This window comes from Cyanistes caeruleus, chromosome 3, assembly GCF_971803275.1.
Source record: "Cyanistes caeruleus chromosome 3, bCyaCae1.hap1.1, whole genome shotgun sequence".
Classification (NCBI taxonomy): domain Eukaryota; kingdom Metazoa; phylum Chordata; class Aves; order Passeriformes; family Paridae; genus Cyanistes; species Cyanistes caeruleus.
In genome coordinates this window covers 61812930-61957108 of record NC_141703.1, presented here as the reverse complement: position 1 = coordinate 61957108, position 144179 = coordinate 61812930, and the positions used below count along the sequence as shown (strand labels likewise).

The following is a 144179-nucleotide window of genomic DNA, read 5'->3' as shown; positions in this document are numbered from 1 at the left end:
CTTCCCTTTATGCAACTGTTCAATGAAAGGAAAAAAGAAATCAAACTAGTCATGAAGAGTTGGTCTGTGTGTATGAACTAGCTCCTGGGTGACCATCAGGCCATGCTTGTGCTCACCAGCAACAAGAGAGACTGTAGCAAGAAAGCAGGGACTGCCTTTGATAGTGCACAATAGTAGCCTTCTTTAAAACATTCAGAATGATGAGCTATACAGTAAGAATTAGCCATTTGTGTGTGCCTGGGAAAAAGCTCTTCCTGGTGTCAGTGATGAAAATAAAAGAGAAGATATATCCAACATACTGCTGCCAGCCAGCTGTTAAAAAAAACAAGCTTTATCCTGAAGACCAGGTTTTGGAAGATCAAACCTATGGATGTACACACACATTCTTCACATCATTGCAAGAGCAAGTCAAATGTCAAGAAAGGCCACACAAAATCAGTCAAGATGCTCTCTTTGCCTGGCACCCTGATTGTAACAGGGACAAATCGAGGATGTCTGTGGAGCAGTTCAATAAAAAACATGTAGTGATGTTTTCCAAGAACACTCTTTCAGCTGTCTACAATTCTTGCTTAAAGATTTGCTGCAGGAGAGAAGTCTGGAGATTTAATAATCCTTGATGGGTTCTCATTCAATGAATGTCAGCCTTTGGCAACACAACATCTTGCACAGAAAAATTCCTTTGAACGAGTACATACCATGGGAAAAAATGCCACAGAATTAGATCATGTACATTAGAGCTACCTGCATGAAAATCATACTCTTTCATCTTTATTGAACCTGCTGACTGTCACCTTTCTTTGAGACTCTTTGCTTCTTCCACTGAGAAAAGAGAGGAGACAATTTTTCCTTCCTACATATGAAGAAAACCTTGTCTGGTTCAGAATAAGGATGTGTACCTAGAGCAGCGTCCAGCCTTCTGGGTGCATGACAAAGAAGTACAGGAACAAGGCAAACTTACATACTACTTCCCCTTAGTATTCTCCAACACTGCAATTATTTTCAGCATCAACAATTTTGTTTGTTTATTCTGAACTATTTTTGACCCTTTGAGCCAGTACAGAAAATCATGGTGCATTTGAAAGAAAGCATGCACCTTTCTGGCATTTACATAGGTGAAAGATTTTCTTTGATTTCCAAACTTGTTGTGAGTACAGTCAATTTGTAATCACCCCTTCCAGGCTGTAGACCTTTGATACAACTAGAGGTCATTTCTGGCAGGCTGGATGTCCCAGCCTACATATTCCACGTATGGAAGCCAGGTTGCTCACCTTTGTCATTCTTAACTGTAAACCTTATTGGAGTTAAAAAACACTAAGCAGGGGTCTTCAGTGTTGCACAGAAAGTTAAAAAGTCTGTATTTACCCAGTGGTGCAGTAACTTGAGGTTTTTGTCTTCTCCTGAGCTCCTATGTCTTAATACAATTAGCTTTTTTGTTTGAGAGGCAGTGTGAGCTCAGAGCACCCCATCTTTGGGATAATGGTTAAACTGACAAACACGGAGGCTCTGACGCTCTGATGCTCATTTTGCATCCATCTCTGCTAAATTTCATGTGTCATTTAATTGCTCCGTTATTCATACTCACATGGTGCTTTTGCAGTTCTTCAAAGTCAATCCTCATATTTGCTGTTTTGCAGAATAGCAAAGTATTCTGCATATCGTCTTCAAATTTTATCTCCTACTTTTTACTTTCTTTTCTGGATGGTTTTATTATGTGGAACAGCTAAGTCCCAGCAAAGGCTTCTGGAACACACTGGTTGCAACCTCTTTTTGCCCTAAAAAAAAATACTATTTTCTTCTACCCTTCCTCCTGATTATTAATACAAGAACCTTCCCTTCTATGCACCAGCTGCTCAATTGTTTGAAAGGTTTGCATTTAGATCCTTCAATATTATTTAGACATCATCAGATATGCTGAATCCAGACCTCCTTCATTTTCATAACTTTTCATTCAGAGGAACCCAATGTGATTTTTGAGACACAATTTACCACTGTAAAATTTCTTCCTCACTAGAAAAAAGTTCTTCCTCACACTGTTTTGTGCACCTATCCATTAATTCTCTATGGTTCTTTAACAGCATTACTAGTAATTTGCCCAGTACACATGCCAGGTTTTCGAATTCGTGTTTTAGTTTTTCACATTAACTCTCTTCCATTCCTTTGGTAGTAAGACAGCTCTAAGTGCAACGTTATACATTACAGTGAGAAATGCACCACTTTCTGCCTGGAGCTTCTTGGGTGCGCTTCGGACAAAAACCATCAAGTAATGGGGACTCATTAATGTTAATACTGCCTGCTTGTTCAAGACACTTTTAGTTAAAATTGAGATGTCCACTGATAGATTCTCTGTAAGAAGGGCTACCCAGACTCATTTTCAATGGATATGTCTAAAAAGTATGAATACCTTTTTTTTTTTCTGTCTTTGGCTTTTTCTTCCCTGCATGTTTCACACTCCAATCACTGAGTTACTGAAACAAACCTTTGACAGGCTTTCTGATGTGGTTTTAGGATTTATTAACTGATATTAGTAAAGAATTCCCTGGATTTTTTGAATTTGGAAGGGGAATTTAGGAGGATTTTTTTTGGCCTGCCTTGCTACAATTTTGCCCTTAATTACAGCAAACAGATCTTTATATTCATCCTATTTGGGCAGAACTTCAGCTGCTCAAAGGAAGTCTTCTTGTCTGTAAGAACATTCGTTTCAATGGTGTCCATGTATGCTGCCTTCCTTCTGTGTTTTCTCAAATCTTTTGATCATCAGAAAGCATTTGCTTTTTTTCTCCACTGTGGAACTCTTACCTGGTACTAAAGTCGTGTGCAGAGATTCAATGCCCTTGTAAACACCTAATAAGCAACGTCTCTTTCATATAGCTCCCCTTTGCAAAGTTTAAAAGCTGTAAGACAGCTGTTGCTTCTTTGAGGCACTTGCTTCTTTTGATCCTGAAAATGCTGTAAATTCACCTGCATCAGGATGAAGACTACCAAATGGCACTTCCACAGTAAGTCACTAAATGCTTATTCCTTCATGAAGTCCCAGGTAATCTACTCCAGCTGAAGCAGAGTGACTGGACTAGACAGGATCCAGAGATGCCTAAAACTGTTCTGTGATACTGTTAAGTAATGTTATTTTATAAAAATAATATACCCAAAAATAATGTAATATGGTTCTATGATTTAACCATGATGTTGTTGACTAAGAACAGTGCAATAATTGAAATAAAGTTAAATACAGTACTGGTATAATAACAATTGTAATGAAAAGGGAGATTGCAAAAAAGAGAAAGTAAAAAAAAATGCACAATGCATTTACTTGCTGCCCAGGCAGTCCCTGTGCAGCCATCGGCCCCTACTATCTCCCCCGAGCTGGAATTGCATCTCTGCCTCTTCTTGGCCTTGCACAATGTGCCAGGAGCTTTTTGGACAGCACAGCCAGAGAGATCCTGATACTCAGCTTCCTGCTGAACACAGGTCACAAGTACCAACACCTCTCTGATATTTCCTAGAAGCTGGTTCAGATGCACTTTGAGGTTCACTTGGCAAGCAAGCCACTGCTATGAGCTCAGCTATTTATATGGGTGATGATCAAACTGGCCACTGCTACAGCTTTTCCTCCCTTCCATGAGTATCTCTGCCTCCAGAGGATTAGCCTTATGGAAGCAGCTTAATTCTGATATATAAGACTTGGGGGAGGGAAGGGAGTGATGGCAGCTACTTGACTCTGATTAGTAAGGGAAATATAGCAATATCAGGGCACTCCTGGGAAAAATTAATCTTCTTGTGGTTTCCACTGTAAGGTAGAAATATTTCAGTATTAAGTTACTCCTGAAAGAGTTGTTTAAGGACTTAATAAAGGACTTAATTCCTCAAATTAAGGATCAGGGGGATTAATTTTAGCCTGAAGAGTCTATGTCTGATGCAGGAGAATCTGTTTTTATAGAAGGCAGTAGGCCAGCTAGTAGGCCACACTTGGGTCATACTGGAAATGAAATGCCTTCCTAGGTGACATTAAAACTCCATGGTAAAAAAAAAAAAAAAAGGAAAGGTTTTAAGATCGAAGATTTAACTGAAAGGCTGTAAGGGAAGCACAGGAAAAGCTAAAAGGAATCAAGGGGAAAGGGTGGGGTTTAGTTTTTGGGGTTTTTTTTTTGGTTGGTTTTGTTTTTTGTTTTTTTGGGAGTTTTTTTGGTTTAGATTTTTGTTTTTGTTTTGGGGTTTTTTGGGTTTTTTTTCATTTTAACAGCACAAGATTACTAACTCAGACATGTTTAGTACTTCTCAGACCATGACTGGAAGGGCTCGGAAGGTGGGCAGTGATATCTCCATCTCCCCCCAGCAGCATCACCAATCAATAGATAAAGACAGGCTGAAGAGCAAAGCACACAGATCAACACTGTGACCTGAACTGACAGGGACAAGGAAATGCACTGTGGGAATTAGTTTGTTCATAGCAAACTATGGTGCCTGCTTACGCTTGGAAAAGTATTAATAAAATGTGGACAGCAATAGAATGAGGTGGATTGTTGCTAACACAGCTATGAAGGAATACTGATATGGCAAATGCTTGCTTCTTTCCCAGGAAGTGGGCTGGTAAAGCTGAGTTTGATGGAATCTTGAATGCTATTATTCAAAATAGTGCTAGAAGAGAGTGAGGCCTTTGGTGTCCAGATTTATTCATTAGGAATGTGAGTCAGGTCCTCTGAAGGTTGTCTTGGGTTTGAGCATCCAGTTGCTGCATGGCTAAAATTCAGTCCCCCAGAAGGACAAGACCCAAGGTATGCATTTTGTTGAGAGTGACTTCTTAAATCAAGAAACAAAGGAAAGAATAGTTTTGTTAACAGATTTCATCCACTTGTAGGAAGGATATCAGAGAAAGTCTGCAACAGATAGACAGGACTGGGTGCACCAGAGCAATACAGTGAGAAAAGAAATATCCTCAGTTTCTGAGGAAGGGGAAGACTGCCAACAGTGTCACCAGGGTACTGCATCCATTGAAAGCTGTCCCTGGGATCTCCTCAAATAGAGGTGAGGAAGTTCTGGCAGAAATTACCAATGACTCTGTGTATCTAAGATTTGAGACTAACAGTAAACACTGGTTGCATTTGCAGTAGAAAAAATGCTGGTCTTTGATTTTATTTCTGGAAACCCCCCCCACTGGGAAATCTCATAAATAGATATTCCTAAGAAGACCATGAGTCTATGAAACAGCTATTTTAAGACGTGCAGGCTACAATTAGATCCATGAAATGATACATGCCCAGAGATATTCTCAGATGTCAGAAATGTTCCCAGATAGCCTACAGTGCTAAATGGTTAAAACAATCTGGTCCTGGGAATGCTGGCCTGGGGTCTTCCGATTTCCATGTATGTTTTGGAAGTCACCAGGGTCATCACTATGGGTCATTTGGAAAACAGAGATCATAAAAACTGAAGCAGTCACAGTTTTGCAATGTGCATGTAGGCCATTCAGTTCAGTGTTAGAGAATGGCTCAGCACACTTATTAGTATAGGCAGAGCCATGGGAATTGCAATAGGTCTGAGAAGTGAGCTGAAAAATAGGAATGACTAAAACCTATCCGAGCAGACTCGTCTGCTAATTCAGAGATTCAGGAAAAGAGCTGGGGCATAATCCAGTCGGGAAAGAGCAGATTTCTGAGTAAATAAAAACTGAGTTTGCACGAAAACAGACAGATCTGAATTGAGGGAGAGGACCCTTGGCTGCAAAAACAATTTAGAGTGGCTCCCAAAGCAGGGAAAAGACATTGAAAAATGCACTAGCAATTGCCTACCATGCAAAGGCACCAACACTAATTGCAATGAACTGAGCATTCCTACTTTTAATATAAATATCTTGTCCATGGAGTAGATTACAAGGAGATTTTACAAAACCACTGCCACTTGGCAGGCATGCATACTGATTCAGCAGTTACAGGACTTGAAACATTTCCCATTAAAGGCAAAAGAGAGAAAAACCTATGTAGAGATGTCCAGGAGAAGAGAGACTTTGCCAGAGGAGCTGGTTTTTTGGGAGACATTACTAAATTGTACCTCAAATCCATGATGATGAATGAATTAGCCAGTGAGCCCCTCTTCCCCTTTACCTCAATGCAACAAACCTGCAGGGAACACCAGGGCTATGAAATGTTTTGATTCCACTGCAGCAGAGAAAACAATATTAGAATAATGATAGACAATGTTCCAGTTAATTTAAAGGGTGCCTGCTTTTATTTTGTTTCTGGTGGTGCATAAACACTTGTCTATTGGCATAGGGTGCTGCTTGAAGTCTGGGTAAAGAATTATTTGCCTGAGCCATGGCAATCCATAGAGCTGGGGTGAGCAAAGCCTTGCAGAAGTACGAGCAAAAATATGCGCAAAGGAGAATGATGACTAGTCTTGCAACCCACCCATCTGTGTCTCTTCTGTCCAAAAGACCAGATTTTATTCTATTTTATTCTATTAAAGTAACCTTCTTCAACTCCAGAGCAAGTCTTGAACTAATGCTTTGATGTCTCGTCTTTGTGACTGTACCTCTGACAGCTGATGCAGTGATACCTCACTAAGCAGGGGATGTGCACAAAATTTACTAGGTGCAGATGGCTTTCTTATATAAACTATTGTAAAACTCCCAAAATAAGCTGAAGGAGCAGCCTGAGTTATTTTAGAGTGCAGCTGACTGTGGAGCTGGACTACCTATGCTGAAGTAAATCTTCGTCTACTGAAATTCACTTGGATATATTTTTGTTTTAAGACTGGTTGTTCTTGGCAACTTATTAGCAAAAGCAACAAAAAGCTTTCAGAAAATGGCTTAAGGACTTTGATGTAAGCAGTCAGCAAGCTAAAACTACACATGTCTAGTGCATGCATGGACAAACAGTAAAGGGTTTTTTTAACAGCAAAATTACTTACATATGCAGTAAGAAAGTTTCCTTGGAGAGAATCAATATGCATCAATTTCTGATACACATTAAAATCATGGCTTCATCAGTGAGAAAATCATGACAATGAATAAAAGGCAAGGTTATTAATTTTGAAATAAGTTTGGGCTGTTGTCTCGTTATGATTGTATGCCAGAAGAAAGTAATGTTTGGGGCACTTTGTAGATCTTGCCTCTCCAGCCTACCTGTGGAAGGAACTTCTACTAAGCCACTGTCTTCATAAAGGTATAGAAAATAAGTCTAGAAAATACCAAGGAACAGCTAAATTATATCTATTTAGGGAAATATCTAGAAGAGATTTCACTTAGAGCTCTTCCTTCCCACACTCTGGTATATTGGTAACTGCACTGCCTACCCAAACTGTCCAGGAAGAAGAAGATTGCAAATTACAGAAGTGTTACTTAAGGTACAGCAACACTGATTCTCAAATACAGTATTTTCTTTTCAATTGTATGTGTTGCTGGTTACTAACTATGGGTAAATTATATGGCACCTAAAATAGGCCCTCCAGTACTGTTCTATTGCAAGTAATGGTTGTACTGTGCCCAGCACATCAGCTCCCAAGCCAAGGCTTGAGGACAATGTCATAAAGTGCACCAAGTTCATTTTGGCCTTGATCTCTTTCCCTGCCAGGTACTAATGAAGAGTGATGGGCTTTGCTGGATTTATTATGAGTGAGACATGATATGCCAAGAATGATCTGAGAGGCGACAAATCCCTGACTGTCAGAAGAGACAGAGTCTTAAAGGATCCCAGGGGTGCTGCAGCCCCTGAAGTGAATACCCCAGCAGAGCTGCAGTGCTCCAAAGAAACTAGACAGTGGAAGTTACATTTTAAAGGGCCAAAATGTAGATGGCTGTCTCCTCAATACAGTGCTCCTTGCATTTCAGGTCTCCAGTTCAATTATATCTCCATGTAGACAGAGGAAAAAAAAAATCTGAAAAACAAGCCTGAGCAAAGAAGTGAAAGCAGAGTTGTGAATTCAGAAGACATATTTTAATGTATCTGCAGTTTTATGAACCACCAAAACAAGCATAGGCAGGCACTGCATTAAGAAGTACTTCAACACCCTCTGCAGGAACCAGAAATGAAAAAGAAAGTAATTTATACCTGTAGTTATTTCTGACAAAATTTAACAAAAATACTAAAATTATTTTAGATTACTCAGACAGAAACTCTCATTTTCCTGAACAGTTAATAAGTGTGTTATATCTTAGAAGGCATTACATATCTTGGTTATATCTCAGAAAATACGTTGTCTTGAAGGATACAAACCTTCCTCACCTTGTCACTTTCTTCTTTCTTCGTTTTAGGAATGGATTGTTACCACCATGCACTTTCTGAAGAACTTCATAATGTTAATGTTTGAAAGTAAATTTAGTCCAAGCAGCCCATGCAGTATCTAGAAGCCAAATGTGCCTCTTGGCCAGAATCTACTAACAACATTGTAGATAGTTTGTGTAAAATTCTAAGCCCTAACTTATTTTGGAAGTGCTGAGGAGGATTTACTTCATTCCTATTAGCTCCTATTGTACCTCAGCATATGAAAACATTGTTTTCACCAAGCTGGCTTCCTCCTGTCACAGAACAAGGGAGAACAAGATCAGGTGGCCATGAGATAACACAGACAAACAGACAAACGGCCAGCACACTGAGAGCTCCTTCTGGCACGGGCTAAAGGCCTGAATGCCTTCTTCCCCAGAAGCAGCTTACAAACCTCAGACAAAAGCAGCACGACTCGGGAGCACCCATGGACATGACAGACCACATTCCCAGGCCATGGCAGAGAGGGAGTAACTGTCCTCGGGGATTTATACTCGGGTGTGATGAAGGAACAGTGTGGGATTTGGGAGCTCTAGTGCAACAAGTCAGGATGCAAGGCACACACAGTCAAGTAATACACATTTCATTTCCAATTCCTCTGCCAGCTTAACACATTTGTTTTCCTTCCTCACTCACGGACATGCTGGGCTCTCATGGGCAGTCTCCTGAGAAAGTCCTGCAGAAGCCACACAAGCCTGGGTCTGCAGCCTGATATACTGAGTGCCCAAGGGAAGCCTGCCCAGGGCACTTAGGCAGGAGACAGGCAGCATCAAGGGAGCTTTTGATGGCCACATCTCCACAGATCCCTATTCCATGGCACGGTGAGGCTCCCCAAAGAAAGATGCACATTTCCCTGTGTGCTCAAGTGGAACTTGTGGGAGGAGTCAGACACATGCCCTCAACCCACATTCCAGGGGAAATCACCAAGGCAAAATCAGGGTTTCAGTTCTGTTGTTTGGGTTTTCTACCTCCATCTGTTATTTAAATCTGGCCATGTGTTGCAATGCTCTGTGCCCTAAGGGCCTGTCTATCTGTGCTGCCTCTGTCAAAATGTTGGGAGGGTGATGACACACGTTCAAGCCAGGACAGGCTGTGGCTACAAACAGCCCCTATTCAAGCATAAAATCTCTTCAGGCACATACCTGTTGTGAGGCAAATTTGAGTCCCTTAGCAGTGGAGCAGCACTGAGGCAGGAGATGCCATTGAGGGGTGGTGCAAGGTCTGAGCAAGGCCAGATGTGCTAGCTGTGTCCTACTGGGAAAGTCTGACTTTGACAGCAGAAGAGAGGATCTCATCTATTCTGGTGTGTGGCAGCACTTGGACAAGTGCTGGAATGATGCAGGATTTGGTCTGGGGTACTGCTGACAGAGTGGTACCAGAGTAAATATAGGCAGAACATGCAGCCACAGTGCCCACAAGCTTAAATACCTCACATAAAATTGAATAATTTGTTAGCCACAAGCCTCTTACCCCTTCTTGTAGCTGACTTTATTAGCTTCTCCTAACAGATTTGATGTGATTCAAGACATGGGATGGCAAAGCCTCTATTAGCCAGAGCTGTTCTCAGTGAAGCTTCAGTTCATTTTTGAAAAGGTCAGACTTCTCACTTGTGTGCTTGGATAAAGGAATAATTGTGTTATAGAAATACTAAAAATACCTAAAAACTGACTTGGAATTACTTCTCAAAGAGGTGTCAATCTGCTTGCTAAGTGAATTTGTCTGAATAGGGAGAATTGGTGTGAATAGGGTGAGCAGAATTTCAGGCATGCTGGTTCTTGCAGTCTCTTAATGGATGCCTATTTGTCATATAATTTTGCCATTTGCTATTTGATTAAGGGGTTTTTAACTTTTCCAGTAATCTGCTGAATTATGTGTGATCTGTGGGTGTGAGCATTCTTTGATCTCCATTTATATCTACAGAGTTAGCAAAAGTCCCTGCCAGTTCCTGTTAAAGGAAGAAAGCAAGTTCCTACGTGTAGAGTGGTTCATATGACACTTTGCAATCATCTGGATTAAAAACAGCACTTTTTTTTTACTGAAGTGGCTTTAGGATTAAAATTCCTCAATTAAGCCTTTTTCAGTCTGAACTCAGAACTTGCTTTTATATATGCTTGTATATTCTAGCTATTTCTTCCATGTATGTCAAAAGACAGACCAGGGGCTCTTCTTCTTCCATATGGTTGGAGCACGTGGGCCATTTTTAGGCCACAGTGTCACTGCAGGATGGCAGAGGACTTTGTTCTTTGTTCTTCAAAGATGGCCATCTTTGTTCTTACGATGCACAAAGAATGTTCGGAGAGGTGCACATGCAGTTCTGTTCATGGGTTCTGCAGCTGATAGCTGACATCCACTGTAATGCTGAAAGTTTGTTTTTGGAAGAAACAAAAAAACACCACAGGAGAGAGAAGGGAGAAAGGGAAAATTGTCTGAGTGAACAGTCAGACCAGGAAGAGCAGTGATAGGGACTCCGATGAGAATCCTCCTTTGGCTGCCCCTTAGGTGCAAGCATTGCACATAAATTACTGGACAATATTCGTTGAGTATTTAAATTATTTGTATCTACTACACTAAAAACTATGTTTTGGTTTTCTCTGATTCAAACTGCAAAATGAGAGATAAGGAAAAAGGGGAAATAAGGTGGCAGACTCATGCCAGTGGTAATTGTCTCCTGTGAAAATACATTATAACCATGTCTGGGTTTGCAGGTACAAAACCATGAAAAGAGCCCGAAAAACAACAAGAGGATGAGCCCAGCAAGGAAAAGGCAGGACTTCTGGAGCTCTGAAATCTGCTACCACAGCAGCTGTGGTGAGAGGCTGCAGAGCTGGGAGTAAAATGCAGGCTTCAGGGATGCAAATAGCAGGCCCTCAGCACTGCCAAGGCAGGGGTATTGAGGTATTGAAGGTGCAGAGCAACACCCATCCTGGAAGCCGGGCAGAAAAGCACCAGGTCCAGGCACAAACACCTGCTACAGCAAGGCTACCTCTTCCCTGTGCCACCCAGGCTGCTGCTGGCTGCTGAAACAAATCTCAGCATCAAAGCCGTGAGTCACAGACAGATGTTTTCAGTTCAAGATTTCCAATAGGGGATGAAATACTGAAGGAAATCAAAATTATAAAAACAGTTATTAACCTTCAGGTATGCTGCAAAATCCTCCTCCTTCTTTCAACATTCCTACTAGAAAACCCAGAAAATCCCAGTTCCACTGAGGGCATCTGGGGTTTTGGATGACACATACTGTAGAAAACCTTGTCACAGGTATGGATTTTGACTAGCAGAGCAATATAATGAAAAATCTGTTAGGCAGGGTGGATAGACAAAAAAAAAGTTGGTCCAGACTTTAGAAAGCAACATCACCCTTGTAACAAAATAATTCCTTTAAGGAATAGCTCTTTATACCTAACATCTCCTTTTCTTGGGTCTTTGTAGGATTCATCTGAAAGTAAAAGGCATCAGCTTTACTTGAAACAAGTGAGTGTGTAAAATCACATTTCTGTGTAACCAGAGACATGCATCCTGCAGGAAGAACCAATTTACATTAGGTGGCAAAGCATTTAAAACTACAGTGACATAGAGAATACAAACTGAAGTGCACTAGATGCATGTGAAAGGATACCACAAAGACCCTAATTTCTTCCTTACGCATGAACTGCGATGCCTCAGCACAAACAGGCTCCATTCTGCTCTTAGAGAATGTCTGTTCCTATGGGGCCACTCTCCTGAGAGCCCAGGAGCATGGAAAAATTGGGATCATACCATTAATCTTCCTTCATCCTTCACATTAGCTGGCATGTTCCATTTAACAACAATAAGGCATAAAACAGGTGTAAAAGAAATACTAAAAACTTGAACACCTGTAGAAAATATTCCGTACCATACAGTCAAGACTGTAAGAAACAATAAAAGCCACCAGCAAAAGTCAGCAGAACAGGATGCAAACCTGGATCTTGGCAAATACCTATTTCAGTCCTTTACATAAGCAGTCATTACAATAAAAACATAAAAGCAAGATACATGGAGAGCGCGGAGCCATCTCAGTAATGAGACACTGGCGCCATCTAGAAGAGGAATAAAATACACACCCAAAAAAAAGAGGAGCATAAAAGGCAGCTCAGCCTGGTTTACAGAGGACAAAAGGCATTTTGCATCCACAGTATTTTTATGAATTACAAGGACACATTCAATGAAAAGTGTTCTCTGCTTTTCCAACCCTCTGTGATTCTAAAAATACTTAAAAGTGTCTTAATCCTGTTTTTATACATATTTTCATATGATTTAAACCCTGGTTTCTGCCCCACAAAGCAGGGATTTTCAGGGAAGACTTAGGCAGCTCCTGCTCCCACTTTTCCTGTCACTGGAAGGCCACAGCAAGGCTGACAAAAGCCACTGAATTGCGGTGGTCTGTGTGACTGTGGCTTGCTGCTGGGGAAGCTTAGGGAGGAGTGAGGGAAGGAATGATGGCTTTTTTTCTTTCTTTGCCACAGAAGACAACTTTGGACAGATGAGGAACCATTTCCAGATGGGAGAGCAAAGGTGAGAAACAGAATTGGTTTTTCTGGCATATTGAAAATTAACTCTTCATGCTGTCCTTATTGCACTCTGGTATTCACAAACATTTTGGACATTATTGAACCTTGTGACACAGCAGTCACCATTCATATATAATAAGGATATGTGGAATCTCTCCTCTCCTTTTATGGGGGAGATGTTGCACAAAGGAGATATAGCACATGCAGCTTGTCCTCTCTGCTAATAGAGCGATACGGGAGAAAGACCAGATCAGATGAGACATAGCACAGTTCAAACTGGCCTGACCACCAGGAACCAGATCAGCTATCCAAGATATCCCATTAACTGGGAATTCCCATCTGCAGCTGCTGTGTCTTGAAAGCATCCACCTGATCTGTGTTTTTATGCACACATCTTTAATTGTGCAATCATGTCTTCTTCTTCTGTTCCATGTGTTGTTGTACTGAAGACAAGAACTGTCTGCTCTTCTTAACCCCACTTTCCATTGAGAAACTGTTCTGTCCTTTCACTAATAAAGGACAAATCAAGGGCTTTAGCAGATGCCCTCTTTCAGGTTTAAATTTCATCTGGCATCCTCCTGGGTTCAAAGGACTTTCAGATGGGTTCTGCTTCTTTTTGTGCTTGAGTCAACAAATTTCATAACTGTGGTAGAAAGTCTCCAGCATGTTTCCACAAGACTAGACTCATAATTTCTGAGTTCAAAACCTGCCTACACATCCATGTTGCTCAGAGAGGGGAGAAAGAAAACACAGAAGTATCATAATCTGTGGTTCCAGTACAGACCATTTAGACAAGATGGTACTAAACAAGGAGACCTTTAAATGCCTATTTACCAGAAGGTTTATGTGTGATTTATGTGCCTCATTCATTCACTCAGCAAAACCCAGGGCAGAAGCCTTTAACGAGGGTCATACTACTGGGTCATGTAAGTTCACAGAGTTCACTGCTAGTAACACAAGGAGTAGCTGAATGAAAGTATGTGAGTATGATGCATCTGCCTCTGTGGCTGCCAAACAACTGGCTTGACAGGGCTGTGGTTTTGAGCTGCACACTGCTGACCATGTCAGCTGGTCACTGCTGCAGGGCTGCTCTTGATTTGAAAAGACAGGTGTCTGCTAAGGAAGGCAGGAACCTCCCTTGAAATGGAAAAATGTAAACCACCCCACCCTCCGAATTATTATAATCTTGAAATCAAGGGGCTCTCAGGCAAGATATGGGAATAGGAATAGCAGTTCTAAAAAATGAAAACAAAACCAAACCACTGTCAGAGCACCCTGTTGGTCAGGGTGTTGGTAGCAGTCCAATTAAATGGTGGCTGCAGTCCTCCTGCAGTGACAGATGTGGTTCTGTTAAAGCAGTGATCCCACAGAAGGCTGTAGTTTTCCTCTGGAGGTCCACTGGAGGTGTAGATGGGTCTGGCCTTCCTCTGGGAATCCCCTGGAGAAAGGCTGCCTGTGGTGTTCCCAGTCTCAGATTCTATCCAGGTAGGAATGCTTGGCTCCTTCCCCTGGGTGGAGCATCTCACACTGGGATGATGTAATTTTATCAGTCCTGCAGTGAGACTCACTGGCCCATTAACAGAAGAGATCCCCCTGGAGTTCTGAGGGATGGGTCATGGAAGAGATAAAGAACACTGCCCCACCTGTTTTTAACAGATGGTAATAGAATACATACTCCTGGTTACATCTTGCATTGCAACCCAAGACAAGGGCACACAGAGAGGCTGAGGCAGCTGAGACCCTGCTTGAGGTGTTGTAAGGGAAGTACCAACCACCTGCCTTTGAAACAGCTGCTCTCAGGAGATGTGTATACGGTCACTGAGAGCTTTCCAGATTCTAATATAGCCATAATGACATAGACATAAATTAACAGATGCTTGACCTGTGAGGAACAGACACAAAATACCCAGAAAATTAGATGATTTGGGCAGTGGCTGAGGAATGCCTTTGGAAATGACCCCCAAGCTCATTGCCCCTACATCTGCTCTTTCTCTTCTTCTGGCCTGAAAAGCAGCTTGTGAGCATGAAAAACGTAATAAGCCAACATAAAATTATTCTTTGAGGTTTTATTTTCATATATTGTAGCATTTATAAACGTTAACTCTACCTCCTGATTTTTGTTTAACTAAGCTTCTAACTTCAGTGTTACACTCTTGGAATGAGTTATCCAAATAATTTCCAGCTAAAATAAGTGTTTTATTGGCACTATGTCCAAAGTCAATCTAATTAGATAGAATTCTGTGTGTTTAATTCCAAGAAACCTGAGATTAAATTAAAATCCAAAAGTGGACTCCAGACTTTCTGGTCTCTGAATTTTCAAAACACTCAGACTTGGTTCATGATGTCGATATGGAAAACCTAAAATGTAGGAAAGTTGTCAGTCGTGTTTGATTCTGCCTCTGAACTTTGAAGGCTGGCACACTCTTTTCCCCTGTGGTAAGCATAAAGTAATAGCAGTCATGACATGACACAAAGTCCAAAGGGCCAACATTTTAATGAGGTCAGGCTTTTCTTCGATGAGAAACCTACAAGCAAAGCCAAAATGTGACAAGAAAAACTACTGCAAGTGGAAGATAATTTATCTGAACCAGAGTCTCAACTCTGTGCTGGAGTTGACCTATGCACTGCTGAATATTCTGTATTTCAGATGTAGCTTCAAACCAGAGCCAAGATGGTTCCTTAATGCCAAGACAATTTTTTAAAGCAGATTCCTGTAAACAACTATTCCTGGGAGACCCTTCTACTGTGCTGAGGTAGCCGAGGAGGTTTCCTGATGTGGCTCAGGGGAATGAAAGCCCAGACTGAGGTAGCTGGGGAAGTAAAAGGGGCCAAGAGGAAGGCAGACCTGAAGCAGGAAGACCTGAACTAACAGAAATTGTAAGACAACTGATGGATGAAGCAAGGGAAGGAGAAGAAAGCCATGCAGTTCAGCCAACAGAAAAAAAGCTGTGGAGAGGAAAACTCTGCCCATTCTAGGAGACATATCCTGAATGAGGCTGAGCAGATTGTCTATTCAAGACCACCCACAGCAGCTCACAAAGGGCATTTTTCTAGGCTTGCCCTGAATCTTGCGATGTGATCTGGACTTCATGTATTGACACAGAGCCACAGCCAAAGGCAATGAAAACTCCCTCTTCATTTATATATAATGCAGAGTACATAGAAGCCGAAATTAACAGGGATTTTTCACTGTTATTCAGGATATCAGCTCTCAGCAGACAAATGGGAGTTATCTCATTTTAGAGGACCTTGAAAAAAATGTTGTAATTTGGAAAGCACTGAGATACTGAACCAATGCGTATCATGGCAAATCACATAGGGAAATTTACCATTGTTTGGAGAAAAGGAACAGAACATTTTCTGTAAACAAGGCTTATGGAACAGCTTTCATTCACCTAAACAAATGCTGATTTAAAGTGCATTATACAAGCACTTATTCACCTTATGCTCCCTGCTGCAGAAAGATGAGAAAGAAATGCCTCCAGAAAGTAACTCAAAAGCTACACTGTACTGAAAAACTGAGGAAGAACTAATGTCTCTCCACTGACTCCAGAGGGAGCTTTGGGCAACTGTCCTCTAATTCCATCACCAGTAAACCAGGCCAAAGGCTGAAGGCTAAAGCAGGATAAAACAAACTGAGGAGCAGCTCTTGAGCAATCAACACTCTTCCTCTTTGAGCAGATCAAGGCATAAATTTTTTAGAAGAAAAGTAACAGCTAAATGCCCACATTATAACATGTCTGTACAAAGGGGAAAAATTAAGGATGCCAGTGCATTGTTTTTTTCTGGCATTTCCTAACTTTTTAGAGAGTGGGTCCAAAGTATTCATGCTCTTTTAGCACAGCCTGGTGTGTCAGATGGGCAGATAGCTCTCGTATATTCAGGCTGTCTCTCTTGCCAGCTCTAAATACATCAGTCTCAACTTCCTGGCCAAAATAGTAACCAAAGACCAGTCATAATACTTGGCCTTTTTTCTTTTTGTTACCTTTCAATTTTCAGTTTTCAGCTGGACAGAGGATTTCTTTCAACTTCAGAACTGCTCTGTGAATGTGTGATCTGGGTTTTAGATCATACAATCTCTTGCTTTAAACACAATATGCCAAGGTATATTATTATATACAGTATATTTAGGAGTAGCATTAGGTAATAAAAACATGTCTGAGTGAAGAGGAATTCTAAGAGGAAATAACAATATCTCAATGATGACTGGATTCTGGTTTTCCTTAGTTTTTGTGAGAGGAAGAAATGTGGCTTTGACAGCCCTCTCTTCTCTACCTGTGTTAAAGGCAACTGAGATACTCCCTTTGTGAGGCTGAAAAAGAGGTTACAAACAAGTGCCCTGATTCAAGTACAGATGTTTCCAGAGAGGATGTAGAGTTGGTTTCTAAAAATCGGTGTTGAGCAGCTTCAAAGGGAGTTTTCCCAGGAGCCACAGAAAATTTCAGCCTGCAGCAGGACCTCCAGCAAAATGCCTTTGGCCAGAACTGCTGGTGAGGCATCACTTCTCATCTTCCCCTTTTCCTGCAGCTCTGAGAGGAAAAGCCACATGACTGCATATCTGGAACATATGCAATTGTATATAGAAACATTATTTATAGAGTATAATTATGTAAGTATCACTGTCTTTGGGCTGAATTTAATACAATATCATTCTTCCTGTAGTTGTCCTTACTAAGGGAATTAGCTGCTGCAATGATTTACACACTTCAGTAGGGATATTTGAGTTAAACCTTTGGTTACTTATGTTATGTTAGGAAAAACAGCCATGTTATAGCAAGCTATTTTGGTGAAGTTTCACTGGAATAAAAGACATTTTAGGAAAGAGGCCTTTGCTTCCCTTTCCAACATCTCCCATCAGATATAAGCAAACAGAGTGACAAGTTATAGCTATTGACTCATGGTAACACCCACAGACAGGTACAGCAAACAGTGCTGTGCTTCTCAGAGCAAACACAGCTGCACAGTGCCATGCAATCTACCTGTCCTGCTCTTTCCTGTGCTCTTCCAGGAACACAATGGGAATTACCAAATTACAGACAATCTAGAATAAAATCTAGAAACAATTTTAGACTCTGTAGAATTAAGGCTGACCTCTTTCTTTATTTATTTTTTGAATCTACATCCATTTGTCAGAATTTTACCTCCATGGTCTAATTACTGGCTGATTTGTGGCCAGGAATCAAACTTTGAAACCATTTTGCTTCAGCTCAGTAATTTCTCCTTCTGCAGTAGCTCGAAGTGTTGGCACTGCTCTCTTGTTTTCAGTTATTTCAGACTAAATATCTTATTACATCCATGATCTGATTCAATTCATACAGCACTGGCTAGGGTCACAGGAAATGTTCAACGTGTCTTTTAATTCTGAGTGGCAATTCCAATCTAAACACTGTCTTACTGTAAATTCCAAGCAAGCTGGAAGACACTATTATAGTAATATGAAAAATTAAAATTTGGTTTTAAGGGGGCACTGTTTCTGAAGTAGAATTCCTATTAGTGCCAAATCGTACACAAGTTACAATCTGTGTAGTTTTACTTATAGTCCATGCTTTCTTTACAGTAAAATGAAGTGAGCAGGCATGTCTGAGGCAGTGCATCTGACCTAGTTCAGACATTTAAAAAGTAATCAGGCCCCAATATCACTACCTCTCTCTAATGACTCACAGCCAGAGAGTGTTGACAAAATACTTCCCAATTCAAAAATCCAATTTGTAGGATTTTGTCAATCCTACACAAAAGCTTTAGTTTAAAAAGTCAGTATATCAAGAGCTTCTACCTACATGAAAATAAGAGCTTGATTGTGCTAATATAAGCTGCTGAGAGCAAAGGTAGAATGTGGGTGCAGAACCCAAGGAACAGGAACTGGTTGCTCTTGGCAGAACTGCTCCTGACTGCAAGGACATGACACTGTTTTGCTTAGATACCATGAGCTGTGCTTTTCCATCCCTCCCTGCCTGTTTGTTCAGAAGCACAGGTGCTGGGCCTAGCATCTTGGGCATAAATGCCATCAAACCCAATGTCTGTAATTATTTTTCACTGGCATGTGGCCTGTGAGACCAGAGATGATGAAATACCATGTGTCTGGTGTACTTTGCTATGAACAAATGCTTACATATCATGTGATTCTCCCTAAGAGAGAACTGGCTCACAACAAAATTGAAAGCAACAACTTCCTGATTCTTTGGTTCACTTCCAACGCATCTAAAATTAGTCTGCAGATTGTCTTAATTTGCAGTAATCAGCCAATGTCAGCTGTACATTGCAGGAGTGGGACATAATTCTGCCACTCCTTGAAATAAAACTGCCAGCACAAAGAGGAGTTGAATTAGGAAGTTTTCTCCATAATCTCCCCTCTATTTTAAACAGGCTAATCCACACTAGCTCTTGCTCCAAATTTTGCCTTAGACTTTCTTTTCCAATCCAGATGTAAATTTTGAGGTCAGAAACTCATTAATCGCACTGTCTCTCTTGGTTCACTGCAAGTCTGTGTGTCCATCAGTCCAAACACAATGCTCTGCCTTACAATTTGTGGATCAAAACATAAAATTCTGTGATGGGTGAAGTAAATACAATCTATGAAAATGTCAGAAAAAAAATAGCTTATTTACATTCTAGGGAAAAAATGGAAGTTTTTAAGTTTAAGAATACTGTAAGTACTCCTAGAAAAATAAAAAACCTAAAAACAATAGGGAAAAAGTTGTTTAGGTTTCAAAATCCAGCAGCACCTTACTGGGAGATTGTGTTGATCCCACCAACCCCAGTCACCATCCCTGGAGGTATTTAAAAGATGTGTAGGTGTGGCACACAGGGACATGGTTTAGTGATGGACTAGGCAGTGCTGGGTTAATGGCTGGACTCAATGTTCTCAGAGGTCTTTTCCAACCTAAACAATTCTATGGTTCTTTGATTCTGTGCTGCTCAACAAATTACCCAATCCACCCTCATACTAGATTATGAATTTTCAAGAGATAAGTTTCAGGGCCTATATGTGATATGGAGTAAAAAAACCCATATTCATTATTAATATTATTTTCCTCTTTCAATTGCCTCAAGATGTAGCAAAGTATTTCAAAGAATTTCAAAACATCTAATTTTCACAGCCAAGGTGGGGTAAAGTCTGTTCTGTGGTAGAGTGTTAAAAACTTTACAGAGTTAAGGGTTTTACCCAATCAGTACAAAAACAAATGTGTGACAGATGCATCATGACCTCCTCCTTACAAAGTGATAATTCCCTCTTACAGGGAGATCCCTTTTGAGTTAGAGCCCAAGCCCCAGAGTGGAGGTGTCAATTTTCCCATTTTAGGGCTGTGTGTAGCTCACCCCACGCTTTGCCAAGGAGAAGCTCCCATGACCAGGGCCATGGAGACATCTGGGCAGGGGGTTGTGATAAGTGTTCCAGGGCTGAGCTTCATCACCCAGCATGTGAACTTCTTTTTTCTCTTCAGACAGCAACAGGTTTCTGCATAGGGCTGACCAAGCCTGGGAATTCTTCCTATCATATGCAAATAAAAAAATTGAAACAAATGCGTTTGTACAAAAAGGAGTTTTCATTTCAGATAACTGGCATTTTGTGCTGATAGTCGCCTTGGTGAAAAGCTCTTGGCCATGTCTAATCTACATAGAAAACTTTATTGAATGTTCTCTGCTTCTGGTGTGTGTCTCATTCTGCCTCTTGCACACATGCACTTATAAAACATCAAGCTCAGAGGCCACAATCCCATTTGAGGCTTCTACAAGTAGTGAGTAAAAGTAACGTTAATTGCCATGTACCCACAGTGTGTGTCATTCTCTGGCACAGAAATAGCATCCCTCCTTCTGAGTTCAAGGAGTTCAGGTTAAAATTTTGAGATTACAGATGACTTTTCCTGGAATTTTACATTCTTTTCTTAAAAACACCCTGAAAAGCTTATTCTGAGGCAGTGAACCAAGGTCAAACAGACTCTGTTTTCAGTCTGTTTGCGTATTTGCACAAGTTTAGAAAGCTCTTATCAGTTCATTTAAACAGGGTAAAGTAAAGAAAAACAAACCAGGGGGCAAAAAAAGGCAGAGAAAGTATGACACAATGAAAGACACAATAGGTAAGTCAGACTTCTTGATTTGGGTCTTCTCCCCATATCTTTTATGTGCAGTTAAGTGCTCATCCTACAGTAGCCCAAATTCCCCCCAAGTCCTCTTGGAATCCTCCAAGTACCACAAAAATAATTGCATACTGGGGCCAAAGCAGTGTCATGACCTAGGTCTGCTTGTTTTTCCATCAGCAGAGCCCTTTGTCCAGCTCTTTCCTCTTCCTAGCTGTCAGTCTTCACAGACCTGGTAGGAATGTCATTATTCTGAAAACCTCTCTCCCTCTGTTTCATTTGCTTGAAACAGGACAAGAAATGTAAAAGTCATTTTCTGAGGGGATGGGATGGGGACAGGTCAGCAAATTAAGTGATCATATGGGTTTTATTTTTTTTAGAAAGGCTGGTTTAAAACTCCAGGAAAAATTTAGACAGTAAGGAACATCCACAAAATAGGAAGAGAGAGAAATAAAAGTACTAGGATTATTATTAGCATCACCAAAAAAGAGAGAGCTAGTCAGTGTAAAGAATAGATATCAGTAATTAAACCTTCAGGGGTTTAGGAATTTTCAGAAAGCAATTTGCATTTTAAGTAACTCAGTACATCGTGAAACCAATAATAGCCAATGTCTTTTTTATTTTTGATGTCAATGTTCTAAGGCAATATCAAGATTTTTTTTTTTTTATATTACATTGTTTAATATCTTAATTGCAATTTAAATGCCCAGAGGAGTTATCAATTTAAAATTAAACCTGTTTCATTTAAAGATTATGTTCAGCTTTTCCTGATGGAGTGAGAGAACAGATGTTTTTAATTCTTTGTGCAGATCACCTAGAGTTATTTATCCTGATGAAAATCAGCTGAAACCATCAGATATCATTTGTAGTTCTCTGCAGTCTTGCACACACCACCAAAGAGACAATCTCAAGTTCTAGTTATCAACAGATTTTCCAAAATCTCAGTGCATTTCAGCAGGCTGTCATGCTGTTGCCTTGTAAACAGCCATGTTCCCATGAAGACTAGTAGCCAGTGATGGATTTACCCCATCAAACAAGGACTTCTGTGCCATTCACCAACCCAAATTCCAGCTATATTAGCAGAGAGGAGGAGCCACTGTCAGGTTTTCATTCACCTCGTCCTTCAGGAGACGTCTAAAATAAAGTAAATCACCCCCATGATGATTTATCCTAATGAGGACTGTTCTTTGCTGATTAGAAAGGATTCATGGGTGATTGTATAGGTCTACCCTGTGGACATCTAAAGGCAGGGAAGATGCTGCTGCCCAAGTTGCCTGCTTGTGCAGGGACTGGATCTGGCCTCACTGGGGAATACAAACATTGCTCTCAGCTTGTGCCACCGTGAACTCCAGTTCCTGCTTAAGAGCTCATGGCATTTCACAGCATGAAGGAATACTTTAGATTCATTAATAAGGGAAGTCATCTACATTTCTGTGAGGCCTCTTATTTTTGGAGAATTGAGCCAGATTCCTCTTGATATCTTTATAAAAAGACTCACTTTTAGTCTGGCATTCTTCACATAGATTAACTTCTACCTATGTTTATTTGTGTATGTATTTTTTCCCTGTCTAGGAAACATTTTCTCATAGAGTAGATGGTAAAGCCTGCATGTGCTGGGAAGATTAAGGTGTGATTTGAATAGAACTTTTTGGTTCATATTTTAATTCCTAATTACCTTGCTTCATAAAACTCCATCCTATCCAGATTCTTGTTGCTCAAGCAGAGCAATGAACAAACTGAATCTTCAAATATAATTTAAAGTTTCCTTCATTTAGGCTGTGATGCTGAAGTAAAGCTTCATCCCTAATTTAGTACTTACAAAGGCAAACCAGTATTATTTTGGATTTTTTCTTCACTGTAACTGATTTTTCTCAGTTAAATTTCATGTTTGATTAACCATTTGGATTCAAAGGAACAGGTAGAAGAAATTAATGTTTTCCTTTAGAAGATTGGGTAGAGAATAGAAGAGAACTGGTTTAGATAGGATTGTGATCATAGGTCTTCCTTACAAAGAAATTCCACTAACAGAGAATAAAAGCCAAAGAAAGAGATACTGAAGAGCAATTCCTTATACATGAAGCCCCTAGGAGGCATGGCCCTCCCCCTCTTTGGGGAATAAAATTGCACTGAGGGAATACTTTTGGCAAACTAGAGCTGGGAGAAACTTCTCTTGAAATTTGGAATAGTTCCATCACAGGATTCTCTATATGAAGCTTGCACCCAGTGAAAAAATACCTATTTTGACCAAACCCCATTTATCCCCATTTTGCTTCTTTTTCTATCCACTGAACAGTTCTAATCTGTCCCCTTATCCTCACTGCATGTTCTGTCACTTGTCAGGCAATACGCTTAGAAGTCTCCAGCCGTGCTTCAGTCCCCTGGCAGCAAGTCAACCAGTCAGCTGGCAAAGCTGGATAATTACTGCTTAACCCTAAAGAGCTTAAAGTTTGTTTGCATGGACCTGTGTCCTGGCAACACCAAAGCATTGAACCAGAGGGCAAATTTTCGTTCCCCTGAACGATTTCTGTAAGGGAAGGAACACAGGGGACTTTTAAACAGACACTAAATGGTGGTTACCAGGGAGGACTACCAGGGGCTGAGATATGTGGACTATCTTCTGTGGCTGATTTGCTGTCATTATAGGGTAAAAGAGACCACTGGGCTTCATTCTTCCTTCCTTCCTTTACACTTTTATAGAAAACTGCACATGGCTTCGCTGGCCTAGAGGTTTTTTTTGGGAATTGCCTTTGTGGAAGTACTCAGAAGATCTGAAAAGTAGGCTGTGGTAGAGACAAGACAAACACAGACATCAGGTTACACATTCTAAGAAAAGCTGATGTTTTCTTTGTTTATTCAGTGCAATTTGCTCATGATAACTTCTGTCTTTTGAGTATCTCCTGATTGCTATTGTTGTTTTTCATGGCTGAAGCAGCTTGACTGGCTCCATCTGGAAGAAACACACAGGTCATAGGTCAGGATGATAAGGAATGTAATTAAGACTGATCCACATTCATCACTGTTCCTCTTGGCTGGCTGCTCCGTGACGTCCAAGCACAGTGTGTAGGAGGCTACACTGGAGCACCACCAGCAGCTGCAGAACCTCTATCCTTCATGTCACAGTCATGCCTGAAGTTAGGTGATCCTAAAACCACAGAATAGAAGCCCTAAAGTGCTTTCTTGCTCACTAAATCATCTTGGAAATGTTGGCAATCAGGTTATACAATCCTGTTCATGGTCTGAATGTAAAGCATTGAAATAATCTTCAGTATTTGACCTAAGCACCCTCATGTTTCAGTTGTGCTGCTTGTAGCCACATAACTCCAGTAGCACTCGTGCAATTGCATTTGTATTGCAAACTGATAAGCACTGGGGTGATTCAAAGCTGTGTTAAACATGATGGGTGCAGGCAGAGAAGCAGCAAGACACTCTGGATTCCAACGTGAGCATCACCAAAATAATGAGGGGAGTTGCATCCTACCTCATTATTCAGCACTGCTCTGCAAAAGCAAACTTGAACTACCTTGGGACCAGACTTGCTGCTTGTTCACAAAAAAACCTGTGGAAGTCTTCTGAGGCAGCCTAAACTGTATGTCCAGAGAAAAACATACCACTTTGTCAGGGGGTTCTCAGCCCTTTAGACCAGCCCTCCTGTGCCCTCCAAACCACTTCAGATCATACAACTGGGTGACAAACCACTCCATGGTCTTTCCTGGAGAAACACTGGCCCTGCTGTCAGCCAGGACAGATGGGAAGTATAAGCAGCTCTAAATTGGGATGAGAAAAGTGTAGATGTTCAAGGAGAGGTTTAAGAAATTTTTAAGCTTTGGGTTTGCAGCAGAAACATAAAAAGATCTTTGGAGGATTTTTTAAGACTGAAAAGCTGTGGTTTGGTGTGCATTCCTGAACCCTGAGCATTAGGTACCAGAAATATATTGTACCTAAGCCTCTTAATCCAAATTTATTCTTGAACTATATACTATGTCCTCTAAAATGTTGGACGGGCCACAAATCTGAGGAGATCAGAACTTATTATCTGGCAACAAATGGCACCCAGCATCTTAGGGATCTGATTAATGATTTAGAGATGCTTTCTACTTGAAATTTTTATGTGGTTGTAACAAGAGTTAATATGTGATATTCCAGTGCAAACTTCTCTTGCAGCAACAATACCAATCACAGCTTGCAATGTTACAGTGTTTGTCCACTAACAGCACATTCCTTTTTTCTAATTCAGGTGGGGGTATTTTTGAAAGATGTGTATAGGGCAGTTGTTGAATTTTTATGGATAAGCAGTTCCAAAACAAACAAAAAAAATATTTTGAAAATGTACTAAGGGCAAGTCTGTTCTCTAGTAACTGACTTGCTCCCTTAAATCTGTCTAGCAAAATAGATGGCATCTTAATATTTTTTTGTTTACTTAACAAATCCTGCAATGCTGATGTAATCTTGTTTTATCCTCTTGGCTGGTTAAACTGTCGTGGCAGAAAGAAAAAACTGTAGTGCTTCCATTAATGATGCATGGGAAGGAGGGATAAGCACTTCCCTTGGAGAACCTCAGAGGACCTGTGTACTGAAGCTGGGACATGGATGGAACGTCGGTTCCTGATTCCACATTGTTGTGAAACCTGCCAAAAATCCATTTCCCAGCCACAGACATGAGTGTCCTGGGGAAGTGAGTCCAGCTGGATACTGGCCCTGTTGAAAGGCCTGAGTTCTCATTTGTTTTTTCATCCTAACCAGCACTCACAGGGACAAGGAGAGACTGGTGTGCTGGGTACAGTTCCTGATGGTCATTTCAGCGATTTTTTGGGTTTGCTTGGTCTATCTTCCCCCAAAGGGAAGTAGCAATGGACATGAAAGATGAATGAAATCTGGCTCCATGACATCAGGAGAGAGGTCTCCAGCCTGTACTGCCCTACAGTGCTTGCACCCCCTTCTTTAAGTGCAATCACACAGGTCAGGTCTGGAATCTGCACTGGCCCAGATGTCAGTTGAGAGAAAGCCACTGATGCCCAGGCATACAGATCTGGAAATGGCATTTGGACTCCAGCTGGGAAATGCAGTTGAGTCCTTGAGAAATTAGGCCTTTGTGCACTTTCAGAAGTTATTGAAATTCAAATATTCGTTCTTCTCCTCACCTGGGGAAAGAGGAGGCTCCTCAGGGAGGAAACTGGTCTCATTAGAGAGTTTCTCTGCCTGAATACACGAAGTGCCAGCCTCTTCTGGCTGCTTGTCATTGTCCAAGGGAGCCTTTCTCCTCACATCCTTTCCATCTGCTACAAGGATGGTGCCCAGAAAAGTCTGGTGGCAGTGACTAGAGCAAGCAGCTAAAGTGGGGCACAGCTCTGCTGCTTATCCCCCTTCCTCCAAATGAAAACTTTACACTTCTTTTACACTTCATCTTGCTGCAGCTCATCCACCCATACCATGGGACTCGATAGGAAAGAGCAAATCAAGATGTGATCCAGCTGTATCCCAGTGTTCCTGGAGGGAGCTGCTCCTGTCTGATGGCGTTAAGTAACTTCAGGGCTAACATAAACCATTATGTTGTACCCAGTTACCTGGCAGCTGGAGTCCTACCATCCAGTCACACATTAGCTTTTGTACACCTACTTTGAAAATTTAATTTAGTTTTACTTCTTTGTTTGCTTTTTTCATCTGCCTCATTAAATTATTTCATGAGCTGTGGGCTAAAAGTTTGTTTTGTCATTCAAGTCCTCCTTCACATGAATAGAGTACCTTGAGTGATAGTAGACCTGATTTACAAATAGGAAAGGTGTGGGCATGGAGCAGTGGCACAAGTCTGACTTTTGGAAATGGAGTCAGTGGAATTCAGATCTATAAGGTGAATTTCTGAAAGTGATACACATAGGAGTTCTTCGGGATTTCAGTGCTAAGGTGGTTCAATCCATTATCCAAGTCCTAGCCTTTTTAGAAATTAATATGTAGAAGCAACATCTACATAACAAAGCAGTGCACCAAATGTTAATAACTCTTCTGAAGTTAGAAAACAAAGGAAAGACTGAACAGGCTGTACTTAAGGCATTGAACTTTTCCCCAGGAGGTATTATTACATTCCTGGCTGCACCTGAAACCCTCTGTGATTTTGATCAATGGATTTTCTAGTTTAGTCCTTGTATTAGATTTGAAAAGGAAGAGAGAGGAAATAGTTCACGGCAAGGATGTTTAACGTTGTGGGATCTTAATGTTTTGGGTAACAAGAAATACTAATCAACTGATGGAAGATAAGTTACTTAACTTAGGGTGAGTAAACTTCTTCCAGAGAATCCCAAATCAGACACATTTCTTGGATAGTCAGGACCAGTTGGGACCCTTCTGTCTTTCTCAAAACAACGAAAGAGAGAACACCACTAACCACAAGCAAAGTTGTGGTGAACACAAAACTCTGTGACCTCCAATACTGAAAGAAGTGGAATTGACCATCACTTGTACCCCTTGAACATTGGCCTAGGAGAGTTGTGTGCCCCAAACTTGACCCCAAGACTTGTTTGTACAGCAGCAGTGCTTATGCATGATGCCCAGACCAGAAGGAAGTGCAAAGAGAAGTGACATCTGAAATGGTAATTCTGTTTTGGTGCTTAATTACAGGTCTAGGCTAAGACCTCTACTGAAGAATGGGATTTACATATCAAAAGTCCTTCCTGAAGTTCTATTGTTTTAACAAGTGGGTTTTGAATTATAGTAATTAAGTAATTAGAATTAAGTCAGAGCCCTGATTTGGCCATTTAAATGACCAGGCCATAGGCAAGATTCAATTGAAGAAATTTCACCCCATTTGTCAAATTTTCAAGAAGACTACAGTACAGGAAAGGTAGGGGGTTGAAGAAAGAGAAGGGAAGGAATACTGTTGAACATGGTGTATAAATGTGCAGTAGTAATAAAAGAGAAAAAACATAGCCCTTAAAGAAAAACAAGTTAATTGGAACAAAAAAGATATGTAATTAACTTCCAATGCAAATCAAGAATTTGAGATTAATTTTCTGTTCCATTGCTAAACTGTAAAGCATGATTTGTATCTATGACTCTACGAAATTGATTTTACTTAGATTAAATGTTTTTGACATTAGAATTAGGACAAAATTATCATTTTGGCAAGGCTTCTTTATTCTTCCAGTTTCTCTCACAAAAGCAGAAGCTGCCCTGAATGGCAGTTTCCATCACATTTTTTAGAACCACCTTCATTTTTCCATTTGGAAGAGAAACTGACAGGGTGACTGATGAATTGTCACACGTCATGACTTGCACTTAGAGAAACATATGAAAAAGCTGTGAAGCACAGTGTGAGCGATTTCCTAAGTGACAAAAAAGAACATTGAAACCTTGTGGTGATCCAAAGACTCCTGTCACTGGGAAAGATTAAGGGTTTCAAGAATATTTCAAATGAAACTGAGAACTCAAATTGTCCATGTCCAGTTTATAGCTCCAGCTTTTTTCCTCTGAGGAACTCGTTTATTTTCCTTTCTCTATGTATTTCAAGAATTAATGGTTACACATCACTTTGGGGAAAACAAAACATGATCACTTCCTCAAGCAGACCCAGATTTGTTGCTTAATTGATTCATCTTCATTTCAAATTCTCAGTTTATTTTTTGATGTTGCTGTTTAATAAACATGACCATCTATTTCCCTTTTGTGTGGTGCTCTGTAAATCATCTTTAGAGCTGCTATATACAGATCAGTGGAGCATTTTAAGTGTATCAAGATCTATATATGGAATAGACTTCATAATGAGCATATGGTATAATACTACAATGCTGCTAATGGCAATAAAATACATTTATACAGAACATATAGTATGCTTTATTTTTAAAGCTATTAATTTCTGTATGGTTTAGTACAGTAGTATATAAGACACCTTCAATGTTAGATTCAGTGTGGGTTTGGGCATGCCTGTCTGCTCAGCTGATCTTACATGGAATTTCTTAGACTTGTCCAAAATCTTCAGCCCCTATGACCTTAACAGAGAATAATATTTACATCAACAAACAGCAACAATGCTCCCTTTAAAAACAAAATAAAAAAAAAAATACTCCATTCCCAGTAAGCACTGAGCATTTCCTCACAGGAAGTAAAAAGTGCATATCATTGTTATGCAGTGTCAAAAGCTAGTCACATAATTAAACATCCTCTACATAAGGACACAAAATGGGAAAAGTACCATTAAGGGTCAGGGAACAGAATCTGCTCTCTGGCAGTGAGTTAGAAAATAACAGGGTAAGTAAATACAAAACTTCCTTTAAATATTATCCTAGGCTTTGAACATTCATACTTCAGAGATTTCTCAGCAGGAGAAATCATGAGCAATCTCAGTCGTGTGCTCTCCCTTGACTTGTTCATGCAAAGTTTTAGCACTTCCAGAACTTAAAATAGAAAGTCCTGGAAGTTGAATTGCAGGAAGAAAACTACTTTTTTTTGAACTCTTAGGATTAATTGTGAACATTGAAAAGAGAAAAAAAAAGTCTTCTTCTGACAATTAATTTTGTAAATTCACATTTTGATAGCAATCATAAATAATATAACAGTGCTCTTGGCTTCTGATAAAATGGGATGCTTCTATAATCTGTAACATTCTTTCTAATACATATCCAAAAAGCAATTTCTTGATTTTATTTAACTTTTCAACAGCCCATAGAGTGACTTACAAATTATTTCCAATGTTTTTAAATTGTTTGCACCAAGTTATATAAATCCCACAAAACCTGACATAGAAGTCATTATCTCTTATAAGGTTACTGTATATGGTCCTTGCCAGAAAGATATCTGAGAGCAATGCTAAAGCATCTGCTTAAAATTAGCAATTACCTTGTCTTTCAATAACACAGTCACACAACTAAAGGCAATTTAGTGAAAAATGCTACACCTCATCAAATACATGCTAGCATAAATTTTACATTTTTAGTACAGGAAACTGATTTATTCATGAGGGTCAAAGGCAATGTCTGCTAAGATGTCTGCTCCACAGACAGCAGATGATGATAATGGATATGATACACTATCCTTAAATAGCATTCATTTTGCCTTACTTATTATTTATTGCTAGAGTCCAATAATAAAAAAATCAATCTACTTTAGCCTCACCATTACTGGATTCAGTGCAACCAATTTTGTTTCCTTTTGGAATTATAAATCAAGGTTGTGAGTTCATTTTCCTGTTCCACACACACTTCATATTTTTACACTCATCCTCAGTGAGTGACAAGTATGACTACATCAATGTCACCTTCTTTCAGATGCCTGAATAGATTGTGCAGTCAGCACTGGGTTGCATGACTGGGATCAACTCTTTGTAAGAATACTTTATTTACTCTTTTCTAGTCTAATTAAAAGTAAATAAGCAAATCCCCAAAAGATTCCTTTAAGATTCTGTTTTCTTGGATATTTTTCCAAAAATACATTCAGGATGTGCATGCAAAATACAGTTATCCACAACACACCAGTATATGTTGTTGTTGGTTTTTTTTCAAATTCAACCCTATGCATGTAGGCTTTTCCCAAATTCTTGAATTCTAGATTTTTCTTTCCTCAGGCATTTACAACAGAAATAGGCATTTCCAACAGCCTAAGGCAAAGTGTTATTTAGACTCCATAAACTCCTTGTGTCTGACCACTTGACCTCTAATCACCCAGGCTGCTGGTTAGCTGGCTTCCCAGCAGACTTGGCCTGTGCCAACTAGCACAGTTCAAGGGTAGTGCACGTTTAAACATCATTTCCAGTGGGCTCTATGGATAACCCTGCTCCAAGTCTGCTCTCTGTAGACTCCCTCAATGCTGTCACAGCAGGTGTTGCACCCTCAAATACTACATGCTTTCATTAAAGTGGCCTAATTTTGTTTGTTTTGTTTTTGTTTGTTTGTTCATTTTTAAACTGTGGAGGTGAAACTTTTGAACAAAAGGTAATAAACAGCCACTTTCAAATACAATGAGCTGGACCAAAAACCTACCAAACATAAGCAAGTTTGAAGGCCACAGGATGACAAACAGCACAGGGGAGATGTAGTGTTGATTGGCAAATCTGATCTTAAGGGGAATACAGCCCTAAATAATATGGACATGAGCTAGGCTATGCCTCCAGGCAGGGAGAGAGGCTGTGTCCTGGCCATCTAGTTTAGCAGAGCCATAGCTAAATATGCCTCTGGTCTTCGTGTGAATGAGAACCAGACTGAGCTGGATGCAAGCGATACTCTTACCACTTACAAAGTAAGTAGGTAGGTACAAAAATGGCAAAAGTGGTTCTGCTGACTGAAAAGATATTTGGATAGCTAAAAAATGTGATTAATTTCACAATTCTTGAATGAGGTCTCCTTTTAATATTAGCTTGCAAGGACAATGCTTCAAAGCTGCTTAGAAAGTGACAAATTTCTTCTGTTATTCTTCAGGTCAATTCAAGTTCAAGTCTGTATTAAACAACAAGATCTTATGTGAAGTCCCACCTTGTCATCTAAAGTTATTTTGGAAGCTTACTGAAACCACTGAGCTCACAGCAGACAATGCTCTGTTCGGAATATTGAGGAACCTCCACCCTTCTGGGAATTCCCCGGTCTCAGAATGCTGTGCCTGTATTGCTCCTTCATTTATTGCTCCAGGCGAAGTTGAAATGAAGGGAAATGGACAATATAAAATCTTGCATGACATTTTAATTAAATGTGTTACTTGTCAAAACCTTTGTTTAACAGGATGAGCACACTTAGCCAGATCCCACATGTGTGTTAATTATAGCAAGAAAGCAAACAAAATGTCAATAGTTAAAACAAATCCTACCAACAGGAAATGGTTATCAAGCTGTGATAAAATGTTTATCAGGAAATGTTTTTACACTATCCAAAACATTTCCTGTCTGTAACATTTTTTGTGGGAAAAAAGAATATCTCTGGTGCTAAAAATAGCATCTTTGCAAGGAATTAAATGACAATGCTTGTAGAAAATGGCTATAGTCATATACCTAGCTTCTCTCCTGTTTTCTTCTTTGCACATAGCATGATGTAACTCTGAAAGAAAACCATTTTCAGAAGTTAGATGGACATCACTAAAGTTTGTACTTCACAGATTAGAAAATAATTCAAAGCAAATTTTTCATAGATAATATCTAAGCAATGTTATCATGGAGGTAGTGGAACCTTGATTCTTTGCTCATTGATAGTGAAGCAATATTTCTATTAAAATATCTGGAAAAGATCAAAAGAGATTAACTAGGATGAAAAACAGTACTGTTGAAGGCATCAAAAGATGATACTCAAGGTGAAGAAGAGTCAGAGATTATCTCTTGAAATGCTTACTCAAAATAAAAATCATGAAAAATTATATTTCCACTCTTTCCAATATATTTCCAATCTTGACTTTTCAAAATTAGGAAAATTGATTTGTTGCAAACATTATGGGTAGTATCACAAAATCACAACAGAGCTGGCATCTGAATATAAGCAAATACTTGTCAGGATCAATCTATAAGACATTACTTAATATAGAAGCATAATAGATGAGTCTTCCTAGATTTGTTCTATCAGCCACATGACATCTAACTTCTAGTCTGTTATTCCATTCTTAAAATATTCCATCCTCCCAAAAAAGAACTTCAATGGCTTTTTAAGGGAATTCAGACACTAAAACTGCTTGAACATTTTAAAAAGTTAGGTTTTTGTGAAATATTTTTTTTATTAATCAACACATATAAAAGACTTTTTGCTTTGATTAAAAACTGTTATTTTTTCCTATTTTAACTGCAGGTTCTATATCTCTTGATGTTTATGTATTTTTTTCCCATACATGGAAACAACAGTGGAACTCATTTCTTGTACAATGGAACTAATGATAGAATCCTGAAAGTGGGAAGGACTTCAACAGGTCATCTGATCAATTTTCATTACCTGAATTAGGATCAACAAAAGTTACTTTAATTTTGATCTACAATCTCAAATCATGGAAACTACAACTTCACTGGGCAATTAGTTCCCAGCTTCCATATTACTACTGTGAGAGCAGTGTTTTCCCTGTTGCCAAAGATGAATCTCCTTTGCTTCAATATTTTTTTCCTGACCATGCAGTGATTAAAAATTCTCCTTGTTCTTTGCAGTAGCATTTTCTCACAACCTGGCAATGTTTCTCTTCTGTCTAAAGATACTATTTTTGGACATCCCAGTATGACGTTTACCTGTTTTGCAATGATGTGATGCTACTGTACAAGCTAAAATTAGACTGCCTTCCAGTGCACCATCAGTCCTTCCTGGCTTCATGTCAAACAGAAATGGAATGAGCATCATCCTAATCATTAAATGAAATATTTGAAGGAACTAGAAACTGCTTGTAAGATGAGACAGGCACATATCAGAGTTATACAATCATGAATAATTTTGGGTTGGAAGGGACCTTTAAAGGTCATCTAGACTAACCTCCCCGCAATGAGCATTCCTTTCCATTCCAATTCCCTTCCGTTTATTGCTGCTGTGTTCTAAATTTGGCATTACAGTTAGGAAAGAAGAAAAACAACCCAAGGACAGTTCAAATGAAAGGAAGAAAATGAGACAGGAGTTCAACAAATGGCATGTAAGGAAAGGCAGAAATAACTGTATCAGGTTTTTACTTGAAGGCATAAAAAATGGAGGCCACTTTCCACTTTCACTGTCAGAAAATTGCACACCATTTCTAGTTTGAACTCCTGAGGCTTTAATATATCTCCACTACTTCTTATTATGGTTTTTCTTTTCCATTAAATTAAAATACCACTCAGTACCTAATATTTTCTCATTGTAAGGAAGGTATAAACTGAAATTACCTTTAAACTCTTTCCAATAAGCTAAACAAATAATCCCTTTAGCTATGTCTTATTTTCAAACCATTGATCATTTTCATGCAGCCTATCCTATTTTCAACATCCCTATCAAATGTATAGTAGCAGTATATGCAGCATCCTAATAGCTGGTCTAAAATACTAATTAGAGGATGCAAATTACCTTAAAATTACTGTTGATTCCTGTCTTGGCACATTCATGAATGAGATTAGCCTTTTTCACTTCAACATCCTCTGGCACTGAGCTGTTGTTCATTGAACTCAATCCTTTAGCTAAATGTTTCAGAATGCAGTTTCTCTGCTTGTAGATTCACATCCATTGCTTCTAGATGTAGGGACTTCACTGTATCAAACTGGATTTTGTTTCAGAGGATCAAATACACCACCTGTTCTACTGCTTCTAAGTGCAACCTTCAGTCTAAGTCAACCTACATAGCACTTCCATGAGTCAAATTGAGCATAACTTCTAGAAAAATATACAATATTGTTTTAAAATATGAACTGGATAATCAATACACACAATTGTTTTAGGGGACAATTACTCTTTGCTTTACTGCCAGTTTGAATATTAATAGCATCCATTTCCACTGGGTTTTGCTACCACTGCCTGCTTGGCTGAGATCACCAGGTATTTTATTATACCTATACACCCACCTGAGATCCAGCAAGGCCAGGCTGGATGGAGCTCTGAGCCACTTGGTCTAGTGGAAGACAGGCCTGCCCATGGTAGGGGGGTGGGAATTAGATGATCTTCAAGGTTCCTTCCAACCCAAACCATTCTGTGATTCTTTGATTCTGTGCATGACAGGGAAGAGCACTGGCTGTCAGCAGAGTGCTGCAGGCACTTTGTGTGTGATATAGGTGAAGAATGGGATGAAAGGTATGTGTAGCCCATAGACCGAGACTGCCATGCAACACAGCAAGTATGGAGAGCATACACGTATGGAACCTCTCCTCCTTTGGTAACTCTAAGGACAGGGGTTTTGCAACTTTAGGTACTTACACAAAACTCCTTTTTGGACAGCCAAAGGCTTACATCTGAGCACATCAATCTTTAAAATGTCAAAACATCCTTGTGAAGCTGTCATTCCCACAAGAAAAGCTGAGACCTTCCCTAGGTCATAAAGGAATTTAATTTTTGATAGGAAGTCAATTCCTTAGCTCCAGAGCAAATTTACACCTTCCAAAGCAATAAGGTTTCCACAGCAATAATGTAACTATAGCATTGGGTATTACAGCAAGGGTCCCTGAGTATTTCCCACAGCAACATAGCAGGCAATTCTCACACTCAAGGTGAGACACAACCAGGTAAAATAGCCAGGTTGTTGCATTTAGGAAAACTTACCAAGATTATCTTCTTTGAGGTAGCTTAATTCTAAACATAAGCTATAGGAGAGGTAGAATACTTAATGTCCCCTCGTTTCCTTTTGGAAAAAAAAAATAAATGATTGCAGATTGGAACAGCATTGGAATATTCGACATTCCCCTTTGACCATGTGTCTCTCGGTGTGTGGCTGACACGTGTATTTTGGCCCAGGCAACAGCCTGGAACGGGCTGCCCAGAGATGTGGTGGAGACACAGTCCCTGGAGGTGTTTAAGGAAAGCCTGGATGTGGCACTCAGTGCCCGGGTCCAGCTGTCACGGTGCTGCTGGGTCACAGGCTGGGCTCAGGACCCCAGAGGTCTTCTCCCAGCTGATGGATTCTGTGATTCGGGAAGGGTGGTGTCTCCCCCGGCGCCGTGCTCGCTCTGGGCACGGCTCTTCCCAAAGAGCCATGTCACACCCGGGCCCAGGCCCCGTGAGGGCTCGGCCTCTCCCGCCGCTCTCCCCGGCACCGCGCGGGCCCTGCCCCGCCGGGCTCGCAGCACAGCGGCCCCTGCTCCGCATCCCGGCTCCCGCTGCAGTGGGTGGATCCCTGGGAGGTGCCAGCCGCTTCCCTCCCCTTCCCCTCGCCCTCCCGCCTCGGCGGCGAGGAGGCGCCCGAGCGCGGCAGCATCTTCCCTTGGCTCGCCGGAGCGGGGGAGGAGCCGCCGCCGCCTGCCGAGAAGGAAGGTGAGCTGCGGAGCACGGGGGTGGGAAGGGGAGGGAAGGGGGTTGGCTCCCCCCCTTCCCTGTGCTTCCCTGCCCGGGGCGGCCGGCGCTGGGGAGCGGGAATGGGGCTGGGCGCGGCCGTCCGTGCTGCGTGTGCTGGGCCGGGCTGGGGCTGCGCTCCCCGGGGCCTCGTTTCGCAGGCACGCGGGCTGTAAATGGCCGATAGCGGGGATGGCGGCGTGTCTGTCTGTGAGTCTGTCTGTCTGTGAGTCTGACTGTCTGTGAGTCTGTCTGTCTGTGAGTCTGTCTGTCTGTAAGTCTGTCTGTGTGTGTATGTGCTCCGCTTCCGTCAGGAGCCTGTGTGGTGCCGGTGCGCGCTGCCCGCAGGTGCGCAGAGGTGTGATGGTGGTGGCGGCACTACGGGCGAGCTGAGCTGGGCGGCCGCTTCTGGTTTTAAGGAAAAGAAGGGATACTTTGGAAACCAAGCACCTTTTACTTATTGTGTGGGAGATGGGAGGATTTCATGGCGTTTCCTTGGGCAAGTGAGATTTCTGATATCAGGCACGGTCAGCAAAGAGGTTTTACTCAGGTTAGAACGGGGTAGGGTCTGTAGGGAGTGATGCCTGTGCACAATCAGAAATCATTTGGGCTGATGAACCGATCAGTACATGAAGGGAACTTACAGGAAAGATGGGGCAAGACTATTTGCAAGGGAATATAGTGGCAGGACAAGGGGGAGCAGTGTCAAATTGAAAGGGAGTACATTTAGATTAGATGTTAGGAAAAAAATCTTCACTGTGGTCGGTGAGGTGCTGGAACAGGTTGCCCAGAGAACTGTGGATGCCCCATCCCATGAGGTGTTCAAGGCCGGGTTGGATGGTGCTCTGAGCAACCAGGTCTAGTGGAAGGTGCCTCTGCCCATGGCAAGGGTTGGAACAAAATTACTACAATTTGTGGTCCCTTCCAACCCAAAACATCCCATGATTCCCATTCCAACCCAAATCGTTCTATGATTCCATGTTGGAGGATATGAAAGCAAACACATAGTAAAGGAAACATTTAGAAACAATCATGCTGCTCAGTGTTGATAGAAGAGATAATACTGTCCAGATATATAGGAAATAAACGTGACAGAATTATGCAGGATGTGAATTGATGTGATGGACTGTAAAGTGGCAGGAAGAGACTGTGTGGGTAAAGAAAAAGAGTCAATCATTGCTTATCATTGCTTTGAGACAAGAAAATTATAAGAACTTTTGATGGTGTGTGCTGTAGACCACAGGAGTTGGATTTGTGTAAGAATATCCCTTACTGAGAGATACTGTCAGGGATTATGTCACAGATGGATTTCTTTCTTAGACTGTAGAATCCCAGGATGGTTTGGGTTGGAAGGGACCTTAAAGATCATCTAGTTCCAGCCCTCCTGTCATGGGCAGGAATGCCATTCGCTAGACCACATTGCCCATGGCCCCGTCCAGTGGTCTTGAGCACTGCCAGGGATGAGGCATCCAGAACTCTTCTCAGCAAACTGTTTATGCCCTCACCACCATCTGAGTAAAGAATTTCTTCCTGGGATCTGATCTGATTCTGTCCTCTTGTCATTTAAAGCCATTCCCTCTTGTTCAATCAATATCTGCCTGTGTAAAAAATTACTCTCCCTCTTTCTTATAAGTCCCCTTTAAGTACTGAAAGGCCACAGGGAGGTCTCCCTGGAGCCTCTTCTTCTCCAGGCTGAACAACCAAGAGGTACAGATGATGGCGTCATTTAGACATACAGTGATCCAGATAATCTTACATACAACTGCTGTCAGCTTGCCCAATAAACACAATTGCCTTCGACTTGCTCTCACGTAAAGGCGGTTCGTTAGTCAGCTCGTGATCTTGGATCATATTTTTAATTAGATTAAATAAATGGAGATAAAATGGGTGAGTAAACAGGTTTGAAATTCTTATTTTAGAAGGTCAAACTTGGAAAAATCAAGAGGATTAATTAGTGATGTTGTTTGTACAGCAGGCCCTAGAAAGTAAAGAAGGTAGAAAGCTGGTTTATGCCAAAGATAGAATCCATTTGGAATTTATTTTTAAACTGGGACAATATCCAAAAAAAATTATAAAAATCTCTATCAAAGACAACTTCTAACCACCAAAAAGGATTTTAGAAATATAGACCAGTAAAACGATAGTTAAGCAAAGTGAAAATGAAGAGGTAAATGCCAATTTAACAGTAAGAACTGGCAAAAGTAATTCTGAGTTAGTTATAGATAATTTTTTTAAGCTTCTTTAATCGTGTAAGTGAAAACAATAATAGAAATGAGACCACTGAGTGATAAAGTTCAGGTAAAATGGCCTTGGCATCATGATACACATCATCTGTTGCAGTTTGGAGAATGCAGTGGGTAGACTTAATGTTAGATGCTCAACTTTGACCTCAAAAGAATAACCTTTTGTCTCTTAATTATTTTTTGAGGCTTGAGAAACCTCTGTGTGTCATGTCTGAATCCAATGCTCTTGCCACTTAATGTCCAGTAGCTCCAGTATCAGAAGACTGAAACAGTACATTTGGGTATTTACCAATATCATTTATTGGTAGAGGTCCCGTGCACATTCTGTTTACAGTTTTATCTCTCTCCTATAACATGCAGTATCTTCATAGGCAGACAGTGTGGAGAGTATTAACAATCAAAATTCTTAGCTCCAGGTATATACTACCTGTTTGATGTATATGCCTAGGTAAAGTCTGGCTATGTCAGACTCCCACACTCAGGTACAATGCCACCATGTACATCTGAAGCTGGTACATGATTTATCCTGACCTGTTGGTGTTTAAGTTCTTAAAGCTCTAATATTTTATATATTACAATTCCTTAACCTTATTAAAAAAAAAAAAAAAAGCTGCTTCTTTTGTATATTCACTGCATTATTCTGAATGGTTTTGTTCTGTTCCATGGTCAATATTTTTTTTTTAAAGAAAGTTTTTTTTTCTTTTTCTTAAACTGTATCTTTGGATTAATTTTGTTTCCCTAAAGCTTCCTCTCTCGTTGGAAGATCAAAATGAAGATAAGTTATCAATTCTACCAAATCAGTTCTATGGTAAATTAAGTTTTATGTAGAATATAAAATAGGCAAGAGCCAACAATTGCATCATTTGTATTTTATTGTGTTTCTGTATGGATTACAGGAATTGAAGTGTATTTAGAGTTTGGGTAACAATTAAGCAAAGAGAAAGAACTTTTCAAGATAATTTTCTGAGAATCTTGGATTAGCCATATCAAAATTGTGAACAGATGTTTTTCTTTAGCACCTCAGGTTAGACTTAGGTTACATTAGATTACATTAGGTTCGATTTTGATGCAGGAATGACATCTTGTTCTCAAGAGACTGTCTGACAAAATGTTTGATTATTTTAACACATCTCAAGGTCTAGAGATAATGCTCGTTATGTTTTTATTCTTTTACTGGAGAAGTAAACCAGTAATTATGTGAAAGTGACTCCAGCATCTTCCTATAACACTTTTCAGCACTTAAAGTAGTTCTTGCATTGTTTCCATGATCTGAAATACTTGTTTGCCTTCAAAAGGTATTTTTGCATGCATAGAAGGAATTGTAAATACTTTAAAATGAAAATGTGTTTTGATTGACATTTTCTTATCAGGGCTTTTCAGCTGCTGACTTTAACATTTCAGTAAGTCTACTGGAGGCTTAATTTTTTAATAAACACTACTATTTTCTTGTCTTTGTGTTTCTGTCTTTCATTTGCTTGTTATATAGCTTCTCTTTCTTTGTAGTTGCCAGCCACTTTCTTCAAATCTTCTGCTTTTTGAAGTCAAGTAGATAGATAGTCAAAGGTGTGGTATTATTTTTTCAGATTGTCTCTAGGATTTGTAGAATGAGAAAATAATTTGGGATTTTTTTTTGTTGTTGTTTCTGCTTTAAATATTTTCCTTCTGGTGGGTGATGATGATTTTTTCCACCTGCTTCCTCTCTGGTTGCTGGCTGGTCAACAATCTACCATTCTACATCAATGATGGTGGTAGACATTTCTAAAGGGGAAGAAGTAACTGGAATAGGAATGAGAAAAATGAAGAAACTTAATATGAACACTTGCTTACCATCACTTAGGATATGCATTGTGCATGTGAACCTCTGGAATCTTCAGTGGGGTCGTGTTAGAGGTCCATCCCTGGAGCCAGCAGGTGGAACTGGATGTCATGGCAAAAGAGAGGTGGTGTCTGACAAGAAGCTTTTGGCTCAAGTTTTGTCTCTGGAGATGGAGCCAATAAAGAGTTTCTTGGATCTAGCCTCTAAAGTCTGTGTTGATTTGCTTGTGTAATGAATAGGCACACAGTGGAACTTGTGTCAGGAGCAAAGAATTCACTGTCTGGTGCCATGAAACAAGAAAGGAAGGAGAGAAGATTGTACTTTAGTTGGAGTTAGAAGTTTTTCAAAGAACTCACTATTTGTTAAGGTCTGCAGTTTCTTAGTAATGGAAAATGTCACATGAGTGGAAGAATGAATGACAAGCTGAGTTCTGACAATTTATTGTCAGCACTGGATGTAGTACTGGCATTTCACTGTACATGAAGAAGGAAGGTAATTTTGAAAATAGTCTTCCTAGAAAGGAATGTGACCTGTTCAATAGGAGTACATGTTGGCAGTATTGCAGATCTGATCATTCCTGCAAAATTCCTTGGACAAGTTAGCATCAATGTAATGACTACTCTGGTAGGAAACTGCTGAGAAATCAGGACTGTCAGAGAAGGTTAAGTTCCTTTTCTAAAAGTCTCATCAAGTCCCTTTTCTCTGTGACTTTTTCTTTCTAATCTTTCCTCATCCTGTGGCTAGAATCCTTGGGGAAGAAGCTGCAGACAGACCTTTGAATCAGCAGATGAGATTCATAAATGCTCAAGTTAAGTGGGAGGAAATACTAAGTGGAGTTCTGAAAATTTTTGTTTGCTTGCCAAGTTCCTAGAGAGAGAATCTACAAGAATGTTTACAATCAGATGAGTCAGTGAACCTGTTTAAGTATTTAGGGTTAAATGGTCTTGGACTGCTAATGAAGCTTGGCTACTAGAATTAGTATTTATGTTCCTTAACTCAATCTTATGTGTACTGCAGAAACATGTGTGTCTTACCCAAAGACCTATTGTGGCTGGACCAAAACGAGGGTCAAAACTTCCAGTTTCCAAGATCTAAATTGAGACTGCCAGAGTATGCTGTCCAGATTCTTAATTGAACTTGGATTCCAGATGAGAGCTTTGTGGAAGTTTAATATAAATATTTTTGGATCAAAAGGCGGTACATGTCCTCAAGAAATGGATGTTTACAATAATGATGTTTTTTCATTTAGATTTGTGCTTCAGAATTTTTGTTGGGAAATACAGCTAGTGAAAATTATAAAAGGTTTTAATTAATGAGAAATACTTTTTGTCTACCTTTTTACTTTCTAAAGTAAGTATTGCATTCTTTTTAAATGTAGTGGCTAGCTATTTTAAAGTAATATTTTAGCAGCTGTGCTCATATTACAAGATTTAGTAGACAAACAAACCCGGTGACTTGTCTGAAATTGCTTGGATATGTTTTTCTCCTGTGCCTCATTTACTCAAATATACAGTTTTTCATTTTTGATGAAAATTTTTTTTTTTCTTTTCGTGACTGCATTCACAATTGTTATTTTCCTGGAGGAAAAGTCGTGCAAGTAGGCAAATATGAATCATTGCTAATATTTTAAAGGTATATAGATAAGAATGGTTCTTAAGCAGGCTTAATTTTTTTTCTGTCTTTATTTTCTGGGATCCCCAGGTGAATATATACTCTTAAATCAATTACAGGTTTTAAGAAAGAACAGCTTTGCAGTTACAGATATGTGGCACTTAGTATGTACTTTTATTAAGAGACATGAATTTGAATAAAAGAATAAACTAGCATAGTTTGAGTCATCCCACGTACTCCTATGGGGTTGCTCAAAAATGATTTGTCTGTTTGCAGAGCAAGCTGAAAATGGAGTTGCAGGGTAATTTTCTCACGTATAAGATAGAACATGTTCTCGCCTTTGAGTTGGAGGGCATGTAACTGATCTTTGTTGTTGAAGAGTCAAGGCAGAATCGTTGGGAGTCTGAAAAGTAATGAAGTGGAGCACTTTTTATTTGTTAACTGAGTTGGTTATATCCTAATGTATCTTTATACTAACGAATCAACTGTTTTTAAGTGAAACTATGCTTTTGTCTGACCAGCTGCAGTTGAAGTGAAATGCTGGAACCTGAAGAATTATGGGCATCAGTTTTGTATCAAATGGCTTGAGGAAGGAAATACAGAATTCTACGTTTGTTTAAGCTAGAAAATTCAGTTAATAATTATTCCCTTGGGGTCTGAGTGTAGGCCAAGGATGCTCAAGAAGTGGGTAACATATGTCAGCGTTGCTAGGGAGTGCTGGAAATTGATGCTGCTAAATATTGGATAGCCTTGATAATCAGTTTCACAGTAGGACTACTGGCACACTTGAAATTAAATGTTTCAGAACAATTCAGTAGTACAGGCAAAGACCTTAATTTGGGGGTTTGTTTCTACTTTAAATAGAGATAATATAGACAAAATCAACTGGCTGCATTCTTGTTGTTTGAATGAGTATGTTGAGGAAAATAAAAATTGCTTAACCACAAGAGCTCAGCGAGTTCCCACATTTCCATTAGGATGTAAAGCCTAGTAAATAGCTGTGTGTGCTTATTCAGGGCTCTGCCCAGCTGCACAGGCAGAACTGTCTGGTGCCATTTAGTTCTTAGCTGCTGCTCCAGCTTGGCATGGATATGTGGGTCCTGTATCATATCTGCCAGCACCCTTTTGGTGTCAGGGATCCCCAAGGTCATCTCAAAAACCAGTATGTGCTGATGTGGAGGCAACTGAGTCAGTCCTTTAGTCTGTTCTAGTTGAAGAGGAATATAGCTTAGCTTCCAGTTTCAGTTTGGTTGTGTGTTTGAGCCCTTAAGCTCAATGTGGACTTTCACACATGAGCTGAATTCTTCATTTAGTGTCTCAAAATAGGTGTAAGAAATACACTGTGTGTGTAGATTTGTGGGTTTTGTTGAAGTTGTGCATATTCAGTACGGACAAGCTGCAGCAGTTGTTCAGATTTTTATTTATTTCAAGAAAATAATTTTATTTTGTTTATTCAGTAGATTACATGTTGAATCATTAACATTTATAATACTTAAGTCATACTAATTTCATGTATTTTATGTAATTGGATTAGATCTTACAGCATGAAGTCTTACATAAGAGACATTTTTAGTAGTTAGTTAGGTAGTTTTATGCCTAACTTTATGCCCAAGTTTAGGTAGTTAGTTACATTTGATACTTGTTTAATGCGGTATTATTCTAAAAATTAACTCAGTAAAATGGTAACTTGTTTTGTTGGATGTTATTCTGCCTGATGTCAGAATTTTACAGACATGTAATTTTATGTGTGAAGTAGACAGATTTTTAACTATGTCTGAACCAATGTACCTCAAAGAAAATTATGTGTACAACTTTCATCATTATTCAGCTTCAGAACTGCTTCTCACTTTTGTAGTTTTATTGAAAACAGAGTTGCATGGCTTTATGTTAGGAAATAATTTTGGGGTAGTAGAGTTGTGCATATTTGTGGAGAAACATCTGGTCTGAAAATCTGTTTCTGTTGATAATGTATGTCATAGAAATGATATAGGTAATTTACAGGGCTGACAATATTTTCTGAAGCAGAATGATTTTTTTAGCAGCTCTCAGTAAGCCTGAAAAGACACAAATGTTTTTTTTACTTTGGTTTCAGAATGGAATTGAAATAAGTACATTTGAAGGCTTAAGCCAGCTCTTAGCAGTGTGCTTTTTCTTTGCTGAAAGAAATGTCTTAAAGCGTTATGTCAGAAAGGTTCTCAATTTATTTTTACTGCAATGAAAAGACATTGGAGTATGGTGCTCATAAAACATCTGTCTTTCCAATCACAATCTGATTAATTTTCCTATTTGTTTTAAAAAACTGTTTTGTTCAAGAGCTAGTATTTTAGGTAAGAATACAGAAGAGCAGAGTCTGCCTAACTGATCATTGTACAGTTGTGTATAAAAGCAAAACTGAGAGACCTTTGTGTTTCTTGTTTTCTCACCCCACAGAAGATAGTCCTGGCTTAATATTAAGTGCTTAGGTTCAGAAAGTATTGTTGCAGCAGTATGATATGATGATTTTAACCACAGTTCTCTCTCCGCAGGGGGACACAAGCACAAATCCCTATGGAGGATGAACCTCCTCCTCAAGGAGTCAGTGCCAAGGTCAGAGTGTCAATTTGTATTGGAAATTCTGTACTGCTCTGCTCAAAAGGTTCCATTTAGTAGTAGCTTAGTACATGCAAGTACTTTTCAAGGTAGGCAGAAAACAAAAGCTATAGGTAGAAGAAAAGATACCAGCTGAAGAAATCTTGCTTAAGTCATCCACAAAATATTAGAAGAAAAATATATTCATATAACATCTGAGATTTATGTCTAAGTCTGCTTTTCATGACTTCATGATGTGCAATGTAATGAGGGAACTGATCACTTACAGGATATAAATATAGATATGCTAAGAGTTGAAGGTGGTTTTCATATTTTTGAAACAAAATATAATGGGGAACTGTATGAGGGGAGAAAGTCTTGAAAAGTGGAAGAATATATCTTACTGATTTGATTGTAACTAATAATTCCAGAGACAGGATTTAGATTATCAGTTTTGTCTGATAAAGTTTAGGTTCTTTCTTTTTTTTCTTCTTTTTTTTTTTTAAAGATCAGTATCATAGGTATTTCCTTGGGTGCTCTTTATAAGAGTAGTTGAGGATTTTTTTCTTTGCTTTAATTTTAGTGTTAAGAAATGCTACATTTGGGGTGTTTTTTAAAGCTGCTAATTATGAGGGTAGGACATGAGTGCTTTGTAGAATGAGGTTACAGAAAAAACAACTTTTCTCTATAAGATGAATTGGTTCTGACCCACTGAGCACTTGGAATTTAGAGCCCACATTATAAAGAAACTGATACATTATTCCAAATAAAGGAATCTGTAAAATTGAAGGACACTCTGACTGTCCTTTTGAATTTCAGACTTCTTCAGTCTTGAGCAAAAGTGGGATGAAGTTTTGTTGATGCAATTGGAAGAATAGTCTGTGATGCTTTCGGTATTTATTATCATATCTTAAGATGGCCTAAAATTCTCTGTAGAATAAATGATAACCTCTTGACATAAAAGAAATTTTTTCTGCAAACAGCAGATGAACCAGGACTGGTTCCATATGGATTCTGGTCCTCTGTCCCTGATAACCCTGCTACTTGTCACAGGCAGCAGTGTTTGCTAGGATTAGCTTGGACCTACTTGCTCACTGACTTATTTCATAACATAATGTCTGTTTGTCCAGCTGCCTGCTGCCAAGCTGATTGTGTCAGCAGAATCCTACTTCCCTTTCACTTGCAAATTTGGCTGAAGTTGGTCAGTTATTTGCTGCAAGGAGACAGGGAAAGAACTGGTGTGATCAAAACCGCAACTTTTTTTCCTGTGAAGATGGCCAATCCTCCTTTCCCCTCCTCCGAAGTGTATAGTAAAGAAGCGTGTGATTAGCTGGTATTTGTCTAAAGAATTTAATTTAGGATTAATTTAGGGTTTCAGTTTTGATTTTCTAATGTTATGTATGTTTCTGTTTATATTTTTTTCCTAATCAGTGATACTAATTGAAAAAGCAATAGTTTTGTGGCTGATATAACATGTTTCAGATTCATACAGTGAAAATATGACCTCGCCATTTAACCTCTTGCATGGTACTTTTCTCCATGAATATAGATCCTTTATTTCTAGATCATGACATATTTTTTATGTTTATTTAATGTCTACCTTTCAAATATTGCTGTAGAATTAAAATACTGGTTTGCAGCTGAAAAAGGAAATGGTGGTGTTTATCTAGTTTTTCACTATGCAAAGGCATATATTTCTCTCTGTGAAGGTATTTGATAGCATTTTTTAATAATACCAGGCCTTGGAGGCAACACTGTTGTCAGCCCTGAAGATGCTGGATGTTGGGAAATGGCCAATTTTTTCTCTCTGTTCCCCAGAAGAGATCAAGTTAATTCGTCAAGCCTGTGTATTTGGCAGTGCTGGTAATGAAGTGTTGTATGCAACGGAAAATGATGAGGTAATTGTCCAAGAATGTGTATGATGTGTTTAATCAGTTTTGTATCAAGTTATTCTGAAGGCCAGTATAATAATACACCTAGAGAAAGTTGCATGCAAAAATGTCTGATTGATTTGTTTGCTACTGAAACAATTTCAGTTTAAATTAAAGGCTTCCTCCCACAATCAGAGAACAAAGAGAAGATGGAGTTAGACATTTGTTGAAAGTGCATAGTGACAGGATGAGAAGCAGTGGGCACAAACTGCAAGATGGGAAGTTCTGATTCAGTACTAGGAAAAAATTGCCATAAGAGGGATTAAATCCTGAAGCAGTTGTGGGATTTGTTTTCCTTGGACATGTTTAAGAATCTTTTGGACATGGCCTTGAGTTGACTGATCTGTTTAGGTCTTTGTTGAGCATGAGGGTGGACTAGTTGACCTTTGGGGGAAGTTCTCCATTGCAACCTAGTTATGAGTTTGTGATTCTTTTATAACAGGTTTTTGTGCTTGGCATGAACTGCAGTGGCTGTCTGGGAACAGGAGACATGCAGAGCACTATAGAACCAAGGAGGTTAGATTCCCTGTGTGGCAAAAAGATAGCCTGCCTGAGTTATGGAAGTGGCCCTCATGTTGTTCTTGCTACAGAAGGTAAAGTATGGTCTGAATATTACTTTTGCAGAGAGTTAAATTCATCCAGCAGGTGTGAAAGGTCTGGGCTGGTAACATAAAAGAGAGGGCTGAGTATTCTGGGCTGTTAAGTCAAATGTATTTTAATTGGTAAATATGGCATGTCAGCTAGCTTGTTAATTTCAGAAGTTTTTCAAGTCCCACTTTGATCTTGTTACTGCTTTTGGAAGGGTTTTTTCTTTCACTTCTCAATTAAGTTTGAAACTTCTGATTGCTCTTGAAATGCATTTGTGGCTACATTATGCCCCTATGTTCTTGTGCCAACACTGTCCTTTAGCTAAAATGCATCTTTTCCCTCCAGTACCTACTTTTGGATGTGCTATAAAGACCCATTATGTTGTCTCCCAGCCTTTATGATTCCTGCACTGACACTCTATTATCCACATTGTGGTAGTGGCTTTTATATTCATAATTAAGTACTTTACTCTTGAGTAAAAATTACTAATATTGTGTTCCCAGTGAGGTTCTGTTAGAGCCTAATTGATGATATTCACACTTACCTGTCTCTGTTAATGAGAGGATATGTTTTTCAGTATTCCAGATTATGAGTAAAAGTAGGTGAGGACAGTTGTGTTGTAAATGTGTTCTTTTTCATTCAGTTGTGTTCCATCATTTTCTCTAGTCTTCATGCCAGACCATTCTGCATGCTTTTTTTTATGTATGCATCTGTATTCCTCTGAGCTTTGTTACTGGTATGTCCCACTGATGCACTTGTACTCCTTAACCTGATGATGGGGAGGTGCTGCCAAAGAGCAGGGTCCAGAACTGATCCTTGATGGCTTTTTACTCATAACTCCCTTTGCATTAATAGCTTTTCTTCAGCACAGCCTTTTTTAACTTACCTTTTAGAGGGCTGCTCTATGTTACACAATTCCTGTGTTGATTATTGTCATTTCCACTTTGCTGTATGTTTCTGTGCTGTGTGTTTCACATGCTTACTGAAATTTTTATTCACATGTTGGTGAACTGAGGAAGAGGTTGTTCATATTTGATAGGATAAAGTAACTAAGTTTGACCAATTATTGTAGAGAAGTATTGGTTTAGTGCAGTAGGTATTGCCTTTTAATTCTGAGAGAACCCTTCTTAGGGAATATGCATATTGTAAGGGAATGAAAGCTTATTATTGGAATTTTCCAAAGTGGGAAACAATGCAAGGGCATAGACAAGGGATTCTGATTGATTGTCAGTAACAAAAAAATTGAAATGGGGACTCTGACTGTCATTTAATTATTTTCTTTTCTGTATTACACCATCCCCTTTCTTGCAGCGGTTTGTTTTCCTTTACTATGATTATGGTGATACTATCCTTTTGGCTTCGTGGTCAACACTACATGAGCCAAATAGCATTGGTACATCCACAGACTGAACAGCCCCATAGGTCATATGTATTTATGTTTTTATAAATACATATGTATTTATGCACTTTATGCATATCTGTTACTGAATTTGACTTTATAGTTTGTAATTTTATGATATGTACTCATTGGAAAAGTAGAGGTTTTTTCAACCAGCTTTTTACATTTTTCTTGTAGAAGGAGAAGTGTATACATGGGGTCATAACGCTTATAGTCAGCTGGGCAATGGTACAACAAATCATGGTTTTGTTCCCTGTCAAGTCTCTACTAACTTGGTGAACAAGAAAGTCATTGAGGTTGCCTGTGGCTCTCACCATTCTATGGTGTTAACATCTGATGGAGAGGTGAGTGCAGTGAGAACCATTATCTGTTTCCTTTTAGTGAAACTCACATATGTGAGAAACAGGAAAACACTCTGCACCTATAGCATTAGACCTTGCTTCTTGCAATCCTCACAGGGCTGATTAACAAAAATGTTTTAAAGAAATTGAAACTTGTGAGGGTGTAGCTGTTTTGAAGTGTGTGCAGAACACTGATTTTGTGCCACATCTGCTTGTAATAACAAATTTTGCAGCCAGCTCCTTCCTATGCTATACTCTACCTTAAATGCTTAATGGCATTAAAGCTGATATTAATGTAAATCACATTCACTGTAAGGAATTTTACCTGCCAAAGTAAGAAGTTTCCTGGAAAGTAGCAATAGATTCTTCCAGCACTAACTGCAGTCATCATGTTTCCTCCTACCTTCGAGTGGAGGAACATAAAAGAATGGAATATATAAATATAAAGATAGGCATATTTTTGTTAGAAACAGTTCAGTTGTAAACCTATGTGTCTTCCTAGGTCTGTAAAGCAATACATCCACTTTCATATAAAACATGAAATTTTTTATTTATATGGCTTTTTCATCTCTTGAATATGTACTTTGAATATAATATATATATATAATATATATATATTATATATAGTATGTAATAAAGCCGCCTTTGGTGACAATTCTTTTGGAACAGGTATACACATGGGGTTATAATAACTCGGGCCAGGTTGGATCTGGTTCAACAGCAAATCAGCCAATTCCTCGAAGAGTTACCAGCTGCCTACAAAATAAAATAGTTGTTAATATAGCTTGTGGACAGATGTGCTCTATGGCTGTGGTGGAAAATGGAGAGGTAAGAAATTTCAAGTGAATATTTGGACTGAATTTTACTTCATGTAATAACTTGGCATGTAGGTAATTTCAAAGCTGGTAGTAATGAGTTGTTATTCAGAAAGGAAGTTTACCTTTCCAGACTCCCTCAAGTCTATCTGCTTATAATGCTCATAAAAACCTTTGCTATTAAACAACTGCTGTCTTTAGCATTCATAGACAAGTAAATTATTGTCTGTACTAGAATCTGAAGTATTGTGTGTGAGGATGATCAGTGAATGTGAGAATAATCACTGAATGATATTTTAATTTTTAGTGCTCATATTCACACCTCTTAAGAAAAAATAAAAGTACATGCCATATATTTGTTGTACTGGAGTACCTCTTGAATCTGTCTTATACTTTTTTATCCTTTTTGCAAGGATACAAGGAGGTTGTAGAGTTATTGATTTTGTTCATATGAGCTGACGATATTGGGCAGTATACATCTTGCTAGCTCTATTTCTCCAAACACTTGAGTTTAGAACTGAGTAGCTATTGACTGCAGTAAAACATACATCACTGAAATTATCAGAGTTCAGTATTTTCTCTTTTTCTTATGTTTGGCATAAAGCTGCCTACTCAAACTGTTGTGCACAGCTTCCATTATATACTTGTTCTAGTGTGTTTCCTGTCGGAAGATTTTGGAACGAGAAATCAGCTCTTTGAAAAAGGGAAGTATGCTGGATTTACACTGTGCTGGCAAGCAGCCATATGAATCACTGATTTTCTGTTCTTCATATTAAAAATATTGTAGTCCTACATAATCTAACTCCTAAAGAGAATGAATATGGAAGTTAAGAATGCTACATGAGCACATAACTGGCATTTTAAAGAAAAACTTGCATGTGTATGTATGTGTTTATATAGGTAGGTATATGTGTGAATATGTTTGTGTTTACCTAAAACAAAAAATAAAAGAAGTGAGAAGAAGCAGCAAAGAGCTAAAAGTCCCTGTCTCTGTTTCAAGGTCTATGTCTGGGGGTACAATGGGAATGGCCAGCTGGGGCTGGGCAGCAGCGGCAACCAGCCCACGCCGTGCCGGATCGCAGCCCTGCAGGGCATTCGTGTGCAGCGGGTACGTCTGTGCTGCTCCACCCCAATCCCTCCAGGAACCTCTGCAAGAGTCCTATAGGCAGCAACTGAAGGAGACAGTCCTTTGTTTAAAGGGACATCAGAATAAAAAAGCATGTGTCCTAAAATGGACCTCTGTCAACAGGGGAGAAACTGTGGAGTTCAGTGGGAATTTTGCCATTGAATTCAGTGAGGTCAGGATTTTACTTAAAGAGGACTAGACTTGTAGAAATGTTTGTTTTGTTTTGTTATTTTTTTCCTGTGAAAGTTCATTTTAAAAATACTGCTGTTATTTTAGTAAAAAACAGTCTTTTCTAGGATATTCCATTCTTCATTAACTTCTGCCTTTTTTTCTGGAAAAATGCTGCAGTTTAGCATTTTGTCTGTCTTGCAGACTGAATTTCGTTTTAGAACTGCACTCCAGCCACAGTGGCTTACTGGTGTTTGGAGTCTGAACAAATTGCCTCCCACTGCATTTGACTAACATGTGGTATGTTTCCACAGTTAGTCTTGACCTTTGGAGATTATTGGACTTCACCAAATAGTGGGGCTGCCACTGGTGTAACTAGCAAAATGATAACTTCTTTTGGCTAATAAAAAATACTTAAAGTGACTGCAGGACTGATACCAAAAGTTTTTTATCGATTCATGCAAAATAGAGGATACTGTCAGGAAAATGAACAAGCTGTTAGAAAACATTGATTTTGTAACCTAGTGAAAATTAGCAAGAGCATTTTGAACTTTGGATCTTATTTACTGCATTTACTCAGGAAAGCTATGGATTTTTGAAGTCTTTTAAAAGAAACTCACTTAATGACATAATTTTACATTCAGTACCTAGTATGTAGAGACAGTAGCTTTGCTGGTAGCAACTACTCCTGGATAGTAACATAATAAGTATTGTGTTCCCTGTATTTATTCTTCTATTTAGAGAGTAAATGCTCCAGCAAGTTTGGCTTAGATTCTATTTCCATCCACTTCATTTACTTGATATTGATTAATACAATGTTGTAGGTCTCCATTCAGTAAGTAACTTGATAGTTTATTTCATTTAAAGTACATCACATACTTCATGGATGTCAGTGGAGTATATGTGCTTATGGTGTATCTTTGCAGATCATATTAAGATAGGTGAGCTAGTTATGAGCAATGTAGATTGGGTTTTGGTAGCCTTCTGTACTAAGTTATGGTAACTCCTGCAGAGCAAGACTGTTGCTGGTAGTGTTGCCACTGTGTATCTGTCTATGTGGGGCATGTGCTGCATATCTGAAGTGGGTTTTTTGAACAATCTGATGTGAGGAGGCAGCTCAGCAGGACCGAGGGGTTTCCACAAGGGGTTATGAGTTGACAAAGTTGTGTATCAAGTGCCATCAAAGTGGAGAGCTTTGTCTCTTCCCTCTCTTTCCTGGCTGATTGCTCTTGTTGCTTATCTTGTGTGGTTCTTCGACTGTACTGCGAGAATTTTCTTCCAGAGTTGCAAGTTTAGAGAATCACAGAATAGAGTGGGTTGAAAGGGACCCTAGAAACCATCCAGTTCCACCTCCTGCTGTGGACAGAGATGCCTTTCACTAGGCTGGGTTGTTCAGGGCCCCAGCGAACCTGGCCTTGAACACTTGCAGGGATGGGGAGTTATCTCAGCAGAGGGTCCTCTGGGCACTAGAGCTGGCACTGGGAGGGAGCAGTTTTGTGTCAGTCAGGGCTGAGAGGATCAGACAGGGAGACCTTAGCTGTTTTTCCAGTGGTAAAGCTGTTTATATTGGAGCAGTTGTCCATGGACCAAGGTCAATGCAAGACAGACAAACTTCATGTTTCTGCGTATTGTTCAAATTTGTCATATAGCTTTCCTTCTTTCTTAGTTTCCAGCTGTTCTTTTTGCTCTGCTCTTGAGATTATCTGTCAAGGTTTCTCATTGGTAAATTTTTTTCCTCAAAGTCACCTCATCTACTTTCCTTCCATTTTTAATAAACTTACTCGTATTTGTAATTTTTACAATAGTCTAGAATTAATGGCTTTAACCTATAGCCTAAGATGCATCTATCTGAATTAACTTGCAATTACATAAAAATGAGATTTTTCTTCTTTTTATTATTCCTTATAGGTTGCCTGTGGCTATGCACATACATTAGTGCTAACAGATGAAGGTCAGATATTTGCCTGGGGAGCCAATTCATACGGCCAGTTAGGTACTGGGAATAAAAGTAACCAGTCTTACCCTACAACAGTTATTGTGGATAAGGACAGGTAATACTTACAGTCTTGCAATCAGACATTGGTTGACATACTCACAGAAGAACTACATAAAATGATGGTATTTTTAATCTATTTTTTGGGGGGAAGGAGCCTATAATTTTTTTGCAATGGTTCATCTGATAAATGTGAAGAGGATTTTCACTGAAAGTGCTTGAATCTGCCTCATAACCATCCCTGTGAAAGAGAAACTGAATATTCTGAGCCTGAATATGCTATTTTCTGCTTTGGCTCACGCTGTACTTCACAGGCCTTAATTGCAGTTTCCCTTCAGTGGTGTAGTTTCATTGCTTGAAATCAGCAATAAAAGCTTTATTATCTGTGAATATAAATTGTATTTTAATATGCTACTTTTGGCAAGAAGTGCACTCAGAAAAAGTGAAGGGTGGACATCTGCAATTTGTGTCATTTCTGCTATTAAATCTGGCTTATAACCCAGGAGACAGAGAAAGGGAGGAGTTCTTTCTTGGTATTGCTGCCTAAAAATTAAGCTTTGATTTTTGCAAGTTAAATATTTTCCTCTAGCTCCTTGAGGGATATTTCTGTTGCTGTTGTAAAGCCATGTATGTGTATGGTAAGAAATCTGGATTTTGGGCTCCTGTTGTGAATAGGAAGGAATATGTCCCTCTTAATTCTGTGTCTGAGTACATCAGTGTGAGAAACTGGCATCGCTGCTCTGGTGATGAGACATGGCCTGATCTTAAACATTGCTATTTCTTTGTGTGTATTTTTTGCTTCAGATGTTACTGATTTTCTTTTTTCCAAACACTTTAGCCACGGTTAAAATGTTACAATAATAATTGAATACAAGTTTTATTGTTGCATGCTGCCTTTGCCTTTTGTTGGTCAGAATATGAATTCTTGGTGTCAGTGAAAATATTACTTCACTAAAGCCCGCAAGATTTGTGCATACAGCTTTAAACAAGTTGTTTCCCTGCCATTATCCCCAGGCAGCTGAGAACACAAGTAAACAAGCAGACTGCAAAACAGTGGATTGTGTAATGCTGTACACAGTGGGAGTTTTGAAGTCCTAAATCAACCTTAGGATTAGAGACATAGCCTAGCTAAAAGACAGTTAGAAACAGCTTTAAGTGCTGTTTGGTTCTAAATTTTAATTTTCAAAATGCAAATCCTTTAAACATAAGTAATAATAATTCTATGAGTAGGAAGAAGTATGTTTAGGTTTATAATTGTTACCAATAAGCAAACAGAAAAAAGACTTTCATTATCTTCTAGTTATAAGCCAAAATGCAATTTTAATTTTTTTTTAGTGCCTCCTCATTTCCTTCTTCATCTTCTCCAAGTATTTGTTCTCTATGGCTTAATACAGCCACTCACCTCACTGCCCAGCACCACTAAGGACACTCAGAGATTTGAAACTCATCACAGCTTTGCTTGGGAGAGCTGAGGGGCCAGCAGAGCATGTACTGCAGCAGATACAGGGCTCTGCTGCATCCCTGGCTGCTCGCTCCCAAGATGCTTTTCCAAGGAGAAACTTGGAGTGCATGCTGTTTGCAGAAACACTGCCAGCCCCTTTGGTTTTGCTGTGTGTGACCAGAAAGCATTCTTGCTTACATGCATGCTTAAAACTACGTCTTGCACTAGAGAAAGACAGGAGGCAGTGGGCTTACTCACTGCATTTTGTTCTTAATGGGTGTGCCTTGCTTTTTTTCCCTTTTTGTTTGCTTGTAAATTCAGAGTTATCGAGATCGCCGCGTGCCACTCTGCGCACACGTCGGCGGCCAAGACCCAGAGCGGCCAGGTGTACATGTGGGGCCAGTGCCGGGGGCAGTCCGTGACCTTCCCCCACCTCACCCACTTTGCCTGCACTGACGATGTGTTCGCCTGCTTCGCCACCCCTGCTGTCATGTGGCGCCTGCTCTCCGTAGGTGAGCTGAAATATTTTTTTTATTCTGACACCTTCCAGGTAAAATCATCAGGTCATAAAACTGTTTGTTGCATCTCTTTGAAGCCTACACGTTGTTTGTCACAAAAATTTACACTGGGAAGTGTAGTCGTAATGGTGTGTTACATATGTGAGTGGTAATATGGAATAAAGAATTGCTAAAGCCTGATGGCAGTGCTAAATAATTGTCTGTTTTATTGATGTGACTTATCTCTATCAGGAAATGCCTGAATTTTGGGGAGGATTTTTTCTGTAACCTCTGTATGTGACTGTCCAGTGGCTCTGGATAGAAAAACTGAGTTTGAATTTGGAGATTTGAGGAAGCCATGCAGAACATTTAGGAGTTCTGAAGCTTTCTTTGATGCCTTTAAGTAGAGTACTAAGAATTGCCATGTTCTGAATTTGCGACAAGCACTCAGTCTCATCACAAGTGAATCACGACCTGGTCTTCTGAAGAGATGAGTTGCTGGATCTCAGATGTTTGATTAGCATTAAGATCTGTCTTGATGGCTTTGATGAGAAAGAGTTAAGTATACAGCACTGGTACCAGAGAGCTCGTGCTTCAGCTACAATTTAATCTGATAATGGTTTGTAATGAAATTACTGGGGTGTTGTTGGAGTTTCTTTCCTTGGTTTGTTTGGGTTCTTCTTGTTGTTGGGTTCTTTTCTTTGTTTTGGCTTCTTGTGGGTTTTGGGTTTTTGTTTGTTGTTGCCCTTCTTGGGGGGTTTGTGTATTTGTTTATTGTGTGGTTGGGGGGGGCGGGGCTTAGGGTTTTTTGACCTTGACTTCTTGGTCCCTTTGGAAATAGCACCACAACACTGTAGCAACATTGTACCAAAGCATAAGGTGAAGCCTCATAGGAGAAAAAGGTTACTTTACTTTTAAACAAAACAAGTTTCATACACACTTTCAAAGCCACTTCTTCATATGTGCCAAGTATTCTCTCCAGCATCCTGGCACTATTCGGGAGGCCTGAGCAGGGCTCCTTGTGATGACACAGGATAAAGGATGCTGGCTGTCAGGGCCTTGCCTTGTCTCCTGGGTCGTTTTTAGTTGTGTGACTCTGCTGGTTTCAGCTGTGCCTTTCTGCACGCTCCAGGAGCTGAGGGTGACTGGCCTCCTCATCCTGTCCCACCCTGGCAAGCTGTCAGGACTGACTCACTGTTATTTGTCATCTGATGTATGCATGGTGAGAATCCTCAGGCAGCTGTGTCCTGGGATCTTACATCTGCTGACCTACATGCCATGGACATCTGCCATGCTTACAGCCCTTCTCCGTGCTTTTTATTCTGGTGCTTCCACACCCAGGCATTCCCATTCTCTCCATATTTGTGGCAGTTCTAACATTTCTAATACAATTCTTAGAACTGGCTGCTAAGGAGTTTTCTTGGCTTTGTGCCTCCTCAGTGGGAACTGCCTCTTCATTTCCTTCCTCAGGTTCCTTCTTCACTGCTGTAACAAATAAAAGCATCTGGTTTCCCTCTAAGAGTTTCAAAGCTGAACCCCACTATATTCAGTTTTCCTCTGATGGCTGTAGAAGTCAACTGCAGATGTGTCTTGGTGGACACCTGGATTGCCAGTTAACTTTGAAGATGTGTTTCAGCTTTGCATTTGCTCAAATGCTTACTTGTTTAGCTAGCAGAGGTCTGAGCAAATAAACCACACACTGTACAAAATAAGAACTAATAAAGTATTTTACAGTATCATTGTTTCAGAAATATTTATTTTTACCATTACTATATTGAATTTCTTTTCCCTGTCCATTTTATCAGTGCCTACCCGAATTGTGTATACCTGAAATTCTCTAAATGAAATGCAAAATTACTGTGCTAAACAAAGGGTAACAGTATCAAAGTGTATGTGTGTGTTAAGCTTTTTCTAGAGCTTGTGGAGAAAGTCTTTCCATTTCCAGCAGAATACTATTCTAATTTCTAGCTTGATAGGTTACAGGACCTAGCATTTATGTAATTTTCTGTAGAGAACAACTAATTACTGACCCACAAAAACTCTGTAAACCCACAATGTGTATTTATATGGTAAGAAGACAAAATGTTGTCACAGTTAAGAATGAGATTTGGGGATGGAATGGGTTGTTGATTTTTTTAGTAGTATTGAAGAAAACAGTTCTCTGAGGCTTATGTGATGGAGATTTGGATCAGTTGAGGAGGTAAAAATTTTGTATGCAGATAATGGATGACTTTTCAAAGATTCAAATAGATTACGTTTGCTGTAATGTCTTCTCATGATAGCATTTCAGAAAATTTTATTATTTTTTTATTGATCTTTTGAAGATCTTATAGTAACTAACAGTTTTAAGTTGATATACTCAGTAATGGTTGATAGCATTTTCTATCATATGGAGCAGTAAACTTCTGAGACTGTTAATGTGTTTTTTTTCTGGCCTTGTATAGGTGAGTTAGAGTGAAATTCACTGATTTCTTAATAGAGATATTTGCTTGGAGCAAGAAACTAGAAAGGACTGAAGAAAGCTGTCCTTTCTTTGCTTTTCTGGCCCATACAGAGCACATAGGCTTCTGGGGGGTTTTACTAGCCTTAAGGAGATGTATTTATTCAGAGTGTTAATTGCTGACAGATACCCAGAATATTGTAGTGGGAGATATTTGTATTGCTTACTACTTTATATAAGTCCTCTATTTATTCTAGAGCCTGATGACCATCTAACAGTAGCCCAGTCACTAAAGAAGGAATTTGACAACCCTGAAACAGCAGACCTGAAGTTCCTAGTGGATGGAAAATACATTCATGTTCATAAAGTTCTTCTCAAAATTAGGTAAGGAACAAACGTATAAATTGTATAAACTAAACAGTGTAGTGTAGTAGTACACTGTGCTGAGTCATCACTGCAAAAAGAATCTTGACTTATTCTTAAAAATTCCCTTTTCCCTGAGCCAGGGATTCATCTGCTGTTCTTCACTGTTACTCTCTTTGTAATTATCAAACATATTGCTCTACTACCTGCTTTTCCATCACTTCCCTCCATCTGACATTTATCCTCCTTTGTGCTCCTAAATGGCCTTGACCTTGATTTCCAATAACCTTTTTCTGCCGAGGAAAAGGCTGTCTTACTTCTGCTATCTTCTCAGTAGTTAGAATCAGTTTTTTCCTCCTTTGTATGCTTGGTTTCCTCCACCAGAATGATTTGAGGATTGTGTTTATTCTTTACACTCTTTGCTTCCACAGGACCCTTCAGTTGTTTCAGCAACTTCTGTAGGTGCTATCCCGATGATCTTTTTTACCCTTTTATGACAGATTTCTTGTTCCATGTGTTTTAAACACTCTTATCAGTGAGTTTGACTTTTAAGTTGGCATTTTTTTTCTGTTTCTACAACTTTTTGCAAGTTAAGACCACTTTATGGTGACATTTGACATAAGCAGATCTACAGAATGATCTCATTGTTATTAACATGCACAGAGATTAATTTGTTACTGCTGATGTGATTTCTCCTGTGATATTCTAGAGGCACTGCTTTAGATCTCTTCTACCTTGCCACCTGCTTCTGGTTCATCCTCCTCATTGTTATAATATTGTTCTCTCTTTGCTATTTTTTTCTCAAAATGCTTGGCTATCTCACTCAGCTTATCACCACTTCTTCCTACTTTTGCTCCTAAGTCCTGTAGCTGATTTCTTGCATATTATTGTGTAAAATTAAAATTCCCTATTAATTCTTGCCTGACCTTGTTTTGTTGGGGATTTTTTCTGCTCTTCTCTTACTACTCTGACTGCCTGCATTACTTTTGTCTTCCCTTTACTGGTTTCATTGCTTGTACATTACACTCGTGGCTATGGTCCAGCCTCTTTATTTGGAATGCCATGTATTCTCCATCAGATACCACACCAAATCTTGTGTATGCACAAAATGCTCCTGAGGTTCCTTGTTCTGATAATCAGACTATATGTAGTGTTCCCTTATTTCCTTTTTCTTGCTCTACTTTTCTCAGATTATATGGCATTCTGTGAAGGAAATATGTCTAATTCTAAAATGGATTTACATAAATGGTATTACTAAACACTATGGAGGAATAATGAAGCATCAGGCACAGTCTGTAAAATTACTGTTTTCTTTACTGTCATGGTGCAACTGGATCAAAGTATTTAAAAAGGTGTTTTGCAGCATTTGTCCTCTTCTGGAGCCATTGTCATGAAAGCAGTGCTGGTAAAAGTTCTTTTTCATTGTTTAGTCACTTTTTTTCTGCTCATGAGGACTTCTTTCCATCTCGTTCTATTCTTAAACTGGATCCCATTGTTGGTGGTTATTGGCTGGCAGTGGTGGAAAAATGTCAGGGAGCAGCCCAAGGCCAGCACTGACTGCAGGAACAGAGACATCTCAGTGCTGGGATTTACCAGCTCTGCATTCAGCCAGCCAGAACTGGGTGTCTGGGCTGTGTCTTCTGAGGGATACTGACAGGGAGAGACACTCCAAAGGATGAGTCACTCCAAGATACTTTACAGACTGGAGGATGTGTGCTAACCAATTTTTATTGCCATTTACTTATTAATTTTTCAGGGATCAGTGTTTACCACCTTCTCTCTGACTTTTGTGTGGTGCCATTGTGGCATAGACCATTCTCAAGGTCTGATCCATGCTGGATGGATCATGGGCCTCTGGGAGGCAAAACAGTTTTGTCTGCCTCTCCCAATGCCAGAATGTGGTAAAAGATGTGGCAGAAGCTAATGACTTTTATCTCTTTATGAATTTGACAAAAGGTTACATTATTTTATTAAAATCCCAAAAATACTAAGATGAAACTTTCTATCAGTAACCAGTAAAATGCGAAGAACTTGAAGTCATTAGTTAAGTGATTATTTTTTATTTGGATTTAAGTGATACTGTCTTTATGTTGTAGTTTTGTCTCAGAGACAATAAAAAGAAACCATCCTACTTTTTACAGGAAAGTTTGAGTAAAAGAAGAGAAAATTCAGATGTGGGTGAGTTACAAATTAGTGTAGAACAAAGAAGTATGATTAAACTGGGGTTAGGAGAAGTTATCAGAAGTGGAGATGTTAATTTTTATCAACAAAAATTTTGAAAACCATGTGCATGTTAAGATGGTTTTTAGGGAACAGTAAGTTACAGTGCATTGTAACTGTAACAACTCTAACAATTGACTTACTGTGAACTGGAAGTTGCAGATTACAGCTGCCAAAGGCAGTGATTTGTCCTTGTTTGTATTCGTCACAAAATATTCAGACTTGTAAGAATAAGATGAAAGATCTGAGAGTGTCTTCACTTTCAATAATTTAATCCTTGAATGTAATGATTAATGCTAAATTGTGCATGGACTCTGACACTGGAATAACTGATATCTAAAATTATTAATAATTTCCCTCTTCATTAGGAAATGCTGGAGAAATCAGGGTCAAATCTCAGAAATGCCTAAGTTAATTGTAAACTTTATCTGCTACAAGACAGGTAATAAAATTGATTGCTAATGTATAATATATTTTAAAAAATGGCATCAAAACCAGATGGATAATCCTTGTAGATGTTGTAAGTAGAAATGGAGCCTGCCATAAAATATTAACAACAGAAATAAAATTCTGAATTATATATATCAGGCTTATAAGGCTTAAAGAAAGGAAGATGTTCAAAGCAAGAAATCATGTAGCTAGAGGTTCTGCTTCTGTATTTAGTCTGTTAGGACTGATGTATTTTTTTTACCAACTTCTTGCTGCAGCTCATCTTTCAAGCTTAACTCTTTACAGTGTACAATCTTTGTTCATGTTTTGTAGGTGTGAACATTTTCGCTCCATACTCAATAATGATGATGAAATTATAGAAATGAGTGAATTTTCTTATCCTGTTTACCGAGCCTTCCTGGAATATCTGTATACAGACAACATTAGGCTCCCTCCTGAAGATGCAATAGGTATTTGCCATAAATGGAATTACTCCAGATCATTGTTCTTGAAAAGTTCAAACTATGTGTCGTTATAGGGTAAGGAAAGTGGGGCTTGTTGATTTTAGTTTCACTAGCACTTAAATCTTGAGTTTGCCAGGTGTCAGGAAGAAAGGATGCAGTAGCAGGAAATGTGCCCAAGGAGAATGCATGGTGAGCATGCAATGAGATCAAAGGTGAAAAGTTTTCAGAGAGAACTCATTGTTACTCTTATTAAGAACTTTCTTTTATTGAGAAGGGCACTAATGCCATCCTGAAACTTTACCTGCTTGAGCAGCTGTAGTGATTTTTTGATCCTGAATGAAAAGGGAGCTCTTCCCTGCATGAATTTAAGAGGATGAAAGTCAGTAATTGGTGTCCAGAATGAGAACAAGAGAACAGAACACTTGCATAGTAATAAAATTATTCCTTTTCTAAAAGGTCTGTAGGGGACCTTAAAAAATGCACACATCATCTAGGGAAAAAAACAGAGCAAGTCTTTGCCTAATTCAGCCTAAAACAAAAGGGCTATTGATTAATTTGAAAAGACACTAATATATTTTGCACCAGAATAGTTAAAGCTGTATAAATTTTCACAGGGCTGCTAGATTTGGCAACACTGTATAGAGAAAACAGACTGAAAAAGCTTTGCCAGCAAACGATCAAACAAGGGATTTGTGAAGAGAATGCTATTGCTCTTCTTTCTGCCGCAGTCAAGTACGAAGCTCAGGTAAGAACTTCTCTTCAGGTAAGCAGTTGTTTTCTGAGAAATGAAGCTGCCTAATGTAAACATGACTGTATTTAACTGATGAGGCATGATTACTGTAATTTCCCTTTCTGGCTTAACAAATGTTTGTTTTCCCCGTTTTAGGCTGTAAAAACACCTCAATTTAGTGTTTTCTTCCTGCCCTTTTGGCTTGCCTCTGGGAGTCAAATCTTAATTTGCTTCCTTCCTTGTCACATGGCATAGCAGGGGATGGCATGCAAATTTCTCATTGCCATCTCTGCCTTTGGATTTTGCCCTTTCACTCCCTAAGTTCTCCACCTGTTCATTTTGTCTGTTAGTGTCTGGTACAGTCATTCTGGTGTTTTTACAGGCAGTGGGAGAATTTACCGGTAAAATCCCTGCGTATTTACACTTGTGCTTTTATTTAAAAAAAACACTTTTGCAGTACTGTTTACAATGAATTATGCTGACATACAACAAATTACCTATTGTTAATAGTCCCCCCATATCCTGTCATCTGGTCTGCCCTTGGTTCTTGAATGAGTCACTAGCACTCAACCTGTTATCCATGCTTTTTTGGTAAACACTTTAAAAGATATTTCCCTTTTCTCACCTTCTTAGTGCTGTCATGATTGTGGAAATAACTGTGTGGTGGGTTTTATTATTCAAAAAGTCTGCTTATGTATTTAAGATGCAGGGGACGTTGCTATAAATACCTTTCAGGTATGGGAGGCAAGTAGAAGAGAGTGAAACTGAGTTAAAAAATTTGCGGTAGTCAGCGCTGAATGGAGACAGGAAGCTACAGGAGATGAATTTGTGTAGGAGCTGCAAAGAGGAGGCTGGAAGTCAGTGAGTTCTGTTCACTGAAAGGGGATAACAAGAGGTTAGTAGATAGTAAGATCACAAGCTGCCAGGCATTTGTAACCCAGGTATGAGGAACAGAGGACATGGATGGGTGGGGCAAAGAGGAGTTGTGCTTTCACTGTTCTGGGCTGATACAGGCTCAGCATAGCAGGGAAAACTCTACATAACCCTTGAAGAGTTCATGGATCAATTCTGACTTCCTTGCTGCTGGCTCCAGCTCTAGGTACAGAAGGTAATTAATTTTTCATCACAGCAAGTTGTTGCATAGGTCCCGAATAAAGGAGACTGAGCCAGTGCATGGAGAGAAGGATTGCCACTGTTGTGAGGAGTTTAAGAATCTGCTGTGTGCAGTCCTGGTTGATGTCTTGTACCCATCCAGTGCTGGAGAGCTGAGTATCCACTTACAGTGAGACCAGGACAAGACAGAACCTTTTGTGCTATCTGGGAATCCCATTATACAATTGCTAGGTTTGCCATGAAAGACACATGTATCCTAACATGCAGTTTGTGATCAGCAAGCATCATCACGCTTTGCACTGTATTTTGCTTTTATTTCCAGCATGACTAGCATATCTGCTGTTTTTCCCAGGACCACTCACAAATGCAGTGCAGGGAGGACAAGAAAGGAGTTATTGATGATCTAGTAGTTCTGTTTGGGGCGATTTGATGGCTTCACCTGTTGGTAACTTTCCTAATGAATGTGTAGTAAATTCTAGTAGATGTGATAGGAGTTCCAGAGTTGGTCTAGATGGCTACTCCTGTTTTCTCAAAGGGGGTTTATTGAATAGGTTGTATGAAGAAATTTCATCCTTTCATTTGTGATCTCATCAAAAGAATCAGAAAAGGGATTGATAATGGGAACAATCTGGTATGTGCTCTGCTAATTAAATTAGATTGAAACAGATTTGAAACAAAAGGATAATGTTAATAATTTTATCATTCATATTACAAATTACTCAAATTTGTTCCTAGGACTTGGAAGAATTTTGCTTCAGATTTTGCATAAACCATTTGACTGTTGTTACACAAACTCAAGGCTTTGCAGACATGGACCATGACCTTCTGAAAAACTTCATTAGCAAAGCCAGCAGAGTTGGAGCATTCCGAAACTGAGGCCTGACTACTATCAAGCTGAAGAGCACGTCCTTTTCCCTTCTGGAAATAATTTTCCTTCAGAGAGCTTCTCTGTGATCACAAACAGTGGTTTGGAAGGAAAGTCTCGGTGTCCATCAGCTTAGGGAGTGTGTAGAAGTCCACTAACATGTAGGCTTTTTTGTAAGGATGGCTACAGTCTAGATGTGTGGTGATTGTTCATTGCCAACAGCCAGAATTTAACAAAAAAATCTAATGTAGTAACTAACCTTTCCCACTCAAACAAACTAAACTTGTCATTATCTAGTCCGTCTTCTTTTTTTTTTTTTTAACAGTCTGTGTTTGGATTTTATGGGACAGTGACCTGTTTGCTGCTAAAACTTTCATAGTGTACTTTTGTTTCAAAACTCAGTTAATACGGCTTTGCGGGCTTCTTTTTATAATCCAGTGAAGATACTTGTTTTTCTGGACATATGGTAAAATAATGTAAGTCCTTTATGATGAGAGGTTTTCTGATTTGTAGGAGGATTTGTCTCACTTGGTGTTTATTTGGAGTTAATTTATGAGGTGCTTCAGCAGGATATTACAGTTTTGAGTTCCCAGCACTTGTCTCATTGTTTAGCCAGAATGAAAAGGATCTCCCTTTCCATTACACCGGGCATAGTCCCTGGCACCCCAATGGAAGCACTCACCAAGTTTGTCTGAATGTGAATTGTCAGACTGTGAGTTTTACTGCTAAGAAAATCACCTAGTTACAAATCCAAACAAGATTTCAAGGAAAGGAAGTTCTGCTTGAGGCTTATTTATTCCTATCTTACTATATCTCCTCAGACAGATGAACTTCAGAAAAATGGAGAAAAAGGTGATTTTGAAGTGATAACTTCAAATTAATTAAATTGTAAGAGTGGACTGACACTATATTCCAGATGGTGAGAAAGGTATCTTGCTCAAATATGGTGTTTCAGATTCTCCTGTGGTCAGAGCTGTGAGGTGCCCACACCACTTTCAGGGCTGTTCAGGGGAGAGGAGCTGCCCTTTGGACACACCTCTCTCCCAGCACTGATCATTGGTGGCTAAGGTAGAGTAGGTGCTTCATTCCTAACTGGCTGAAGTGAATTAAGGTGAAAACCCCACCTCTGCTGCACAGTGGGAAGTTTGCCCCATTACATAAGATGTGGAGCTCATGGAGCATTTACTTGAGTTTTCTAACAGGTAACTGTGAATTAACCCTGAGAATTTAAGTTTCTGACCGAGTGAAGTGACTTCAAGTGCCTTTTGCAGTATTTTACAAATGAGGAAGACAAAAAGCTGGATGACCAGGGTCAGTACACTAATTATAAAAGTAGTCATGCAATGTTCCTGCAGGTCCCTGCTGTGCCACGGCATCCTTCAATGACCTTTTCTAATCATCAAATGTGGTTCTAAGAACTTAGTTCCCTTACATTATCACATCTTCATGTCTAAGCTGGAAATAGCTGTTCATATTGGAGGCTCATTTCTCAAACAATCCTGTTCTTTAAGGAAAAGTAGGAGGAAAAAGAGAAAAGGAAAAGTGAGTTTCCCTTCACCCCAGGCCTTGTGGGTGTGAGCGGAAAGTGAAGCAGGCAGGTAGTAGAATTTACTTAGGAAGATGGTGATGAGAAAATATTTTAGAAACTACTGTGGTAAATATTTACACATCTTTGAGACATTTGCCTCAACCTCTCGCTAGAAATATGCTGGATCATCTACTGCTACCACGTACAGTCTGCCACCTCCTCAGAGATGACTACGACTTCCTTCAGCAGTGTCGAGTCCATTCTTAGCAGCGGTGTCAGTATTTTGTAGTCAAACAGAAGTGGTCAAAACCTTTCCAATACATAATGCAGAGTCATCAAAAACAGCACTTTGCTGGAGGAGATCGGTTTTGGTTTGTGTTGAGAAGCACTTGACACCAGCAGAGAGAACTAGTGTTATGGTAGGGCTCAGCTTTACTGCCAACCTTGTGTGCTCTAGCCCAGCACTGATCATACCAAAGTGTGGACAAGGGATTCCATGTAAGCCAAGGCTGCATATCCCTGGTTAATATCCCTAAGATGCCAGATTCAGCTGCCAGCATTCCCTGAGGGTAGCAGTGCACGGAACGAGGGCGTAGGACCACATCCCTGCCTTGGGGCAGCAGCTGGCACCAGCCCCTGTCCCACCCACCCCGATGGCATCACACTGGCACACATCCAGTCTCTCTGGGAAATGGAACCAGCAGGGCACCTCCACCCCTGGTACTGGCTTGTCAGCACCAGCTTTCCTCAGGTGGGTACTATGAAAGGTCTCTCCACACATTTGTGTTGTTTTACTCAGAAGAATCAAACAGAAAACTATAAATGTGAAACGATGGGGGGTTTTTGACTCAGTATCTCATCAGAAACTTTCTCTGGTTCTCTGAGGATGCTACTGCATGGAATGATAGCACTGGAGAGGGACACCACTCTCCCCCATTAGCTCAAATTCATAACCAAGTAGTTGAACAGAGATGGCAGCTGAAATGGCATGCTGCTTGCAGCAAGACATTTTTGGCTTAATAGAACGAAGCATCTTTTTTTTTTTTTTCCAATTTACTTCCACCCTGCTCCTTACTTCCAATCAACCATACACATTAAAGCCTACTTGCAATTTCAGAATAAGTGACAAAGCCTGTAATTTTGAGAAAAAGCATCTCTGGACTGAATGAGGGTGATTCTAAAGGTCTGATGTGTCAGTGTTGGCTTTTATTCTGTATCATCTGACCTAGATGTGATAGTGTTACATTCATAGAAACATTTATTTTTTAAATTTTTTTAATTTTTGTTGCATGTATTAAAAAAAAAAATCTTTACTGGCTTAGGTGGTTAAATGTGGGTACATGGATGTAAATGTGTGCTTGAAAAACCAACCATGGGACATTTTAGAAAAAAATTAGGGACGCATTTTACTGTTGTGAGATAGTCTGCAACAGCCTTGCGTTTGTGGATGTTGCAGGTTAAATACTTATTAAAGTATTATCCTGTTTAAGGATACCACAGACAAAAGGTATTTATTAAAAACTAAAAATTTGATCAAGCAAAAACTTTGTCTGGGGTTTAAATAAAGAGCAATGTTCCACTTTCCAGAAAGGAATCTGGAAAGAAAAACAAATTACAGGGGTAGGGTCATTTTAAGGTTCTCCTAAGTTACTGAAGCTAAAAGCCAGCACAGCATTGTCATCTAGTACCCACCAGTAGAGTTGTTACAATGCTTGGTAACTATGTAAACTGCTGTTTTAATATGACCTAAACACTTTCCATGGGCTTTCCTTGTAAAACAAAGCATTCATTTGCCCCATAGAGGCAGGATTCAGTGGCCACCACCTAATGCTGTAGAAAGTTTACAGCCTGAAAATAAATTATTTTTTTTGTTTCTATACAAACTTACCTGGTTTAATAGACCATTAATAAAAATGCCATAATATTTAAAACAATTTGAGTGGGATTTTTCTCCTTTCTTTTCAGTAACAATGAAGGAAGTTTGATGCTTGTAGACTGAAGAGACTGGGGAGGGGCAGGGAGTAAACCAGATAGTTCACAGAGTGCCATGAAGGCTATTTATGTAAGTTCTTCAGGAAATCACTGTCACCAGGTAACACACTTGTAACCTGGAGAATTTCTTGAAGGCTATTTCCACCTTTCAAAGAAATCAGTAGCCTGGTGGCTTAATAAACTGTGATTAATAAAATAGTCCTCAGAACACCAATCATTGTTTCTTAAGCAAATGTATATTATGGCCAGCTTGTTACATTTTAAAATATTTCAGCTTGTACTGTGCTCTGGTATCACACAGCCATAATCCTCTCCAGCTGCTTTACATTTGATACAGGTGTCTTCCTGCAGCCACTCCTGTGCCTGAAGATGTGCCCTTTCACATCCCCTCTGGCTGTTCTGGTGCCTGTGAGGAACTTGCTGTTTGGTACAGCCCCTCTGCACAAACACTGCCTCAGCACAAAGCTCTTCACTTGCAAGTCCATAGGAAGGGAGGAGGAAATAAGTTCCTATGACAAGTAAGAACAAACAGCATTGGGAAACAGTGGACAGCAGGAAGAGATTAAGGTATAAAATATCAAATGAAGAGGCTGGGAGTCAGCTCCTTCATCAGATGGCTACCTAGCCAAGCCAATAGATTAAATTCCTTTAAGCACTAATGGACAGAAATGGGCCTTTAAAGGATGCAATTTACCTGACCTCATCTTACACCCAGGGCTTCAGCTTTCTACAGAAATTGATGCTTGGTGTTAAGCACCTAAAATGGCCATCACATTTTGTGCCCAGCTTCTGCTGTGACTCCAGATTTTCTTTTTTCCTGGAGCAGTTTCAATATTCCATTTTTAGTACAGCAAGGTCTCACTCTAAGAAAAGTGCTGTCAATCACAGTAAGATTTCCATAGCTAATAAAAATCCATTAGTTTCGATACATATTTATTTGGATTGGTACCATATGAAATCACCTAATACAAGAAAATCACTGACTATAAATCATTTAAAAGCTATTTTATTTATCTTGAAAGGCGAGAAACTGATTAGTTGTATAAAATAGTGTGCATTTGATGTAAAGCCTTCAGTCTGTTTGAACAAAAAAAAAATACATTGTCACAGTAAAGAAAGAATGAATCTGTTTAGATACTGGACTCTGTATCATCCCTCTAGCCAAAGGACTGCTGTAATAGAGCTTACAGTCAGTGCACCAATGTTAACATATATCCTGTCTGTAAAACTGCAAAAAAGTGAGAAAATAAACAAAAGGTACTCTGGAAAGTTCTGTACATTTTTCAGTAAGAAAGTTGAAGCCATACTGAGTCTAAAAAAACCCCTCAATATTATCTTAAAATTAATTTACAGTTTTTGCTGCTCATAGAAGTTTTAGTAGTTCTAGGGTTAGCTTTGAATCAACACAAGAATGGATCTTTTAAAAACTTCCTACTGTAAGTATTCCAGGATCAGCTAAACAATCTGTAAATAAGCTACCTGGAAGACATTGGTTTAAAATGTTTGTGTCATGAATAGCATGCTTTTCTACTGTACCTGTTCTTAATTTAAGTAGCTGCAAAAGCTAAATTTCCTAAAAATGGGTAATTTTAAAGCAAGACAATTAATTTGCTTATCTTTTAATCCACTGGAAATAAAACATGTGCTTCTGTTAACTGGCTATTTTAACAAAATTTTGTTGCCAGAAAAATTCTAGTATCTGAATGATTAACTTACAAATAGAAAAGAAGGAAAAAAGTATTGAATGGTTTTGTTTTGTTTGGGTTTTTTGCCAGTAGCAACCATTCACAAGTTGCCCAATTCACTGCCTTTTCAGTAAAGGCAGATGGATTTTTTCAACGTGGGTTCACCACGTTCAGGTTTTTGCAGATGCTGCAGTAAGGCAAATGGGAGATGCCCTGGACTTTCAGAGACCAGGCTGCTCCTACCTGAAACCCAGCTGGAGACACTCAGCTTCCAGCTGTTTCTCAAGCTGTTTGGCTTGGCTACAAGCCAAATTTGAAGGTGAAAATTTGAAGAGATCAAGAAAATACTATATCATTAGGATTTTGAAATCTTGTGTGTACCAGGTATGGTTTAGGTTTGTTGTTCTGTTTGTTTTTTTTCTTTTACTACTTGAGATTTCCCAAGATAAGAAAGGGCACATCAATTACTCTGCATATGGGAAGAAGCTTCAGCTTCTGGGAAGATTCAATGTGGGATTTTGGGATGCATCTCTATGGGATTCATACTCCATGAAATTCAAACTGAGGGACAGTGTAACTGCCCTCCAAAAATGACATTGAGGTGAGAGCTGGGGAAGCAAAACTACAAAATGCCAAGTGTTGGTTTCAGTAGTAAGGCCACAAAGTGAGTTCACTTTGAATTCACGTTGTACTCCTGAGGTGAGACCCCTTCTCTGTAAGGCCCCCAGCTGCTGTCCAGATTAATTTATTGGGAATTTGATGTGCTAATTATGAACAGAGACAAAAATCTTTGCAGTGACTGGCCCACAATTTTCAAAATTTGCAAGTAATGAAAATCTAAAAATCTTATCTAAGAAACAAAATTAGTGCATTTCAAATCATTCTAGCTAACATTCCATCTTTAGATATAACAAATTCAATCCAACGAGACTGAACTGGCTTAAATCAGTAATGCTGCAACAGGAAATTCAGACACTTTCCAAGACTTTTAAAAAATCCTCAAAAAATATATAAATTAAATTCAGTGGCTTACATTGTATATATGCTACATCATAAGGCAAAGTATCACGGAAAACACTTAACAATTTAAAAAGTACAAATGCTTTCAACTAGCAGTTTGGAGTAAAAAGCAACTAAAAAGGCAACTCTATTAATGAAGGCTGTAAAACAAAAACAATCTTAAGAGGGCTGGGAGGTGCAGCCCCTGGTCCTGAGAATCTCACTTTTCTTCACTGGCTGAGGTATCATTTCCATCATTCAGCTTCTGCTTTTGCATTCTTGTTCGAGTAGATGCTGCAAGAAAACCCAACAAACAAAAAGAATGAAAGATTTTCTTCATAATTACTTTGGACTGATTATTGGAAAAATTTGTGATGACACAAGGAATAGAAGTACATTATTCTGTTGTAAACAAACCGAATCCCTCATTATAGGATGGACACCTAATTTTGCACTGTTTCAGCCATTCTTGCTCAACCTTACACATCTTATGAAATTCTTTCCACCTGTTAATTCCAGTTCTCATTGTCTCTGTCCCCTCACTGTGTCAATTTCCATCCTCCAGACGGGCAGATGGTCTGTGTCACATCGGGAATCTCGCCTTGTAGCCAGGCCTGCCCAGGAATGCCTTTTCCTCTCAGTGGCACACACCAACACCACTGGGCATGAGACTGAGCTCTCCTTCTTAAACTTCTTAAACTCTGCCATAAGTAAACACTGAATCATTTTCCCTGCCTTAAAATAAAGGACAGGTGCCTGGATCCACACTCACACCTATCTTGGTAAGCAGTGTAAGAGTTCTTAATGGGCAAATCTGCTCAGCTGCAGAGCTCAGATTCTCAGAGTGAGAATGCCTGTCCAGGCCAAATGTGCTCCTTCTCATGAGTAGAAAATACAACTGAGATGTGGGGCTGGGGCTGTTTTGCTTTTCATGAGCTAGATTTGAATTTCATTTCAAAACAGAAAAGTGATCCCCATAAGATCTGAAAGAAATGCTGACCCACAGTAGAAGAAAAAGCAGTCTCAGACATTTCCCTATAAAAGCAAAGCAAAAAAAACCCCTACACATGGTTTTCCTGTGTACATAAATTTCCATTTTGTAATCTCCATTTCCAAGATTATATGCAGCAAGTACAAAAACTAAGAAAATGACCCAAATCACATTGGTGTTGAACAATGCTTTCATCTAAGTGGGCCCCAACGCTCTTATCCAATGCACTCAGTGCTCTACAGATTATAAGAAAAGTAATACTCACTCATTTCTGCAAGCTTTTGTTGGAATTTTGACTCCTGGGGTAGGTGTTTGCTACAGAAAGAAAGCACAAGTTTAAGTTAATAAAATTAACTATTTACCTTCATAACCTAAATTTTAAATCAAGGAGGGGGTCTCTTTTTTACATCAAAGCATGTAACTGAGGAGCTTCATGCTTCCATCTCTCATTCAGTAGAGCTGCTAAAGCTCCCAAGTTAACACAAGATATGATTATCAGGAAGAAGTTAGGATGAAGGTCCCGAGACCCAATATATGCAAGATCTCTGAAAAGCCCAGGACAATCTCTCACCTTCCATCTGCCTCGTCCTGCCCCTCTATGTCGAAGCGCAGCCTCTTCAGCGGCTTCGGGGCAGCAGCACCTACTTCTGCACTGCGCTTCAGCTGGCACTCACTGTTGCACAACATCTGGTTTATTTTTTGAAACTTTTCAGAAGTCTGAAGTGACAAGAAAATAGGGAAAGAATTGCCAATAAATCCTGAAACCACTCCAACTTTCCACATTATCAGCAAAAAATTAGGAGTTCTAAAACTCTGGAGTTTTAAGAGCCCTAATCTTGTGCCAAAGCAACTAAAATAAAATGCAACACATTTTGAAGGTGAAGTCTGCATATATGGAAAGGAGCTAACAGAACTTCCCTACATTAAATTCTACTATATTAAATCAGATACACTCATTGGCCCGCTCTAGAGATGGGAGCAGGCTATCCCATTCCCCCAAAAGTTACATGCATTTAAGAACAGACATCAAAGATGCTAAAACTCACCCCAAATGATTCTCCAATTGACACCAAAATTCTGTCAAATGAAGAAGAGAAGTTTAAGCTACATTTAACAATGACAGAAGCACTGACTACTTTGCAGAGGTTAGCACAAGGCATTTAGAAGGTCTCTTCTCCCTCTCTCTCTCTCTCTCTGTGCTAGCAGTGCAAATCCATACTGTGCTTTACTGGGTTGAGACATTTCTCATTGAGCCAGTGAATGCTCAATCACCAAATGAACCAAATCACACAGATGAAAATGAAATTGTGGCTTTAAAGAGTCAGAGGCCCCCATGGTCTGTCCTGTATCAGGAAGACCCTTCAGTGCTGGGTACCCAATCATCCTCTCCTCTCTCTACCTTTAGGTGTTTGCTAATCAAAATCATGCAGGTCTTCAGCCTAGAGTACACAGTAACATTCAAACTGTTGCGCACAGTGGGATTCACTTGATCCTAGTCTGAAAAGCCACTGGAAACTGGCACATTTACTGTTATCCTCATCTGCCAAGAACTAGTAACCAACACTTGGAAATGTTCTGCTCAGCCAGCTAAACAAACATTTTGTTGCAAAAAAAAGTATTTTCCCTTTAAAGAAGCTTACAAAGCTCATCTGTGCTTTTCAGAGTGTGATGCAGGGTCAAAGCCAACAACATTTAAGCAACAAGCTAAGGAAACTCCTCTCTGGTAGGGGGTAAAAAAAAAGAAAAAAGAGAAAAAAGCCAACAAAAAGTCTCCTTGAGCACAGCAGAAAAGCATTGAATGATGATAAAGATTCCAAATACAGGACAAAAACTATTAACTGGAAAGTATATGATAGCCACAGACTACTGACAAACTTGACTGTGCAGTTTTCCTATTTGATTCCACTAAGATCCCCCAGATGCCTTAAAAAAGAAATGCTTGTCAACAACGTACCTAGACCTTGGAGTCATCTTTGTGGGTGACTGAAACCCATCAGAGAATTTGTATGGGCTCTTCAGAGGTGAGATGTAGATGTTATTGCCAGCAGGAACACGCCGAGGAGAGTTGGAAAACTGATAAGGACTGCGAGGAATGTGTGGGATAGGTGACAGAGTGGGAGGCTATAAAAATAATAAAATAATAAAATAATCATAAGGTTTTATTGCCTATATATTTCTAGTCTGTTGAATAGTGAACAGAGCTAATGGCTTACCCTGCTGGAAGCATACTGCAAAATGTTTGTTTTCAGCTTCTGCATAAACACTAAGTTGTAAAAGACTATGATGGAGTCATACTGTTCTTCCCGGATAAGAACACGTTTGAAAGTCTGCATAGGGTGAGAAAAAATCATACACAAATTTTTATTTTTTTAAAAAAAAAAAGGGAATGAAAATTTTATATTTGACAAACTCATAAAGGTCTCTTAATGTCTGTCTTAGATTAAAAGCTAGGATGGCACATGGGTTGTATGCAAGCCATTGCAACTTCTCTGAACTGCTGGGGATTTTTCCAAATATGCTTGAACACCAGTACAAGCACCTACTTCATTAACTGGCAGCCCCTTGGTGTGAACACAGTTCTAACATTTTCCAAATTTAAGAACTATTTGCTTTCACACACACGGGTCAAAAGGTCTAGACTACTGTGCATGCCTTGGAAGGCTAGAAAACTCATTACTGACCTGATGGGGACAAAACAGGTCTATCAGCTTGGAGACAAAAGTCTGGAGTTTAACCAAGATCCACAAATACACTATGAGAAATTCTGCCACTGAGAGGATGCTACAGTTCCATTAACTGGTGAGGGTTTTTCTATTGATTTCATTAGTGTGCTGTGCAAAAATTTCAGTACATTAAAGCTCCTGTGAAGAAAGGAACTTCTTAAGCCTGCAGCTTTAATACATACACAGCTGTTTGATACAGAGCCATACATCTCTATTTGCTATCAAACCGTGTTTCTGTTGAAACCTTCTGTAGAAAGGCATCTGCTTCTCTTCCCTCAATGCTCCATGGAAGTTAGACAACTCATAAAGAAACTTGTGTTGTTTTTGAAAATCCTGTTAGCTCTAGACATAAATTTTTCATCTAGACTCTTAACACATTCACAAACCATTATTACATATCTTTCAAAAGATGGAATGAAATTTGCTTTCTGAGGGGAGTTACCAAGCTATTTATGCAAGAAGTTTAAAAGAGATACTTGGTATTACAGTCAGCTTTCTCCTCCACAAAATGGAGATGCAGTGAAGCAGAAGTTTTCTTTTGTATGTTCAAGTGTAGTTTACTTTGATTTCAAGGGAAAATAATTAATTTTTAAGATTTTTATGGAGGAATAACATTAAAGAAATTCCATACCTCTTGATTTGTGTTGCAAAGCTCCTTGTATGCTGAAACTATTATTTTAAATCGAAGATCTACATTCTTTACTTTGCATATGCCATACATGGAACACATCATGATCTATTAAATAAACAAGACAAGATAACTGAAAATGCAGCAAATTAATCCAGCTCCTTCATTTCAAATTAAGAAATAAGCTTTCTATTGCTGATTGTGTTCTATAAACTAGCAGGCAACTCTACTTCATAAAGACTTCCAGAACATCAGCCAGCATACTGCTACCTCCATTTCTATGTGACAAACAACTCGCTGGAGCTGATAGTACCTACTCAAATTCATACCCCATGCTGCAATTTTAGGGCAGAATAACAAAAACTTGATCAGCCATGCATGTTGTCTTCCCAAAGAAAATCACCACACTTTTTTGCAAATTATTAGAAATTTTGATCTTTGTTATTTTGAAAATAGCTGAAAAAGCCAATGCTTAAAAAACCGAGATGACAGACTTAAGTCTATACTAAGTCATCCTTTCAGTGACCAATAGATTAATAAAAACCTCAGAGTACAATTTCTAATGGTCAAAGGACATACAAGGAACATTTTGTTCAGGAGAGTCTTTTTTAAACTTTTAAAAATGCTTTTGTCCATGTTACCTGGTCCAGGTGCCTGTCTCTCATTAGCTCATACTCATTTTGCAGCGTGTGCTGGAAGAGGGTCCAGATCAAGGCTTCCAGGTCAGGATGTTCAGAGAGAAGGTGAAGGAACAAGGTGTGGAGTCGACGATAGGCCAGTAGATACACTTCAGAAACAAAGAAAAGCAAACTGAAATTGTTGTAACAGGAATACACAAACTGAAAGGAATGCAATGCAGGAGGAACAGCATTGTACTGTTAACTGTCTCCAAGAAAAAAACAACTACCAGACATTAAGTGAAGGTAGTGAAAGCCAGGCTCAAAATAAATGGAAAAGGTTTTCACACAAGAGAGAGTGGATACATGAAAGCCACACCAAACAATGCTGCACACTTGTGTCTATGTCAATTCAAAAAGAGCCTGAACGAGCACCTGGAACGTGAATCTGCTGAGAGTTACAAAGCAAATACGGCACAAAAAGTTCAGAAACCCCCCAAGCTGGACAAAGAACAAGCCTGGAAAAGCACCAGCCATGTCTGCCCAGTTGTTCAACTTCACATGACGTCTCTTTATGGTCACTGCTGGGAAAAGGATGCTACGACAGAAGAACCCTCTGAGCCCATATGGACATTCTTGCAGCCAGGATAGGGAAGTTTTCAGTTTGAGCTCCTGGAGTGCAGAGTGCACGCAGTAACCACCCGCTGGCACCATTTTTCCCTTTCTTCCAGAGGTTTGCATGCTGTGCACTACAGATCCTAAAACAAACTTTTCAGAAATGCTGAGTGCCAAAACCTGAAAAGGATAAAAAGCAAGAGATAACTTTGCAATGTCGGTACATGTGGAAGGAACAAACCTTTCTTGTAGAACAGAGAAAGGGAGGTAGATTTCTGCGGTTTCTGTGTTTGGGGGGTCACAGCAGGTTGAACATCTGGAGTGGAAGTAGCACTTAGAGGAGGTCCAGATGCCTTCTTCTTAGGAGATTTCACAGGAGAAAGATAGCTGGAGGTTCAACATATATTAAGCATTTAATATCACAGGATGAAGGAACAATTTTATATGAAAAATACTTGAAGGAACTCTTCCCTCTTCCCCATTAGAAGAAATAAATTGCTATTGTGTCCTGCTATCCCCAACACCTGGTACAGGGACTTATTTATTCCTAGGCAAGTAATGTAACAGTTTACAATTACAAATTTGATAGGGCTAGGGAAAAATGTTTCAGCATTTGATTTAATTTTTTATGTATAATAAATATCTGCACATACGATGCTTTGACAAAACTTAAGTACCAAGCCTAAGAAGTAGGAAAACAGAACACAGGTGGATTTGAATATTAAGGGTGATATCAACTTCACATTTTCCTAGACCTCAGGCATTCACTTACAGGTCTGCAGCAGTGTGGTTATGCTGGAGAGGCATATTGAGAGCAGAAGTGGGTTCGGGCTGATCAGTTTGGCCTTCTCGCTCTTTTGACTGCTTGATAAGATCAAACAGAGGTGACCCCTGGAAAAATTATAGGAATCCTGCATTACACTAAGAACAGACAACAACTCTGAATGAATTTTGTTTCTTCTCTAAAGCCAACCACCAAAATGTGAACCTTGACAGAAGATTAAAGCTTTTAAGTACTTCAGAACACTCACTTGCAAGCACTTTGCAAGATAAATTTTAACCATTTAATTTTGAGCTATTAAATACATCAAATGTTTTTTTCCCTGTTTCAACAGCAGTCTATTAGATATAGGTTAACTGCAGATTTGAGACAGTTATATTAGTTGTATTCTAGAAGCCTTACTACTTCCTATTAAAGCCATTTCTGAAGAGTAACCAATACAAGAAAACACATAAAAGGTCACATTTCAAAAAACAGAATAATACAAACAAAAAATACTCCCAATGCCCCCAAAAAATTCAAAACCAAACCAACCAAAACCCAAAAAACTCCATCAAATACAGCTAAAGAATACCTCAGCCCACTGGTGACTGAAAGTTACTGCTGTACCTACTGTTAATCCATTTCTGCTACATCTACACAATATTTTACATTTGATAGTGTATAAACCACAGTCACTTATCTGCACTGGGGACTATTTAGTGTCTGCATGTTCCAGAGCCACCTCTGGAAAGAGTTAGAGTGACTCTGAATACACTATAAGTCTCTGCCCTCATGGCCCAAAGCAAACCCTGTTTTGACTTGAGGTTAACTATCAGTACTTGAACCAAGTCTTCTGGAATACATCTGAAACTAAGAGCTCAAGGTAGGAGGTGATGCAGAGAATGCAAGTGGAATGAAGGAGGTTCTGGCTGAAACCACATCAGCACTTCTGCTGATGTTAGTAATAAACAGCAGTCCTGCAGAAGCAAAATCTCAGCCTGCTTGCGTGTCACACACAGTGTAGAATTATGCTGAGACAGCAACACCACATGGGAAAATATCTTTACACCATATTCATAAATAAATTTGAAAGCACAGGGTTGATCACTTGTTTGTTTTATTTTCTTTGAACAGGAGACTCATCCTTGAGTACAATATTGCCTCTCAGCAGTGCAGCATCAGAACTCCTGAAGCAACAGAGGAACATTTGAGTAGCAAATATGTGCCTTCTTGAGAGTGGGAGGTGGGGGAAGCAGTATCCATAAGACTCAGGATGAAGTGGGCAAAACCAGACATGCAGCATTTTCCCCAAATGATCTTCCCAAAAGACAGCAGTAAAATCTGTCAGCTCATTGCTCTGTACACAATGCGCTGTCTGATGGTTCCTGGTCTGTTTGACCTTCCAAATGCACATTTTTAATATTAAAATGCATTAGAACAGATGACAAATCTATAGCTATTAACAGGAGCACAGCATGCATGTAAAGCATGCAGCATCACGAGGCTAAGGCAGTAAGAAATAGCTTAGTAAAACTTGACTAGAATTAAAACTAGCATTGAGACATTCCTTATTTAGACATATTCCTAAAAAAAGAACATTTTTTTTAAAGTGTATCAAATAAAAATTCAGAGTAACAAGATGAGAGTAATGAGATTTACAATTTTTCACACTGCAAATTTTGATTTTGGCAATACCAGAACTCTTTCATCCATAGCAGAAAAAACATCAGTTACTGATTCATAACCATATAGTTGATTCTCCATAATTTCTCAACCAGTTCAGCTCTTGGCCTGGTTTGCATAATTTTTCCCTCCATTTAGCAGAGCATTCACTTCTCATTTGTGTCTGTCAGCATTGCCCTTTCTGAAAACACAGACACACGACCTCCATTTCTCATTCTTCTGGCCACTTGGCTTCTTCCTTTTTTATTATGCTCACCATCACTTCACTTTGCTCTGAGGAATCCTAATTTCTTTCCCAGAGCAATCATTGCTGAGATATCTTGACTAAGAGTGAACTCTACTTCATTCATGTCACGTTTTAGTGATTAATGACTGGAAAAGTATTACTTATAATGAAGGAGGAAAAGGGGTTGCTAAAAGGGAATGAGGTCTAGAAAGAGAAGCAAAGTTACTGTTGTTGAGTTAGCACTTGAGACCAGCAGTTCCAGGTCCTCTCTCAGCCCTGCTCCAATTTTGCTGACACTGTTCTGAATATGATTCCATTAGGTAAGATACGGGGGCATGGCAATTTGCCACACACAGAAGGGATCTGCCTATTTCTGCATCATTTCCACTCCTCTTCTACCTGCCAGTCTCAACAACCAGTGAACCTCCACGGAAGTCAACTAAATCAGAAAGCTAAGAGAGAAAGCAAACCTAGATTTAAGTCTGCTGTGCAGAGAATCACAAACAGAGCTGGGACAAGCAGTAAGAACAGACAGGACAGCCACACCACGAAGGCTGGGAGCAGAGCAGAACACCGAGTACAAGATGCTGTGCATTTACTGACAACAACCTATTCCACAACCTGATTGGCACATGGAATTTCATCCGACAGGAATGCACAGAGCTCACTGCTGCTTTCCATCAGTTAGATGGGCTACATTCAGCAAGAGGACATTCTTTGAGTAGAAACATCTACCCACAGAGCCCGAACAGCAGCATACAGTGAGTCCAACACAACTCTTTTGGTTCCCACAAATACTAATTGACTCTGTGGTTGAAAAGGTGGCAAGACTAAGAGTGTGCTGCAACCCACCTGGCCCCAGCAGTGCAGAGCTGCCAGCACCAGCAGTGGCAGAGTGTGAGAAAGCCCCGTTCAATGCAGGTCCCTGGGCAAACCACAGCCTTGTCAGCCCTGCAGCTGCACGAGCAGAAAGGGGTGATTTAGCTTTCAGACCTGGTGACATTTGAAGTGGCTGTTTTGTTGATCACCATTTCCACCTTCCTCTCAACTTTAGGTGCAGCCCCCTCTGCTCTTTCCCCAGGGACCCCTACCACTCTCACGAGTACCTTTCCAAGTGCATGGCCACATAGTTGGAGAAGTAGGTGCTGCACTGACAAGACTGATGCCTCACAAAAACCCGTGTGCCACAATGCAGAAACACAGAGATGGGTTTTCTAGAGTGCAACTACCCCCCACACTGTAAAACTGATGGGTTTAATTAGAGCTGTGTCTCCTTTCTTTATACTTAAACATTAAAAACACTTCTATTCCATGAATACAAAGTGCATTCTGCAGTGTCCAGGGCGTTTTCAAGCTTATCAGGGCAAACTTCGGCTTCAGTCCCACAATTTGATATTCAACACTCAAATGAGAGAAATGCAACATCATTAACCAGGCAATTACCAGTCCTCGAAGTAATAATCACAAAAGAACTTTAACCCCCAGGTCCAGCTTAATTGAACAGGAATGTTTATCAGGAACTCGTTTCTGAAGTAATGTCATTCACGCCATCTTTTACAAATTTCATATTGCTTTTTAAAGGTTTTAAGCAGCATTTAAGGTGAACAGGTCGCCTCCAATGCATTCCTTTAACATGAAAGGAGATTTGCAGTTTCTACTTTAGTTTAATGGTCAGTAAGTGATTAATATTACTAGATGCAGCCACAGAATCAATTTCACTAATTAAGCAAAATGCTACTTTTCATTTGCGACCTCCCTGTGATGGCTACAGAAACCTCATTTTATTAGTGCAAAAAGTGAAAAAGCAATGAAGACTTAAAATTTCTCAGGGTCAAAAGGCCACTGTCATCAGAATGAAGAGTAAGACTGCAATTTGACTCAGTTCCTTCCCAAAATACCCAGGGCTAACTAAATCTCCAAGGCTAAACTCTGTGAATTAAGTGGGGCTTTGTTAAGAGTGGCCCTGCAGGAGGATTCCCTGCAGCAATGCCTACATCACAAGCATCTGCAGTGATTTTTCCCCATCTGAAAACTCCTTTTATGGATAAAACAGGCAGAATTTCTTATTTGCTACTCTTTATTTGGCTACAGTGGAATTACAGGACACACAGGTGCTTCCCAGCTTCCCAATCTTTGTATTGGCTCTATCCCAACTAGCTGGATTCCATGAAAAGATTAAAAAAAAACCTAAATCCTTATATATAGGGAAGAGCCACCCTGCGGGTTTGGGCGTACTCCACTGACCACAGAGGAAAAGCCCTGAGCAGCTTTACTCTAAACAGTGTTATTAGTAGTTCACTAATTAAAAAAAATACTGGTTTTGTCTTTGTTTTCTGTATACTTTATGTTTTTGTTCTTGGCAATAATTTCCTAATATATTTTCAGGTTTTAGCTATCTGTTCACATTAAATTTTAATGCAGTGTTTAGCACTTAACCATGTATATATCTCAGTGCCAAGGTCTCTTGGCTGTTTGGTTTTTTTTGCCTCAGGCTTTCTTTTTTTCTTTTGCTTGTTTTCAAGTTATTAAACCAGTCACTACAACACATAATGTTAAGACACATTCTTCTTCATAATGTCATATAAGATGGCAGTGATTTTGCAAGGTAAAACAAAGCCAGTTTAGAACTGACAGCTTTGGAATGGAAGTGCAAGGACTGGATCAGCACAAGTTATTTCCAACCCTCTTTCCCAAGGGAGAATTGCATGCCCAGAAAGTTGGCTTTTGATTGCAACTGTGTTTTCAGAAGTTTTATGTGACAATTAGTTACCAGAATTCTGAAATAATTCAGACCTGCTAAAACAAAGTAGACTTCACAGTCTAAACTGAAAGAGTATTGATCATGAAAAAAATCAACAATATTAAGGATTGTGTCCTAATTTCACACATGTCGTGTTACATAAATTATGTTTGTACTGGGGCTTGTTCTTACAAAATTTATGAAGAAAAACATTAAAACTACAGGGTTAATAGTTTAATTCATTTAAGAATACTGACAGATCTGCTTTTAACCCTTCACAGTGTGTGTATGTCCAATACAAGTCCTATTCTTACCCCACTCATCTCAAGCATGACTCAAAGACATCCAGCTTTGTGAGGATCAACTTTTATTTAGTGATAAAGGTTCAAAAGTCTCCAGAGAAGGAAAGCCAGGCTGCCACAGCCTGAATATATATCTTACACTTTGGATTTGCAGCGTCATTTAAAGCAACATTCTCCTCACAGCTTTGTAATAACCTATTCTTCCTCAGAAGTCTCTGGAAAGACTTGGCAAATGTTCTTAGAAATCAGACGTTATTTCAGAATAATTAACACCATACTTTTCAGCCCCTCCACCCCGAAAATTACTTTTCACCAAATGCAGATCAATTAACCAATTCTCTATGATTCAGAGCGTCTCTTAGCGAAGGTCCATGCGACCCACCTCACTGCACAAGTGCTTCATGAAAATACCCTTCCTAGCAATGCAGAAGGAATTTTGTAAAAACACTTTTTAACCATAAAGATGACAGACCTTCTGTGTCAACACAGTGACTAAAACTATTGTCTATGTTTGAAAATATTACACACACCAGTGATAATGCTTGGCAAACAGGGAACTTCTGACACAGTTACTGGTTTGTGGCTCTGCAACCAATCACTGGTTGAATAGTGAAGGAAGAAAACAAACCCTGGTCATTAGGACTGCTCCTGTCTGCCAAGCCTGCGAGACTAACTTTTCAAAATCACTTTCAAAGGAGTTTTGAAAGACAGTCTACAAGCAGAACTATGCTTTTATACAACTGTTTTATTTAAACTGCTCAAGATGACCCTGGGCAGACTGCTACTACACAGCTGGCAGCTCTTGCACCACTTCCTTCAGCAGTTTTTCTGCCCAACTCACAACTGCACATGCAGGTACACAAAGCACTACAAAATATAATAACCTTTGCTTTTTTTTTTTTTGCTGAACATTATCCAAGAAAATATAATTTTAGGCTCATTTGCCACATGTTTTTTTCCCCCTAAACAATTGCTGTGAGCATCTTCCAGAGGGATCTGTATTCTGCCCTGGCAGTGCTGCTGCTGCAGAAACAATCTATAGCTGAAATAATTAGCAAGTTTATTACCTAGCTCCCAAAGCAGCCAGGCTTCAGTGTGAATAATTCTTGGACAAATCTCGAGATTTTTAGACCAGAGCCAAAGGTCTCAACAACAACTGAATCAATACCAGTTTCCTGCCACTCTCCACACAGGAAATTGTGTACAATAAACCAAACTCCATGTGATGTGAACCACTTGACTGTTGGAAATGACAATATATCAACAAAAAAACTCTTGAGGTTGAAAATTTTTACAACAGCTTTAAGCTGCGAAAAAACTACAGGGTGTAAAGATTTTCAGCAAAGGAAGTAGAGAAGAGATGCTTTAAAGGGACCATTATGTTAATTAACATCACAAAGTACTAGACAGAACAGTTCTACAGTTATTTCTAAGCAGGAAAAATTCTTACACTGGGGAGAAAAATAGCACTCACACGCTTACTTTCTTCAGAGGAACTTTTGAGTCACAAAATGCCTATCTTGGTAAAGACATTTTTATTTACATAAATACTACTGTAGCAATCCAATTGTCATAGTATTGCATCACACTTTCTATCAGTTTCATTTACACAGTCCCAGTTCCCAAAACAACAATTAAGAGTGGTTCTGGGAAATATTTTCACAAGTACAAGTAGAAACATGACAATAAGGTGCCTCTGAGACTTTTGGTTAAAGCCCATGATTCAGTTTCAAATTTTGTGTTTTTTCCAAATTCTCATTAGCTGGACAAATTTAGGTACAACGTACCATAAACAATTCTCTTATCAACCTAAAAGCAGTACGTGTGCCAGGAAACTTTGTAGACAGCAATTTTTGAAAAAGCAGGAGAATATCTTTTAAAAACATAACCAAGGAGTCAACCAACTATGGATTGAGCATAAAAAGATTTAACAGATAATCTGCAGAGGATTGTGACCAAGCTGCATGCACAGAAAGAACAATTCCTCAGAAAAGTTAACCCTAGGTAGGAGAACTCGTTACATGTCTTCAAACCATTAAGGGCAGACTGCTTGTGGTATTTAAAAGAAAAAAAAAGACTACATATATCTTGCATTGTACTTCATATAATCTAGAAGAGAAAAATGGCACAAATTGGAGCTCCAAAAACAGTATGCCATGTTTTGTAACAAAACATGACAACATGAGCATGACAACCATTCTGTGTGATTGGATTTATCAACCAATTCTGGAAAACATTTCAATATGAAGGAAATTAGACATGAAAAAGAAGAAAAACCTTTAACAAAAGGTTTAGAAGCTTCAACAAAACTATCTGTGTCACAACATTTTGGGCAGAAATCCTCCCTCTGAGAAGAGTTTTGATCTCAATTTAAGCCAATACTTTGTATGGCTATCATTATGGGATATCTCAGGCTCAGCTGGTCTATACCTTGGTATGAGCTGGAGGCAGACAAGACCTGGCAGCCACCCTGCTGTGCTTGGCTTTTGAAACAGAAGCACATGCAGAGCTTCAGAGCGCTCAGTTGGCGCTCAGTTCAGAATTTAAGAAGATATTTCCAATTAAGCATTTCTGCCTTACAAGCAGTTATTTAACAATCAGTCAAAATGCAGCATAATAGAGGTAAGGAAGGTAGCAATGGAAATCAAACAAGAAAATGTCAAAAAAGGTCTTGGGCTGTTACTTAGAGTTAATTTAAAAAAAAAAATACACCCAAAAAAACCCTTAAAAAACCCGTTCTTTCCAAACTGAAAATAAATAATTCAATTTTGACAGTGTGATACAAAATAGTATAAAAATCACTAGATACACCCCAAACTCCTCAATAACTTGTCTTATCAGACCTGAAACAAAAACTTGGAACCACTGGTACCTATAGTTTTTTTTATGTTACACCTGTTTCATACTCACTTTTAAGTAACTGTATACATCTTTTGTTTTATCAATTACTAAGTGTTTTTCCACTCTGCTTTCTCTCAAAGTAGTTAATTTCAAAGCAGCTAATTCTGAGGCAGATCACAGAATGAGTTGGGGTTGGAAGGGATCTTAAAGGTCATCTAGTCCCTCCTTCCAGAGACACCTTTCACCAGACCGGGTTTCTCAGAGCCCCATCCAGCCTGGCCTGGAACACTTCCAGGGATGGGGCATTCACAGCTTCTCTCAGCAACCTGTGTCAGTGCCTCCCACCCTCACAGTAAAGAATTTCCTACTAATATCTGATCTAAACCCAACCTCTTTCCGCTTAAAGCCATTCCCCTTGTCCTGCCACTACATATCCTTGTTAAAAGGTGTAAAAGACACTACAGAGCTTTCTACTAAAAAAAAAAAAGAAAGAAAGAAAAAGTGCTAATCTCCTTAACATCCCAGTTTTTTTCTGGTTATTCCTTCACTTTCCACCACTCATCTCAAGAGTAATTTCACTGATCTACAGCATTAGTTGGCTTCCATAACTACAAACTGTAAATTTGTATAATCATATAAGAAACAATACAACAATTACTATGTCATCAGAATTACTTGGTCAGCATTAGCTTTGCATAGAAATAAAAGCAGAAATATGAAGCAGAGAAATAATTGTAACTATTATTATTAAATGTAAGAGTATCCCTTAGCAAATGTTGGGAGTCAGAGGTATTTTACACTGAAACATGGAATATCCATGATTTTATTCTAAGATCCTTAAAAAGAAGACTAAATAAACCTTAAAACAATGCAATATAACTGCTTTAATTTTTTTTATAAGACCAAAATATGTAGCTGAACTAGCAAAGAGGGGCAAAACCAACAAAATGGTGCAAAAAAATCTAAACAATTTATTTAAGATCTAAGCGTGTGTGTGGATGTGGTAAATGCAGACCACACCTGGACCACATCAACATCTGCAAGAAGTTTGAGCTCACATTTCTGCAAACTAGGCCAGTATTTTTTTCAGAAAATAACATAAGATGTGATATTCAGTGCCTTTTCTCATGGTAACACAAGAATCTTTGATGAAGGCTGCTCAGTGATGGCCAGCTCAGACTCTGGAAAAACACACTGGAAGGTGTAACATTTCCCCCTTGGATATTTAGAGCAAAATCATGTGGGATATTAGAGAACCACAGAAGGGTTAAGGTTGGAAGTGGGGCATCTGGTCCAACCTCCCTGTTCCAGCAGGGTGTTTAAAACAAAATGCATTTCTGTTTGGATGAATTCACAGGGATCTGGGAAAGCATTTATCTTCTTCAAGGTTTAAGATCTACCTACAGCTATAAAAAGATAAAGAGCACGTTTGGTTGGGTTTTTTTCCAGAACACCACAAACCAGATCCACCCCCCTTTCACATTTGAGTAGCACCAATGCAGAGAGCTCCCTCGCCACGGAAACCTTTGTGCTGCACATCTGTGCAGCGAAGGACCCATACTCAGCATCCCACCTGCAGCCCTTCTGCCCACCCATTGTGGAACCTGAAGCCAGAACTTGGGTTGGAGGCTTTGTACAAGAATCAGTTGCCTGATTATATGACCTTGGCATATAATTTACAACTGCACTATGTATATAGAAAGAAGTTATGAGACTCTCCCTGAAGGAACAAATCAGTGACATTAGGCAATACATGAAGAGTACATACCAATAAAGCAGTAAAAGTGACTTAGGTGATAAGGTGCATTCAATTACCAAATGATCAAAACATGTTTCCTCAGTCTCATTAAATTACAAATATCCTGCTAGAAAACACAAATGAAAAATGTGAAATCCTCCAATAACAACGTGCTTTTCTATCAGAGCTCTGCATTTTTATTGTGAGAAATTCTCTGTCATTTGTAAGCAAAGCAAAACCCAAGTTCAATGTTTGAGGGAACCACTATGCTCTGCATCCTAATTAGTGAAAATTCAAGCCTTTTGATCCTAGTTTTTCTCCCTTAAATTTAAGGAAAGATCAATCAGCTTCTTAAAACTTTTCTTTTACTTCAATCGCATTTTTTGGAAGAAACTTCAGCGAAACATATTCCTGCAGAAACCCTACATTTTGCAAGTGTAACAAAAGCATTTCAAAGTCTCTCTTCTAGTACTACCAATCTGGTTGTAGCATCTCTTTTAGCAATTTCAAAATGGGAGCTCACCAAGCAGTGTTTTAAAAGGCATCATATGCTCATTTTAAATCTTGACCACTCCGTGAACAGTCATTGTGCATGACTTAATCAAAATATTTCACCTCTGTTTTACTGAAGTTACAAAAAACTACATTGAACTTACTGTTTACTTCCTGTGGGGTAAGCAAATGCAGGAAGGTTGGGATGACTGGGAAGATTTCCTCTCCTGACAAGGGATTTTAAAATGCTGAGCTTATAGAAACCCCCCCAAAATGTTTCCCTTTAGCTCTCAAGCTCCAGAGTGTGTAAAGGTCTCACATTACGTAGACAATAATGCAATTCCAGGTACTGTTGAATTTTACAGCTTCTCATATTTGCTCTAGAAAAAACAAACTTGAACTGAGCTCAGCCATTTCTCCTAAACTTGCCTCTCAAACTTACACATGAAATTAAGATGTCATAACTCTCATAAATTTAGGTTGCATTTTAATCAGGATAACCTGCCTGCCTCAGAAAATATAAAGAATAAAAGGAAGACTTAAAAACACAAGCTGACCTTGAAATTTCACCACATTGTTTCTGGCAAAGAAGCAGATCATTTTCACACTGACTTAGGTATATACACTTCCATTTTTCTGTGCATCTATATATACACTCCTGATATTTCAGAGAATGATGCACAAAGTACACATGGAAACAGTTGTCAAATTTAAAGGAGTTACTTTGAATGCACTCTAGCTCTGCTTTCTTTACCTTCACAGCAAGTAAAATGCTTTTTGTTACTGTGGGATCTGTTATGGGCAGCTCCACTGCCTTCACCATAAACATACTGGTGTCAGACTCACAGGGAAACCATAACCCAAAGTGTGCCCACAAACACGGCAGAACAGCAGCCAGAAGTCTTACATATAAATGACTTGTTAAGAAAAGCTCATATAAAGCACCTCAATAAGGTACTTCAATCCAGTAGGAATTCTACTGTGTAGATTTCTGTATTTTTTTTTTCTTGAGTATCTAACAGGTTCTTTATTTGTCATTCGGTGGGTATTTTCTATAGCTACTCTGAAGCATAGAAACCAATGACTGAGCTACACCAAAAACAAAGCAGGTTTTATCATTTACTTCCAAGGAAATAAGAGGCTGCAAATTAATGCATTTCTGAGGTTAGACCCACAAATTAGAATCTCAGCCTGAATCCATCTTCCTGCTGCCTGACTCTCTGCTTTGTCTATTTTAGCTGCAAGTGATATTGAGGTACTTGTATTTATTTGTCTGTGATTTTCCAACTCTCTAGACCATTTGACCTGAGACAATGAAAACAAAAACCAATATCAAGAGTGAAGAAGGCAGTTGGTCCAATGCTTCCAACACCCTGAAGCCAGTAAGAAAACTTACAGCATCTTCAATGTACTCTGGATTGGATATTTGTCTAGAAAGCTGTCATCCTTTATCATCCCTATCAATCTCATGTAAGAAAGCATGACTATGCATACTATATCTGTATTACTGCTCATTTTTATCCTCCTTGGTGGAAAAATCAATTAGGCATACATGGCTCTTTTATTACATTATAAATATCATTTTTCCAAACAGTTTACATGAAAATAAATTATAGGGTAGTAGACCAGGAGCACAGATCTCACTCTTGAGCTTAGCTGAGGCTTTTAAACCTCACACCACCAAACACTAGGCTATGTCTGGCCAAGAGTCAAAACAATACAGATATGAAAGCCTCAGTGTTGAACACTGCCACAAGACTTCCACCACAGTTTCACTACTGGCTTAAATCAGTTTAAGCACTACTCCAAGTACTCTGCACTTTTTGCCTCATCCTTTGCTTCAGCATTAGCACAGCTAGCTATAATTGCAAATTATGTAGTTGTTAAGATTAGTTTTAAACCAAATAGGTGTCCTCATTTGCTGACTGCATATGTACACACAGCACAAAGGAAGAAGCTGAGAGGCTTAAATGGACAGTAGTAGGATTACTTTGAGCAACAGCCCACATTTAAACTGTTTAAATCAACCATAAAAACTGTATCAGAACCCAAGGAATTCAAGAAGTACAGAGAAAGTTAAGGGAGTGTTTGTGAGCAGAAGTAGGACCTTCCACAACAGGTACCTCATACCTACTGAACCACCACAGACCACAGCTGAGGAAGTTTGGCAAAACCCAGAGACTCGAGCATGGGGTGTGGTGCAGGACATTGTAGGCTGCAAAACACTACTTGGAGCTTCCTCTGCTGTTGGAAATGGAAAAATAGAAACTTTCACAGATGCTGAAGGGTTCGACCTGCAGCCTTGGAAAGAGCTTGGGTTAATGTAATGATGAAGGTGCACAGACATTGGGGAGAGAAATTATAAACTTATGTTCCTATAGTTATAAGTAAGAATATGCCTAGAGTAGGTAAGAAATTATATTAGGTAAAATAGTTTGAGGTTTAAGCTGTAATAGTGTGAGTTACGGAGTAGGTTAGAGATCCAGAAACTGAAGTAGAGGGGCATGTGAGTGTGTCAGCTTATTGGCTAAGAGACAGGTGCAGTGCAGCAAAATTAAGTAAAGGTGATAGGTTAATAAGTGAAAACAAGTCTTGTGTCAACTGCCTACTGGACCAAAATGTTATATATTGCCATGCAAAGAACAAACTCGTGACTAGCTTGAGCTATGGCTGACTTGTTGCTTATCTAAATCTCACGCCTTCAGACTGACATCTTATCTGGCTACTTGAGCAATAAATCAACTCAAAGCAAGGTGGTCCCATGCCTTGTTCTTCATCTCGACACTCTGCCACCTCCACTGGAGGAGCAAACCACCACTGCATGGATATCATACCAGGAACTGCAGCACAAAGTTTTTGTTCTCAGTGTTGTGCCTTTTTCTGAGGCTAAATACATTATCACAGAATGGTTTGAGTTGAAAAGGACTTAAATATCACCTAGTTCCAAAACCCTTACCACCAGAGGCAGGGACATTTTTGCCTAGACCAAGTGACTCAAAGCCCCATCCATTCCCCCATGGGCTTGAATACTTCCACCTTTCTTTCAGAAGACTCACTGCCTTACTGCAAAGGATAAGAATCCCCCATAACAAGAGCATTTGCTCAGGGCATGAGATGTGGGTTCCAGCCTCCCTTCTCCTGCCAGGGTCAAACTGTCTCCCAGAAAAACACCTTACCACCTTTCCAGGAAGGTTATTAGCAGAGATTCATTGCAAATGGATCATTTATGTTTTGCATTTGAGAGCATCGGTCCATTTCTCCAAGATTACAGCAGAAAAAATTTTAATTATCACATGAGAAGCATGACCTTTGTCCATCCTCCAAAGTTTTGACATTTCCTTTGCTATGTTCTTGGTATTAGCTGATTGCCACATTGAAGAAGCAACTGCTAAATGTGGTCAACAGTGCAGTAAAATGGTTCAAAAAGCACCAAATTGGTTTCATAAAACTTCAGAATATGGGCTGGAATGAAAGAGCAGTTTTAAGGGAAAGTCAGCTGAAGTATTTGTAATTGCTGTTTACGAGTACTAATGATAAGCTAAATAATCATTTAAGTGATCTTATCATGCAGAATTTAAAGAGGTTATTTGCTGACTTACACATTTAGAAAGTAATAGTTCTCTCCATTAATCAAGCCTGAGTTCTGCTTTTTGGCAGCAGTTTTCCCCTGACAAGCATTTTCATGTCAGCATTTATCTAAACTAATTAGCTTACCAGCCTGAGTAATTCTTATGAAACTTCTCCCCACCACCCCCCCTTAACTTCTTATGTTCCAGTTTTGTGAATGAAACCAAATTAATATCATGGGGTTTTGGTTATTTTTAAAAATATGGACTCACATAAATATTATTGAATGACTGTGGTAAATTCTTTCAGTAACTTCTTCATGTTACAGTTCACAAAATGCAGTATAGGAATGTGACTGTGGGCTTTGTGCTGCCTCTGACAAGTAGAGGTTAAAATCCTCTGTATATAAAGTCAGAGGCCTCCATTCGGCCAAAACTGAAGGAGATTGTAAACACTGGATGCAGTGTTTGCAAGTAATTTGGCATGAAAATAAAACATATCCTCAAGAACCAATGCAGTAACACTGCAGTGTTACTGACACTGCAGGAATCCTGACACAGAACCAGACTACCTTAATCCTGCCCAGAGAACATATGTTGGGCAAAAACTTACACTAAAGGTAAGAAAAATAGTAATTCAATTGCTTTAGAACTACACAAATTACAGATGTTCTGTTACCCCAATCATTTCACCCCCTATGCTTGGAAGAGTTTCTAAAACAATTTATGAGGTTTCTTCTTTACTATAATTCCTAATATTTGCTTACTATAACAAATTATTTTTTAATTAATTTTAGGTTTTTGTGAAACAGTGATGTTCAGCACTTGAGAAGTCTTTTGAGTAAAAAAATTTAGCCATGGAACATCTGGCAAACTTCTGCCAACTCAAACTGAATTTTTAATCCTTGGATTTAGAAAGTATAAGAATGAGTAGAGCCAGAACTTGTCACAGTGTTTGGGAAAGGCATTTAACTTATTTCCTGCATCTACAGCAGACAGAAATTTCAAGTATTGATGTTATTTCAATCACGTTTGCAGAGTAACTGAATAAACACTTTTTAAGTTAGAAAAAAAAGCAAATGGGAGTTTAGGAACTCAGGCATTTTGTTCAACTTAAGGCATTTTTCTTCCTACCTGACATTTTAGAGATTCCCTTCATTCTATTCTTATCCACTGAAAATCATGTTGTTAAGATTGTTTACAGTCTTTTTTCCCATTCTCCTTCCCACTGAAGAATATCAACATTCACTTTTCAAGCTTGTAATCTCTATGATCCTTTCTTTCACTGTTTAGTCCATCCCTTTTAAACCAATCAATCCACAGATTAAAGCTAGAAAAGATTTCATGTTATCTAACCTCTACTAGCCTTCCATGAGATCAACTAGACTTACACTATCAACCCAAGAGTAAGGGGGAGTGGGGAAATACTCTAGCAGCCTAAAAACTCATACAGAAGGAGAGAAATTGTTTCCTCTGTCTACAAGCAGGAGAGGAGCAGTTGTGTCTCCTGTAAAAGAAACTGAAACAATTTCAAAGAGGAAAGAGAAGCATTTCAATCGCACAAGAAGGAAGAAGTCTGGAATTTTATTCTGCCCTTCCTTTTCCCTTTTGAAGCAATCACACAGTCAACTTTTACTTGTAATTTGTATGTGTGATTCCATATGCATTAAGCTAACAAGTTTCCTGACATGGAGGAGCCTTTAACTGCCTCTGCAACAGTCACAAGGGATTAGGCTGGCTAGATAAAAATACTCTGTACATCCTAAATTTTTATGATGCTCATTTGAAGGCTTGCCTGCCACACCAACACAGGAAAAAAGGCAAATTTTCAGTGCCATAACAGCTTCACTTGATCTCCATAGGTGGAGACCATCACCACATTTTAAGACAGAAGTGAGCCACGTCTCAGAAGCAGTCTTAGAGTGACTTTGGGGTGTCTGAGCAGGCAGCCTCAAAACACAGCTGAGAAGGTCAAAACACCCAGCCCTGCTTCCTCTGTATCTGTTTTTCCAGAAACTTATGGAAGTGAAACAAATGAAATGTCTTAATTCATCCATTTGTTTGGCTGGAATCTAATCTAAAAATCCAAAATTTTAAGCTGTCTATATTTTTGTCACATTCAATAGCCACTGTAATTATCTCAAGATGATATTTAATAGAGGGTTCTCCATCCAAGGGCTTCAAACTATATTTAGCAATAAAGACAGCCACACATCCCAGCGTGGAAGTGAACAAGCTCTTATGTGGAGGGAAGATTGAGGACCAAGTCATAGAAAACTTTGCCAGGATTGGAACAGAAAATCTGTGGCACAGCCAAAAAGATTTCCTGGCTCTCAGCCCTACTTCTCAGCACTTCCTTGAACATGCACATGTTCAAAGAGAAACTCTAGTAAATAGACAAAAAGGAAAAAAAAAAAAAAAAAAAAAAAAGCAAGCTAAAATCCATCAAAATAGCTAGATTAATAATAATACTTAGATCAAAGTAAATATTGTCCTGCCAGGGTTTGTCTTCCCTGCACCAAGACAGCACAAGCTCTTCTGCATAAGACTGCTTAAGCCAAGTGAGAACAAATGCCTGCACCATGATGCAGGTGCTACTCTGAAAGTAGTAACATTTGTTACTGCATAATGGTCTTACACACAGCATTTTGTGCACCTGACAACCCTCATTAAACAGTGCATACTCTGGCCTTGGAAATCCTGTAATGCTATTAATGTTGGAGTTGCTTTTTCCCCTCTAAACAGCCTTCAGTATTAGCATTGGCACTGACTGAATGCAGTATATTAGACAAGTTCAAATGCATTTCACCTCTGACCACAACTTTGGTTTAATTCCAGCTCTGAAGATGAGGGTACCACCAGAGGAACATACAACACTGGTCTGCACAACTCCAAAAGCTTGGAAGCCTTCAAATACTTGTTTTATTTCAGTGAAATGTTTTTTTGCCACTCAACTTGGACTTCTGAATTGAAGGGATCCTAGATGACAGCAAGTAATAAGCTCTATGACATCCTGGGGAGGAAGGAGCAGTGTTCTACAGCCATTCCCCTAGCACACTGCTAAGGTTATAAGCACTTTTCCTTCTGAACCCCTGTGGTGGAGCAGGTTTGCCACACAAATCCAAAATCGCCTTAAATAGGTATCTAAATTCAGAGAAGCAGAGTTATGTGGTAACTAACTGAAGCAGTGCAAAAAACTTGCTCGCTGCTGAAGTGAGAGATGATTTCAAGCATCTCATCAGCTCCTGGCTTTAAGGAGCCCATTCTTATTCTGCCTTTGGTGCCTTTTCAAGAGCCACAGGAAGCCTGTTGATGGAAATGCAGGCTTTGCTCATATAGCACTAGCAACAAATGACAGGTCCTAACTCATTCCCTGACTCTCTGATGCAGAAAGGCAGATTCAATATGAATTTCCCTGCAGCAACAGCATTGTTTCCTTTGGAGACAAAAAAACTCTCAGTGTACAAGGCCCGCCCTGCAGCTGCTTCCTCCTGCCTACCCCCTCCTTCCCATCCTAAAGCAAAGTGGCCTGTGGTGAAGGAGTATAAGCAAGGCCATTACCCTGTCAAATCTTCCTCCACAACTGTTAAACTTCTTTAAATTTAAGGTGTTGGGGGCTACTAAAGTCTTTTCCAAACCTGTTGGCACAAAGCCCAACATCTCAAAACATGATCTAACAAAAGGAGAGCACGAAATGAGGCTTCCCCCCTGCTCATGCTGGAGCCTGGCCAGAAGGGAGGCCACCCCTGACTCCCAAGGTCCTTCAGTAGGTTCTTCAGCTTGGACAAGCTCACACAAATTAAAACACTACTTGGTAACAATCAGCTACATCTAAATTAAGAATGTGGGTATACAATTCGCCTTTGCTGTTCACACTTTTACACTAAAATGACCCAGCCTGCCTGCTCAGTCATAACTCTCCTCGCTGAAACAAGAAGGGAAGAAAAAGAACTTGTCAGTTCAGGGGTTTCACATTTTCATCTGCAGGTGGAAAAACCTGCAGCTGAATGCTGTTTCTGGACATACACAAACATCACTTAGGTCATCAGTTAGTGCAAAGTACATGTACTGTACTGCACCAAAAGGGTTCAGGGGCAACAGAGGCCTAATGACAACACAACCATACACATAAAGCCCCAAAATACGGCTCTGAGTAGCATCCATGCTTGTAACAGGAGCAACAACGAGGAGCCACAGCAAGGCAGGAGCGCTGACAGATAGAGCAAAGGCTGAGGATGCACCTTCATCACTGCTCTAAAGAACATATACAGTGGTAAAATGGACCAGACATCCCACCCTGCCTCTGTGCACAAACGCCAAATCAAGTTCTAATCAGTGAGACACACACTCATTGCCATTACTTTGTCTCTCCAAACATGAGTTATTGCTTAAGGCTTTGACCTATGACACCAGATTTCTGTACTGCAGAGATTTTCGTTCCAGTAATTGAGCCTGCCCCACAGAGTTTTCCTGTGCAAACAAAGTTGGAGCAGTAAAACTGAGAGCAGAGTTCCAGTGACTGATGCAGAACATTTGCAGGAAAACCCTTCTTTTACCATGCAAGGTTGCCAGGAACAGGAACAAAATTTATTGTGTGATGACTCCTTTTGTATGAAAATCCAGGAAAACCTTTTTGCTAAGGTGCATCTTAATTTGGACACAAGAGACTCTGCCAAGCTCACATTTTCATTTCCGACTGACTTAGAAGTGCAAGATCCACTATGCTTTACATTTAAGCATAAATTTCAATAGTCAAAAGGGTTTCTTGTGGTTATAGCCTCTTGAAGTTAAACTGCTTGATTTCACCTCAAAATTAAGGTGAAAATGTTTCAGAGAAGCCTATAAAGTAAACTTGAAATAAAAAGTAAGCAAGACCCACTTTTGCATGTTCCTGAATTTCATCTGACATACTTTACGTTAAGAAACCGTGCCAAAACCCTGTGAAGCGCTATTATTTACTCTCCTTCACAGCAGACAAGAAAGGTTTTGCCTAGAGCCTTGCTTAGGTGCAACTGATTAAAATACAGTTCAAAAGAACCATGCCACCCAGCCAGATATGAAGATTTGTTATTCTAAGTGTTAGAAATAGACTGGGTTTGATGCCAGAAGTGAGTCTATCCAAGTTGTTATTTAATGAGTCTGTCTAAACTGAGATTTATCTCATATCTGCCCCTAAAGGCAGTAAGAGCTGCTTTTTTTTTTTTAATATTTACTTAACAATGTAATTAGTTACAACATGTTTTTGTTTCAATTATCAGTGACTAATGGGAGTATTTTGTGCATATGTGGTAACTGTCCCTCTTGAAACTACCAGAACCAATTGCACAGTACACTATATGCATTTTGTTGTATTAATTCTGTGCTTATATAATCAAGACAATGTTTTCTGCATCACAACCTTTCAAAAAAACCACTGGAGTATTTTTTATTTTTTAAAGAACCACCTTTCTGATTAGAAATAAAGCTCGGGGTGTGCCTTCTAATATAGAACAAGTTAAAAAAAATCTCTCCTCCCACTGCAACACGTCAGTCCTGTGAATATCCAAGAGCAACCCTCTCTTTTTCAGTAATTATTTGGTGCAATTATTTAATTACCTATCAGTGTTACTTTGTCCCTCTTGAGGTTTGTACTGGTGTATTGGGGGAATTTAGACAGAACTACTCACCTGATTTCTGGTGATTAATGTGTTCCCTATTACAAGCAAAGCTATTAACAGAAGGCACAATGTTAGTTCAATCCTATATATAAAATCAGTCTCACAATTACTACTATCTCCAAAGAAAAACAGGAACTTAAGGGCATGAGAGTTATTTAGACACCGCAAAGTCACTGAAGAGAAAGCTTTCTAGACCCCAGCAACACTGACAAAGGACCTCTCAGGGAGCATGGAAAGAGTTAAGAGGCAGCTGCAGCACTCTAGAAGCTACATCTGCAAGGTACAGCAGAGACAGGGCAAGGCAAACAAACCAAACTGAAACCATTCTTCCGCGCCCAGCCTCTTCTTCCTGTGATGTCACGCTACAAATTGCCTGGGCGCTCTGCTCTGCTCTCCAGAAGGAGCTGGGCTGGCGGGAGCTGCCGAGGGCTGTGGGCTGCAGGAACAAACACGCTCTGGAATTCGGCTTCTGCCCTGGCAAGCAGCTCCCTTCTGCTTCTGCTTCCCGCCCCATGGGGCCAGCCGGCGAGCCGACAAACTTGTCGTACCGAAAGAAGGGAGAGGGGGAAACGCAAGCGCCGACACCTCGCAGCGTCCAGGAAATCGTTTCCTAAAGCTCACGCTCCCGGTAAATTCGGATGGACGAGGCTTCGCCGTGGCAATCTGCGGCCAAGAGTAAGGCAGAAAGCCCTACAATGGCTTCATTCAATCGAGGCGGGAAATGGAACTAAGCAAGCTTTGGGGTGACCTCATCTGCCACAAATGATGCATTTTCTGACTTTTGCAGACTGGCTATGTGATTACAAATAGCACTCGGCAGAGAAGAGAGACTTCCTGGTGATTTCTGCTGGAGATGTACTCCCCTGCCACAGAGCTCACCTTCTTTCCCTGAAGCTCCACAGCACGACAAAGTTGCCAAAGCACACCGTTCAAATACATCTGGCCTGCAGTTCTTCTGGAATTTCAAAAAAGTTGCAATAGAGATACCAGAGAAAACGCCAAATCCCAGGAATATTTAACATACCATTATAATGGTAAGCTCTAATTGTTCCACTGAGGACTCCTTTAAGTATACTTTGTACGGGTGTATCTTTAGCATGGTGTTTGTTCTTGGCCTCATAGCAAACTGTGCAGCGATCTACATTTTCACTTGTACTTTAAAAGTGCGAAACGAGACTACAACTTACATGCTTAATTTAGCCATATCAGATCTGCTTTTCGTGTTTACATTACCCTTCAGGATTTATTACTTTGTAACCAGAAACTGGCCATTTGGAGACATTCTCTGCAAGATTTCTGTCACCCTCTTTTACACAAATATGTATGGGAGCATTTTGTTTCTGACTTGCATCAGCGTGGATCGCTTTTTAGCCATAGTACACCCCTTCCGATCCAAGACTCTCCGGACCAAAAGGAATGCAAAGATTGTCTGTGCTGCAGTGTGGGTAACCGTGCTAGCAGGCAGCACACCAGCAAGCTTTTTCCAGTCCACAAACCGCCGGAACAATACGGAGCAAAGGACGTGCTTTGAAAACTTTTCAGAGGACACGTGGAAAACCTATCTATCCCGCATCGTTATCTTCATTGAAACCGTCGGCTTTTTCATCCCGCTCATCCTGAACGTGACCTGCTCCACTATGGTCCTACGGACTTTGAATAAACCGCTTACATTAAGCCGGAATAAAGTAAGCAAGAAAAAGGTACTCAAAATGATTTTTGTCCATTTGGTGATATTCTGCTTCTGCTTTGTGCCTTATAACGTTACCTTAATACTTTACTCCCTCATGAGAACACAGACCTGGGTCAATTGCTCAGTGGTGACCGCAGTCAGGACTATGTACCCCGTCACTCTGTGCATCGCTGTTTCAAACTGCTGTTTTGACCCCATAGTCTATTACTTCACATCAGATACCATTCAAAATTCCATAAAAAAGAACCGGTCCACCAGACCACGGGATGTCAGATTCTCTGAAAGGCCAGTTTCAGAAAGCTTCATTCAACACAGCCTTCAGACCATAAAAATGAAAATATTTGACAGTGACTCTACAATATAAACTATATTAAAAGACTGTTGGGACTAAACTGGAATTAGAAGCCTGCACGTTTGTTCAGCTGTGGACATATATTCTTATACGTAAATGCTGTGCTTCCTTCACATCTGAGAAGTTTATTACAAGGCTGTAAAAGTGTTAAGCATAATAGCACACAGAAAAAGTATTCTAAAAATCCATGTCAAAGGTCTGTTCTGACAGACTGTGTGTTAGAAATGAACTTTTGGATTCAGAGGCTAACCAAAGTCCAAAGACCGTTTGTCAAGTCAAACACAAATGAAAAAGTAGGTTGTTTTTACTTCCTGAAGCTAAAACAGCTGCTCAATTTAATAATGGCACCAGTTTCCAAGTTACTGAGGATGGGGGTGAAGCTACCTGCTCTACACTGCAGGAAAATTGTCCCATATTGTCATACCACTTCAGCTACTGTGTTCTCCTCCAGCTTCCTTGCGTCTCTCCTACTCCCCCCCTGCTGTCTTTTTCCCTGCACCTTCCTTCTCAGGGACCATTATGTTCAGGGGACTCTTCAATTAGTGGGTTACAAGAACTTTGTTTCTCCTAGGTTAATCTGATAAAAATACATGCTCTCTCCACAAACCTGGCCCCCATAAAGCAATTAAGTCTCCGGGTAGTTTAGAGCATTTGGAAACATCTCAGACAAACTGGTTTTTCTTCTCACCTCTCTCTCTCAGAAGCCTGTGTGATTAAAACAAAGTAACTTGTGATGACTGAAGTTAATGCTTTTGGTACAGTACCACTTTAGTAACTCTTCTGGGAGTTCTTAAACTCAGCATGACTTTTGAGGAAAGTAACATCCTCTGAATAAGTTAATTTGATCTCAGTTTCTTAGAAAAACAAGACCTTTTCTAACTGGAAATGAACATGTGGATCAAGTTGATTATTTCTTCCAGGAAACTATTTGGTGTCCCATAAAGAAATTCAAGATGCAGTAATTTTGGAGTGCAACTTCCTCTCAGTTTTTGCATCCTAGAAATAATTTTAACATGAACATTTAAAAGTTCAAATGCTATTTTCTTTCAAACTTTAAGAAGTATAAAAATAAAGTACTTGGGGCTATGTGCTGGCAAAGTTAATCAAGACACTTTGAAAAGTCAGCACCACGTAAAAGGAGGAATCTACATATATTACTGTTACAAACAGGAATACATAGACAAAATTGCTTTAAAACATCCTGCTATATATGTTTCCCAGCTACTAGAACACTGTGTACATTTTCCTCAGAATTAATTTACCATCACTGTAAAATAAAATAAAATTTAAAAGGTAAAATAAGTGTTGTTTGTTCCTCCCCAAAAACAACGGATAACAAAGATAAACAAGAATAAGAATTGAGTCTAAGTGAATTTGCACTTAAAATTTAGGGCATTCAGCTGCAACACACATACAGCACTGAGACATTTTTACACCAGGGCTGTATACACAGGAGTGAATCAATGTTTGAAAAAATGCATATTGAGCCATCAAACTATATGATACATTGTTATCAGGATGAATTTATTTCCCTATGCAAATCTTTTTAATTGTTATAAAACAACCATACTTTGCCTCCTACTACTGGGAAACTGAGTTAGTCAATGACTGCTAGGAACTAGTGTTAATTGAATTTTAAATTTAACAGCATTTTCAATCTTTATCCACGTAAGTTATGAAAGGAAACTTCAAGTAATATGGGCTTGAGTTACAATGATAGCATAGATATAAATGTCTGCATAACATCTGAAATAAGCAATTATCTTTGTTGGGAATGCCAAACTGTTCCGATTCATAGCCAACTTAAAAAAAATACACAAAACCCTTGGCATGAGCAGAAATTCTCTGTTTTTCATATGCCACTGACAAATCCAAAGTCCAAAACCAGATATGCATCTCTGAAGTCCCAATGCCTCTCGCTCTCTCTTTCTCAGGGGTGTGTTTAATATCAGATTCCCTCCAAGAAACCCGAGACAAAAGCCCCTAATGTCAGTGCTGGGCTATGTTTCCAGGGTACTACCCCCCTGAGCTTGTCAAGGCTGTTATTCAATTGAGTGACAATTTGTTCAGCAAAACCCCTCTGCCTTACAGCAGAGAGCACCCCAGAGCCTCACCCTGGTAAACAGAACCCACTCTTTCTGAGATTACAAAACTGCAGGGAAAAAATGAAAACCCATCACTGACTTATAAGCAGACCAAGCAGACAAAGCCACATATATGAGTATTTCCCTTTAAACTAAGCTTTCCTTGGTGTATTACCTCAAGCAGCCTGGAGAAGCACAGACAGTAACTCTCTGCTTTGCACTCACTCTCCAGGGCAGCAGCTTCTGTTTTTCAAAAGAGCACAGTACAACACACTAGAATAGCTTTCTCATCAGTTAATAGCTCAGTGTCCACAAGCTATTTGAAGAAATTTTTTGTTGTTAAACATTTTCACTCTTCCACAGAGAGGGAAAAAAACCCAAAACAAACAACCCACAACAAATACCCTAATAAAAAACCCAACACAATCAAAAAGCATCATGTTTAATGCTGAGAATCAGATCATTACTTGAAAAAATCCTCATCTGACCGATTCAGAAGAGGGGAGTAAAACTGTACCTCCCACAACAAGCTGATATAAAGACAGCGTACCAGCTATTCAGGACTGGATGAGGTTTTCTCTGCCTTTTCTGGTTCTGTGACAAGGTTATCCTGAAGAGCTGTGGATGGAGCAATGCTTTCACTGGTACATTCCTCAACAGATGCACTCCCTCTCTCTGATCTTGACTTTGATACCAACTCTTCTGTCTCTCTGGTAAGGTCTTATGACAAAATTTAAATGTAAAATCTAGATGAGAAGTTACATTCCTAAATAATGCCAAGACATTTCAAATTAAAGAAAAGCTTACATTATCAGAGCTCCTGAGGATCTGAATGTGTTGCAACCAGGACTTCCTAAAAGTGCATTATTTTTACTCATATGCCTAGCCAGGGAGAGCTAGGAGTTCAGTTTTAGGATCAAAACTTTTAAAATTGTTCTTTGTAGTGTGGTTTCTTCACCTACAGAGTGCAGAAAATGCACACTTCCCATATAAATAAAAGTAGGGCAAATTTAATTGATTCCAAGCATGTTTCTGACCTAAAGGCAGGTAGATATTGATAATTACTTAGTTAACCAGCAGTTTTAAAAAATGAGGAAAAGAAATTCGCTATAAACACCTTAGACTTACCTCAACATATCATTACTTAAAAATCAAAATATGTCCTATTTTATACTTTCTGTATTCAGCTTGAAGTTTTAATTCTGGCTTTCTCAAGAACAGAATGCCAGGCAATTTTTTTTTTCACCTTGGTATACAAGCACTTCATATTTGAAGAAATATCAATACCAAGTCAAGTAAGTTTTTATATTTTTCATCTAAAAGCATGTAAAAAAACCCTATAGAAAATACTTCAGGCAGGTAAGGAATCCTTAACTGAAATCAATTTCCAAGTTTTTGTTTCTTAAGGAAGTAACCTCAGTCACAGAAATACAAAAATTGAAAAAGAGCTCTTGAGACCAGGTAAAAGATAAGAATAGCTGTACTGATCAGACCCCAAACATGCAGCTAATCTACAATCCTGACTCCAACGGCAGACAAGGCTGGATGCCTGGGGAACAAGATAACAGCAGGAGAAGCACACAGGGCTTTCTCAACTGCTGTCCCACTTAATCAGTCATACCTCAGGATTTCTGGGTCAGATGTATTTGTGTGTTCAGCACAAATATTTCTTCTGTGAGCTTGTTCGGTTTTACTGTGTGTAAGTTTTTAATGTTCACAGCAGTAAAAAGTTTGCACTGTGTGTGTGCATAGGGGGAACAAAACTAAGAAACCCAAACATCCTTTTGTTTCAAATCCACTAGTTTCATTAGTGCCCCTCTCATTTCTTTGGAAAGGAGCAGGAAGCGCTACACTGTCATTCAGTCTTTCCATAGCACTCCTGATCAGACAGTCTTCCATCATCTCTTGCAAATGAGAGAGGGATTTTCACTTGTCATTTCAAGCACCATCATAACCAAAGATGAGATTTCTAGAATTACACAAAGAACTCAGCTAAAATTAGAGAACCAAGTGAGGTTCACTTTGAGACTGGTAATTTTGAAAATCCCACCTGAGCACAGTATCCTCTAGCCTTATTTATTCTTTCAAGTTATTTTTCTAAGAGTTTTATCAATGAAAAACAATTTGTTCATACTTTTCCAGCACTAAATATAATATTACAAGGTTCTTGTATCTAGACAGACCTGTGAATCCTGACAAGTTCCCTTTTTTGCTAGGTTATCATTTAGACCTCAGGGTTTCCGGCATTTGAGCACCACTGACAAAATTAAAGAATATACATTTCAAAAGCTAAGGCAAAATGTAAATCAGAATGATTCTGAATCTAGAAGACAGAAATATTTGGGCTGCATTTGTTATCCAACTACCAGAATATTGTAAACATTGTATAAACACAACTATCACTGCATTAGCACATTTACAGAACATACTCAATAAGGCTCATTTAAGATGAGCCAAATTCAGAAAACCAAGCTTGCACAATCTAGTACTTCTGCAAGAAGCAGGATGGAGAAGTTTTGCTTTGACAATTCTGGTTTGATACTGAAGCCTTTCATATTTATCACCTCACCCCCATACAGTTCCTGTCATACAGCTGCTTATAAAGAAGTCCATACTCTTCCCATAAGAAAACTGAACTTACCACAAAATTAAAACGAACAAAAACAACCCTTCATACATTTTCTGGTCTTCTATAAAACCAACCACATTGTTGGAAAATTAAAAATTCCAGAGCTGAGAATATAGATTTTAAATAATACTTTTTTTCTACTTAAGAAGCAGTAGGCTGCCCACTCCAGCTCTATCAGAACTAAAAGCTGTCCAGCAATATAAGGGGTAAAGTTTCTATAGTTTAAACCTGAGAATCAAACCACAAGCAATGACAAAGGAAGGCCTCTAAAAATAAGTGCTAACGCTTTAATGAGATAAAATCAATATTTTTGCACACACATAGCTTTAATATTTCCCTAACTCTATCTTTTTTAAACAGTGAGTTCCTGCCTTAAAGAAGAAAATTCTTAAATGCCAATGCTAGCAACAGGAAGCACCCAAAGTTAATGCAACCATCTTGGGAATAATATGAAGTCTACCTCACATGAAAACAACTGTGGCTAGGTTAATCCTGCTTTTCAGATGAATTCTACAAATACTGCTGCTTTATGAAAGGAAGTCAATTGGAAAAGTTTATTAAGTACATAGCAAAACATGGACAAAAATGAGAATACCAATGGTGAAGCAAGTGTCAAATTATCTACCTTTTCAGCCTAACAAAAAGTATGTTTCATTAATGAAATCAGATCTGAAAACTGCTGGTGTACTGAAGTTATTTCACACCTCTTACATGTGATAGAAAGTTTACCACATATTCTACTGCATGTTACTGTATTTCACACACTCCTCTGCATAGCAAATGCAAAATAAATAAAAAAATCATTACAGACTGCTGTCCAGATATGATCTGAGAGTTCCTCCCAGCTGCTGGAAGGTGCAAGAGACACACTGAGTGTGCCAAGCACGGGCTCTGGTGTGGGCAGGGTGACTCCCAAAGGAAAAGCACAGGGAGCTGGCAATCCAGGGATGTACCCAAGTCGAGTTCAGAGCAGGCAGAGTCTACCTGGGTGAGCCTCCAGCCTCTGCTCAGGGGCTCAGGAGAACAGCAGGGATGCAGCTGCACAGGCTCCACACTCAGCTCAGCCACGGGCACTTACCAGCCTGCACCTACCCCATTCTGACAGGCAAACCCAACCCAAAGGAAAAGCTTCCACCAAACCTAGAGGGATCACCTTTCTGGGGGATGGTGAACACTGTGCCTGCTCAACAGCTGTGAACAGGGGCATCCACATCCCCCACAAGGGCTTTTTATTACTGGAAAGTTACTGTAAGATAGTGATACAAACACAAAACTGAAATACTATATATTTACACAATATAAAGCAGGCACAAAAGCACTTATTTGGCTACAGAAAAGCAACCCCAACCCTGTGCTTTTATGCATGCAGTAACAAAGTGCAGCAAGAAAATAAAAACATCTTCCAATAATCAATAATTCGACACAATACTAGTATCACCTGAAGAGCTTCAAAACTGAGCACGCAGCTGGGAAAAAATCCCCCAAACCTACACATCAGAATGTTTGTTTGGCACCCACTTTACTTCTTAACATAAACTAATTTTATCTTCCATAGAAAAGCTACCAAGAGAGTGAGTCCAATGACAAAGCAATAAGGAAAGAAAGAGTAATAAAAGGTTGTGACAATTATTCAGGAGTTTGGGTCAGATAAAATAAACCAGACGAAAACAAAAACAAAACCAACCAATCAACAATAGCAACACAACCCAAAATGAAGCTTCATTCTATTCATTTTACCACTTTCACTACAGAGATTTATAAAACTATGAAGTTGGAGAGCATAGTCCCATCCAAGGAAGGAGCAACAGGGGTATAGCCACAGAACTTAACCCAAACTTTATTCACTTTTGTATTTAAGGAGACAGTCACATCAAATTTGCCACAATTCAGCAAGATTTTACAGAACTGAAGAACTGTCAAGCTACCTCCTTGAATTCTAATGCAGTTTTCTCTCATGGGCAACCTTTAAACCTTCCTACAAAGAATTTACAATGCAGATATAGCAGTGCTGCAGGATGAAAAGCTGAAGTTCAAGCTACCTAGAAACATAGTAGACTAAAATCAAATTCCTACAGCTGCAATATGACTACCAAAACATGGAACAGTATTAAAAAAACTAAAGTAAAAAATTTTTAAAACCCCATCAACTTGAAAAGCAAGGATTCCTAGAAAACTATTTCACTGTTCCTTGTTACATATAATCAAGCAACCTTAGAGAAAAACAGACTAAAGAAAAGTCTATCATGTTAATGCAAACTTATTTCTGTGACTAAATCTGTGCTTGGTACTGGTGTACAGACAAGAAAGATATCTTTATGATGTACCAACAGAGATGGCAGCTCCACTGAGCACAGCCTATCAATCCCAGCTCCCTGTCAGGGCTGTAAATCTGTAAATCTATAACCAGAGAGATCCTGACACAGCCTGGGTACATGACCTCCATGTGAAAACACAACAGCGACTACAGGCAAGACACACAGCACGAGCAGCCACCTAAAGCAAACTTAGGCATAATTACACCACCACCTCTTGCTAATCTCCCTTTCATGCATTAAGGAAGGGGGAGAAGTATGAAAAGTAGAATTAATCATATGATTTGCTCCTACTAACCTTAACAGAAGAAAACACTACAGCTTAGTTTTGTCATTGAGACAGATGACAGTGGAAAGTGAATAATCCCACTGTAAAATACCTGTTTAAAATAAATAGAATGAACTGCTTCCTGGAAGTACAGCTCTGTCTCAAGTACAGTGGATACCTAAATATCAAAGTTCTAGAAGCAGGATTTATATCCCCCTAATTAGAGAAACTCTATACCTTAAAGCAGTAGATACAGAAGGAAAAAAACCTTATTTTTTTTTATCAAGAATGGCATCTAAATGTCACAGAATGAAAATACTGCATAGTTGCCGTGTCTTAGGTAATCCCTTTGGTCGTGTTTGTACTTGAAGCAAGAGCATCTTAAGGGTTGGGCTGACTTGGTACACCTGCAACAGATAAAGCTGTTAACACTGCTAACATAACCAAAATCCTCCAGTCCTACTGAGTGCTTTATACATGTTGTGAGTGTCTACCGAGAAGTGAACACACTGTAAACACAGACAAAAGCAGGAAACACAGGTCCTCAGCTTTAAATGTTCTTTCTGGCTTCTCTTCCAGCACCCTAGAGGATTTGCTTAAATGGTAACACCCAAGCATGAATAACAGCTTGAGTCATCTTCACGATAAACAGGAGTGGCAAAGAAGATTTTCAAAGTGATGGGAGAGACAGTGAAGACTATAATTTGCTATTCTTCCTGGTTTTTCAATTTGCCTTCAGCTGTTAAGGCAGATAAAAAGTTTCAACCCTCAAAAAGCACAGCATGGTTTTCATTAAACGAAACTCTTCAGGAGTACTAGAAAGACATGAATTAAACACTCTTACATATTTTATTTAAGCATTTATTAAAGAGTGTGTGTATATATAGCCAAAATATAAATGCATATAAACATAAATATATTCATATTCATGTTTTAAAATATTTATATTTAAATTAATATTTAAAATATTTATATTTATATTCAAAATACCACTATGTGGTATTTCACAAATACCCAAAAAGCAATCACTTTACAGACTCTTAAAAATGTGCCCTGTACGATAAAGGCAAAAATCACAGAAGGTTTTCCAGCCACAGCTGTGACAACTAAAATGTCATAACCTTAAAAAAATTTAAAGCACATGCAGCAGAATCAGTATGACCCTTTAGCACTATCACGCCAAGGAGCAGTGGTGGTCGTGACCTCTCTCATCCCTCATGCTCCTGGAACACACTCATGATGCAAGCAGAAATATATTTAGTATGTACAGACAGAAAACCTCAGATATGTTCTCAGTTCCTTTCTGAAGGAAGGTTAAAGCTGCCTACTCCTAATGTAATTTTGGCAGAAGGAGCATGGTGAGCACATGACAAGCCATCCTTTGGTGACCCTTAGCATGTTTTGTCCCCTGCAAGAAAAATCCTAGAAAATTCCGTATTACAAATCACTGCTCATTGCAACTTCCAAGTTGAGCTTGCAACTTGCAACGAGGTGCCTAAAATCCAGAAGCCCACAAGACATGAGTGATGTCTGCATGAGCAATTTGATGCCTGCAGTTCCTGAGGAGCCTGTCTTTACACCATGAAGCTCCCTCTGTTAGATTGCATCCTGCCAGTGAGCATGCTTGCAGATGCTGTCATTCTGGACATGCTCAGCGCTTTTTTAGTGCCTAAGGCTGCCCCCTCATTCACAAATTAAGTATCCCTGTATCCGAGGAAAGGCAAAATTCAGCAGGCATGAAAGGAGTATGCCTGACATAGAGTAGCTCTCCCAAGAGAAGCCAGCTGCTGCGCAGAAAGGCGCACGAGTCCCGCAGCCCAGAGGGAAGGCAGCGCAGGAACGCGTGACTCATCTGCCAGCACTGGAGTCACTCGTGGTTGAACCCACAACTACATCTGGGGTTGGTAACGCAGCGAGCCACAGCCTGTCCTGAAGCCTCAAGGGCAAGTGGCAAAGCACAGCTTGCACCCACATAACTGCATTGCTAATCCATAGCAGCAGCTGAAAACAGTCCCTGAGCTGCATCATGCCCCAAATCTTGCCTAGGCATTGTCCAGAGGAGAGCTGACAAATGCCAGAACAGGCCAGGGAACACGTTACCAAGGAGACACCCCTGATGGCTGTGGGGCAAAACTTAAGCCCGAACTACTGTCCCTTTGGGGCCCGTAGTACAAACTCAGCCCCAAATACCCAGCCCTAGCTGCCTTACTTGGCTGCTTATCAAAAAGATTTTAAGATTTTTTAACGCAACAGTAAACCTAACCAGTAACCTAATGTGTCAAATGTTAACAGTGTGGCCATTCCTACTTCCTCCTGATTTAAAAGGAACCACTTAAGATGCCAAAACCAATGAGGATTTTAAGCTGCATGCAGACACCTACATTCAGAGGAGCTGCAGAACTTCGGACACACCTAACAGAAATCCCTACTGAGAAGCATACAAACCACAAGAAAATATATTAACTCCCCTTTCTAGGTACTCAGTTCCTCCTTACAAGGAGCACAGAAACCTAATTTGAAATTGTACATCCAAGGAAACAGGCACTAAGCACTTGAGAACAGTGAGCTCTACAATAACTGTGTCCTTGTACAAAGACCAGGAGGCTGCATAGAACTGCCTGTACTATTCCAAAGTACTAAGGAGCACTTGCTGACCTGTAACTGCTCACAGCTTTACCCTGACCTGGATTTGTCAAATGTTTTTTACACAAATCTTAAACATATTATTTAATATTTTTTTCCTTAATGCATGATCAAAGGAAGTCTGCTGTTATTCCAGCTCAGCGAGTTTGTCATATTAATGCAATAATATATTCTTTGGGAATACACTGTTTTGAGCACGAAGGCACTGCTGCCACAGAGAGCTGCATAATTTAAAACCAACAGAAGTCTTTGGTGTGGGATGAGGTATTTAAGTATAAACACTGACTACACAGTTAGTTGACAAATACTTACTGCAAACATCGAGTTATGTTAAGTCAATGCTGTGTGATAAAACAATACTGTAGATTTCATTGCAAATGTTGAATTGACAATAGAAACCACAGAAAAGAAGAAGCTAAAAAAGGAGAAACATTATGGAGCACAGTTTAGGCAATGCTACATGAAAGAAGTTATAAATAAAGCAAAGCACACTTGTCTACTTCTACTCATATTTTAACCATTAGGAGAAGTAACTTCATGAAGCCATCTTTATCTTGCATCAGTCACTAAAACTCCAAAACATACTACAACTCCAAATCACAAAATATATCAAAATACTGGTGTTCTTCCCTCTTTAGAAAAATAAAAACACTAATTAGGACAGCATGTATTAAAGAGCAATACAGCCAAAGAAGGCTACAGTGACGACAGCTGCAGTGCAATGCACTGCTTCAGTTTCACATCTGTTCAGTGTTCACACAAAAACAAACATGCAAACCACAGCTGAAGTTACTGGACCAAAGCAGGCTGTGAATGAAATTCCCATTAGCCTGCCACAATGAACCTTCACATTCTGTTCTGAGCTGCTGGATGGCTGCAGGTGGTGATGCAGCCGACCCTTATCCCTGTTAACAGCAAGAGCTACCACATAACCTTTTAAAACTCCAGTCCTAAGAGAAATACCCCTTGGAATACTCCTAGTTCTCAAATGGATGAGAACAGAACACTGTGGTCTGTAGAGGTTACCAGGAAAGCGTGGAGTGCTTCTGTCTCTAACTTGCTTTACCTTCAGACAAGGCTGCAGTTGGCCTGCTGACTGCAGTGCAGAAGAACAAGACCCTTTCACTACCCCAACACTGTGCATGGGAAAGGGCATTTCCAAGGAGCATTTTCTCAAAGCAGCAGCATGGAAAACACAGCACCTTGCTTGTACCTCCCCATTCAGAGCTTGTGAGCAGAATGGAAGCTGAGAGGCAGAGCATTGCTTTTCAGATGCAACAAAGATACTCCACAGGCATTTACTTCCTTGAATGGCACAGCAAAACAAAAAACACCCCACAGGTATTTCACTCAAAATAGATTGGAAACTGACAGACTTTGTGTTTGATTTACTTGCCTGAAAACCTGTTCTTTCTTGCTTATTCCTAACAAAGTGCAGCAAACAGCAACAATACTTCAGTCAAAGATGTGACATGGCAGTAGACAGGATATTCTCTAAGGGAAATTCAGATATTCTGGAATTTGTTCACATAACCTTCATTTGAGATATTCAATTGAGATATTCAAACAATTACTTTTTTTGGGTGGCCACAAGGGAGGTCAAATTGACAGAATTATGGAAAAGGCAGTGCATAAACTCCCAGGCTGGCAGGTAATAAGCTATCCCTTTCATAGGAAACAGATTTTAACTATAGAAGGGTTTAAATCATATTTCTGTAAGTATGATAAAAATGAAGCAAAGGGTATTCAGCATCTTTGAGTCTAAAGGAATTTCAGCTCCCTTTAAAGTTACAAGATCAAAATGGTGCTCAAAATACTGAAAGTGAGCACAGATTCAAAGTACAGAAAGAACACTGTACAGTGTATTTCTATTTTGCAAATAAAAATTATGCAGCATTATTAGCATATTAGAGTATGATCTCCACATAATCTTAATCTGGAAGCAGCATAACCTCACTGGTAAATATTTGAGTAGTTAAATGGGACTTCTCCTTTCAGGGTTTGATAAGGATTTAAGAAAAAGGAAGTACTTTTCACATGATTTAGTCAGTATGTAGTTGCCCCTTTTTAAAATCAAGAATTATTGAGAAGAACCTTCAACTGGTTTCCACCCTTTATTTTGTCTAGTTATGCTTTTTTTGCTGTTGTTGTTGAAAGAAAGGATGACCTAGAAAGGTTTCATTTCCTTCCTAAAGCACAGATGACTAAATCAGCTAGCTATGCAAAAGTAATAAACATATCCACAATGAGTAGCTAAGGAGTAATATATTATCTTTAGAAAACAGTAAAAAACAATCTTTTACATTCACTTCATGCAGCTTCCCAAGTCATGTAAAGGTCAGATGCATCTGAGACCTTTTTCAGAGAAATTATACAAGGCATTTTTCCTCACAAAAGCTCCATGACAAGTAAAACTGCAATAAATTCAAGCTATTTGGTAATAAATTGCTCAATCCTTTTAAATCTCTCATTGAAGTTCTGCTTTTTAAAGCAGTCAGGAGAATGAGCTAAGACTGAAGCAGACAAGCCTTGCAGTGAAACGCAATACCTGGGAGGGTGAAGGACACAAGAACCCAACAGAAATACATAGCAAGTAAGTGGGGAAATCAAAATTGCATTAAGAAAATATTTGTAAATACATGTTTTTGAGAAGTTTATATTCTTATTTACTAGGCCAGATGTTTTGGGGTTTTTTTTGCATAAGCTTCACTCATGCCATGCTTTTCTTCTTAACACTTTTTTTTGGGTAGAAAAAACCAAAAACACCAAAAACAAACAAACAAACAAAAAAGAAAAAAAAAGAAAAAAAACCCAACAAAAAACCCAAAAAACACTCTCTAACCATATGAGGACACTTGAACTTTCTCAAGATTCCATCTTTCTTGGACTGTTTACAATTAACCCAAAGAAACCACTTATGGTCAGACATTCTTTAGGAGTAAGAATAAGGCATCTGGCTTTTCTCTAATCCTTTATCAAGTGTTTGGAGGTTCAGAGGTATTTACTGGTATGAACTACACTTCTCTAATTGCCTGCCCATTCTTGAGGGAATTGCTAATTAAGCAGACACTTGCAAACCTTGTACACCACTGCATGGAGGCAATACCCAGATAAGAAACTGCAGAAGAATGCAGTAAACCATTCTTTTGTTCACCAGCTAAGCCTTTCTGGGATACCTCAACAGCCTCCTGAGTCAGCCATGTAAGTATTTTCTCCTGTTTCTAATAAATCAAATTTTGCAGGCAAAACCAGCCAACATTCAGATATGAGGAAGGGGTAGATTTTCTGTGCAAGAAGACTCATGGCTTTACATTTCTGCATGGGCTTCAGGTCCTTTGCTACAGTGACCCAAAGACTCAGCAAGACATATTGGTACAGATAATGTTTTACCACTCCTCCTCCTCCTCTCCTAAGCACTCTGCCATTTACAGCTCACAGCCCCTTCCTCCCCTTGTGGGAAACCAGAGGAGGCAATGGAGGCCAGCACAGAATCATGGAGTTCCTGTCCTGGCTGCCACAGCTGCCCTCAGCTTTTAAGGGAAACCTGCTGTGCCCTTTGGTGCCTCCAGCAGTAAGAAACATTCACTGTCTGGAGCCTGGAGAGACCCAGACCAGGTGATATGGAGGTCAGTGAGGCACCTGGATACATGTCATGAACATTTCTTTTCCTCCCCTCCACTGAGCTCCACTGCACATCCTTCTCTGGCACTAGCTTTTGTAGGCCCCTTCCAACTGAACTATTCCATGCTATGAACACTCAAATCAGCCACCCCAAAATAGTGCCAAACATGTCCCTCTAGAAACTCAAGAAGAGAGAGTCAAAACATTAAAATACACTCAAGCAGAGCACTCAATAAAACTGGAATAATCCTGTGCTTCTTGATGACATTATCATTTGTTTCACAAAAGACCATAATTTTTGAAAACACAACTCTCTGGATTTTCCAGTCTGAAAGTCCAGGTCTCAATTAAATTATCCTGCATTCCTTGTTTGAGTTGTTGGGTAGAAACTGGTGGATGTGGTATACTGATCAGTAAGCTGGCTTCAAGCTGGTTTGTAGAAGGTAGCAGGAGCCACTTCTAGCTTGTAGAGAGTCAAAGCTAGATATCTGTACCTCTGTCTTTTGTTCTCTTAAGGTTAAAATTCACAAACACCTTTTGCATGCTTGTAAGTTTCCTAAAACAGTATCTGCCTTCCTCTCCAGAACTAAAAGATATGGGATCAGTTCTAAAATGGTTGCTTTATGTCTCTCCAGTCAAAATTACCAGCCTCTATAGTCTCCTGCTTTGTGGCATACATAGCCTATTTCTGGTTTATAAGTAACAAACAATGAAAAGAAACAAATGTTTGATTTAATGAAATACAGCCTAAAAAAAAAAAAAAACAACCCAACCTTCCAGCATTTTATTTGAATGGCATCCAAAAATACCAAAGTGACTGAAATGCAAAGGACAGTGAAAAACAATATTTTAAGTACTATTAGCAAACATATCAGATGCCCAGAACTAAGGCCCTATTGCCAAGTAGGAATAGCAACTGGATAAAAATTAACTTTCAAATAAAAGCACAGAATTTATTGCTGACTTTGGTACCAAAACACAGTCAAGGGTATTACCCTTATGATTTGTGCCAGACTAGTAAAATTATGCTGGCTTACAATCATGTAAATCAGCAGACCTATGTTGACTTCTTCCTCTGATATGCTTCCTTTTTCTAAAACCAGAAGACATGCCAAAACTAATCCTGTTTTGCTCTTTTAATTTATTTTCCCAGAACCAAATCTCAGCAAGACCACAACTTACTCTCTATAGAGCAGGGTGTGACTTCTTTTTTTCTAGGTAAGCACATTATACAAGGGCAAATTCTACTCTGAAGTGTTACTTACAGATTGCCAAGCGAGAGACTCCATAATTCGATGTTCACAGTGCTCTAGATGCTTTATCATTTCTCGTGTCAGGCTGGGCTCTGCTCTAATAAAGCTTTCGATCACCTTGTAGAAGTCAAAAGCTTTTAAATCGAATACATTGAGAATCCACGGGAAAGACAAGTCTGTTTCAGCACTGGTACTGTCACTTTGTGAAGCATTTCCTGAAGGGAAAACAGACTAAAATTATCACAAATTCTACATTCTTTCACTTTTGATGTTTTTTTCTTTTTGTATTTATTTAAATCATTGCTAGCTCACAGCTTTCAGTGAGTTGCTTTTTGTGTTTTGGGCAGTTTTTCTGCTATTTACTCTATTTTATGTATTAGAATAGATGGTAATAATTATCAGTAAGTAACAATGCTATTAAGGACTTTAGATTTAACTTACTGCCATATGTAGCCATGACAACCTCAACAGCACAGGCCAGAAGAGATGTGTGGAAGATGTTATCATTCAGAAGTTTGCTGAAGAGAAAGTAAGTTATTAGTACTTGTCGCAAGACTTAAAATAGCAGACTTCAATAAAAAGTCAGGGGCAAGTACCTGAAATTCTGCACTGAGAGGCGTTCTTCCTCCTGAAATAAATCAGACCACACTTGTGAATATTCTTAGTATTTCTAGAGGTACTGCCAGTACTAAGATTGCAGTACTAAACTTACCGACTTCAGCATGGACTCCATTACTCTGTAATAGAGACGCACTCCAAGTTTGTACCTCTGTTAGAATGAGAAATTCAGGAATATTACAAGAAGTTTTGACAAAATACAACAGGCAGACTCTTGTGTTTTAACAATCCAGAACATTCCAGTGTTTGACAGAGCCACTATAGACAAGTTACTGTCCCCATTTCCACTGGTCAATAGCACTGGAGAGGCCTCAAGGGCTCCTAAGGTGTGTGACTACCCCAACCACATGAAGATTTAACCAAGTGTAACAACAGTAATTGTGTTCACATTGATTCACAGCTAACAGGATAAAAAGCAGGGCTGACAGACAGGAAGGAGACTGTTGAGTGCAAACTTGGTTGGATTTATTTTTCAAAATCCTTGTTGAAAGTACAGCTGTTCTCCTGACTTTAAAAGGAAGTGAGTCACCTTTGGCAGTTTTAGGCCAAATTAGCCTAATAAATGCAAATATATGTTTCACTTAATGTATTTTGCCCAAAAAAAGGTTCCATTCTTCAATAAAGTACTTCCAACATATTTCCACCCAATTCCTATGGCTCCTTACACGGTAAGAAGAATTTCTTAAGTGCTATCTTTACAGTGCTCCTCAATTTGAAAAGCATACAGTTACCTTTACTGATCTACACTGAATGAGGACAGTCAGTCCACTAAGTCAGGTCTCACACCAGCTAGTGCTAACAGAGCTCAAGTGAGTGATATTCAACCCAAATACTTACCTGTGAGCCAATTTCAGCCCATCCCTGTCCAACTGCTTCAGCAAATTTCTTTTGGAAGATGTGGTCAAAACTTTCCACTCTTTTCAAGATACTATCCTTAGGATTCACTGTGCAATTCTAAAAAAGTAGAGGAAGCAAATTAGGAGAAGAAAAGGCAAAGAAAAGACATTTTACTTCAAAAACATTTCCATCATTTAAATGATTAAAAGTCCTGCTTCCCTTTGTAAAACCTCTCAATAAGGTCATCAGCATAAAAAAAAATGGAGTATTTAAAAGAGTGCTGTACATCCTTTTCTCTTTTTTCTTTCCCTTTATACCCCCTTTCTTTTCCTTTTGTATCCCCTTTCTTTTCTATTCAATACATGCATAAAAGAATTTTAATATGTAGCTCAGTAACTAAAGTATTTAAGAACTTAAAAGGTTCCAGTACACAACAGTTAGAGAGAAGTGCTTTCTAAAATGAGTGATTACATTTAAACCAACCCTATAAAAAAGTACTTTTTCAAAAACATGTGCATCAGATCTACAGGTGTATATTTTGCTTGAGTGGTAATTCTAAGAATCCTGCACAAATCTTTGTAGTCACTTACATTGAAGTACACAATGAGAGTATCTGATGGTTTATCAGTTGCTGAATTTAAAATCATAATCAATTGCTGAATGTTATTCATTGCCGCTCTGGAAAAACAAAATAAAATGCATATTAAGCATTAAGGTTGGTTTCACAGTTTCCAGAAACTGAAGCGCAAATCCACACAAAAAAATTAGGATTTCAGTTCTCACTCCAGTTATCAAACAAACTGTTTGATAAAATCTATTGGGCTGTGGTAACTACTAGAAATTCTAACAATGCAATTTACCTAATTATTTACACATGTATTGTGATAATTTTAATAACCAAAAGAATGCCTTAACACCTAAGAAATAGTTTGATTCTTCTATGGTATTGTTACTTCCTGAATTTTTCATTGTGGTTTTTTGTTTTAAGTTGAATTCTGTGTGTTTGTCTGTTTCAAATTTTTGTATCATTTAACCTCAATTTGGCTCACATCACCAGTCAAATAAGCACAAACTCAACAAGAATGTGCTCAATCATTGCAACTATAGCAGTAAGATGCATTTTTCTTTAATCTACTTTCTACAAAGTATTGGTAAAAATCACTTCTGCCTCAACTCTCCTAATGGTAAGGAGAAGCATAAGGATACTGGAAAAACATTAAATGAAAACATAACAACCCATTCTCATTATGCCTGTAATTAATACTTACACCCTTTTTATATACTAATTTCTACATAAATTACCAGATACAAATCCACTAATAAAAATTATTAGATTCTCTCCAGTTTCAAGGGAGCTTTAAAGCAGATTCTATGAATCTAGGTTCAGAAATATGACACTGTAAGGTTACCCAAAGGAATAAGCACGGTGCTTTCAGCATATACTACACAGAGCTCTGTTTAATCGGGGAGAGACAGTGATACACTTTCCACTCTCAGCTGGTGATCAAACCTCTGCTGCCATCTACTGACACTTCTGTGGCTTCACAAAAAGCAGTTACTACAGCCCAAAATCGGTGCTGGTGAATAGGCCTCCACATGAATTGCCTTAAATAGAACCAGTTCTGGAAAAATCAGAGCAAAGCCCAAGTGTGGATGGAGAGAATCTAAATATCACTAGACTTTCTCTCAAGATCTAAGTTGGTTTAGTACATTTCAAATTTTTAGCAATGCAGAAACTTTGTACTTCTGTACTTTCTTAATGTCAAGAACTTTAAGGAAGCATCTTTGTCACTGTTAGAGGCCTTTATATCTACTATAAATAATAAGTATCAGTGATCAGAACTACAGTATAGTTTATGGAAAAAAACCAGCAAAACAAGGCCACAGTTCCTTAAAAATGAAAAAAAAGACTACTGTAAAGATGACTATTTCTAGCTTCAATATTGAACAAAAGAAGACATTCAAGACAAAAACTCATACCGAACAGGAGTCTGTGGAAGTATAATATTGATTTCCTCATCTGGATTGTTTTTTAGTGGTGTCCTCTCCAGCTGTGAGCTACAGAAATGGAAAACAAACTTATGAAAGACTAATACAATTCAAAAGACAACATTTTCTATGAAGACTTATTAACCTGAAGAGAAAATGTGTAACAGAGTTTTAGAGGATCTAGATGTCCAATAACTCCAGTTGTTTAAATTCCCAAGTAGATCTCATTTGAGCAAGATTTGGACTAGACAGCCTCTAAAAGTTTCCTCCCAAGCTTTTTTCTTATCTAGAATTCTATTTGCAAAAAGTTTAATTTTTATGTAGAGATAGTATTAGTTGTGATAGAGACCTTTTGTTCGCCTAAACATGTAGATACGAATTTTAATCCAGTTGAATTTTAATCCAGTTTTAAACTGGTGTATTTTCATGGCACAGATAAATTCAAACTCATGTGATAAGCTCACATTAAATTTGAGAGATGTTGAATTGTCAGAAGTCACATGCATGTAAGTGTAAGACTGAGAAAAAGAAATAAAATCAAACAGTCATAGAATGGTTTGGGTTGGAAGGGACCTTTGAAGGCCATCTAGTCCCATCCACCTTCAAGGACAAGGGACATCTTCAACCAAATGGGGGTCCTCAGAGCCCTGTCCAACCTAACCTTGGATGCTTCCAGGGATGGGGCATCCACCACCCAAACCATTCGGTGCCAGCTGGCTCAGAGCCGTAACACTACCTCTGGCACATCGAATCAGCTAGCATGACATGCCTCCTCCTCATGATTCCTCAGCTTCGCCTGGATGACAGGGCCTTGCACAGAGCAAGAGTTTGAGCAGAGCTTCCAAACCATTTTAGGCAGACACAGTCCCCAGTTATTGAAGACACGATATAAAGCAAGGCTGGTGATGGTGGAAATACCTTAGCCAAACTACAAAGCTAGCAGGTCAACAGGATAGAGTGATCTCCATTTATAACACAAGGGGGCAGAGAGCAACACAAGATTGCATTCTCAATTATGGAATGAAAGCAGTAAATGGAAATATTACCATGCTATGACATCAGGCTGCAGAGTCTCGTCGTGATTCAGAAATAGTCTCGCGTCTATATCTTTGTTCTTGAGATAGAGCTCGTCATACTGTTTCAAGATAACTTCAACCTCAAAAAGACATTTAAAAAAACCCAAATTTATTTTACAGGAACAAGTTTGACAATCTACTGAATAACGTAAGTTATTCCTACTTCATTTTTACAAAGCTGAAATGCTAAAAGAATGACCCTGGAGCTCACAAAGTTAATTCTTATACAACAGCTGAAACATACCTGGAGGAAAATTACTGTTTATAAGAGAAAACAATCCAAGATCATAAGATTTTTTTGATGAAATGCAGGTCTTGACACTGTAAAAATACCTGAAACTCAAACTAACATTTCCACATTTTTAAATCTTTCCTTCCAGAGAAAGGGGTGTCTCCAAGAGCAGGAAATGTAAAATGCATGTTTTCAGAACAGCTGTTGGGCAATTGGCTCAGTCCCTGTCGTTGCTGTTTTGGACAACAAGGTCTAAACTAAAACCTTCCTTATCTCAGTAGGAGTTTCCTCGTTTTATATTAATATATTTGCCCTGGAGTAGTTCTCAAGAGATACACCTACTGCTACAGAAATAGACTTGATATTGCATAGCCACACTGTAGCTTCTTCAGTAACTGTTCAAAGTTTCTTAATTGACTGAATCCCAGACTGATATCATTTCACTTTGCATGGAAAAGTTTATTGGATTTTTAAATTTTTTTTTATTATTTATTTTTATTTTTACTTTGAGTGACTAACATTAACTGCAAGTCTGCAAATATTTTTATCTGGCCCTCTGAATCTGCTGCTGTGCTCATACAGAAGTAGGCAGCCACCTCAACTATCTGCTCCCTGAGCCCTTGAACTTTTTAAATGATGCTGTGCTCTGGCAAATTCCTGCTAGAAAAACAGGCAACAATACATATGAACCCAAATTAGTCCCCTCTCAGTCTCAAGAGAGAGAAAGTTACAAATACCTCCTATACAGCTTTGCTCTCCTTACCCTCTTCTTTACTTTTGCCAAATGGATTTGCTCCAAACTGATCTCACAATTAAAACAGAGATTAGGTCTATGCAAAGATAGTATTTCAATTCTCATTATCACTATTATTTTTATTTAAAAACTTAATTAAATTTTCATTTTTTGTTATCTTCTTAATGGCTCATGTGTTCTTTTCAACTAAAATAATTCAGTATTTAATGAATTTCTAAAAAAACCCAGCAGCTCTTAGACAAGACGGCTGTACCGGGCTAACTTGGAAGAAATCTTCAGTCAAAAATAAGAGTTCTGTATCAATCTATTCATCACTGCATAAAGCCTGACCAGCAAACACATGGGAAAGACAAACAAAATACCAACATTAAGCCTCAAAAGCTTTTCTTGCTTTGAAAGGGACATTGAAATATTTCAAAAGTTTGGTGGTTTTTTATGAAAGTCAATTTAAATGTACCCCACTAATAGCTATTGTACTGATGATCTCATCCATGATTATTGGTTATTTGATTACATGTATGAACCAACTACCTCTGAAACAGAGCCCAAACTTTCTGTTCTGGCACTCAAGGTCAAGGAGCAGAAATCATGTGACTGGATTTTTCTTCAAATGCATCATTTTGTAAAATTTTCACCAGCAAGTTTTATCCTAATAATTTTGATATTGTGCTTCAGAGCCTTGGATGAAAAGCCTCTGATTTGAGAATAAGCTGTACCTTTGCCTGGAAGTTCATATAGGGTTTCCCAACTACACATACATAAATTAAGAAGTCTACACAGGCTACTGATACCCTGAAATTAATTTAGGAAGAGATTAAGATCTTCAGTGAGTCCTGTACTTTGTTCCACCCCCAGCACACTATGAGAGTGAACAGAGGATATACTTGGTTACACCCTGCAGAACCATTGCTCTGATCAGCTTCAGAGCTGCTTATTTTCAGGTTACCACATCTATTGGTGGTGACACACTTAGCCAAGCTCACACTTTTAGGAATGATGAAAGCAGACACACACCAAGAAGTTACCTATTAAAATACATTCTGGATGCAATTGCACAGAGGTAGAGTCTGCTGCATTCAGCCAACAGCTCAGCAAGATGAAAGTAATTCTGCCCAGACACAGCAGTCTAAACTCTGCCAAGTTGTGAAACTCAGACTAATCTTCTGGGTATCTTTCCAACAACACTACAATAGCATGTCTCATTTATATTTAAATTAAGGTGCGTAATTTAAGACTTTAAGCATTTATAGAGTGACTTCAGAGACTAATATTGTAATAGTTGTATTTTAAATGAATGGCCTTACCAAGGTCATGGATATGCAACCCTTATGTTTTGAGCAAAAGCTTTTTGCTTTGAGCAAAGCTTGGTTTAGCCTCAGGAGATTCATTTATTGGATTTAAATTTATAACCAAAATATACTTTATGAATACTGAAATCCCTGCTAACCCACATTCCTGAAAAACAGTTCATTTTGCCAGATGATCTTAGAAGAACCTACTAGAATTCCATCAATGGGTAAAGGGCATCTTTAAGCAATTTGGCATGAAGTAAAACACAGTTGTTGAACTGTTTGCACTGGGTTTGCACAGGAAAGTTTTGGAGGGGCTACAGAGGTGGCTTCTGTGGGAATCTGCCAGAAGCTTTGCCCATGTCCAGCAGAGCCTTTACCAGCTGGCTCCAGGACTGACCCTCTCAGCTGGTAAAGGCTGGGCCAATCAGGAATTATAGTAATGCCTCTGTGATAACACATTTAAGAAGGGGAAAAAAAGTTATTACACAGAAGCAACCGCTGTCTGAGAAAAGAGGTGTGAGAGTATGTGAGAGGAGCAACTCTGCAGACACCAAGGTCAGTAGAGAAGGAGGGGCAGAAGGTGCTTCAGATGCCAGAGCTGGGATTCTACAGACCATGGTGATGCAGCTGTGCCCCTGCAGCCCACATGAGACCACAGGGATGCAGAGATCCACCTGCAGCCTGTGGAGGAGGTGGATGCCTGAGAGGGGGCTCTGGCCCTGTGGGAGGTCCATGCTGGAGCAGGGTCCTGGCAGGGATTTGCAGACCCATAGAGAGGGAGCCCATGCTGGAGCAGGTTTCCTGGTAGGACTTGTGACCACTGTGGGAACCCACACTGGATCAGGCTGTGCCTGGAGGACTGCACCCTGTGGAAAAGTGATGCACACTGGAGCGGTTCACGAAGAATTGCTGCCTGTGGAATGGACTCATGCTGGAGAAGTTCATGGAGGATGTTCTCCAGTAGGAAGGACCCCACCACTGCAGCAGGGGAAGGAATCCCACTCCCTGTGCAGTGGCAGAAACATATGATAAACTGACTCCCCATCTCCTGGCACTGCTGATGGGAAGGAGGTAGAGCCTGGGAAAAAGGAAGGGCATGGCAGGGGAAGGTGTTTTAAACATTTATTTTACTTCTCATTATCTTGCTCTGATTTTGTTTGCAATAAATTCAATTAGTATCACTAAGCTGAGTCTGTTTTGACAGTGATGGTATTTGGTGAGCAATCTCTCTCCCATCCTTTTCTAAACTCATGAACCTTTTATTGTATTTTCTCTCCCCATCCAGCTGCAGAGAAGAGAAAAAGAGTGGCTTAGGTGGGTGCTTGGCACCCAGCCAGGGTCTACTCACCACCACATATTAAATTCCTCCACTTACCTCTGGTAGTCCATTTGAAGCTACAATACCAGCAGAATTCAAAAAAGGAATGAAACTTGTGAAATAGACATTTTTGACCTAAAAAAAAAAGAAAAAATGTAACATTAGCAAGGTAGAGAGTCAGCCATGCATACACTGCTTTTGTATCTTTAATCGAGAAATTGAGACATTTCTGTAAAGCACTGTGGTTTGTTTTCAATAATGAAAGAACAAAACTTGTTATATATCCAAGAAGTGATATGTAAATATGCAAATGCAATCCTTTGCTGGAATACTAAGTGATTAAACTGGAAAAGAACTGCACTTTTCCAGTCCTCTGATATTTCTGCTTCCATCATCAGTTAGATATTCAAAAATCAGTCCTTTTTACACAGAAATAGATTTAACAGCAGAGGAAAAGGTGAATGAGATCTTTTAAGATCTACAGAAGCAATGGGCTTTTTGCATACATTTTCTCATCACAGGATGCACCTGTGAAACCCCATCAGAGCAGCCCTGCATCCATATGCTACATGCTGTGATCAGCCTGTAGCTTCATATTGTATTTTTCACAATTCAGTTACCCTGGCAAAAATTATCACCCATACCAAAGGGCTTGTTTTGGGTAGTTTTTGTTTGTTTTTTAAACTACTTACTAAAGAAATTATAGAATGGTAAAGTACCTTCAATACTGAAGGTATACATGACAGAATAGTTAAGCTGGCATGAAAAATGTCATTTTAAAAGAAGACCATTTAAATAAATACATATTCTAGAGGGAGTCTAGCAGCAAGATCTATCAGACTTTAAAGTGTAGGCATCACCTCATCTAAATTGCAATCATGCTCTTTACAAAGGATTTCGATAATTTTTGTGTCGGTATCAAGCTGCTTTGCAGTACGAGAACTCCTGTTCTGGCCTCTTCTTGGAGTGCGAGCTGAACCATTTACAGTCACTGCAGACACAGAAGACTCTGGAAGGATATTCAGAACCATCACAAGGTTAGAACCATCTTAAGAAAGAAGAAATTTAAGTTATTAAACCTAGAAGATTCTACTTCTTATATACTTTTTCAGGTCTTCCCCTTAAATACATTTTCTTATTCATTATGTTTTTCTTGTTCAGCTAGGTAAAAAACCTTCATTACAGAAAATCTATGCAAAAAGGAAGTTAATTTTTAAATTCCCGTATCAGTATTTGGAATTTTGTTTTTGAGAAACTACACAGAATGTAACAGCAGTTTCTGCAAGTAGCTTTAAATGCACATCTGTTTTGCAAGGCTAGGAAAGCCTTATCTTTTCACAGATGAGTAACTATCTTTTCTATTTTTACAGAGGTATAAAACAAGAAGCTGAAGGACAATAAATCAATTCAGGACTTAAATGGTGGTGGAGACCTGGAATATGGTCCTGCAAGGAATTCCTCCTTTCCCCAAGTACCCTCAGACACACAAGCAGAAACAAACAAGTCCATCTTGAAGAAGGTATTAAAACCCTTTATACAACAAGGTAAAAATATTTCATTTTGTTAAACTCAAAGTAGAGGTCTTCAACGGTAGAAATGTGCAAATTATATTAATAACACACATTAATATGACTGATATTGTTGATTTAAACCTGACACTGCAATCAGCACGCTGTTCTAACCTGTAACTTCATTTGCATTTGACAACTGTTCTGAGAAGCTCTGGCAAACTACACTGGAGGGGTGGTTGCATCTTAATCCCCTCAGCCTTAGTCATTTCATAAAGCTTGACATCATTTATCACAACACGAAGCCTCTTGGTCACGAGGGTTTGAACAATACATTGTGTTATTTTCTCAAGGAATGCAGAGCTGTTTGATGGTTCATACCCAGCTCCATGGTAGAAACCCAGCACTATGAACTTAGAACAGTGACACCCATATCTGCAATTTAGTCTCAAGTGGCAGCATTTTTTTTTTCCAAGATACGATGGACAGAACCAAACTGTTTCTAAAAATGAGTTCCTATTCCACGTCATTTCACTATGAAAAAAATTAATCAGTGTGAACACAATTCAAAACAAGGTAGTTTCAATTCAGTGGTTTTTGAAAAGTATATGCTTTGCAACACCTGAAATAAGCAGCAGCATTTATGTCTGTCCTAATAGGAAGGACAAATTTAAATTAAAAATACTAGTGGAGGAAAGCAGGGATCTGCTTGTCCTAAGTCCATCCTTTTCCCCCCTTTATTCACATTCAAATAAGAGCAAGGTTATTTGTTCTTGCCTGCAACAAATAATCACTACATCAGATAAGTATCTCCCAAAACATAAAATTTAAAGAATATAGTAGTGAATACCTTATCTATTCTATGACATTACAACCTAGGTGGGTGTTTAGCTGCCAAAGAAAGAAATAAAGCAAATAGATTTAGGCTAAATATACTACAGTTGCGTCTGAACTCACCAGATGATAAACTAATTAGCAAAAACAATGTGAATCACATCCTGTGGCTCCAAGTATTTCAGTATATGAATTCTGTAGCTTGCTGAAAAAAACAGTTAACTCAAATAGAATTCTGTCTTTGGAAGTTGCTATAAATATTTACTTTCTCTACCTTTTTTAGTGAGGTTTTCAAAGTCTTAGGATAAAAACTTAATGGATAAAAACTTACAGCTGAATAGAAGATTTTATAGAGAAGACCCATTCTATTTGTACTTACAATAGAGACAACTTCCAGTAGCAAACAGGATGTAATAAATACAAAGCTGTCTACATTTTATGTCTACTCTTTTATTATGAGCTGCTAGCAACTGTGTATTTGTTTTAAATATCTATGTAGTCCAGTATGTCACTAATTTCTGCTGTTGTCATATTGTTTTACATCAATGAAATAAGTCATACTACCTCATTTCCCTTTTGTAAATAAAGAAAAACCTAAATAACAGTTCTCATTTATAATCTACCCAGAACCTGAATTTTTCTACCAAATTAAACTTGCTGCTTCAACAAGTCTCTGAACAACTTGTATGGGCAGAGGACATAGGAAAAATTGTATTAAATATACTGCCACATTCAGGTAATTGAATTCAAGTTCACTATCATCTAAATGGAAGTAAAACAGGAAAAAATTTAATAAGCTTAAGAAGTTTTGTTATGTTAATTATGTATGTCAGCATGATTAATAGAAATCTAATACATTTTTCTATTTTAATGAACAAAAATGAAAAAAATTCTTACTGTATGGTTCCTTGAGCATAGCAGGAGGTGACAGTTTGATAAAATAATCTAAGACACACAGCAACAACTGGAAAGAAATCACCAGGTCATCTTCCACTTGCAACACTTTACCTGCAAATATTTAAATGGGTAAAGAAAACCTTTCTGAGAATGTTTGACTTAATTTTAGAAGTACTTTTGAAAAACAAAGCTTTGGAAGTTCATACAGTAAAACAACCACTAGAATTCAGAAAGCATCATACAGTGTCTTTTAAAGGCTATTGATTTTAAAACTCATGGCACTTCAGTTCGGTTCAGGCTTTAGAGACAACATGCACAGAAATAAAACTACCGCGTACAAAATTCTACCCCGATTTATTTTTCTTTTTACTGTAAAGGAATAACCTCTTGCTTCTGTGTAATTCCTCCATGCTTTCTTTTTTTGTGGTCTTATGCAAGCTTTTTGAAAGCTGCTAAATACTCAGAAAGCAGGAACAGCTACTATTCAGTGAAGAGAAATTCAAAACATGCTATCACACTGTAGGCTTAGCCTGTCAAATTTTTTATGAAATTACTTAAAAGTCACAAGTAATAGCATGAAGAGTACTTTTAGAGCTGTATTATTCCAGTTTTTCCCATATTATGACTCATATGCCAGAGAAGATCTACAGGGCCATCTCAAGACAGTGTGCATTGCCACAAGAAATTTAGGAAGTCGGTAGTGATTTTGAACAGCTACAGATATACCTGTGCTCTACTTAACATGTGCAATTTTTGTATTTCTTTTCTATCAGAAGTAGCAAGCATTGCCCAGGCTCTTCCGAAGCTCCAACTACTTTCTAGAAAATTTTAGCTTTCTTTGTTCTCAAGAAAAGGAAAGCTAAAAAACCTTTTGGGGATTTTGCTTTATGCTTACACTTGGAGAATTCTAGTGACAAAGCTCCACGAAACTCAGCTGATCCAAGTCTGATTTTGATATCAGAGATGCATACACTTCACTGATAACACACACCTGCAGTAAGCAGCACTTGAGATACAGCTTTCTTTTAGTAGGAGTACAATGAGACAGGAACTCTATGGACTACTCTAAACGTTTCATCACTCAACATTAACTGTAACTCACACCTTTACAAGAAAGATTTGTAGCATTCAAAGGGCAGGTTTTCAGGGACTTACTATAATACCTTATTATTAAATTTCCTTTATTAAATTATATATACTTATTATACACATAAGCTTATTTTAAAAAAATGCTAGTTTTTTGAAGGTCATTATCCATTATTAAAATGCTGTCAGACTACAAAGCACCTCAGAATAGACTTAAATACAGAACAGCAACCTTTAATGTAAAAGGAAAAAATCATAGAAATTTTTCAAAGCTTAAATACATATGTTTAGATATAGTATAAAAATAAAGTGTATCAGTGAGAAGAAAAGCCAAACTGCATATGAAGAAATATTATTGAGTAGTTACAAAAGCCAGGCAATCAAACATTCTGGCCCTGTACAATACTTATTTGCAGTAAGGATAGTAGTCTCATGTTGGACATGTAAAACAAACAAACTCACTTCAAAAATACTCATCAAAAGTACTGTATTTTAACCAAAACTCACCTTTTGCCAGCAAAAAAGTAATCCAGTAATTTTTTAGGACTAATACAGAACTGAGTTCAGCAGAAACCCTGCAGGGAAAGAAAAATACTTTGTATTGATAGTTCTGTAATAATTTAAACTACAGCGTTTGTAAACGTGCTTCAGACTATGGAACTATTTAACAACGTGCAACATTTCCCATAGAGTTAAGTGTTTTAAAAACCTCATTCCATTCCCTCTGTAATTATGGCAAAACATTTGAAAAACTTAAGTCTCTGTAAAAAAGAATCAGGAAGTATCTGTATCATCTTCAGAAAAGAAAGTGAATGTAGACAATTCACTGAACTGCTCTGAGCTGTCTTCTTTGACTAATGCCCTCCTCCCCAGGCACAGCATGAACTCTGGCTCATTTGGGAGCTGTTAAAGCATCTTTTAGTACACTCATTTGTTGCTGTGATTAGGAAGCTCACTCTCCATCCAAATGTTCATCTCCACCATGCTGAGACATACGCCATTGGGTGGCAACACTTCATGGAGGAGGGATAGATATATAAAAATATATATAAATACAATATGATACATATCTACTTATATATAGATCCACATATATACACACTGTATTTTTATAAGAATATATTTATATCATATACATAACATGTATAGATCATGTATATAGATAGATATATGTAACATACATATAGTCTCTACATCTCACATTATCTCATTGAAATTCAAAGTCCACATGGAATCTGAAGTAAACACACATCATACTAGGTCTTAGGTCAGTCCTGAAGGGTTAAAAGATAACATACCATCATGCTTTACATCTTATATTAAAAACATAATTTAAGAAAATCAAACTTACTCACTACTAGGTTGTTCCAGATAAATAAGGCCACAAGTCCTAGAAGATTAAAATAAATTCTTATTTTTGAACGTGCTTCTGCAAGCAAACTATGCAATATCTTTGACTTCAAAGTAGTTAAAAAATACACCAGTTCACAAAACATTTTTCTAACTTAAAAAAAAAAAAAGCTGACTCAAAGAACAGCTTAATAACAGATCAACTATAACCCCACCAAGCCTGAAATAATGTTGCTGTTTGCACATTTATGTCAACACTTAGACAGCAAAACAATTTTAACTTGGTATAATAAAATTGCTTTCTTCCAAAAAGACAAGATTTGTACATTCATTATTACTCAGTGTCTTGTACAACACAGCAAAGTATGCTGAACCTGCACAAAGCACACTATAAAAGGAGTAAATATAAAATATCATATTATTAATAGAATATATTAATAATTATATAATATAAATATTAAATATTTAATATTTCTTCCGTGTCTCTGCAAGCCTGGTGGTATAATGTTGCCCATTTATTCTAGGTACACACCATTTCAAGAAAAATTAATCCGTTTATGCAAAAATAAACCTGGATATACATGCCTTCATTCTATAAGCTACCAAAGGGTGATCTCCTACTCCTTTCAAAGGTTATTTAAGAGATATTTGAGAGTCTTTTGTGATTCAGAAAGAAAAATATTAAATTAAAAATAAAATTTTAGATAGTAAACCAACCCTCTTTATATATGTAAAAAGCTTAAAGTGAGTAGAAATTAGTTGTCATGCTACTCTTACTACTCTTTCTACTGCAACAAGGGGGTTGCTTAACACAGCACTGTGATAGTTATGGAGTAAAATGTAAGAGGTGTTTATTTAATACATGTAAACAGCTCAATTTCACTGCTCTGCAAATATTAGCACACACAGTTTAAATGGGCTCCTATAACACACAGGCTGAAAACCTCAAATACTTACATGTTGACAGACAAAGAAATCAATTTCAAAATGTAAAAGTGTACACTACCTTTCAAACTTGTGGTATAGTGCAAATAATACATCGTATTTCTTTTTCAGCCTTGATACAGTGCTATCAACTTTAGTGCTTACAGTATCCATGTTAACATCCACCTCTTTCAGAAACTGAAAAAATGTGCATACACTGAGAAAAGAAAAAAAGATGACACATTATCATAACGCATGAAAACGAGTATCCTGAAATAGCTCTTAAAATACAGAAAATAAAAACACATCTCCATGAAAACCCATTGCCTGACTTCACTAGACTCCAGCATGTTCTTACTACTATTACCAGGGACTAAACCCTTGCCTTGGGAAACGCTACTTGTTTACCTTGAGCCCCACCTTTACATTTCCCACACATAGGGATACTGTTCAACCCGGCAGCAGAAGTATCTCACAACACAGGCTCTACTGCAGAAAGAAAATTTTCTTGCTTAGCACAGGTATTATCTCTGGAAGTCAGAATTTGCTAACGAGACACACTTTCATTCTTGTGCTGCTGGTAGTACCACAAATATCCAACACACACCTCTCAGCTCTCCTGTTCTACTTTGAAACACTCCTACTACTCTAAGAATCCATACTAAATCCGTACTAAAGAAAGACCTAGGAATGAAAATTGAGGTGAACGAGTTGAATTACATAGAGTTTCAAGTCTTTCAACAGGACATCTCCACCCTTTGGAAATACTATCACACAAGGGATCAAAGTTCTCCCTATTCATCCATGTAATATTATGGCCATCAAGGAAGCATTTTGTTATGTTCATAACTAAAATGAGCAGATTGCTAAAAATTAAAGAGAAGGAGGCTATAAAATATTTTCAACTATTTCAACTGTATCAAATACATTTTGATCCTTTATCGGAATATAATATTCTGAGCGACTTTTTGATCTTTGTCAGATTAAACATACAAGACACAAAACCAGTCAGAAGCTCATTTAAGAGCTCTTACCATGAAATAAAATATATCTGAATGTTCTAGAGGATGACTAGTAGAAATCTCTGCCAGTCTGACCTTATAGCTGAGAAAAAGCCCTGGGCTTTTTCAACAAGCAATTGAGTATTGCATCACAGTCAGCAGAGTAACAGATTCCTCTCTGAAACCCTAAGAGAAAAAGTCTTTCACTTTTCAACTTTCAGCACAAGTTGGTCTGTGGAGCTTGGGTGGACCACACTGAATGTCGCTGCACAAATGCAACTGGCTTTCAGCTACACGGTTCCAAGGCACTCAGCACTGAAGAGATCGAGTCAAAACACTGGACCTGACCCTGCTCTGGGAGATGATGCAAGGTAAAAGAGGATATGGAGAAGTCTAACCATAACAGATGGCTTCAAGGAAAAGCATATTCTGGCACAAACCCTGAGGACTTGCCTCCTGCCCTAGAGCACTGAGAAGCTCTGCTCCTGTGCATGCTTTCCACACACAGGACAGCTCCTAGGCAGATGGCATTGGAATTCTTTCCTTCAATGAATTTAACACAAGGTTGCTGTTCCCATCTAAATTTACCTGAAAAGCAGAAACTGTAATCTTAATTTCTGTATTATGAACTTAATTAATATACAATATAACAGCTACACTCCCCTAGCAAAAAGAGTGTACAAAAGTACAAAGTTTAGCCTGGCATTAAAATGTTTGAGAAAGAGCAGCATGCTGGTAAACTGCTTGAAGAGTAATTTTTTTCTTTCCTGCTTCTTGATTTAGCCTAAGCCTACTGCTGGGAAAAAGGTTTTACGGAAAATCATCATAGAGGGAAAAAAAGAAATAGTTTAAGTGCACTTTGCACCAACCTAAACTGATGAATACTTTAGGGAAAGCAAGAACAAGAATGAGATGAGTGATACACCCAAAGCCAACCACAGATGAATCAAACAAGTATCACTCTTTCCTCAACTAAAATATGACAGCAAGACTTCTAGTTCACCAATATATTCAGAACTTCCATAAGTAACCTTCATTGTAAAATCAACTAGTCTCATATGCACAAAGATTCACTGTGCTTTAAAAACATTCTCTTGATAAAAATGTTGACAAGTTAATTGTTGAAATCTAAATTCATGTACTTAAGCTCACTTACCTTATGTTTATACTTTTCAAAAGCTCAGTGAAAGTAAATGTCACTTCATCCAGATCAACTGCTACAATAAAGATACATACTCCCCATGTTTCCTTTTTCTTTTTGCTACAAGCCTGCTTGAAAAAAAGAAAGGAAAGAGTTTTTATTAATCAGTAAAACTGGGAAATGGATGGAAGGCAATAATTTGTCCAAATATGATCAGAAATGGTTAAAAAAAACATCCTCAAACAAACATTTTACTATGACAGCCAATTATTTCATAACAGAAAACCATTCCGGGTTCTACAATACAGGTAAAAACCAAGCATTTAAACTCTTATTCATACAGAACAAAATCAATTTTACCCATACAATTCAGCAAAGTTTCGAAATACAAGCTTTGGTTCCATGGAATGTTTATGCAAAGCAGAAGTCATGAGTCCTTTTTTTTTTTTTTTTTTCCTAGATTACCATATTTGACTATAACAAAACACTGAAAGTTAAGGAGTAAGAAGCCAAGCCATAAAAATGTAATTGAAATCTTTACACTGACAGGCAATAAACACTCATAAGTGAGTACAGCTGTATCAACCACTCATCACTGCTGAACCACAAACCCATCTCTGCTTAGTAAAGTGTGATAATAACAATCACTTCCAGCCATTTTCCTACCATACATGGACATTTAAGGTCTGCCTTCTGCTATTTAGAAGGGGCAAGTTATAACCAATCATCCTTCATTAAAAAAAGCCAGCCCACAATGACAGACACGGCATCCACACGGAGCAGAACTCCTGATGATGGATCACAAGCCCTTCACTTGGAGCCAGACAGGCATCACGCAAGATTCCCATACCCCTCTACCAAAACAGCAACTCAGTGGAAAACCCCTGAAGAACAATGACTTGTACAAGCATGGGAAAAATAGCCCTTAAGCAGGTATATCCCAAGTTTTGGAAACAAAGCTCTCTTGAAAACAGAACTAGGCATGGGAGCAGGCCAAAACTGCAGAAACAGCAAACTTGTAAAATACTTTTCGGACGACCAGCGTCCTTCGTAAATAGAACTCCAGCACCACCCAGGCCCACAGCAGAGGAGCAGGTTCTGAACACATTATCCACAGCTCTAGGTCAGACATGACATCTGTTGGAGGACAGAGGTGAAATGGAGCACCAGGAGAAAGAGAATAGAAACACAACATTCCTGGTCTTCTACACTGCTTTAGCCCACTCCCTGGCCTACTTTTTTATCCTTTCCCTAAAGGGAAAGCTCCACCAAGCTGCCTCCTAGACAACACCAATTTGAGTTGCAGGGGCCTGTTCACTCTAGAAAATGTTCCCCAAAGGCAGTAAGACTGCACCAGACCTAGATCCCTCCATCTTATGTGATCTTCCAAACCTGCTCCGAAATCCTCTGCACCGTCAGCAGCCACTCATGCCCATGCTTAGTCAGCAGTGTAACCTGACCAATAACCCGCTGTAAAGCCCATAAATTATACAGTCTCACTAATACTGCCAACTTTTTTTTTTTTGGCAATTTTTCTGTGTCTTTCTTGGGAGCATTTATTTATACATCAGGGAAGACTGGCTGGGAGCCTTCTCCAAAGAACAAAAACTTTCACTGGCTTGTGCAATTGTTAAAAGCACAGGCTTCAATGCAAAACTAACCAGCCACCCTCAACAACGCGGTATGTGACAATTATTTAAGTCACTGTTTTCTTCCTGCATTTCTATTTGAAATTTATTTGTTTCCACAAATCATGACTCCTTGCACAGGAGAAAATTATTTTGAAAAAAGCTATTAACAGACTGAGGTGTGTTGATACGTATAGGGATATAAAAAATTGTGAAGGTTAATGCTAGCTAGTGAACTACCAAGAAGGATGACTACTCACACTGAGCACATCCCTGCCCCTGGAGTCAGCTGACCTTGTTTAATGAATAAGTTCCTTTCACTCCATGCCCCTGCAAACTCAACCACGATGTTGCCCTGTAAATACAGTGTCTTGTAGGACAGGAGGACTGAGTGCTACCAAGCAGTGAAATTGCTCCTGGTTTGTTGCCTACCCACACAAGCCTATCTTTCCTGGGCAGCCTAGCTCAGCTCTGGCAGGCTGAATGCTAGAAGGCCATAGCAATGGTTTATTTGATAGGAGCGAGGTCTGGTTTTGCAAGAATGACCTTTAAACTCCTTGTCCAATATAAAACCCAACAGAAAAAAGTGATTCTCAATGCATTTGCTCACCACACACTGACCAATGCCCATCCCACTCCTGAACAGCAATCAGAAACTCCCAGCAAAACTCCAGTAATTTATATAGTGGGCATGACATTCTGTGGTATGGAATACCCCTCTGGCCAGTTCAGGATGCTGAATAAAAAACACAGCAGCATCACTCCTTCCAACTATTCTGCTTTGTTTACAGCCAAAGCAGATGATTCATCTCAGATGGACTTGAATGCATGGGAATGAAGACAAACTCGCAGCCAGAAATTAATTTCTGAGGATTTTCTTCTTTGCCAGTCTGACTCAAGATCTTTTTTTGATACAGCATCAGTAAGGAAAATGGGCAGGACAACAGCTCAACATCTGCCCTTGGCTGTCCTTCTGTATCAGTAAGATGACTTCCAGTGACCTTAATTCAACTCATCATGAAGCAAAGCCTACCTACCAAGCACTAGCCCTAAGATTATTTAACTCCTAGTAGTCTACATAGATTTCTTTCTCTTTTTATCATCTTTTAATTAGGATTCCAAGGAACCAATGCTACAACTTTGAGCAACATAGGTCAATTTTGTTGAATCAATATAGTCTTCTGTAGGAAAAGACCTAAAACTCTTACAAAAGCTTTCAAAGTATTTCTCATTCTGGACTTACCACTACTTTTATTTGATCTGATTTTTACCAGATGACTACTTTATTTATATCTATTGAAAACAACCTGTAAGGAGTCATTGGCAGAAACTGCTTGTCCAACACTTAACTATTGTCAAATGGGATTCTTGCCTCTCTTCTTTCCAGATGTAGCTGAAAGGTGTTAAAGGCACTAACAGAAAGAACTTCTGTTCTCTGCCCACAGAGGTTCTCCAGTGCTAAACCAGTCCAAGGAGGGGATGGTAACAGGAAATCTCAGCTCTAGTATGCAGTTAGAGATGTTTACTCTTCTGCCAACACTGATAACAATTTTGATGACAGCCTACAAAAGTCATCCAAGAATAGAAACTTCAAAGGATGTTGTGTAAAAGAAGGTCAAGGGAAATGTACATGAGAAACACACAAACACAGATGGATACTTGAATCAAATGGGATATAGGATGTCTCACTGTAAATACCAAGCACCTGATTTTTGAAGAGGAAGATGTGGAACTTGGCTTACTAAAATAAAACATCAGTTTTCTTCCAATCAGTTACATTCCAATCAATACAGAGAAGAAGATTGATGGTACAAGAACACAGACATTTGTTAGAGAGAGTCCAAAGGAGACTACAAAAATTATCAAGGCGCTGGAGAGAGTTGGGGTTGTTCAGCCTGAAGAAGAGGCTTTGGGGAGATCTTACAGCATCTTCCAGTACCTAAAGGAAGCTATAAGAGAGCTGGAGAGGAACTTTTTACAATGGCATGTAATGAGAGGACAAGGGGAAATGGCTTCAAACTGAGAGAGCAGGTCTAGATAATGTACTAGGAAGAAATTCTTTACTGTGAGGGTGGTGAGACACTAGCACAGGCTGACCAGAGAAGCCGTGGATGCTCTATCCCTGGAAGTGTTCAAGGCCAAGTTGGATGGGGCTCTGTGCAACCTGGTCTAGTGGAACTTGTCCCTGCCTGTGGCAGGGGAGTTGGAATGAGATGACCTTTAAAGGCTCCTTCCAACCCAAACTATTTTGACACAATGTTTATGATTACAGTAGGTGGAAGGTGACTGGAGAATAGACTCAAGAAGCTCTCACAATAGAAAACTGTTCAGAATAAAAACCTACAGGAAAAATATCCTGGGGGAACAAAAGAAGTCTGTGACCACTATAACCCCTGTCTACATGTAAGTTCTACGTAAAGACAGATCCTCCATTTTTCAGAAATACCAGTTTTAAATTGCCTATTGAACGTTGTCTGGGATGAAGATTATTATTAGTTCTCAACAGATGAGAGCAAATTCAGATATAACACTAGCTAAAAGTAATGAAGTCAGTGGAAAGTACTGAACTAGTAAAAATAGTTAATCTGATATGCAAAGTTCCCATTACGATTTTGCATGTAGCAAGACTGGAAGAGTCATCAATCTCCCAGGATATCCTCCCAGTCATCTATCCTCCCCAGGATAGGCAGAGGATGAGTAAAAAAAGAAACTCTATACCAGTTGCTTGAGCTTGTAAAGTGCAAGGGCACATACAAGCAATGCATCTGCTGCTAAGATACATTCTGAATGTTATCAGCAAGAGGCCATGGTGAAGATTTGTTTGTTTTGGGACTTTCAGTAGCTCTCCTTTTTTTAATAACAGAGGATCCTGAAATATCTGTAATTTTGCTCATCCATCCAAAGCTTCAATGGATTCAGGTTTAGTTCAGCTGCAGTTCTACAAATTAGAGACAAAGTCTAGACAGAAAATACTTTATGAGCTCATATGTGTTTCGTGCTTTTGCTAAAAGCAAGAGGCCTCTCTGTCTTTTAACGTGAGGACGAGGTAGCTTACTAATTAAAATAGTCTCTTCTTAATAAGAAACCACAACCTGAACTGATTTAATTTAAGGAACAGATTTAATTTAAATGTGAAATTTTATGGACTGGGGAGACTTGGCCTGCTGAACATGAACTCTTCAGTCTATACAGACCAACCTTCCCTATTTAAATCGTATTTATTTCATTCCTCAACTTAAGCTACAGCTTACCTTGTAAAAGTAAAGTAGTTTAAAGTAGTTTAACTCCTGAAAAAATCAAGTGCTCTGCAGCATCTGCATGCCAGTGTAAGTCACTGGTTGGGGAGAATTTCAGGATGTAAGTTAAGTAATTAGAGACAAGAAAAAAATATCTTAAATGTCTTCATATGCTAGAGACTTTCTGAGGGAAAAGTAAAGGCAGCAATAATACATTTCTCATGGGGTGCAGAATTGTCTAGTACAGAATTTTACATCACTGGCTTGAATTATAACAGAAAGAAATTAGTACTTGGGGGAAAAAAAGACATGGGCAAATAAAGCTAAACAAGGAAAACCTAACTATGCAGACTGCAGATCTTTCACCATGACAATTTTTTAATAGCAGCTTAGAGAAATACTTGATAAAAACAGCTCAGGAATTCCTGAGTCTGAACAGCTGAGCTGCAACAGGCGAACAAGGAGCCACATTTCCCAAACAGTGCTATGAACAGCCAACAAAAAATGGAGCTCCTACCCACGCACCACATATTCCAGCCAACTATGCTGATGAGCTCAAAGCATACCAGACCCTATGCCTTAAGGTCCTTGGCGGACTCCAAGTTCTATCAATTTCCTAAACCACTTCAATTTTCTTTGGAGAAGTTTGGTTCCAATTTAGTTACCATATCACCTGTTCCTCACACGGGTTTTTTCCAATATATTCAGCAACAATTCACTCAAGCTTTTTTCCCTGCTTATATCACCCCATATTCTACTTCAGATTCTCATTTTGTTATTCTCTACCAAAACAAACAGTAGCAGAACATAACAAATGCCCTGAGCTTTTTCACAGCAGTAGTATTAGTATGGCTTCCTGGACTATTTCTAATATCCCTAACACCAAGAATCACACGCTGCTCACCAAAGTACATTAGTAATTCCACTAAATCTATGAATTCCATCTAGAATTTACAAGCACTATTGGTTCATAGTACAGATTTCAAGAGAGTTACAAAAAATTAAGAGTACAAGAGAAGCAAGGATCAGAGCCAATGTTAAGCCAATAATCAGTGTATAAACATTTTGAAACTAAAACTGTAAAAACTACAACTCTAAAAGCTTCTGTTTATCTAGGTAGCTTGGTCTGATAAAGAAATGATAGAGAGAACAAAAATATTTGTATGACACCAATGAAAAACCCCTTGTTTAGCTTCCATGTTCACAATGTCCACATGTGTGGGAGTTCACCGGATACCAAAAGAATTTAAAAAGAAACATCTTTCTGATTACACATCAGACACCTTCCTTCACCCCACACACCAAGAGTGCTGATTCAGCATTTGGGGTTCTAAGAGATTTTGAACTCCCATTTTATTGTAGAGGAATGTCATTAAACTTGGCTGACACAGAGGAAAGCTTTAGTGTCCTCCCACTATGAAGGAAAACACCACCATATTTAAAAGAAAGATGTAGGGCTTTTGAAAAAGCTCTCTCTGCAGATCTAGTTTTTACAACTACAAGTCAGCCACATTTTCCAGAAAAGTTATGTTACCATCTCTCTCTAGTCACCTTTCTCCTCCTCCACACCTCTCCAAGAGGTTCAGCTGTTTCAAGGACTCACAGCCCAGCTGCAGTAGGGTGCAGCTGTACATCCTTGACTCACACGCTGCGGAAACAGATAACTGGAGAGCACTGCAAGGAAAGCTACAGCGCACGGAAAGAAAGTGCCAGATAAGAAAGCTGAAATTTCTGAGTATCATCACTAGTAGCTCAAATGCTCAAAAGAGAACATATCAGTGTGGAAAGGTGTGACATCCTGAAGTTAAAAAAAAAATTGGCGCCAGTGGGCATTGGCATTCATTCCAGAGAGCAGCAGATAAGTTCTCCTAGCTGATGCCTGCCTGGCCAGTGAAACGTCTCACTGAAGCACAGGCACGTTTAGGCTGGTAGGTCACTACATTCTAGCAATTTTTTGTATATATGCCTGCCAAAAACAATTGCTTTATACTTTTAAGCCACATGTACCTGGTTTGCAGAGTCTCTGCACACGTACCCTAAGCGACTCAAAAAGGACAGTACTACAAGATGCTTTCATTTCAAGTCACTAAATAGTCACTGGCCAAGGATACAGCCAATGTTCAAACCCACATCTGCACCCTGAGTATCTGCCAGTTACCACAGTACCTAAAGTCTGGGCCATGCTGCTTCCTAGTTACCACTACAAGTGCCCTTCACATGCTCAGAGATTTGGCAGGCACAATTCTAACATCAACCACAAAAAACAAGGCCAGTGAGCCAAGAAAGGCAAGGTTTCAGGTCTCTGTACTTTGCAAATGGCTTGTGAGGGGGATTCTTAGATGCTACCTCTATTTCCATCAGTGGCCTTACGTGTTAAGCTTCCTCAAGTCAAACCAACTACTACATTGCTAAACAGAAGTGTTCTGGTAAGTATTTGTCTCAACTGGTGGCCTGCTGTTTAATTTTTTGCTTGAGATCAGAATGCTGCTACACAGCTTCTGCTCCAGTTCAGAACTGAAGAGGTTACTACCAAACCTCACTGATTAAAACACGGGCAGCTGGTGCTTGCAGGACAAGCCCCGGGATAGCCCCTCCAACATGACACCTTTACCAGAGGGAAGAAAAGAGCAGCCTCCTCCTGAATCCCTGCAACTTGAACTACAGAGTCATCCTGAGAAGCCAGGCTCACTGTAACAGCTTGACTTGGGAAAAGTCAATTTTCCCAAGCAAAAAAACAGCAATTATCCAGGCTATTAATTTGCTTGACTTCAGAGTCAGATGAAGCCTGCTCTCAGCTAAACGTAGCAATTCCAGTGCCTTCCAGGTCCCCCATGGCGGCACACACTTGACAGCTTACTCATTTCAACACCCTGCAGATGCATCTGTAAGTTTGAAGAAAAGGCCTCATATTAAAACACAATATAATGTAGATTTTTTTTTCTTCCTCCTGTACATTGAAAGGCTCTCAGCAATCAGTTTTAATCGCAAGACAACAGATATTAGCTACATATCGTAATGAAGGTCTATTTCTGAATAGATAAAGGAAGCAATCTTCAGAAGCTGAAAGGTTTCAAACACCATGTATCTTATCTGGCCACTGCTAAATAATGATCAGTGAAAACAAAACTTTACCTGTAAATTAAATTTGCAGGATTATACTGAAACCTGCCTTGTTTTTTTTCAGTCAAGGAAACTGACTACACCTGTTTTCATTCTTATAGGGGAGCTATGTTTTTAGGTAAATGGTTCCCATGAACATCAGATACAGAAATTGTATCTGTTACTGAAAGAGCTGTGTATAATCTCCCTTCCATGCTATTATTACTCTGTTACGTAAATGCATCAAGACCTGGTATAGCCACACTGCAGTTTAAAAAACACAGATAACAAATGATTAGTAGTGACAGCATAGCTGTGGCAGGTCAGCCCAAGTTGGAGAAGGGTAAGCAGAAGTCAGAACATGTACATCAATGCAAGTCCACACAGTGGGATTAATATCCCAGCTAGGCATTATAAAACTGCATCTGGACCTCATAACAAAGCTTCTGCCACGATTTAGCTGTATTACAGCTGTTCTCTGAGAGTGGATTGTTAACACAGCAGTCCTACTGAGGAGAAGGAAAAGCAAAAATCAAGAAAGGGCCTAACATTTTATCCATGTTTACACATGCCCAGTGACTAATTTTGAACGGAAATGCCTCAATGACAAGCACAGGTTAGCATTACGCAATAGAAAAGAAAAAAAAAATCCTGTTTCTGCAATAGTCATCTCCATACCCTTTCTGCAGCCTCACAAAGGATGCAGAGGGGAAAACAATACACAGAAACACACAATAAGACTGCCTGTATAAAGCTGACCAAAGCATATTTGAAATAACTTGCAAAGAATTAGCTGATCGCATGGTGCTGTTTCCTACTGTCACTAATCTAAAAGAACTCCTGAGAACTCCTCTTTTGTGATAAAGGTTCTTTTTTTATTAACAAAAAAAGGGCAATCTGCAGAAGCTGGTACACACAGATGTGAACACGGCAACATCACGCCTCAGTCCACCTTCGCCTGGAAGAAGCTAGGTGAGCTTTGGCCGTGGGACCCTGGCCCGCCGCTGCAGCCGAGTTTCGGCTGAGCACCGCAGCTGCCGAGCGACCCGCGAGCTGCAGCTACTCACCACAGCTCCATCCGCTGCCGACAAGCTCTCGTACGTCTTCCACGCTTTCTCCCTCACGCTCTCCGACACCTTCAGCGCATCACAGAGCACGACGAAGTCCGCTTCGCCGACCTCGAGCCTAGGAAAAGCATCACGCATCGCCAGCGGGGACACCGGACCGCGGGGCGACCACGGAGCCCGCACCACCCGCTGCCGGAGCCGCCCCGGGGTGACGCCGCCCCACGGCCCGGACCCCCGGGCGCCGAGAGCCCCGTGGCGGCCCGCCCGCCCCCAGCCCGCTCCCAGCCCGCTCCCGGCCCGGGCACCGCTCACCGGGGGCCGGCGGGCGGCGCGGAGCCGCCGTCGGGGCTGGGGCGCTGTGTCCTGGCGGCGGCCGCCCGGCGCGGGGGCTTGGGCGGCATGGCGGGAGCGGCTGCCGGGAGCGCCCGCCGCGGGCGGCACTGACCAGGGGCCGCCGGCTCCCGCTCCCGGCCCCCGCCCGCCGCCGAACCGCGGGAAAACAGCGTCACCGCCACCCTCCGTCACTTCCGCGGCCGCGCCCCCGCCCCGCCCGCGGCCCCGGACACGGGGCGGGACCGAGCGGCGGAGGCGCCGGGGCCGGGCCTCACGGAGCCGCCCGGGCCTCACGGAGCCGCCCGGGCCTCACGGAGCCGCCCGGGCCTCACGGAGCCGCCCGGGCCTCACGGAGCCGCCCGGGCCTCACGGAGCCGCCCGGGCCTCACGGAGCCGCCCGGGCCTCACGGAGCCGCCCGGGCCTCACGGAGCCGCCCGGGCCTCACGGAGCCGCCCGGGCCTCACGGAGCCGCCCGGGCCCCTCGGCCGAGACGGGGACGGCAGCCCAGGCGTGCCTGACGCTTCAGGTCCTCAGCGAGCCCCGGCAGCCGATACATCTTTTCCGTGAGACGGGAAGAAACGCAGACCGTGCATAAGAGTGGCTGTACAGAATAAGTGTACGGAGCAGGGCAGGAATTGCAGATCCTTTAGGAGCGCTGGTTCAACCAGACCAAGTGCCGGGTCCTGCACTTCGGCCACAGCAGCCCCAGGCAGCGCTACAGGCTGGGGGCAGGACAGTGGGCCAGGGGAAAAGCACCTGGGGGTGCTGGTCAGCATCAGCTGAACGTGAGCCAGCAGTGCCCGGGTGGCCGGGAGGGCCAGTGGCATCCTGGCCTGTGTCAGCAATAGCGTGGCCAGCAGGGATTGTCCCTCTGTACTCAGCACTGCTGGAGTCACATCTCAGCTGCGTCCAGTTCCTCACTACAAGAACCTCCAAAGAAGGGCAATGTAGCTGGGGAAGGGTCTGGAGCACAAGTCCTGTGAGGAGAAGGAGGTGGGAGTGTGAGAGGGAGCTGGGGGTGTTTGGTGTGGGAAAGGGAGGCCTGCGAGACCTTACTGCTTGCTCTCTGCAGCTGCCTGAGCAAAGGCTGTAGTGAGGTGAGTGCTGGTGCCTTCTCCCAGGTAACAAGTGACAGGACAACAGGACAGCAGCCTCAGACTCCACCAGGGGAGGTTTAGGTTGGACATCAAGAGGAATTTCATCATGGAAAGGGTTGTTAAACATTGGAATGGGCGGGCACCCCAGTGAAGTCACCATCCCAGGAAGTGTTCAAGAAACAACTACACATGATGGCATTTGGTGCCACGGTCTAGTTGACAAGGTGGTGGGTGACCAGTCAAAGGTTGGAGTCGATGATCTCAAAGGTCTTATCCTAAATGGTTCAGTGACCTCTCAATCTAACATTCATCCAAGTCCTAACTGAAACATTACTTTTAACACTGTGCAGTAAAATTGCATTTAATATAAGAAGTTCAGGCTGTGGGCATCTCCTGGACTTTAAGTCAATGAGATTCAAAGCGCCAGTGGCCTGATTCAATGATCTTAAAAATCTGCTATGTTGTCTGCAGTTACAGACTCACATTTAGAAGGCAAATCTCTGCTGCAAATAAGCACATTTATTTTCAGACTTACATGATGACAACTTCTTAGAAAAGGAAAAATATTTGTATGTAAGGGTTCTTACTTCCTGCACATATCTGTCATTCGCCTGTAAATTAACTACTTCTAGTGAGACTGCTGTCAAAACTCTGTATTTAAGAAAAATCCAAACAAAAATCAGCATGAACATTAATATGTTTTACAGTTAAACTTCACTAGTATTTTTACATTCATACATTCTATTAATTTGTTCAGGCTTTTCCTTCATAATCATTAACTTAAAACAGGAGAACAGTGTCTGGCTTTCTGCTTTATAATTAGATTTAAACCAATTACAGGAAAGTGAATACAGAAGAAATCAAAGTATATAAACTCCAAATTAAATGTTTGATTTGTAAACTGTAGTGGGATTTGGACATTCCTGATGATGATTCTCATGAAACTGTGGCAGTAACTTTACCCTGCTTCTAAGCACATTTAAATACTTTTTGTATTCAGACGGTACCAGATGCTGTGGAAGGCTTGGGGTTTAGGACTAAGTCCGTCATCGACCATTGAACTGCAGACAAGTAGACAGACAGCTTGGAAAAGTAAGCTGAACCCCTAAAGGACAGCTGAGTCCATTGCCTTCTCCTCACAACTGGCTTTAATAGCACAAAAGAATTTAAAATGAGACCAAAGCATCTCAGAAAACTTGGTCACAACCAGTGGAGGCCATGCCAGCTGTCAGCCAGAAGGAAACACACCCTCCTGGGTCACTTCCCTCACAGCTGCTTTAACATGCTGTTAGAGCCAGGCCCTGCATCATCCAGATGGCAGGCAAAAAATTTGTCTCATGGCCCTCTGTGCATTGCTCCTTTTAAAGAGTTCACTAACCAGCCTCAGTGTAAATACTAATATATTTTATTTTTTAATTGTTAGTGCACCAAGCACCTTCTCAAATCAAATTTTATGCACTTTTTCATCAAGCAAGGCTCTTAGGGCTCCCCTCCATAAACAGGTAAAACCAAAATATCATCTCAGAAGGCTTCAAGTTACAGCTGGAGGGAGACAAAGGGAGGCAGCAGATGGATCAAGCAACAATAACATTTAATAATCCATCCCAAAGCTTTAGATATAGTAACTACATCTGAACTGCAGTAAGAAGAGTTAACATATATGTACTTCCAGCGAAAGTCACATCCTTGTGTAAAACCATATTTAAATTGCTGCAGTTTTTTTCCCTTCTCCTTTTGAGATGTACTGATTTGAATTTTTTAATCCTATATTCTAAAACATCTAAATGAAGCCTTTAGGCTTCTCAATAAAATTACAAAGGAAAGAAAAAAAATCAGCTCCTACTGGGGGAAAAAAAGAAGCAGAGGAAACACTGCAATGTCAAATAAAGTATTAATGATAATTTTTGCATCTGACCTGACAAAATCTTTATTCTAAACATCTTGCTGCAACTGCTTTTAGAGTATAGGTCATGGACTTATGTCCAGTCAGGCAGTCCTGACTCATTGTTTCCAGCTGCTACACAACCTTAGGTAATTTTATTATCCTAATTTTTTCAGTTAAAACTGTTGCTGTAGTTTCATGGTAATTGCCAGTGGGAATAAAAGCCATGATTTCAATTATAGTAAAATCAGTTTCCTGAAGTTGCATGGCCAAAACGTATGCATTTAAAAACCCACTAAATTGAGAGCTTCTGGATATTAGTCCAAATACTAAATATTGGCAGAATTTCTGCTTGAATAAAGCCCACAGGCTGTAAAACTCAAGGATTATAAAGATGTCTGCATGTATCACACCCATTTTCCTGCATGTAACAGGCAGAATTAACCAGGGAGGGGACATAGCCTCTCCTGGCCAGCCTTTTCTGTGCATTCACATTCCTTGCACTGTGTAGCAGCCCCCAGCCCTCTGCCATCAGTGTCACCTGGAGCCCAGCTGTCCCTCTCAAGCCCCAGCACAAGTGCTAACAGGAGCAAGGAGGTGACAGACCTGCAGGCCAGCTCTTCACCAGCTGCTGCCCTACAGGCCCCAGGCCTGAAGAAGAGCCTCACTGGAGAAGCACCTGGTGCAGCAGACAGACCCAAGTGACAGTCTTGTTGCAGGAGAGCCTCAGGGACACTCAGGACTTGGCTTGAACAGGCCCTTTGCACTCCCCAGCATCACCTCCCCTGGTCACGCTGTGATTGCACTGGCATCAGCTCTGTTCTTGAAGCTGGAAAGGGTTTACTGGGGTGATGGCGTGAAACTGACTGGTTGTGCCTCTTGGTGCTGGTGAGCCTGACCCATATGTCACTGTTTCCTACATGAATACACAGCCTGAGATATGATGAATAAAAACCATTTCTGCAAGTTAATATTTCTACAGTGATGTAAAATCCATAGGGACCATAACAAACATCTACCCATTTCTCTTTAAGATGGGAGGTATCTGTCAGATGTTGCCACTTCTAACAGCTCAAAGCCTTTCTCTGCACACTGACATTATTAACAAAAAGAATATTTGTCACTGCACAGTTATACACATCTATGGGTTGCTCTTCTCAGAGCACTACACAGGGCACTTCTGGACTCTCAAGACTGCAGTGATGAGTTTAAGGCAGGAGTCTCTATGAATAAAGCATTTGACCAAACTGCCAGTGGGATTTGAAAGGACACCACTGTTGTTACTGGATGGGAAAATGGCTGCATGAAAATGATGCCTATGTGTAAAACCTCAACCCTTCACTGATACTTCTAGTTAATTTGCTTGGACAACAGAAAGGATTTGCATTGATCAGAGCTTTTAGACCTGAATGACACTTTTTTCTCTTTTTACTCCATTGTATGTATCTATTTATAGAAGAATCATAACTATTTATCTGGACATTCCACATTTCTTGTTCTCTGTGAGAATGGCTGTCAGAGCTAAGTCTGTTTTAACAGATTTGCACTAGTGCTGAAAACTAGAGTACTGAAAAATAAAATCCCTGACTGATTAAATTTATCAGATTAAGCCCTAGTGACAGTGCAATTACATCAGACAGAAATGATCATTCCTGGTATGGCTTTCCTTACTTACAAAGGTTGCTGGATATCAATATAAATCATGCCCTTGCATGCACAGCTGCATCACACCCTGTGCTTTGTCACACAGGTACCACCCTGCGTCCTCAAAGTTTGAAGCAAAGTGCTTCAAACCCCGGGTGCATTCTGCCCTGGGAGGGTGCAGGGAGGGCATCCTGTGACCCTTCTGCAGGGCAGTTCATGTCAGCTGGTACCACAGCTCTCTTGTTGCTTGCATGGCCACATTAAGGACCCCACTGCAATCCTTCCCTTCCCATCCATCTCAGTCCTAAGTTCTGCTTCCTCTCACCACATGAGAAGTGTGCTCTGGCACAGGCATCGCCCTGTCCTGCTGCTGGCCATCTGCCCAGCGAGGATGTTTCCTATGCCTCCACTTCCAAGATTTCCTAAGCCCACAAGAAGCAGAATGCACTCTCCTGGAAGTAGTTCTTTGGAATCAAATTAATCTTGGCCAACAACCTGAAAACCAATTGAAAATTAGCAACTGTAGCCTGTGAGCATAGGCATTTCTCTGAACTAAACCAACCCCTGATCTTGTTTCTTTCTTTTTGCTAGGAGTGAGTCTAAGAGAAAGACATCCTTTACTAATCCATGGCAGTGAGATACCCTAATTAGTTGAAAACATTTGTGAATAGCATTCCAGAAAAACTCCTGGTGTGGCAATAGTGCTGCTGGCTCTTCTATGTTGCTTCCTCTGCAGCAGAAAAATCTCCCACCACTGGAACAAGCAATGCCAGTGAAGAGTGCAGCTCTGCTGATGTCTCTAAACCACAAGCTTTTGCTAACACTGACGTGTCAGATCTCTATCCTCCCACCCAACCCATATAAACAAACACATGTACGCACCTTGATAGGCATCAGGGAACCAAACTCTTGCATTTTCAGTCTTGCAGGCCCAAAGGATTTTCTTCATGCCAAAACTTGCCCTGTGCCTCTACTAAAGCTGCAAGACTTTACCTGGAGGAGAGAGGCCTTGGAGCTTTTATTGTGCCTTGCAAGCCCAGATTACATCGATCACGTTGACTGGTCACAGAAACTTGACCCATGCAAAGAACATCAGAGGCTTTTTGGGACCCATGAGACAGCAACACAGCCCCCTACACCAACTAAAGATGGTGGCACAGGATACTGATTTTGCTGCTTCAGTAATAAAGTATGTCTAAGCATTAGGACTGACTGTGGGTTTTTATGAGGAGTTTTAGAAATATTTGTAAAGATAATTGTCCAATGAGGTAATTTTCACACTAACCCTCTTCTGGAACTCGCTGGGCTGGAAATGTGATTTCATCAGTGCAGCACAGCTATCTTTGTTTATTGGACTCTTAACTATTATTATACTTGTATTTATTATATTATTTAAAAAGGGGAAAAAACCCCCAAGCATCTCCAAGATCTATTTCCATAGATTTGTGTGTCACGCTTCATCGACTTGAGGGCAGAAGTTCCAACATGACCTTTCACTGTACTCCAGGTGTTTTAGGTTGTCTTCCTACACAAACTGCCTGGCATTTAATAAGACACAAGTGCATGCTGGGAGCTTTTCCTCAGTGCACATGAGTTTCTCTCTCCTTCCCCACACTTATTCTCACACTGCTGATGGAAGTAAATTTCCTCCCAACAGCCTCAAAAGCTATTAGGGATGGGCATACAGCATGATCATAGAAACCTCCCATCTGTCAGACCAAATCCTTTTCTCCTCCTGCTCCACCACCCCTTCAGCAGCCTCACTGGCTGGTGTCTCCATTAAAGGGCACACCACAGATCACCAAGT

General features: G+C 39.5%; 3 protein-coding genes and 1 long non-coding RNA gene across 7 annotated transcripts; 3 read left to right on the top strand and 1 right to left on the bottom strand.

Moving 5' to 3' along the window:
- The first annotated feature begins 31502 nt into the window (after positions 1 to 31502).
- RCBTB2 (RCC1 and BTB domain containing protein 2) lies at positions 31503 to 66352 on the top strand. Of its 2 annotated transcripts, none has more exons than XM_023940990.2 (13): positions 31503 to 35711; positions 43925 to 43985; positions 45707 to 45865; positions 46341 to 46491; positions 48063 to 48229; positions 48896 to 49054; positions 50042 to 50149; positions 52244 to 52386; positions 54091 to 54281; positions 56964 to 57090; positions 60052 to 60188; positions 60797 to 60927; positions 62761 to 66352. In XM_023940990.2, exons 1-13 carry the CDS (start codon positions 35224 to 35226, stop codon positions 62899 to 62901), a joined length of 2163 nt encoding a protein of 720 aa, XP_023796758.2. In that variant the 5' UTR covers positions 31503 to 35223; the 3' UTR covers positions 62902 to 66352. The 2 variants fall into 2 exon arrangements, with proteins under 2 accessions (XP_023796758.2, XP_086737429.1); XM_086881303.1 differs by lacking the exon at positions 31503 to 35711 and adding an exon at positions 35728 to 35939.
- Positions 66353 to 67400: 1048 nt separating this feature from the next.
- On the bottom strand, positions 67401 to 137936 carry RB1 (RB transcriptional corepressor 1). Of its 3 annotated transcripts, XM_086881301.1 has the most exons (28): positions 137898 to 137936; positions 137728 to 137827; positions 137416 to 137533; positions 128401 to 128513; positions 126326 to 126460; positions 125321 to 125359; positions 124477 to 124544; positions 122884 to 122994; positions 120505 to 120653; positions 119702 to 119779; positions 116019 to 116128; positions 114964 to 115041; positions 113574 to 113661; positions 112984 to 113100; positions 112241 to 112297; positions 112125 to 112156; positions 111970 to 112046; positions 111541 to 111743; positions 75441 to 75559; positions 74910 to 75055; positions 74078 to 74223; positions 73440 to 73544; positions 72299 to 72412; positions 72040 to 72206; positions 71132 to 71162; positions 70657 to 70802; positions 70351 to 70400; positions 67401 to 69388 (listed from the first exon to the last, which is right to left on the bottom strand). In XM_086881301.1, exons 2-28 carry the CDS (start codon positions 137814 to 137816, stop codon positions 69315 to 69317), a joined length of 2760 nt encoding a protein of 919 aa, XP_086737427.1. In that variant the 5' UTR covers positions 137817 to 137827; positions 137898 to 137936; the 3' UTR covers positions 67401 to 69314. The 3 variants fall into 3 exon arrangements, with proteins under 3 accessions (XP_086737427.1, XP_086737426.1, XP_086737425.1); XM_086881300.1 differs by lacking the exon at positions 137898 to 137936 and having other exon boundaries at positions 137728 to 137886; XM_086881299.1 differs by lacking the exon at positions 137898 to 137936 and having other exon boundaries at positions 128401 to 128516; positions 137728 to 137872.
- LPAR6 (lysophosphatidic acid receptor 6) lies at positions 95619 to 98017 on the top strand. The gene has a single exon (XM_023941113.2). The coding sequence runs from the start codon at positions 95708 to 95710 to the stop codon at positions 96728 to 96730; it is 1023 nt and encodes a 340-aa protein (XP_023796881.2). The 5' UTR covers positions 95619 to 95707; the 3' UTR covers positions 96731 to 98017.
- Positions 137937 to 138139: 203 nt separating the features above from the next.
- LOC111938782 (uncharacterized) lies at positions 138140 to 143577 on the top strand. Its single transcript, XR_002869103.2, has 3 exons — positions 138140 to 138365; positions 139847 to 139938; positions 143294 to 143577. It is a non-coding gene; the product is annotated as an uncharacterized LOC111938782 (long non-coding RNA).
- Positions 143578 to 144179: the final 602 nt, after the last annotated feature.

What these genes read in the sequence shown, in the direction of transcription:
- RCBTB2 (XM_023940990.2), top strand. Translation starts at nt 35,224, where the DNA reads ATGTGGTGGAGACACAGTCCCTGGAGGTGTTTAAGGAAAGCCTGGATG. An exon ending in CTCAAGGAGTCAGTGCCAAG is followed by an intron (nt 43,986 to 45,706) that starts GTCAGAGTGTCA and finishes TAATAATACCAG; the next exon opens with GCCTTGGAGGCAACACTGTT. An exon ending in CCCTCCTGAAGATGCAATAG is followed by an intron (nt 60,189 to 60,796) that starts GTATTTGCCATA and finishes AAATTTTCACAG; the next exon opens with GGCTGCTAGATTTGGCAACA.
- RB1 (XM_086881299.1), bottom strand. Translation starts at nt 137,816, where the DNA reads ATGCCGCCCAAGCCCCCGCGCCGGGCGGCCGCCGCCAGGACACAGCGC. An exon ending in GAGACAGGCACCTGGACCAG is followed by an intron (nt 73,545 to 74,077) that starts GTAACATGGACA and finishes TTTATTTAATAG; the next exon opens with ATCATGATGTGTTCCATGTA. An exon ending in CAATTGGAGAATCATTTGGG is followed by an intron (nt 70,803 to 71,131) that starts GTGAGTTTTAGC and finishes TTGTCACTTCAG; the next exon opens with ACTTCTGAAAAGTTTCAAAA.
- LPAR6 (XM_023941113.2), top strand. Translation starts at nt 95,708, where the DNA reads ATGGTAAGCTCTAATTGTTCCACTGAGGACTCCTTTAAGTATACTTTG.